The following is a 144,179-nucleotide window of genomic DNA, read 5'->3' as shown; positions in this document are numbered from 1 at the left end:
CTTTAAATTTTATTCATGTCTTTGGCTGTAAATGCTATATTATGAGAAATAAAACTGATCAAAATGGGAAGCTTGATGCTAAAGTGGATGAAGGAATTTTTGTTGGATATGCTGTTGGTAAAGCTTATAGAGTCTACAATCTAAGAACCAACATTGTTCTGGAATCAATACATGTTGTGTTTGATGATAAAAAGATTGAAGGACTGAAAGATGGAGATTACCATGAGAGCCTCAAATTCGACAATGTGGAGATGGTTAGTGATGACAGTGATGATGAAAGTGATCAAGAAACAGTGTCTAAGGATAATACAGATAAATCTACTACCAATGAAGCACAAACCTCAACATCTGTCGAGTTACATAATGCTTCATCCGTCGGGAGGCAATTTATGTCATCCGTCGGGAGACAACCAGCTTCATCCGTCGGTACTCAAAATTCACCATCCGTCGGTTTATCAAAAGGAGCAGGAAGTCAAGATAGATCACCTATAGAAAGTTCCCCTTTCTCAAATCAAAGATCCACAAACTCAGGGGGAGTTTCTAACAATCAAAACTCAATCACACATCAAGAAAACTATGAGGTTTCTTCATCTAGACCTAATCTACCTCAATAAAGGAAATGGACAAAAGATCACCCCTTTGAGCTTATCATTGGTGATGTTTCTTCTAGAGTTCAAACAAGAAGAGCAACTCAGGAAGAATGCCTATACAACAGCTTTCTTTCCAAGGAAGAACCAAAGAAGGAGCTTTGTTGGATCCTGATTGGATTTTAGCTATGCAGGAGGAGCTAAACCAATTTGAAAGGAATAATGTATGGAAGCTGGTGCCCAAGCCTAAAGGAAAGAATCCAATAGACACCAAATGGGTATTCAGAAACAAGATGGATGAAAATGGCATAGTAGTCAGGAACAAAGCTAGATTGGTTGCTAAGGGTTATTGTCAACAAGAAGGTATAGATTTTTATGAAATATTTGCTCCTGTTGTAAGACTTGAAGCCATCATAATCTTCTTAGCCTATGCAGCCCATGCCAATTTCAAGTTCTATCAAATGGATGTCAAAAGTGCCTTTCTGAATGGAGATTTGGAGGAAGAAGTCTATGTCAGTCAACCTCCTGGTTTTGAAGATCCAAATTTTCCAGAACATGTCTATTATCTTTTGAAAGCACTTTATGGACTGAAGCAAACACCTAGAGCCTGGTATGACACTTATCAAAGTTCCTTTTGGAAAATCACTTCACAAGAGGTACTGTAGATAAAACTTTATTTTTCAAAAATGTTAATGGCTCTAGTATACTTGTTCAAATTTATGTAGATGATATTATTTTTGGCTCTACAGATGAGAAACTTTGCAAAAAGTTTGCCAAATTGATGCAAAGTAAGTATGAAATGAGTATGATGGGAGAACTAACTTACTTTCTTGGCTTACAAGTTAAGTAAGTTAGTGATGAAATATTTATTAGTCAAACTAAATATATTTTTGATCTTTTAAAGAAGTTTGATCTAATGGATTGCACATCTGTAAAAACTTCCATGGCCACTGCAACTAAGATTGAATTAAACACTACTGAAAAGTCTGTGGATATTTCAAGTTATAGAGGCATGGTTGGCTCACTTCTGTACTTAACATCTAGTAGGCCAGATATAATGTTTGCTACATGTTTATGTGCTAGATTTTAGGCTGATCCTAGAGAATCTCACTTAATAGCTATTAAGAGAATTTTCAGATATCTCAAGGGAATACCAAATCTTGGCATTTGGTACCCTAGAGATTCTGGTTTTGATCTAACTGGTTATTCAGATGCAGATTATACAGGTTGTAGAATTGATAGAAAAAGTACAACAGGAACCTGTAAATTTCTAGGAAAAAGCTTGTGTCCTGGTTCAGTAAAAAGCAAAATTCAGTTTCTACTTCTACAACTGAAGCTAAATATATTGCTGCTGGTAGTTGCCGTGCACATATATTATGGATGAAAAATCAATTGCTAGACTATGGTTTGCAAGTTGAAAGGATTCCTATTTTCTGTGATAACACAAGTGCAATTGCCATCACTGAAAATCCAGTACAACATTCAAGGACAAAGCACATAGATATCAAGTACCATTTCATAAGGGAACATGTAATGAATGGTACTGTGGAACTAAATTTTATTCCAAGTGAGAAGCAGCTTGCAGATATCTTTACCAAGCCCCTGGATGAATCCACCTTTTCAAGGTTGGTAAGTGAGTTAGGTATGCTTAATTACTCTTAAATCTATCTGAGTTAATTTGCAAGTTGAAATGCAGCCAAAAACTTAATTGATTTTTCAGTTTTGGATGAAATTTTGGCTAAGTCAAAATTTACATCTCGACGGATGATCTTTATCCATCGAGTTTGATCATCAGTCGATATATTATTTGCTAACAATAATTAATTATGTTTGTGGAATATTTCATGTCTCGACGGATAACAGTTTATATTCATCCGTCGAATTGTCTTAATCTCAGCCGTTAATTCCATGGACATTATCCATCGAGTATACTTACAGTTTGTAAGCATAACACGACGGATAATGGGTGGAATTTTTACAGTTTATTTTTAAACGACTATTTTAGGCAATTTCTATTGGTTACTTTATTTTACTTTATTATTTTTATCAGTTATTTTTTAGTTAGTATAAAAGCTTATTTCATTGTAATTGTTTTTCTTTTATCATTCTCAATTCAACTGCTCTAATTTCATATTCTCTCAAAGCACTTACTCTCTTTCTCTTCAAGTTCTTATTCTCTAACAATGGCACTTGTTGTAAAGATTATGTCTCAAAATGGGTTCATTTATGAGATGAATAATTTTACCGCACTAGTGAACAAGGGTATTCAGCAGTCTGGAGACTATCACAAGATGATGGACTTTGTGAAGAGTTGCAAGCTCAATTATGCCATGCTGGAATCACCCATAATCTTCTGTGAAGTTGTTGAAGAAATATGGACAACTGCTACCTACAGCTCTACAGATAAGACCATCACTCTAACCATTAAAGGTAAAGAATTTTGTATCAATAGTGATGTGATAAAAGCATGTTTCAAAATTCCTGATAACAATGTGACTTCACCACACACTGACACTGATATAATCAATATGCTTAATTCCATGCACTTCCTACTTCTAAACTGAGTGATATTAGGAGAATGGTTCTTAGGAAAGAGTGGAGTTTCTTGTGTGATGTAGTTACAAAGGTTTTCTCAGGAAAGATCAGTAATTTTGATTCAGTGAATATTTCCATGCTTAACATGCTCTACATGCTAGTTACAGATAAATTCTACAATTTCAGCAACCTTGTCTTGTTTGAGTTAGGTTTTAAATTAGGAGAGTTAAATAAAAGAGGTAAGAATGTGTATTATGCTAGATTTCTTATGTTATTAGCTAACCACCTCTGTGAAGAGATTGTGCTTGAGAACCCTAACAACAAACTAGATTGTTGGGTTCAAGAGAGAAGGCTCATTGCAGATTTGAACAGGGCCAATCATCACAAGGATGTGCCAATGTTCTATTTTCCTGTAATGCAAGCACCTCAGGTAAGTGAGGTAAGTTCACCTATCCTTACAACTATTCCAACCTCAAAAATTTCTTTGAGTTCTAGTGTGGCTATGACAACTGTGTCAATGACCAAACAGTTGCCTACCAAAGCTGCCAAACCTACAATTATTTCAAAATCCAAATCAAAGAAAGCCCCCTCTGGTATCTCCCAAAAGTTGCCAGTTGAAAAATCCACTAAAGCCAAAGAGGGGAGTGTGAAGGAGGGTAAGTTAGGTGAGGGAAGGGGTGAACATAAAAGAAACCCCAAGAATAAGGTTGGAGAGTTGAGTGAATCCTTCAAATTCAAATCAGTAAAGTAATTGTACCTTCAATTACTATCTCAAAGCCATCAGTTACAGATAGTATAGATCTGATCAATGCAGCAGCAGCCAACTTAAGAGCAGTTGATAAGGAAAAGTTGAGTTTTGTCAACTGGGAGAAGATTGATGAGGAAATACAGAAGAAGTTTGAACTTGTCAAGGAGCCAGTTAAGTCAGCCATCCATCACTCTCAAGTCAAGCAAATTAGTGTGAATGAGATGAGCATGAACTATCTGGAAAGAGGATAGTCTTCCTGCATCAAATCTCCAAAGGCTGAAATAATTCTTAAACCAAGAGTAAACTACTCAAAATCATCATTGAAGAACCCTTTGGACACTGTGTATGAGACACCTAAGCCTGATATGAAGAAGCTTCTGTCAAGGTCAATTGCTTTATACAAAGATCCAGCTGATTCAGCTTCCAAAAGGAGAATTGCCAAGATTTTCAAAAATGGGAAAGAAATTTGTGTGGTGCTGGACATCCTCAATTTGCTCAAGAAAAGAGAGAAGAAAAGGCTAGATTGAAGCAGGAAAAGAAGCAAGCTGCTCTGGATGCTAAAAAGACTAAACAAAGGAAAGAGCAGATTGCTATCTTGGCCAAGCTACATGCTGTAAATTCATCACAACAAATTCCTTCTCAACCATCTGAAGCTATTGAATCAAAGAAGCAAGTTGAACAATAGAAGAAATCTCCAAGAAAGAAGGAATTGGCTAAAAGAACTAATAGGAAACTGGATATTGTTGACAAGGAATTGGAAGATCAATATCCTAAGGAATCCACACCATCTACAACTCAAGCATCAAAGCCCTCTGTGGTATTTGAAGACATCAGGGTGGTGGATCCCTAAAGGAATATTCATGGTGAACCTATTGTGCCCAAGGATGAGCCAATAGAATGGGAGAACATACCAATTCCTGACTTCAATCTACCAATCCTTAGCAAGCCAAAAAGAACAAAGTCAAGAGCAGTCAAGAAAGTGAAGCTGTCACCTGTCAAATCTAAATCTCAAGTCAAAGCTCAATCTAAAGTAAGTAAGGGAGACTATCTGTACTTGTGTGATATCAAAGAATTTTCTGATCTAAACCTCTATCTGGATGAACTAGATGAAGTGAGAGGAATTGATGCATACAGAAACCTACCTGAAAGGTTAGTGTTCAAGTACAAAGGAGGAAATGAGACTCAGTGGCCTCTTCACAGGATCCTTCAAGAAAGCCAAGCTGTACTGATTAAAGTTTATTCATCCTTCAAGAAGAACTTTGGGTTCAACATTACTGCAAGAAGATTAGTATTGAAGAAGATTGAAGAACTAAGGAGTGTTAGAGCTAAAGATACTCTCCCAAAGACTCTAATCATCCCTTATACAGGGAGAAGAGTGCATCTAAGGCCCTACTGGCTGATGGAGTTCATAGATGACAAAGGTGTGAGAAGATTCTACAGATTAGAAGACCAATTGAGCATCTCTAGCAATGAGACTCTTTTGGAAATACAAGGAAAGCTAAATCTCTCAGAATCTGATGAACTGGAATTCCACAGGCAGCTCCAAAATCAGATTGAGGAAAACAACAAGAAGCTTGGAAAGAGATCCAGACCTTCAAGAAACTAGATAAATCTGCTCAGGCTAGAGGAGCATCTTGAAAAATGACTGTGAGCAAAACTTTGTACATTTTTGTTAATTAAAGCACTTTTCAGTAATATCTACTTTCTCTTAAAGTTATATTTTTAGGGTGTTTTGTTATCATCAAGTATCTCTTAATTTATGTCTACAATTCCAGTAGACATAAATTGGGGGAGATTGTTGTGTATATATTGTGTACTTGATGATTACATGAACAAAACACCTTAGTAGATTTTACTTAGTGAAATAATGTAGCACTCGACGGATAAGATTTATAGTCCCGACGGATGACTCATTATAGTTCCGACGGATGATGACTTATTATCCATCGAGTGAGTAGCTTATGTAACAATAAGTCTGTAGCACATTTCTGCATTCACCATTGTATAGATTCTGTAAGTAGTATTCAAGTCATGTTGACTTTAACTAGATATGTAGAATAGGTTGATTAATTATACATAGATGATGTCTTGTAATTCTGCATAAATGAAATGAAGTCAAGTGCCAGTTTGCTACCCGACGGATAACCTACAATGAAGTCGACGGATGATCAAATAGACAACTCGACAGATGATCAATAACTCGACGGATGATCATGAACCCGACGGATAAAGAATTCAAATATATGTTGACAGTGACAACACAGTCACATGCGTTGAGTGGATGCAAATGGAATGTGGTAGCCTATTCAACTGGGTTTTTGAGAATAAAGAAGCATTGCCATTTCCATGCTATTATGAAGATATTCAAAGGTGCTGGAATAGAGTAATGAAGTAGCATTATAATAGACTAGATAGTTTTTGTTTTATTATCTTGTCTTATTACTTTGTAATCTTGGTGATATATAAACCAAGTAGTAGCAACTAAGAAACCATCGATCTAAGCAAGAAAGCAGAGAAACATTTGTAAGCAGGATTCTTAGCATTTCTCTGTAGTCTTAGAAGTTCAATTATTGTAAGCAGCTGTGAGCAATTTTGCACACAGGGTTCTCTCGATATATAATATATATCTCTGGTGTAATCATTCAAATCCACCCGAAAGTTTTTAAAGACTCTTGTTTTTAATTACTTGTGTTTTGATTCACTTAAGTTTTTATTCCGCATTGTGCTAATCAATACACTTATATTTATATTTGAGTTAGAACATTTTATTTCAAGAAAAAGTTTCAAGAATTCCATTCAACCCCCCTTCTGTAATTCTTGTCATATTGTTAAGGGACTAACACTACACTGACAAGCAAAATGACCTGCCAAGTCATATTTGAAACACTTGAATTTTGACTTATCAACCATGTTTCTATTTGGCTTGGCTGATCCAAAATTCTTCTTAAATTTGAGCTTGGAAAATCTCCTGGATAAAAATGCTAGATGTTCATCAATATCATCCATGTCATCTTGGCTCAACTGATCTTCATTCTCAGCTACCAACCCTTTACCCTTGCTTTTACAAACCTTTGATGTAAATTCAACAGCTTCCACCTTTATCTCTTTCTCCTTCTCTAACTCAGCAACCAGTGCTATGGATCCTCCTTTCTTCCTTCCTTTCTCCATCCTTTCATCTTGCTCTATTTCAAGCTCATAGATTTTCAGGATACCATATAGTTTCTCCAAGGTGAACTCCTTGTAATCTTGAGAATTTCTCAATGAGACTGTCATTGGCTTCCACTCATTTGGGAGAGATCTAAGGAACTTGAGGTTATAGTATTTTGTTTGATAAACTCTTCCATGTAGCTTCAGAGCATTTAGTAGCTTTTGAAATCTACTAAATATATCAGTGAGTGACTCAATTTCTTCACAGTGGAAATGCTCATATTGCTGAATCAGGAGCTGCATCTTGTTCTCCCTTACTTGCTCAATACCATCACATATAATCTGTAATGTGTCCCAAACCTCTTTGGTTATTTTACAGTCAATGACGTTATCAAACATATCACCATCAACACCATTGAACAATATGTTCATGGTCTTCTTATCCTTCCTGACTTGCTAAATATCAGGATCTGACCATTCATGCCTAGGTTTTGGAACAGACGGTTCATTGCCAGTTGCAGCTCTCATGGGTACATGAGGACCTCTCTCTATGCAATCCACATAAGCTTCATCTTGAAAAAGAAGATGTAGGTGCATCTTCACCTTCCAGTGGTGATAGTTGTCTTTATCCAGAAATGGAATTTTAACTCCAACATCTTTTTTGTTCATCTTGTTGATTGTTGTGATATTTACACTCTTTGTACTTCAGGAGTTTGCTCTGATACCAATTATTATTCCCTAACAATACAACAAAAATTACAGAAGGGGGGGGGTTGATAGTAATGCTGGCTCCCTTTTAAGATTTTAAAATTGTTCTAACTTAATATATATATAACAGTGTTTGATTTGCAGTAATGCGGAATGTAAAGATAATAGAAATCAAAGCACTAAGTTATAAAACACAAAGCCTTAAAACTTTATGGTGGATTTAAAAGTATCCACCATATATATATATCAGATTGAGAACTCTGTGAAGCTTTTAATAGCTCACAGCTGCTTTACAAGTTGAACAAACAAACTATAGAGAAATTCTTAACAAATACAGCTTTATCTATCTCTCTGAAAATTGTGCTTGCTTAGTTGATTGTTCTACTGGCTACTCTTGGTTTATATATCACCAAGTTACATGATAGTAAGAAAAGATAATAAAACAAAATGTATCTTGTCTAACTTTATGCCGCTTCACTACTCTAATACAACATCTTTGAAAATATTTACATTTGCATGGAAATGGTAATGCTTCTTTGTTCTCAAAATCCTGCCTAACAGGCTGCCACATTCCTTTTTCAAATACCTGACGCATGTGACTGTGTTGTCACTATCAAAAACTATTTTGAATTTGATCATTCGTCGGGACTATGTTGGTCATCCGTCAAGAGTCTTGTTGATTATCCGTTGGGAGTCTTGTAGATCATCCGTCGGGAGTCAATCTGTCACTTGACTCTATTTCACTTATACATAATTACAAGACATCTTATATTTACAATTAGTTAACCTATTCTGCATATCAATCTAGTAGTCAAAATGACTTAGAGAACCCTACAAAATCTACTAAACTAAAATATGTTGTTTGGAGAAATGTGCTACAATACTTATTTGTTACATAAGCTACACTCTCGATGGATGTCAAATTGTCATCCGTCGGGACTATAAAAATCATCCGTCAGGACTATATTAGATCATCCGTCGAGAGCTACAAAATTCACTAAGTCAAATATACTAAGGTGTTTTGTTTAACTTATCATAAAGTTCACAACATATTTGTAATAGTTACCAAGGTGTTTTTTAGTAAGATAATCAATTTTTATTTTATCAACACTACCATGCTCAACATGCTCTACATGCTACTTACTGATAATTACTATAACTTCAGTGATGCTATCATGTTTGAGTTAGGTTACAAGTTAGGGGAGATTAAAAAGAGATCTAGGAATGTTTATTATGCTAGATTCCTTATGATTATTGCTAACCATATTTATGAGGATCTTGTGATTGAGAACCCAACCAACAAACTGAATTGTTGGGTTCAAAAAAGAGGAGTAATTGCAGATTTAAACATGGCTGATCATCACAAGGAAGTTCCCCTTGTTTATTTGCCTATCATGGATGACCCTCAGGTAAGTGAGGTAAACACTTTTGTCTCTACTCCTCCTACCCCTCAAATTTATTTGCCATTGACTGTGGCTATGAAATCTGTGTCAATGACCCAACAGATGCCTACCCAAGCCATAAAATCTAAAGTTTCAAAAACCAAATCAAAGAAACCACACTCTGGTGTCTCTCAAAAGATGCCAGTTTCAAAATATACCAAAACCAAAGAGGGGAGTGTGAAGGGTGGTAAGGTTGGTGAGAGACATGGTGAATATTAAAGAAACCTTAAGAATAAGGATGGTGAGGTGAGTATACCCAAACCTAGCCACACCACAGTTTCCCAACAGACTGTGGTGCTTAATAAGGAAATTATCACATCTCTAGTTTCATCCTCCAAAAAGGATGCTACTATTGAAACAAGCTCCCAACCAGGAGCATAGACCAAAAGGGTTAGGGACACATATTCACCCCAAACTTATACAAGAAAAAAGAAAATTAGAAAACTTGGGGATGCACAGGGATCACACACAGTTCAAACTGCAGCTAAAGGCTCAGTCACTGCACCATCTCAAATTCAGCTTGATTTGGCTCCAATAAATGTGGTGTCAGCCAAAATCTTTAACTATAGAAGCACCAAACCACAAAACTCTCCCACCAATTTTCTGGATGTGGATATGATTCACACATCAATCCCTGATTCTCCTTTTTTAACTCTATTGGAGAAGCCAAAATTCAGTACAAGTGAGCATCATCTTCTAAATGATTTGTTGTCTCACTTGCCAATTCTTTCAGGAACTGTTGAGACTTCTATGCCTAAATTATCATCAATCTGCACAGAGTCCCTAAAGTTTCAACTCCAAACTCTATCATTTCCTCTATTCCGATGGATATTGTTCATCCGTCGGCCAGTGATTGTATCCCAACGGATGCGCCTAATAGCAGTCATCTGTCGGCTATCCTAACTACTACCCCGATGGATGTTCCTCATTCGTCGGTATTCACTACACAAGCTGATTTTTCAACAATTGTTACAAGTATAAATGAGTTAGTAGTTGTACAGTCACTCCTAGGATTGAGGGAAGGGAGTAAACAGAGTGAGAGGCTGAGTTGCTCTCAGGCAAAAGGAGAGGAAAATAGAGACATTATGCATGCTATTTCTTCCAGCCTGATAAAAGTGAGTGAGGGGAGTTCCACCTTAGTAGGTGAAAGTGAGGGTGTGAGGGTGGTGAGCCAAGGGGAACCCTTGATATAAGAACATAGAGAAATTGAGAGAAATGCAGTTACTGAACTTTGGGAAGAGCCCATTGTGAGTGAGTTAATGGTTGTTAATGAGGCTGATAAGAAACAACTATTTCAGCAAGAATATCAAGCTGTTTTAGACTCTGTTTCTTACAAAGCTGAGGCATTTACTCACCATGTGGCATCGTATCAAGTTCTAGCTGAATAGGATAATGTGGCTGCTGAAAGGATGCTAAACTTGGTGTATACTACTGCTTCAATAAAAAGGGCCAAGGATACTATAACTACTATGCATTCCACATCTGGTAATGACTTTGAATTGGCTGAAGAATCCTTTGGAGATGATGGTGAGGATGATGAGGATGATAGCATGAGCATAAGGGGAGATACAGATATTCCTTCCTAGATGTTAACCAAAGACTGCTCATATTCACATCTCCAATCCACCTTATTCAAGCTTATTCATGACACCCAAATAGCAATTCAAGCATCCATAAGTGCTAGCACAAAAAGTTTACTGAAGGCACACCTGGAATCTCTACATCTGCACAAGATTCAGGCTCTCCAACACAATCAAAATAAGAATGAAATCAAACAAGAAATTTCTGATGTCAAACAAGATTTTGTAGCAAGGTTGGATGCTAGACTTCCAGGAACCACTATGACTGAAATAACTCAAAAGCTAAGGAAGGAAGTTAATCTGAACAGAAAGGTTGAGGCCATGGACACTAGACTGACAAATGTGGAGAAGTTAGTGGCCAAAATACTTGCAAATCAGGAAGCCCAAACTGGTCCGCTCCAACAATTAGTGGCTGCACAACTCTCTACCTTTACTCAACTTGATGCTAACAAAAAGGGGGAGAAAGATTCACTTGTCCCAGTTAGTCAAGGAGAGCCAATCAGTGAGGGGGAGAATGTGTTAAACATACAAGTTAGTCAAGTAATTGTTCCAGAAATTACTTATCCTAAGCCACCAGTCTTGGAAAGCATTGATCTGATCCAGATAGCAGCTGCTAAGTTGGATTCAAAGAAAAATTTCAAGAAGCTTGATGTTGCAACAGTTGAGAAGAAATTGGATGACAAATGGATAAAGATTGATGAAGAAATCATAAAGAAATTTGGTCCAATTGAGAAACCAAACAAGACCTTTCATCACTTCTCTCAAGTCAAGCAAATTTCTGTGAATGATATGAGTCTAGGGTAATCTGGAAAAGGGCCAACCTTCATGCATAAAGTCTCCAAAAGCCAACTTGGTTTTGAAGTGCAAAAGGAATTATCCAAAGTCATCTAACAAAAATCCTTTGGATCTTATGTTTGAGACTCCAAGGCCAGATGAAAAGAAGATGTTGGCTAGGTCCATTGCATTTTTCAAAGATCTAACTGGCTCAGTGCTATAAAGAAGAATTGCTAAGATCTACAGGAATGGGAAAGAAATCTGCATGGTGGCTGGACACCCTTAGTTTGCAGAAGCTAAGAAGGAAGAAAAAGAAAGAATCAAGCAAGAAAAGAAGTAGGCTGCTTTAGATGCTAAAAAGTTCAAACAGAAGAAGAAGCAAACTGCTATAGTAGCCAAACTTCAAGCTGTGAAAACTGTAACTGAGATTTCTGAGAAACCACTTGTGGTAGCTGATGATCATGATCAGAAAATACACAAGGAACCTCAACATAAAAGAAAGTTCAGATACAAGATTCTTCCCAAAAGAATGTTGGATTTTGATGATGACAAGATGGAAGATTACATTCCCAAACAGTCTACAACTTCAACTCAAACATCCAAGCCCTCAGAAGTGCAGGATGAATTTAAGGTAGATCCTACAAAGAACTTTCATGGTGAGCCTATAGTTCCCAAAGATGAGCCAATAGACTGGGAAACTTTTCCTTTTCCTGAACTTAATTTACCAATCTTCAACAAGCTAAAGAAGATAAAGATAAGAGCAATCAAGAAGGTCAAACATGTGAAACTCAGAACCAAAACCTTAACCAAAGCTCAACCAACTATCAACAAGGGAGATCTTCTATACATCTGTGATATCAAGGAATTTTCAGATATCAATCTCTACATGGATGAATTAGAAGAAGTGAGGGAAATTGATGCTCACAGGAATCTCCCTGAAAGACTGATGTTCAAATACAAGGGTGGGAAAGAGATCATATGGCCCCTTCATAGAATTCTTCAAGAAAGTTGTTCTGTTTTGATAAAGATCTTCTCATCCTTCAAGAAATTTTTTGGATTCAATGTGACATCCAAGAAATTGGTTCTAAAGAAGATAGAAGAACTCAGGAGCAGAAAAGCCTCAAATGCACTTCCAATATCTCTATCAATTCCCTTCACAGGAAATACAGTGCACTTGAGGCCTTACTGGCTGATGGAATTCATAGATGACAAGGGTGTTAGAAGATTCTTCAGATTGGATGACCAATTGAGCATCTCAAGCAATGAAACTCTATTGGAAATGCAAGAAAAATTGTATCTATCAAATGCTGAAGAATTTGAATTTCACAGACAACTCCAAAATCAAATAGAAGAAAACAACTGGAAGCTTGGTAAGAAATCAAGACAATCAAGAAAATAGAAATCATCTGCTCAGACTAAAGGAGCACCTTGAAAATGATTATGAGAACTCTTTGTACATTTTACTTTGTTCAATTTTTAAATAAACTGTAGCACTTACTAGTTTTATATACCTTTATTAATCTGTTCATTTAGGGTGTTTTGTTATCATCAAATTTCTCTTAATTTATGGCTATAATTCTAGTAGACATAAATTGGGGGAGATTATTAGGAATATGTTGTGAACTTGATGATAAGTTGAACAAAATACCTTATTATATTTAACTTAATATTTTTGTATCTCTCGATGAATGTTTTGCTATAGTCCCGACGGATGAACCTTATAGTCCCGACGGATGACACCTGAACATCCATCGAGAGTGTAGTTTATGTAACAATAAGTATTGTAGCACATTTCTGCAAATAACAATGTTTTAGTTGAGTAGATTCTGTAGGATTCTTTGAGTCATGTTGACTACTAGATTGATATGCAGAATAGGTTGGCTAATTGTAAATATAAGATGTCTTATAATTCTGCATAAGTGAAATAGAATCAAGTGACAGAAAGACTCCGGACGGATGATCTACAAAGGCTCCCGACAGATAATCAACAAGGCTCTCGATGGATGATCAACACAGTCCCGACGGATGATAATATTCAAAATAGCAGTTGACAGTGACAACACAGTCACATGCGTCGGGTGTTTGTAAATGGAATGTGGCAGCCTAATTGCAGGATTTAGAGAACAAAGAAGCACTACCATTTCCATACAATTATGAAGATATTCAAAGATGCTGGATGGAGTAATGTAGCAGCATGAAGTTAAACTAGATTCAGTTTGTCTTATTATTTTGTCTTACTATCATGTAACTTGGTGCTATATAAACCAAGTGTAGCAAGTAGAACAACTAACTTAGCATAATTTTCAGAGGGATGGAAAAAGCTATATCTGTTAAGCATTTCTCTGTAATTCTGTAAGTTCTCTTGTAAGCAGCTATGTGCTATTCAAGCATCACAGAGTTCTCAACTTTATATATATCTCTGGTGGATAAGTTCAAATCCACCAAAAAGTTTTAAAGCTTTGTGTTTTGATTTCTACTTTATTCTCATTCCGCACTTCTAGCAAAATCAAACACAGTTATATATTAAGTAAGAACATTCTTAAAATCAGAAAAAGAAGCCAAAATTACATTCAACCCCCTTCTGTAATTCTTGTTGCATTGTTTGGGAATAACAATAGCTACCTTCGAGTACATAGAATACGCAATTCCCAATCAGATATTAGATAATATATAATTGGTCAGTTTCTAAAAAGTTACCGGTTTTGTTAAAAAAACTTTAAAAGAAAATTATTTTTGTTATTTTTTAAACAGTAATTATCGACAATTTGCAAATAATAAGAAAACTGTTTCAAAAAAATCTTAAGAACAATAGTCGTTGTTTATAATTGAGAAACTATCGTCGTTCATCTCATCGTTTCCATTTGTAAAACAATAATTGGGCCTCATTAGTTTATGTTATAAATCATCATCATTTCCAATCAGGATAATCTTGATAAATTTTGTTGTAAGTTGCCTTCGTTAGTTGAGATAGTCTTTCCACACCCCGTTGTCAATTCATATTGTAAATCATCATCGTTTTCAATGAAAAATGAATCTTATTATAAGTTGCCTTTGTTAGTTTGAAATAATCTTTTCACAAACTCATCATCGTCACTGTTGATGTCATTTTGTCTCATCATCGTTAACTGAGACTCTGATAACATGATAAAATATTTTCAACTTTCCTTTTATTCAATTGACATAAGCCTTGATTCGTTTACAAAATCAATTCTGTTTATCTAACCAACACATATTCAATAATAAATCTAATTAATATAATGATAAAATAATTCATATTTCTTATTTTGCTAATAATAACAATTACGATAACTTTCTTAATTGCATCAACCATATGCCCGCAAGGGTTGGCTAAGTTGGTCAAAGAGGAGATAATTATCCTCTTGGTCACATGTTCGAATCCCACGGGAGGAGAATTTATGATTATGCCTCCTGAACCAGAGCATGTTGCTTAAGTGCGGCTTATCTTGGTTCACGTGTTTGCAGGATATTGCGTGAGCCTGTGGGGTTTACCCAGTGCACACCCGAAGGATAGCGGCTGCGGCTTCCCTACGATCAAAAAATAAAAATAAATAATAATTCATTTTTTGCTAATAATAATAATTATGATAACTTTCTAATTGCATCGATCATATGTTAACATACATTCACGATGATTTAAAATTTATGAAATAAAATCCATGCATTTAAAAAAATCTTTCAAAATAAATTATGTTATAAAGTATAATTTAACAAATATTTCACCAACTTATAAGGTAATTTATCCAAATATCTAAATAACTTATAAAAAATAACCAGCTTTTCACTTATGTGAGACTAATCTACTATTTAACTCAAAATTTACTATTTGTGACATACCCAAAGTAGGGATGTTCAAAAAATAGGAGACACAAAATCCGATCTGATCCAAAAAATGTTATGAAAGGTCTAATACGGGTAGAAAAACACCCTCGGTTTGGCCCGGCCAACCGGGCTTTCACGAAAATCTAGCATGTCCCGAAGCATGTCCCGGATTTAAAAAAAGTCTAGTACATGCTAGAAAAAGCACGGGTTTAAAAAAAAGGAAATTAAACTAATTTTTTGCATGTAAAATTTTAAAATATAAATTATCTTTAATAAATTTTTAAATCTAAACAGTACTATTACAAGATGAACAAGGCATATTTGGTTGACTGTTAGTTTGGTAAAATAAATAACAATAGTTGAAGGGTATATTTGGTTAATTATTAGTTTTATACAATAAAAGCAATAGTTAGAATATAAGGGAGATAAATGAGAATGGTTGTATATAATAGAAATAATATTATTTATTTTGGGAACTAAACTACTCTAATAACTCAAGGTTTGAATTCAGCCACCAATATATTATGTAGTTAAATATTTATTGACAAACTATTATCTAAGGTTAAGTTTTATTTCTCCTAAACAACATATCATAATTATAATTTGTATTTTATATTTTAAGGATAAAGGACCTTTGCTTAAAACACCATTGAAAAACTATTATTATAATTTATAATTTCTACTTATAAAAATTTATATATTAAAAATAATAATAATTGTAATGCATTATATTAAAAAGTATGTATATTACATGCAATATAAGATAATATAAAAATTTCCAAGATTAAAAAATGATTCATATGCATTCCTAAGATGGGCAACATATTTTAGGGAAAATCTGGCCAACTGGTACCAGTCTAAGTTTTCAAAATGCCTAACCTTGCTTGGTTATAAATGTTAGAATATATATATTTATATTTATTATTATACTATATATATTAGGATATTTTCAGTATTTAGCTTATATTGATTATTTATATAAGTTAAGACATGCATTATAAATTCTAAGTTGATTATAATAAAATTTTACATTTGTATTATATCTCTAAAGTTATCATGGTATCAAGAGTTAGGTTTCGAGTGATTTGAGTATCAAATTTTGGGATGATCGTGGAAATTTAGTTGAATCTTTAAATAGATAGAGTTACGTTACAACAATAAAAGTTTTTTGAAAATTCACAGGAAATTTTCTACCCATATCAGCAACTTGTTTTTACAATTTTTAGAGTTTCAACTGTTGGATCATCCTGAAATTTTAACCACGTCTTCTTTGCATCAATATCTAAATTTTGAATGGTGGAGATCTTATTTGGAGCTCCAGAAATCAATTTTTTTATGGTTCCAACATGTTTCTGTTTACTTTTAGTTCATTCTTTTCATCGTTGTTGATCTTGTATTTTGGGTTATTTGATTGATTGAATTTTGTAGTACTCGATTATTGGAATATTACAATTATAGTAATTGGTTTATCTGCTTGAGATTTGATATCAGTTTTGGATTTGTAATCGAAATTGAAATTGGTTTTAGATCTACTTTCAGATTTAATTTTGCATTGGAATTAATTATTTTGAGTTTGGATTTGATTTCGGGTTTGTTTTCTTGATTGAATTTGGATATAGTTTAAATTTGGTGTTGAATTTGGATTCAACTTTGTTTCTGATTTGATTTGAGTTTAGTTTTAGCAAATATCTCGACATGTATGTCTCATCATCAACATGTCTTTTGTCAACTGGTGCTTAAATTTTATTCCCTTCTCTATGGATGCTGGATTCGGGTGCATCTCATCACATGTCTCCCCATTAGTCATCTTTAGTTTCATTTTTTGATGATTCATCTTTATCCATTATGATAACTGATGGCACTCCTATGCCGTTATGAGGTGTTGGTTCTGTAATTACCCCAACAGTGTCTCTCTTTGATGTTTATTATATTCTGGATCTGAAGTTAAATCTTATTTCGATTAGTCAATTATGTGAATCTGGTTACTTGGTTTCTTTTTCTTCTACTAGTTGTTATGTTATGGATCCGAGATCTCAAAAGATAATTGGGAAAGGTCATAAGAAGGGAGCACTTTATATTTTGGATGAACTCAATATATTTGTTGTGGGAACTTATAGTGTTGATTTATCCTCTTTTCATTTGAGTGATTTATCTTCTGACTTCTACATATGGCATGTTCGTTTAGGTCATGTTTCTCAATCTTGTTTACAATGTTTAGTTTCAATCGGAGCCTTGGTAATAACTAAAAGCTCATGATATTTCAGACTGTAGCGGTTGTAAATTAGCAAAATTTGCTGCTTTACATTTTCATAAGAGTGTTATGTGTTCTCTTGCTCCGTTTGATATTATGTATTCTGATGTGTGGGGACCTTTACCTATGCCCACAGAAGAAGGATCTAGATATTATGTTTCATTTATGGGTGATTTCACTGGTTATACGTGGATTTATTTTATGAAGCGTATGTCTGATTTTTTGGATATTTTAAAGATTTTAGAGCTCATATAAAAACTCAACATAAATCTATCATTAAATGTTTCCGTTGTAATTTGGGAGGTGAATACAACTCTAACATTTTTTTTCTCTTGTTTGCTTCTGATAGGACTATACGTCAAATCTCATGTACTGACACTCCTCAACAGAATGGTGTTGCTGAAAGAAAACATCGTCATCTTGTTGAAATAACTCGCTCATTTTTGTTGTAAGCTGATATTCCAAGTGTATTTTGGAGTGAAGCACTTCTTACTGCTGTTTATATGATTAACCGAATTCTAACTGCTCAAAATTCTTGTTTGTCACCTTTTGAGAAATTAAATGATGAAGTGCCTGATTATGCTTCATTGCGTGTCTTTGGTTTTACCTGCTTTGTTCTTAAACCCCAGGTTAAGCGTAGTAAATTGTCTACAAAATCTGCTTTATGTTTGTATTTGGGCTATGGTGTTACCCAAAAAGGATATGATTGTTTTAACCCAGTCAATGCAAAATTGTATATTTCTCGGCATGTTTACTTTTTGGAGCATATTCTTTTTTCTTTGTTCATGCTAGTTCGCATCATATGACACCAGAAGAGCTTATTTGTATCAATTCTTTTGACACGAATATTGAGGATGCTTCAACCACAAATTCTAGTACTTCAGTTCCGAAGACATCTATATCTCAAACCTCTAAATCTCCACCGACTTTTACATCTACATCTCAGACTCCAACGTCTCCACCTACTTATACAACCAGTCAATCGTCACCAGAGATTTCATATTCTCCTCCCACTCAATTGTCTACCGAAAGTTTGACTCCTCGCCAGTTTGGCAGTCTACTCGCATACATAAGTCAACCCAACTTCCTGATTTTGCCTATTCATCATATTTCCCATCTTTTGCTTCATTCGTTACTTCTGTTCACCATTTTTCTGAGACTAGATTGTATAGAAAGGCTGTTTATGATCCTTTATGGCAGAATGCTATGGCTGAGGAACTTACTAATTTACCTCAAACTCATACATGGGATTTAGTCCCATTGCCGCCAGAAAAACATGCAATTGGTTATCGTTGGGTATATAAAATTAAGATAAAATATGATGGATCGGTTGAGCGTTATAAGGCTCGACTTGTTGCTAAAGGTTACTCTCGAGAGTTTGGCTTGGATTATGAAGAGACTTTTACGACTATTGCAAATATGACAACTGTTCGTACTTTGATTGCACTGGGTTCTGTTCGCAAGTGGAAAATATTTCAGATGGATGTTAATAATGCATTCTTGTATGGTGATCTTCACGAGGAAGTTTATATGACACCTCCTCCCGGTCTTCCGTATCAACCAGGTTATGTCTGCAAACTTCGTAAATCTATTTAGCCAATCATCTCGTTGTTGGTTTGAGAAGTTTTTTACTATACTTTATTTAGTTGTTTTTCGTGTTACTAATCATGATTCCGCTCTTTTTTGCAAGATCTACGAGTTCTGGTCGTATCTTTTTATCTTTATATGTTGATGATATGATTATTACTGGTGATGATTGTGATGGTATTGGTTCATTAACATGTGAGTCTGCTCTTTGTTTTGCTATGAAAGATTTGGGTTTGCTCCGTTACTGTTGTGTATATGTTGTGTACTTGATGATTTCATAAACAAAACACCTTGGTAGAATTTACTTAGTGAAATTATGTAGCACTCGATGGATAAGGTCCATAGTCCCGACGGATGACCCAGTATAGTCCCGACGGATGATGACTTATTATCCATCGAGTGAGTAGCTTATGTAACAATAAGTTTGTAGCACATTTCTTCATACATATTGTTTAGATATGCAGAATAGGTTGATTAATTATACATAGATGATGTCTTGTAATTCTGCATAAGTGAAATGAAGTCAAGTGCCTGATTGCTACCCGACGGATAAACTACAATGAACTCGACGGATGGTCAACAACCCGACAGATGATCAATAACTCGACGGATGATCATGAACCTGACGGATAAAGAATTCAAATATCTGTTGACAGTGACAACACGGTCACATGCGTCGAGTGGATGCAAATGGAAGGTGGTAGCCTATTCAACTGGGTTTTCGAGAACAAAGAAGCATTGTCATTTCCATGCTATTATGGAGATATTCAAAGATGCTGGAATAGAGTAATGAAGTAGCATTGTAATAGACTAGATAGTTTTTATTTTATTATCCTGTCTCATTATTTTGTAATCTTGGTGATATATAAACCAAGAAGTAGCAACTAAGGAACAATCTGAGATACAAGCAGAGAAACATTTGTAAGCAGAATTCTTAGCATTTCTCTGCATTCTTAGTTGTTCTATATTTGTAAGCAACTATGAGCTTTTCGCACACAGAGTTCTCTCGATATATATTATTTATCTCTGGTGGAATCATTCAAATCCACCAGAAAGTTTTTAAAGACCCTTATTTTTAATTACTTGTGTTTTGATTCATTTAAGTAATTATTCCGCATTATGCTAATCAATTCACACTTATATATATATTAGAGTTAGAACATTTTTATTTCAAGAAAAAGTTTCAAGAATTCCATTCAACCCCCATTCTGTAATTCATGTCATATTGTTAAGGGACTAACAATTGGTATCAGAGCAAGCTCTTAACAAACAAAGAGTTTAAAGATCAAAACAATACAGTAAGATGAACAAGAAGGATGTTGGAGTCAAGATCCCTTTTCTGGATAAAGATAATTACCATCATTGGAAGGTAAAGATGCATCTTCATTTGCTTTCTCAAGATGAGGCCTATGTTGACTGCATATAAAGAGGCCATCATGTTCCAATGAGAGCTGCAACTGGAAATGAGCCATTTGTCCCCAAGCCAAGGCATGAATGGTCTGATCCTGACATTGAACAAGTCAGGAAGGATAAAAAGGCCATGAATATCTTGTTTAATGGAGTTGAAGGTGATATGTTTGACAACATTATCAACTGCAAAACTGTCAAGGATGTTTGGGATACAATACAGATCATCTGTGATGGCACTGAGCAAGTTAGAGAAAAAAAGATGCAGCTACTGATTCAGCAATATGAGCATTTTCATAATGAAGAAAGTGAGTCTCTCACTGACATTTTTAGTAGGTTTCAAAAATTGTTAAATGCTCTAAAGCTGCATGGAAGGGTCTATCAGACAAAAGACTCCAATATGAAATTCCTTAGATCTCTTCCAAAGGAATGGAAACCAATGACAGTCTCATTGAGAAACTCACAAGATTATAAGGGGTTTACTTTAGAGAGACTGTATGGTATCCTGAAAACATATGAGCTTGAAATAGAGCAAGATGAGAGGATGGAGAGAGGAAAGAAGAAAGGAGGATCCATTGCACTAGTTGCTGAGTTGGAAAAAGAGAAGGAAGTGAAGATGGAAGCTGTTGAGTCAATTTCAAGGGTCTGTGAAAGCAAGGGCAAGGGGCTTGCAGTAGAAAGTGAAGATTCTTTGAGCCAAGATGACATGGAAGACATTGATGAACATTTAGCATTTCTTTCCAGAAGATTTGCCATGCTCAAGTTCAAAAAGAACTTTGGAGTAGCCAAGCCAAATAGAAACATGGGGGATAAATCAAAATTCAAATGTTTCAAATATGGCTTGTGTTGTGTATATGTTGTGTACTTGATGATTACTTGAACAAAACACCTTAGTAGATTTTACATAGTGAAAAAAATATAGCACTCGACAGATAAGAATTATAATCCTGACGGATAACTTATATAGTCCCGACGGATGATGACCTATTATCCATCGAGTGAGTAGCTTATGTAATAATGAGTCTGTAGCACATTTCTGCATACACCTTTGTATAGAGTCTGTAGTAGCATATAAATCATGTCGACTTTAACTAGATATGCAGAATAGGTTGATTAATTGTACATAGATGATGTCTTGTAATTCTGCATAAATGAAATGAAGTCAAGTGCCAAAATAGCTACCGACGGATGATTAACAAAGCCATCGACGGATGATCAAATGGCTATCAACGAATGATCAATATAACAGTCGACAGATGATCAACAAAGGCATCAACGGATGATCATGTACTCAATGGATAAAGAATTCAAATATCCATTGACAGTGACAACATAGTCACATGCGTCGAAGTGTATGCAAATGGAATGATGAAGCCTATTAATTGGATAATATATATCTCTGGTGGAAACATTCAAATCCATTAGAAATTTTTTAAAGACTCTTGTTTTTTTAATTACTTATGTTTTGATTCACCTAAGTTTTTATTCCGCATTGTGCTAATCAATACACTTATATTTATATTTGAGTTAGAATATTTTATTTCAAGAAAAAGTTTCAAGAATTCCATTCAACCTCTCTTCTGTAATTCTTGTCATATTGTTAAGGGACTAACAATTGGTATTAGAGCAAGCTCTTAACTTACAAAAAGTTTAAAGATCAAAACAATACAACAAGATGAACAAGAAGGATGTTGGAGTCAAGATTCCTTTTCTGGATAAAGATAATTACCATCATTGGAAAGTAAAGATGCATCTTCATATGCTTTCTCAAGATGAGGCCTATGTGGACTGCATAGAAAGAGGCCCTCATGTTCCAATAAGAGCTGCAACAGGAAACGAGCCATCAGTCCCCAAGCAAGGGCATGAATGGTCTGATCCTGACATTGAACAAGTCAGGAAGGATAAAAAGGCCATGAATATCCTGTTTAATGGAGTTGATGGAGATATGTTTGACAACATTATCAACTGCAAAACTGCCAAGGAAGTTTGGGATACAAAACAGATCATCTGTGATGGCACTGAGCAAGTTAGAGAAAACAAGATGCAGCTCCTGATTCAGCAATATGAGCACTTCCATAATGAAGAAAGTGAGTCTCTCACTGACATCTTTAGTAGGTTTCAGAAACTACTAAATGCTCTAAAGTTGCATGGAAGGGTCTATCAGACTAAAGATTCCAATATGAAATTCCTTAGATCTCTTCCAAAGGAATGGAAACCAATGACAGTATCATTAAGAAACTCACAAGACTATAAGGAGTTTACTTTGGAGAGACTGTATGGCATCCTGAAAACCTATGAGCTTGAAATAGAGCAGGATGAAAGGATGGAGAGAGGAAAGAAGAAAGGAGGATCCATTGTACTAGTTGCTGAGTTGGAAAAGGAGAAGGAAGTGAAGATGGAAGCTGTTGAATAAACTTCAAGGGTCTGTGAGAACAAGGGCAAGGGGCTTGCAGTAGAAAGTGAAGATTCATTGAGCCAAGATGACATGGAGGACATTGATGAGCACCTAGCTTTTCTTTCCAGGAGATTTGCCAAGCTCAAGTTCAAGAAGAACTTTGGAGCAGCCAAGCCAAATAGAAACATGGTGGATAAATCAAAATTCAAATATTTCAAATGTGGTTTGGCAGGGCATTTTGCCAGTGAGTGTAGGAAGTCAGATTCCAGTAAGAAAAAAGTTTGAGTCTGTGGATTATAAGCAAAAATACTTTGATCTACTCAAGCAAAAGGAAAGGGTTTTTATTACACAAGAAAATGACTGGGCAGCAGATGGTCTGGATGAAGATGAAGATGTCAGCTTTGCCAATCTAGCCCTAATGGCCAAGTCTGATGAGACAGAAACAAGTTCCTCAAGCAATCAGGTAATTACAACAAACCTTGCACATTTATCTAAAGCTAAGTGTAATGATGCCATTAATGACATGTCTACAGAGTTATATCATTTGCGTGTTACACTTAAGTCTCTTACTAAAGAAAATGCTAAAATCAAAGAAAATAATTTATTTTTGAGTGAGAGGAATAATGTGCTTGAGTCTCAGTTTATTGATTTTGAGAAATTAAGAATTGAGTGTAAGATTGCCAAGGAGGAATTAACCGAGTCCTTGAAAAAGGAAGAAATTTTGAAGAAGCAGCTCGAGCATGAACAAGAGGTGATTAAGGCATGGAAAATATCCAGGGATGTCCATGCTGAAATCACCAAAGTTCAAGGAATCGAGTCCTTCTGTGATGAAGCCTGGAAAAAGAACAAAGAGAAACTAGAACCTAATTTGGTAGATGGACTGCTAACAGATATAGACTCGACGGATGAAGAGGATCATCCGTCGGATAACAAAAAGTGTTATCCGTCGAATGATGAAAATCATCATCCGTCGGCTGTGAGCAAGCCCATCATTAAGGCCAAACTAGTTAAGCTGAATGAGAAGTATGGGTCTGTTTCCAAGAACTTTTTTCAGGAGAGTCGAGTCAAGTTAAGAAAGGGAAAAGGCTAATGTTGGTCACATGACTGTCAAACAGTTAAGTGACGGACTTGAAAAGATTGAGGTAAGAACAGAGACTAAAAAGAAAAACAATAGGAATGGTAAAGTAGGGATTAACAAACACAATAACTACATACATGATAAATATGCTCCTAGAAAAATCTGTGTCAAGTGTGGTAGTGTAAATCATCTGTCTGTTAATTGCAAATCTGTCATGCCTACTTCCATGTCTGTGCAACCTCAATTTCCTAACATGAATACCATGCCTCACATGCCTGTTAATGCTATATCTATACAGAACATGAATGCACAGTTTGCTAATATGCTATTTGCACCTAATCCTTATTATGCTGCATATAGTACGCCACAAATGCCATTAGCATGCCTTACTGGAATAACATGTTTACACATAGCATGCCATTTCATGTTAGTCATAATATGCATGATAATTCTGTTGCATTGAATGGTTTCAAAGGCCTAACTCAAATGACTAAGGATGAATCTGAAATTCCCAAGTCAAATGAAATAAAGCCTAAGAAACAGAAAAAGAAAGCTAACAAGGCAGGACCCAAAGAAACTTGATTTAATTTTGATGTGTGCAGGGAAACAGAAAGAATCTTTGGTACTTGGATAGTGGTTGTTCAAGACACATAACTGGTGATTCTACCCTGCTCACAGAGTTTAAGGAGAAAGCTGGCCCAAATATTACTTTTGGAGATGATAGGAAGAGTTATACTGTGGGATATGGCTTGATTTCAAAGGACAATGTCATCATTGAGGAGGTTGCTTTAGTGGATGGTCTCAAACATAATCTGTTGAGTATCAGCCAGCTTTGTGATAAAGGCAATTCAGTAACCTTCAACTCAGAAGCCTGTGTTGTGACTAATAAAAGAAGCAACAAAGTGGTTCTCACTGGTGTGAGAAAAGGAAATGTGTACCTAGCTGATTTCAACTCATCTAATGCAGAATCTGTAACTTGTCTTCTCAGTTAAGCAAGTCAGGATGAAAGTTGGCTATGGCACAAGAAGCTATCCCACTTAAACTTTAAGACCATGAATGAGCTAGTAAAGAAAGAACTGGTCAGAGGCATTCCTCTAGTGGAGTTTTCTAAGGATGGACTGTGTGATGCCTGCCAAAAGGGGAAGCAGATTAAAGCATCATTCAGGAAGAAACTTGATTCAACAATTGAAGAGCCTTTGTAACTGCTTCACATGGATTTGTTTGGACAGTCAATGTATTGTCCATCTCAAGGAAAATATTTTGCCTAGTAATTGTAGATGATTTCTCAAAGTTCTCTTGAACATATTTCCTAAAGTCTAAAGATGAGGCTAGTGAAATCATCATCAATCACATAAGGCAAGTCAATAATCATCCTGATTTCAAGGTTAGAAGAATTAAGAGTGACAATGGAACTGAGTTCAAGAATTCTGTCAAGTTGCATAATGCTTCATCCGTCGGAAGGCAATGTGTGTTATCTGTCGGGAGACAACCAGCTTCATCCGTCGGTACTCAAAATTCACCATCCATCGGGTTATCAAAAGGAGCAGGAAGTCAAGATAGATCACCTATAGAAAGTTCCCCTTTCTCAAATCAAAGATCCACAAACTCAGGGGGAGTTTCTAACAATCAAAACTCAATCATACATCAAGACAACAATGAGGTTTCTTCATCTAGAGCTAATCTACCTCAATAAAGGAAATGGACAAAAGATCATCCCTTTGAGCTTATTATTGGTGATGTTTCTTCTAGAGTTCAAACAAGAAGAGCAACTCAGGAAGAATGTCTATACAACAGCTTTCTTTCCAAGGAAGAACCAAAGAAGGTAGAAGAAGCTTTGTTGGATCCTGATTGGATTTTAGCTATGCAGGAGGAGCTAAATCAATTTGAAAGGAATAATGTGTGGAAGCTGGTGCCCAAGCCTAAAGGAAAGAATCCAATAGACACCAAGTGGGTATTCAGAAATAAGATGGATGAAAATGTCATAGTTGTCGGGAACAAAGCTAGATTGATTATTAAGGGCTATTGTCAGCAAGAAGGAATAAATTTTGATGAAACATTTGCTCCTGTTGCAAGACTTGAAACCATCAGAATCTTCTTAGCCTATGCAGCCCATGTCAATTTCAAAGTCTATCAAATGGATGTCAAAAGTGCCTTTCTGAATGGAGATTTGGAGGAAGAAGTTTATGTCAGTCAACCTCATGGTTTTGAAGATCCAAATTTTCCAGAACATGTCTATTATCTTTTGAAAGCACTTTATGGACTGAAGCAAGCACCTAGAGCCTGGTATGACACTTTATCAAAGTTCCTTTTGGAAAATCACTTCACAAGAGGTACTGTAGATAAAACTTTATTTTTCAAAAATGTTAATGGCTCTAGTATACTTGTTCAAATTTATGTAGATGATATTATTTTTGGCTCTACAGATGAGAAATTTTGCAAAAAGTTTGCCAAATTGATGCAAAGTAAGTATGAAATGAGTATGATGGGAGAACTAACTTACTTTCTTGGTTTACAAGTTAAGCAAGTTAGTGATGGAATATTCATTAGTCAAATTAAATATATTTTTGATCTTTTAAAGAAGTTTGATCGAATGGATTGCACATCTGCAAAAACTCATATGGCCACTGCAACTAAGATTGAATTAAACACTACTGAAAAGTCTGTGGATATTTCAAGTTATAGAGGCATGGTTGGCTCACTTCTGCACTTAACAGCTAGTAGGCCAGATATAATATTTTCTACATGTTTATGTGCTAGATTTCAGGCTGATCCTAGAGAATCTCACTTAATAGCTATTAAGAGAATTTTCAGATATCTCAAGGGAACACCAAACCTTGGCATTTGGTACCCTAGAGATTCTGGTTTTGATCTAACTGGTTATTCAGATACAGATTATGCAGGTTGTAGAATTGATAGAAAGAGTACAACAGGAACCTGTCAATTTCCAGGAAACAAGCTTGTGTCCTGGTTCAGTAAAAAGCAAAATTCAGTTTCTACTTCTACAGCCGAAGCTGAATATATTGCTGCTGGCAGTTGCTGTGCACATATTTTATGGATGAGAAATCAATTGCTAGACTATGGTTTGCAAGTTGAGAGGATTCCTATTTTCTGTGATAACACAAGTGCAATTGCCATCACTGAAAATCCAGTACAACATTCAAGGACAAAGCACATAGATATCAAGTACCATTTCATAAGGGAACATGTAATGAATGGTACTGTGGAACTACATTTTGTTCCCAGTGAGAAGCAACTTGCAGATATCTTTACCAAGCCACTGAATGAATCCACCTTTTCAAGGTTGGTAAGTGAGTTAGGTATGCTTAATTACTCTTAAATCTATCTGAGTTAATTTGCAAATTGGAATGCAGCCAGAAATTTAATTGATTTTTCAGTCTTGGATGAAATTTTGGCTAAGTCAAAATTTACATATCGACGGATGACCCTTATCCATCGAGTTTGGTCATCCGTCGAAATATAATTTGCTAATAAAAATCAATTACTTATCTGGAATATTTTATGTCTTGACGGATAATAGTTTATCCTCATCCGTCGAATTGTCTTAATCTCAGCCGTTAATTCCCTGTACATTATCCATCGAGTATACTTACAGTTTGTAAGCATAACACGACGGATAATGGGGGGAATTTTTACAGTTTATTTTTAAACGGCTATTTTAGGCAATTTCTATTGGTTACTTTATTTTACTTTATTATTTTTATCAGTTATTTTTGAGATAGTATAAAAGCTTATTTCATTGCAATTGCTTTTCTTTTATCATTTTCAATTCAACTACTTTAATTTCATTCTCTCTCAAAGCACTTACTCTCTTTCTCTTCAAGCTCTTATTCTCTAACAATGGCACATGTTGTAAAGATTATGTCTCAAACTGGTTTTAATTATGAGAAGAACAATTTCACTGCATTAGTGAACAAGGGTATTCAGCAATCGGATGACTATCACAAGATGATGGACTTTGTGAAGAATTGCAAGCTCAATTATGCCATGCTGGAATCACCCACAATCTTCTGTTAAGTTGTTGAAGAGATGTGGACCACTGCTACCTATAACTCTACAGATAATACCATCACTCTAACCATCAAAGGTAAAGAATTCTGTATAAATAGTGATGTGATAAAAGCATGTTTCAAAATTCCTGATAACAACGTGACTTCACCACACACTGATACTGATATAGTCAATATGCTCAATTCCATGCACTATGCACTTCCTACTTCTAAACTGAGTGATATTAGGAGAATGGGTCTTAGGAAACAGTGGAGTTTCTTGTGTGATGTAGTTACAAAGGTTTTCTCAAGAAAGATCAGCAATTTTGATTCGGTGAATATTTCCATGCTTAACATGCTATACATGCTAGTTACAGATAAATTTTATAATTTCAGTGATCTTGTCTTGTTTGAGTTAGGTTTTAAATTAGGGGAGTTAAATAAAAGAGGTAAGAATGTATACTATGCTAGATTTCTTATGCTATTAGCTAACCACCTCTGTGAAGAGATTGTGCTTGAGAACCCCAACAACAAACTGGATTGTTGGGTTCAAGAGAGAAGGCTCATTACAGATTTGAACAGGGCCAATCATCACAAGGATGTGCCAATGTTCTACTTTCCTGTAATGCAAGCACCTCAGGTAAGTGAGGTAAGTTCATTTATCCCTACAACTATTCCAACCTCCACAATTTCTTTGAGTTCAAGAGTAGCTATGGCAACTGTGCCAATGACCAAATAGTTGCCTACCAAAGCTGCCAAACCTTCTATTATTTCAAAATCCAAATCAAAGAAAGCCCCCTCCGGTATCTCTCAAAAGATGCCAGTTGCAAAATCCACAAAAGCCAAATAGGGGAGTGTGAAGGAGGGTAAGTTAGGTGAGGGAAGGGGTGAACATAAAAGAAACCCCAGGAATAAGGTTGGAGAGTTAAGTGAATCCCAGCCTAGCCACACTGCAGTTTCCCAACAAGCTGCAGTGCTTAAAAAGGACAAAAGCTCATTTCTAGCTGCATCCTCCCAAAAGGATGTAGCTATTGAACAAAGCTCTCAACCAAGAGCACAGGCCAAGAGGGTTAGGGACACAAGCTCACCCCAAACTTATGCTAGAAAGAAGAAATCAAAAACCTCTGGGGATGCACAGGGTACACACACTGTGCAAACTGGTGCTAAAGACACAATCACTGCACCTACACAAATTCAGCTTGATGTGGCTCCAATAAATGTGGAGTCACAGCCAAAATCTCTAGTTATAGAAGCACCTCAAACACCATACTCACCAACAAATTCTCTGGATGTGGATATGATAAACACATCAATTCCTGATTCCCCTTCTTTAACTCTATTGGGGAAGCCAAAATCTAGTGCAAGTGAGCATCATCTTTTTGATGATTTGTTGGCTCACTTGCCAATTCTTTCAGGAACTATTGTGTCATCTGTGCCTAAAATATCTTCAATCAGCACAGAGTCAACAATAGTTTCTATTCCCAGCTCATTCATTTCTACTCTCTCGACGGATATTGTTCATCTGTCGAGTAGTGATTGTATCCCGACGGATAAACCTAACAGCAGTTATCCGTCGGATAGCAAAACCACTCACTCGATGGATATCACTCATCCATCGAATATCTCTGCACAGCTTCAAACTTCAATTATTTCAAGTGCAGAAGATTTAGTGGTTGTACAGTCACTCTTAGGATTGAGAGAGAAGAGTGTTTTGAGTGAGAGTCTGGGTTGCTCCCAGAAAAAAGGAGAGGAAATGAGTGAAAATCTGCAATCCATTTCTTCAGGATTGGCAAAAGGGAGTGAGAGGAGTCCCACCTTAGTAGGTGAAGGTGAGGGTGTTGAAAGGCATATGTCATAGCCTATTTGTTTATTCGAGGATTTAACTCAACTCAAATAAGAATGTAATAAGTAAATAGTAGATCCACAGTCAAAGAGATCTCTCCAAGTAACATCTGTCAAAGGATTCAGTATCAATGTTCATCTACAGCTTTAGAAATTACTTCACTGGAAGAAGTTCAAGAAATTGATCAAGCCTCAGTGATATAAATCAATATTATGGATTTAATCAAGTGACAGAGATCTCGTCAGGGTATTAATTAATTACAGGGATTTAATCTGAAGAAAATCAAGACATGAAGAAACATCACAAAAGTTAGTCATTCATGAACCAGACAGTACATCGAGTGTCAACATTGAAGTGGTGAAATGGATTCATGATTTTCAGAAGATTGTCAGAAGAGTGGTTGCTGTTAAAGAATATTATTAATTCTCTATTAATTAATTAAGTCATATAATTTAATTAAGAAAATAAATTATATCTGCAAAGATTAATTTATTGATTAATTGGATTAATTGATTAATTAATTCTTAATTAATATTATGTTTTTCAGAATTGATTTTGAATTTAAATTCAAAATTAATTCAGCAAGACAACCTTTTGTATTAGTATGACAATCGGTATGACAATCAATAGTCATACCGAAAGTCATGCCAGTTCATTTAAATGGTCTTACTGGAAGTCTTACCAGCTGTGGTGATTGTCTTGCTAGTACAATCAATAGTCCTACCGAAAGTTCTACCAGCTGTTGGGATTGTCTTGCTGAGCTCAACGGATTGTCTTGCCAATTAAATCAAGTGGGTTGATTGAATATAAAAAACAACAGAAGCTGATTGTTAACAGCAGCATTGAATATCAAACCAACTGAAGAACACAGAACAAAAGCAGAGAACTTATTGCAATTTCTCAGGACATTAATTTTTAGTATTTACTGTTAAATCTAAACCACTAGAAATCCTTCTCTTGTTCTTGTGTAACTATCTAGCGGATCAAAATCCCTAGAACTTAATCTCAAATTGCTTTTAGCATTTGATCTTTTTTATTTCAAAAATAGAAAAAGTTCATGTCGAATTTATTCTAGATTTGGAATAATTTATTTGAGATTAATCCCTTGTAAACGATACCGTTGTTGTAACACCTTTCAAGTTTAATAATAGTTTTATTTAACTTGAATTTTGTTTCACTTTTTTATTCCGCATTTTATTCGATTAAACGGTATAGTTTGTATTCAACCCCCCTTATATAAACATATTGGGACCTAACAATTGGTATCAGAGCCTTCTGATTAACGAACAAATCAAGATCCTAGACTTTTGTGATTCTTCCACTCCTTGAATTTTTATTTACTCAAAAATTCATAATGACTACACAAAAAGTTGGAACTGTTAAAATTCCACTGTTCGATAAAGAAAATTATATTATTTGGAAGAAGAAGATGCTCTTGTTTTTACAAGTTGCAAATCCCAAAATCTGGACGTGTTAAAGAAGGGTCCAAAAATTCCAATGGTTATTGGACCAGAGGTTATAGAAGATGATGTTGTAATTACCAAAGCTAGAATCTATGTAAAAGACCCTGAGGCTTTTTCTCCTGCTGAAAAAGAAGAAGCCTCCTTGGATTCCAGCCTTCAATTAATTTTAGTTGATTCCCTTGATCCCTTGATGAACAGACATGTGATGAACTGTAAAAATTCCAAACACATCTGGGAAACTATTGAAGTGATTAATGAAGGCACAGAGGAAGTTCGAGAGAACAAGTTAGAGATCCCAACCTCTGAGTATGAACACTTTAAATCCAATCCAGGAGAAGGAATCACTGAAGTGTTTGAGAGGTACAATGCATTGATCAACAACTTCAACATAAATGGAAAGTATTATTCAATCAGGGAGGTCAACAAAAAGTTCCTTTTAACACTGCCAACTCATCTTGAACATAGAATCACTGCCATAAGAGAAGCGAGAGATCTGAATGAGATTTCTTTGGAAAGGCTCTATGGTGTGCTAAAAATCTATGAGTTGGAGCAGATTCAGCAGAAGGAAGTCTACGGGAAAGGAAGAGTGGTTAGCACGTCTACTGCTCTAGTAGCTGAAGAACAACAACAACAACCACAACAACAACAACAATCTCAACAGTCAGAGAGAATGGTACAGTCTTCCAAGGCTGAAGAAAATGTGATAGTAGCAGAATTTGATCCTCCTAATACAAATCAATCAGGAGATGATTTTTACTCCTTGGAAGAACTGGAGCAATTGGAAGATAAGTCAATGGCCCTGATTGTCAAGAGATTCTCCAATGTCAGATTCAAGAGGATTCCCAAGTTCAAGTACAAGTCCAACTATAACAGATTCCAGAAAGGTGGATCTTCATCCTCTAACACCAGCAGTGGTGGATACAAAACAGGGATGGTTGATCGAAGCACCATTCGATGCTTTAACTGCAATGAGTTGGGACACTTTGCCACAGAATGCAGGAAGCCAAAATAAGTTAGGAAGAACTCTTATGATTCTAATCAGAAGAGTAAATCTGAAAGGGCTTACCTGGCAAAGGGAAGAAGCTGGGATGATACTGACAGTGAAGATGAAGAAGTTGGGAATCTTGCTCTTATGGCTAGTGATGCAAACACCTCATCGTCAAGAAAAGAGGTAAAATTTACTGATGCTGAATTAGTCTATCATCTAGGAGGCTCCTTAGATTGTGCTCGTCGTGATAATAAAATGTTAACTCAACAAATCAAAGACCTTGAGAAAGAGGTCAATGAATTAAGACTTGTGCACATTACTCAAGATAAATTAAAAGAACAGTTATCTTTTCTAGAGAATAGAGTTGACTATTATAGACAACTCGAAACTTTTCTCAAAGACAAGATCACCGGTCTTGAGACTAAGGTCAAAGCTTACTTTAATTCCCGCTCTAAGGCTAAAGAGTTCTACAATAAGCAAGCTATTAATCAAACATCTGGAGTAGGTTATGATTATAATGTTGCTATTGGAGAATTAGGCATAAACCCCCTCCTCATGTTTGTGCTAAAGGTAGGGAAGTACCACATATGCTTAAGGGTGTTGATAAACCCCTCTATAAAAAATCAATTGCTGAACCATTTAATGAGACCTCTTTTATTATTTAAGAAGAAATACGTGCTGAAGATCTTGCTAATGAGAAGGTTGTTTCCAAGTCAAGTGTGTCGAAAGTTCCAGTCAAAGTTGTGAAAGCAACTAAGACTAACTCAGACACACCTGAGTTAGATAACAAAAATGCCATGCCTACCATGCATAATTTGCCTGTTGCTAATTCCTCTCATAAAGTATGTGGTGTTTCTAATTGCATGTTTTATGCTTTTAATTTGATGGTTGCTTATTTTAATGATAAGCACGTTTCTAGTGATAAGACTACTCCTCGTCATCATGTGAATAATAAGAAGCATAATAGGTCTAAGACTACTAGTCCTCCTAAAGCTAGAAAGGAGACATTTGTGCCTAAGCCTAAACAAAAATTTGTCAAGGCTGTTTATAAGGTCAAATGTCCAGTCGTTGAGAAAGTTGAGAACATAAAAATTAAGAATGTTGTTTTGCCTGATAAAGGCCAATTCTACAAGTATGCCGGACCCAACCAAGTTTGGGTTCCGAAGAAGGTCTAATCCATTTGTATTGCAGGGCATTAAACAGGTGGAACCGGTAGTGTGGATTCTTGACAGCGGATCGTCAAGACATATGATCGGAGATAGAGCCCTGCTATCAAATGTGGTTGTGAAAGCTGGCCCGGTGGTTACCTTTGGAGATAACAGCAAAGGTCTAACTGAGGGATATGGCTGTTTGCAAGCTGGTAATGTTATCATTGAAAATGTGTATGTTGTGCAAGGACTTGAACACAATCTGCTTAGTATTAGTCAGTTCTGTGACAACGGCTACAATATTTTATTCGACAAGCTGAAGTGTTAGATTCTGCACAAGAAAAGTGAAAAACCCTCCTTGATGGGAATCCGGAAAGGAAATCTGTTCGTAGCTGACATGAACTCTGGAAGCAATCCTGAAGTAAATTGTTTCTATGCAAAGGCATCGTCAGATGAGAGTTGGCTATGGCACAAGAGACTTTCCCATCTCAATTTCAAAACAATGAATTCTCTTGTCAAAAGAGAATTGGTCAGAGGTCTGCCTCAGCTGGAATTCTCCCCAGAAGGACTGTGTGAGGCTTGCCAGAAAGGAAAGTCAAAGAAAGCAAGTCACAATTGCACTTACACATCCTCCATAAATGGTGTTCTGCAATTATTGCACATGGATTTATTTGGACCAATTAATGTTCTTTCGATGTCAAAGAAGTGTTACTGTCTTGTGATAGTTGATGACTATTCCAAGTATACGTGGGTTTTATTCCTTCACTCTAAGGATGAAACACCACAAGTTGTGATTGATCATATCAAGTTGATCGAGTTAGATTCTAATGTCCCTGTTAGAGCAATAAGGTCAGTTAATGGAACATAATTCAAGAATTCACTTCTCAATGGATTTTGTACAGACAAAGGGATTACCAGACAATTTTCAGCTCCTAGAACCCCTCAACAAAATGGAGTGGTAGAAATGAAGAATCGTACATTGATTGAAGCTGCAAGAACTTTGTTAAGTGAATCAGGTCTTCCAATGTACTTTTGGGCTGAAGCTGTCAATAATGCATGTTATACTCAGAATCAAACTCTAATCAACAAAGACTTCATGAAGACTCCCTATGAGATTATGAATGAACAGAAACCTTCTATCAAATACTTTCATGTATTTGGTGCCAGATGCTTCGTGCTCAAGGATGGAGATGATCGTCGTGGTAAATTCGAGGCAAAGGCATATGAGGGTATTTTTGTTGGATATGGAAGAAGATCATACAGGGTGTATATCATTGATCAACACAAAGTAACTGAAAGTGTCAATGTTACATTTGATGACACTAAACTCCCTAGTATCCAAACTGAAGATCCTTCTGAGAAACTGAAGTTTGATGATATGTCAGATTCAGAATCAGAACATGATCAAGGACCTGAGGTTGGTGCTGGTGAAGAACCTGTTAATCATGATGATACTCAAGGTAATGGTGATGGAAACATTGGCAACAATGGAGATACCACTGCTACTGACGGAGAATCTTCAAGTCAACATGGCAACAACTCAGGGGGAGATGCTGAAGGATCAACTAGTAGGACACAACATCCCAATGAATTTCAAGGTGAATCATCAAGATCAAATATTCCAAGACAGACTGTCTGGAATAAAGCGCATCCTTTTGAGTTGATTATTGGTGATCCAGATGTTGGAGTCAGAACTAGACGTGCTACTCAAAATGAATGTCTGTTCTCAGGATTTCTTTCTGAGATGGAACCTAAGAAGATTGAGGAAGCACTGACTGATCTAGACTGGGTGATTGCTATGCAAGATGAACTCAATCAGTTTGAACATCAACAAGTCTGGAAACTGGTGCCTAGACCTACACACAAGAAAACTGTTGGTACTCGGTGGGTATTCAGGAATAAACTAGATGAAGATGGTGTGGTTACAAGAAACAAAGCAAGACTGGTAGCTAAAGGGTATTCGCAAGCTGAAGGCATTGATTATGATGAAACCTATGCTCCAGTGGCTAGACTTGAGGCCATCAGGATATTTCATGCATTCGCAGCATTCTCTAACTTTAAAGTTTATCAAATGGATGTCAAGAGTGCCTTTCTGAATGGAAAGCTGGATGAAGAGGTGTATGTAGAGCAACCTCCTGGTTTTGAAGATCCAGATCATTTGGATTTTGTCTACTTTCTTTTCAAGGCTATCTATGGTCTCAAATAGTCTCCGAGAAAATGGTATGACACTCTCTCTGAATTTCTTATTGAAAATAGCTTTATTAGAGGTGTCACAGACAAAACTCTCTTTTCTAAAAAGCATAACAATGATACTATACTAGTCCAAGTCTATGTGGATGATATAATATTTGGGTCTACTAATGATAATCTCTGTAAGAGATTTGCTAAGTTAATGCACAGCAAATTTGAAATGAGCATGATGGGAGAGCTGAAGTTCTTTCTTGGATTACAAGTAAATCAAAGGTTAGATGGAACTTTTATTTGTCAATCCAAGTATCTCAAGGAACTCCTCAAAAAGTACAATCTAGAGGATTCTGCATCAGCAAGGACTCCATCAACTACAGCTGTCAAGCTTGGACCATGTGAAAACTCCATTAAGGTAGATGTCACAAGCTACAGAGGTATGACTGGCTCGTTACTCTATCTTACTGCAAGTAGACCAGATATTATGTATGCTACATGCTTATGTGCAAGGTTCCAAGCGGATCCTATAGATATTCATCTCGCTGCTGTTAAACCAATCTTGAGATATCTTAAGGGAACACCAAATCTAGGTATTTGGTACCCTAAAGAATCTGGTTTTAACCTTGTTGGATATACAGATTCAGATTACGCAGGAAGTGTTGTTGATAGGAAAAGCACCTCAGGGAGTTGTCAATTTCTAGGTAGCAGATTAGTCTCATGGTACAACAAGAAACAGCAAACAGTTTCCAATTTAAAGGCCGAGGCTGAATATATTGCTGCTGGAAGCTGCTGTGCTCAGATCTTGTGGATTAGGAATCAACTACGGGAATATGGCTCTGTATTGAACAAAATCCCTATTCTATGTGACAATACAAGTGCAATAGCCATCACCAACAACCCTGTACAGCACACAAGGACCAAGCACATTGACATCATGTATCATTTTATTAGAGAGCACGTCATGAATGGTACTGTTGAACTATTTTTTGTTCCGACAGAAGAACAAATAGCAGATATTTTCACTAAACCACTTGATGAATCCACATTTACCAGATTAGTTGGTAAATTGGGTATGTTGAATAGCTTTAGTGATTAAACTAGTTAATATCTGAGATCTGTTCTTGAATGAATTTACAAATGAATTTTTCATGAATGAAAAATTCATTTGCAAATTTATTTTATCATATTTACCATATTTCTTGCTTAATTCTATGTAATTGTTATTATCTTATCTTCTTTATTTATTCTAATTATTAATTTTAATATCTCAAAATAATTTATTTTCTCTAAAAATAGTTTTATATGAATTTTGTTTGCTAAAATTCAACAGAAATCTGTTTTTGGAATAAAATATAATTATTTCTAAGTATTTTAATTTTATAAATATTTTGTGTAAGTCTGAATTCTGTTTATATTTGGTTTATTACTGCAATGACAATCGGCAAGACAATTGAAATTGTCTTGCAGAAAGTCATTCCAGTGTATATGTGTATATGTGTTTTATTTTATTTTATTTTCAGTTTAATTTTATACTGGCAAGACAATCGGTATGACTATCAATAGTCTTGCCAGTTATAAAACTTATATTATATATTTTTTATTATTATTTTATTTTTATTTTTGTACTAGAATGACAATAGGTATGACTATCGATTGTCTTTCTAGTTTATTCGGTTAATTTCATGTATTTTATACTGGTATGACAATCGGTATGACTATCAGATTGTCATACCATTTATTTTTATTTTCTTTTTCAAATCCAACCGTTTTCCTGGTATGACAATCGGTATGACAATCTTGGATTGTCATACCAATTATAGTACTTATACTTACCAGTTGTGTGTATTCTTTTCTATCAGTTTTCTCTTCACTTCAACAGACTCCTCGTTTTTTTATTATCAAAACCGCCATTGTTCCTCTTGCTCGAGTTTTTACTCAGAACACTTAACTGTTATATATATACATATTCGTGTGTACACATACAGTGAGGAAGTGCTGTCAATTTTTTTTATTTTTACTATTTCACTTCGTTTTTTTCTCAAATCAGTTTTACTTTGGTATTTCAATTTGTGAGATTGCAAATCTGATTTTGTGAGTTAAGAACATTAACGAGATACATTTCTTTCTAAATTTTCGGATACAATTGATTTAATTCGAATTATTAATTTTTTTAATTCGAATTTTCTTAGTTTAATTCTTAAAATTCTGAAAGTGTGTGTTTTATTATATTTTTAATGGCTCTCAATTTCCAAATTGTCTCGCATAATCATGTTGGTTATTTTAATCCAGAAAAGTGTGATGTGGAAAAATTTAAGCCATGGATTAGATTTTTAAATGACCATTCGATTGTTAGCTCTGCTATTAAATTAAATGTGCTATTAAATGTCGATCTGCTTAGACTGATTTGCATAACCTCTACTGTGGCCGATGATTCAAAATTTTTTCATTCACCGTGGCAAACACACAGTATGTAGTTGATGAAACAGTCATCAATCGAGCGTTAAATTTTCCAATGGACAATTTCTGTAATTTACCCTCAGAAAATGAGATTTCAAACTTTTTTCATGCCATTCACTATCAGGGGGTGATTAATTTAACCAAGCTTTCTAAATCCAATTTGGTTTCTGAATGGGACATTTTCTTTGATACTCTTTTCAAAGTGTTTGCCAACTGCACTAAATCAAATTTTCACAACATCACTTCCACTCTGCAGTATATTGGTCTTGCGGTTGTTTTCAATCAAAGGATCAATGTTGGCAAATTACTTTTACCCATTCTTCTGAGATGTCTCATTTTAGCTAAGCGTGATCATTCCACAAATCGTAGGGTTTCTTGCTATTACGCTCGCTTTCTCATGCTTATAGCAGAACATCTTCTCACACCTGAGCATAAGGCTCTTTTTGCTAACTCATCAGTAGCTGAACCCCCTCCCGTAAGCAAAAAGATCTACACATGCCAAGACACTTCCTTCAAATTCATGCAAGTTCCAGTACTTGTATCTGCTTTCATGGCCACCTTCATTCCTTTACCAATTTTCAATCTTCCCGGTCATGAACAACAACCTCAACCGCCAGTGGTTCAAGCCACCCAGGCTCAAACATCAGATGCTCTTCCACTGCAGGTAATAATTCCTCACTCTCACACCATTCCTACTTCTGTTGAAAGACCCCCAGTGGTTGATAGGGCTGACCATGAAGTTGTAGAACCGCAGCTTCAATCCCAGGTCATAGAGCCAAACACAGAGTCTCAACCTGTCTCAACCTCTCCCCCACTGTCTTAAATGTTATCGAGAAGGTTAGTAGGAAGTAGTATGTTATTGGATATGAATGAATCCTCAGCTTTGCCTCCTCCCAAGAAAAGAAAAACACTTACTGAGGCATCTGAAAGCCCATCCGTGTCCTCCCAACAGGACATGGACTTTGATATGGCCAATGAACAGTTACTAGAGACATTCTCTCAACAGGATGAATCTATTGAAATTCGCCATAGGGCCATGAAATCTTGTACTGATTCAAGCACACTTCCATTACTCACAATGGAAGCATACAGACCAATAGATGATACTCAGGACATAGAGAGAGGAGTGCACATTGAGTCGGTTACAGTGCCTACCATAGTTACGGCAGAAGAGCAGTCACATGCTTCTAAGGGAAAATCTGACTCTCAGCCACCTTTAATAGAGTCATTTTCTCCCCTCCCAGATCCAACACCTCTGGCTCCCTCACGGGATTCTCCACTCGCAGATTTATCTGGAGAAAGTGGAGGGCAACTCGGTCAATCTTTTCCTGAAGCAATTCAGACATCTATTTCACATGAAAAGATAGATTTGACTGAGGATCGGGACTCGCGAATTCCCATTGCACCACCACTGACCTCTCTTGAAGAGGCTAGGGTGATTTCAATTGCAGGTACAGAAGACCAGCTACAGGATGGCTCCTCACGAGCACTTATATTGAGAGAAACACAAGCACATGAGTTGAGTGAACCAAACAGGAGAGATATTCAGGTGAGCGCACACACAGACACAAACACTGAAAATCTGTTAGCTCAAATTGCTGCTCTGAAAGAACAACTTGCAAAAAGTCAGGCTGAGGCTTAAACATTCAAAGCACAAGTGGTTGAACGGTCTTCTTCTTCCACCTCTGTCAACAATCAGTTGGCATTTATTAGGAATGATATCTCAGATTTCAAGACCTCTGTGATACCAAAGCTTAATTCCATTCAGGAATCTCCAACTTTATCAGCAGACGATATTGCAAACTTCTGCTCTCTTCATACTAGAATGAATTTTCTTGAAGACCTGGTTGAAATGAACTATTCACTGGACTCCTCCAGATTCCTAAAGATAGAGACGGGTATGGAACATCTCAATGAAGGGATGAAGCACTTGTATTTTATGATTAAAAATTCTCACTGCCCTAATGAAGAGCAAAGAAATTTCTTTGAAGGGCCGTCTGGTGGAGGCTCAGGCTCTGGAGGTAATGGAGGTCAGGGAGGGTCTAAAGGAAAATCTGTAGAGGATTCCTCAACTAAGGGGGAGAAGCAAGGAGGGAGCTTTGGAAAGGGTAAAGAAAAAGATTCTTCTGCTGGAGACACAAGGAAGGCTGATGATGTCTACTATAGTGGAGAACAGGATGACTTTGATATTTTTGACATTCCCACTGAACCAGTATTGAAAGATAAAGATGGTTTCTTTGAAGCTGAGGAGGAAAGTAATTTTGAAGACTGGGAAGAGGAAGCTCAAGTGGATCCTGTTTTTGAGAAAGAGTTTCAGCAGCAGCAGTCAGAGTTGAAGAGAAAAGAAGCTGAACTTAAAAAGATATCCCAGATCATTGATATGAGGAAAGACATTCAACAAACAGAAACTCTTGAAAAGCAACGTCTTCATGACATTAAAGCTAAAGAAAGGAGAAGAGATGTCAAACTGAAGATTGGTGAAAAATGGGATGAAGCTAGGAGAGTACTTGATATGCCTCAGCTGAGCACAAACAATGATAGGCAGTTTCTACACCTTCTTGACAAGCTGGAAATCTCTAATCCAAATAATGACGTGTACATGAATGCTATCAAGACTGAAGTCTCAAGGATCACAGCTGCCTTTGACAGATCTTTAAATGAAATGAGCATCTTTGTATATTGTCATAATGAAGGATCTTTCAAAGTATCACTTCACTTGTTTGAGAATCGTTCTTTATCTGAGATTTGGGTTCTACTCAACAAATTAAAAAGAAGCTCAGAATTGAATGAAGTTCTTCGAGAAAGGCTCAAAGAGTTTTCCAGCAGGGCTAGTCCTCAAGTGGTCAATAACCCTCATCAGGTAAGATTCTTTAAGTCTCTCTATCTTCAAATTTGCCATCTCGATGCACAATCTCTTAAAGATTACTCTGCTAAGCATCTTGTCTGGATGGAACATCACTTAAGAACTGCCGGATACTCATCCATGTTGAAAACTCAAGCTGCTGATCTGATTAAAGCTTATTGTGAAAAGAATATTAAAAGGTACAATCAGTTCAAGAATAAGCTAAAGTCGGTTGGAGTTCAACCAGTCAGACCAGCCAGCTTTACTTCAGAAAAGGATCGTGTCTTTGACAAGGAGTTGCTTCAAGATTTGGAAGAAGGTGAATTCGGAAGGGAAGATAACTGAATTCAATTAGCTCAAAACTTAATGTAATATGCTTAGAGCTTTATGAATCAAGATAGACAAATGTAGTCATATGTTCAGTCTAGAGGAACATCTATCTTGTATTCACTTGTAAATTTCTTTTGGAATCTGGAAAATGTTAAATATAATCCAGAACTTTTCTGCTATTTACTTTGCATTTCTATTTATATATTTTTCTTATTTGTTAGTTGAGTTATCCTCTAGGTATTTGTTGTTATTGTCTAACAAACAAATAGGGGGAAATTGAATGGCATATGTCATAGCCTATTTGTTTATTCGAGGATTTAACTCAACTCAAATAAGAATGTAATAAGTAAATAGTAGATCCACAGTCAAAGAGATCTCTCCAAGTAACATCTGTCAAAGGATTCAGTATCAATGTTCATCTACAGCTTTAGAAATTACTTTACTGGAAGAAGTTCAAGAAATTGATCAAGCCTCAGTGATATAAATCAGTATTGTGGATTTAATCAAGTGACAGAGATCTCGTCAGGGTATCAATTAATTACAAGGATTTAATTTGAAGAAAATCAAGACATGAAGAAACATCACAGAAGTTAGTCATTCATGAACCAGACAGTACATCGAGTGTCAACATTGAAGTGGTGAAATGGATTTATGATTTTCAGAAGATTGTCAGAAGAGTGGTTGCTGTTCAAGAATAGTATTAATTTTCTATTAATTAATTAAGTCATATAATTTAATTAAGAAAATAAATTATATATGCAAAGATTAATTTATTAATTAATTGGATTAATTGATTAATTAATTCTGAATTATTATTATGGTTTTTCAGAATTGATTTTGAATTTAAATTCAAAATTAATTCAGCAAGACAATCTTTTGTATTAGTATGATAGTCGGTATGACAATCAATAGTCATACCGAAAGTCATGCCAGTTCATTTAAATGGTCTTACTAGAAGTCTTACCAGCTATGGTGATTGTCTTGCTAGTACAATCAATAGTCCTACCGAAAGTTCTACCAGCTGTTGGGATTGTCTTGCTGAGCTCAACGGATTGTCTTGCCAATTAAATCAAGTGGGTTGATTGAATATAAAAAACAACATAAGCTGATTGTTAACAGTAGCATTGAATATCAAACCAACTGAAGAACACAGAACAAAAGCAGAGAACTTATTGTAATTTCTCAGGTCATTAATTTCTAGTATTTACTGTTAAATCTAAACCACTAGAAATCCTTCTCTTGTTCTTGTGTAACTATCCAGCGGATCAAAATCCCTATAACTTAATCTCAAATTGCTTTTAGCATTTGATCTTTTTTATTTCAAAAATAGAAAAAGTTCATGTCGAATTTATTCTAGATTTGGAATAATTTATTTGAGATTAATCCCTTGTAAATGATACCGTTGTTGTAACACCTTTCAAGTTTAATAATAGTTTTATTTAACTTGAATTTTGTTTCACTTTTTTATTCTGCATTTTATTCGATTAAACGGTATAGTTTGTATTCACCCCCCCCTCCTACAAACATATTGGGACCTAACAGGTGTGAGGGTGGGAAACCAGGGTGAGACCCTGATGCAACAAAAGAGAGAAAATGAGAGAAATGCAGGTACTGGAGCAATAAGGATGGATGTCATTGCTAGTGAGTCAATGAATGTCCAGGATGCGGACAGGGAAGGACTATCTCAGCATCCTAAAGCTGTTATAGATTCTACTTCCCTTGATGCTGAAGCATTTACTCACCATGTTCCAGCTTATCAAATTCTAGCTGAACAGGGCAATGACAATACAGAAAGGATGCTCAATCTGGTGCATACCACCCAGTCTATGCAAAGGGCTAAGGATGCCATCACAGCTTTACCTTCTACAGCTGGTGATGTGGACTATGAGACTGGGGGTTCAGCTGATTTCTTTGGAGATGGGAGTGGGGATAGTGAAGATGAAGCAATGGACATAGGAGGAGAAGTAGGCTCAAGCTCAAGGTCAGGTATGCCATCATGGGCATTATCAAAGAATTGTGATGAGCATTACTTCAAGACAACCCTGATCCAGTTAATCAATCAGACAAATACTGCTCTTCAAACCACTACCAATGCAAGCACCAAGAAGCTCCTTCAGACACATCTTGCCTCGCTGCAACTTCAACAAATACAAGGCCTCCATTATGCTAGAGATGTGGATTCTATGAATGGTGATATTGAGGAGATGAAGAAGGATATTTCAGACATGACAGATTCTAAACTTCCAGAAGCTACAATACTTGACATCAAGAGGTAATTAAGGAAAAATTCTGATCTGTCAACCAAGATAGATGCCTTGGATACAAGAATGTCAGCCATGGAAGCATCTTTGACTGCCATTCATCTCCATCAAGCCCAACAGACTAATCTACTTCAAAAACTGGTGGCAGCTCAAACCCCCTCCACAGCTCAACTTGATGATAACAAAAAGGGGGAGAAAGGACCAAGTGAGGGGGAGAAGCTTCAGATACAAATCAGTAAAGTAATTGTGCCTTCAATTACTATCTCAAAGCCACCAGTCACAGATGGTATAGATCTGATTCAAGCAGCAGCAGCCAACTTGAAAGTTGCTGAGAAAGAAAAGTTGAGTTTGGTCAACTGGGAGAAGATTGATGAGGATATACAGAAGAAGTTTGAACTTGTCAAGGAGCCAGTTAAGTCAGCCATCCATCACTCTCAAGTCAAGCAAATTAGTGTGAATGAGATGAGCATGAACTATCTGGAAAGAGGACAATCTTCCTGCATCAAGTCTCCAAAGGCTGAAATGATTCTTAAACCAAGGGCAAACTACTCAAAATCATCTTTGAAGAACCCCTTGGACACTGTGTATGAGACACCCAAGCCTGATAAGAAGAAGCTTCTATCAAGATCAATTGCCTTCTATAAAGATCCAGCTGATTCAGCTTCTAAAAGGAGGATTGCTAAGATTTTCAGGAATGGAAAAGAAATTTGTGTGGTGGCTGGACATCCTCAATTTGCTCAAGCAAAGAGAGAAGAAAAAGCTAGATTGAAGCAAGAAAAGAAGCAGGCAGCTCTAGATGCTAAAAAGGCTAAACAAAAGAGTGAGCAGATTGCTATCTTGGCCAAGCTACATGCTGTAAATTCATCACAACAAATTCCCTCTCAACCATCTGAAGCTACTGAATCAAGGAAGCAAGTTGAAGAACAGAAGAAATCTTCAAGAAAGAAAGAATTGGCTAAAAGAACTAAAAGGAGACTGGATATTGTTGACAAGGAATTGGAAGATCAATTTCCTAAGGAATCCACACCAGCTACAACTCAAGCAACAAAGCCATCTGTGGTATTTAAAGACATAAGGGTGTGGATCCCTACAGGAATATTCATGGTGAACCTATTGTGCCCAAGGATGAGCCAATAGAATGGGAGAACATGCCAATTCCAGACTTCAATCTACCAATCCTTAGCAAGCCAAAAAGGACAAAGTCAAGAGCAGTCAAGAAAGTGAAGCTGTCTCCTCTCAAATCCAAATCTATAGTCAAAGCTCAGCCCAAAGTCAATAGGGGAGACTATCTGTACTTGTGTGACATCAAAGAATTTTCTGATCCAAATCTCTATCTGGATGAACTAGATGAAGTAAGAGGTATTGATGCATACAGAAACCTACCTGAAAGGTTAGTGTTCAAGTACAAAGGAGGAAAGGAGTTTCAGTGGCCACTTCACAGGATTCTTCAAGAGAGCCAAGCTGTACTGATTAAAGTTTACTCATCCTTCAAGAAGAACTTTGGGTTCAATGTCACTGCAAGAAGACTAGTATTGAAGAAGATTGAAGAACTAAAGAGTGTTAGAGCTAAAGATGCACTCCCAAAGACTCTAATCATCCCTTACACAGGGAGAAGAGTGCATATAAGGCCCTACTGGCTGATGGAGTTTATAGATGACAAAGGTGTGAGAAGATTCATCAGATTAGAAGACCAATTGAGCATCTCTAGCAATGAGACTCTTTTGAAAATGCAAGGAAAGCTAAATCTCTCAGAATCTGATAAACTAGAATTCCACAGGCAGCTCCAAAATCAGATTGAAGAAAATAACAAAAAGCTTGGAAGAAGATCCAGACCTTCAAGGAACTAGATAAATCTGCTCAGGCTAGAGGAGCATCTTGAAAATGACTGTGAGCCAAACTTTGTACATTTTGTTAATTGAAGCACTTTTCAGTAATATCTACTTTCTCTTAAAGTTATATGTTTAGGGTGTTTTGTTATCATCAAGTATCTCTTAATTTATGGCTACAATTCCAGTAGACATAAATTGGGGGAGATTGTTGTGTATATGTTGTGTACTTGATGATTACTTGAACAAAACACCTTAGTAGATTTTACTTAGTGAAAAAAATGTAGCACTCGACAGATAAGAATTATAGTCCCGACGGATAACTCATATAGTCCCGACAAATGATGACCTGTTATCCATCGAGTGAGTAGCTTATGTAATAATGAGTCTGTAGCACATTTCTGCATACACCTTTGTATAGAGTCTGTAGTAGCATATAAGTCATGTTGACTTTAACTAGATATGCAGAATATGTTGATTAATTGTACATAGATGATGTCTTGTAATTCTGCATAAATAAAATGAAGTCAAGTGCCAAAATAGCTACCGACGGATGATTAACAAAGCCATCGATGGATGATTAAATGGCTATCAACGGATGATCAATATAGCAGTCGACAGATGATCAACAAAGGCATCAACGGATGATCATAAACTCGACGGATGATCATATACTCAATGGATAAAGAATTCAAATATCCGTTGATAGTGACAACATAGTCACATGCGTCGAAGTGTATGCAAATAGAATGAGGAAGCCTATTAACTGGGTAATAGAGAACAAAGTAGCAAAGTATTAGACTCGATGGTTTTTATGATGATCCTGTCTTTTGACTTTGTAATCTTGGTAATATATAAACCAAGAAGTAGCAAATAGAAATATACATCTGGGAACACAACAAGAGAAACATTTGTAAGCAGAATTATTAGCATTTCTCTTTATTCTCAGCAGTTTAATATTTGTAAGCAGTTGTGAGCATTCTTGCATACAGGGTTCTCTCGATATATAATATATATCTCTGGTGGAAACATTCATATCCACCAGAAAGTTTTTAAAGACTCTTGTTTTTTTAATTACTTGTGTTTTGATTCACTTAAGTTTTTATTCCGCATTGTGCTAATCAATACACTTATATTTATATTTGAGTTAGAACATTTTATTTCAAGAAAAAGTTTCAAGAATTCCATTCAACCCCCCTTCTGTAATTCTTGTCATATTGTTAAGGGACTAACAGCTTGGCAGGGCATTTTGCCAATGAGTGTAGAAAGTCAGATTCCAGCAAGAAAAAGTTTGATCCTATAGATTATAAGCAAAAATACTTTGAACTGCTCAAATAAAAGGAAAGGGCTTTCATAACACAAGAAAATGAATGGGCAGCAGATGGTCTGGATGAAGATGAAGATGTCAGCTATGTTAATCTAGCCCTAATGGCCAAGTCTGATGAAACAGAAACAAGTTCTTCAAGTAATCAGGTAATTACCACAAACCTTGCATATTTATCTAAAGCTGAGTGTAATGATGCTATAAATGAATGTCTACAGAGTTATATCATTTGCATGTTACACTTAAGTTTCTTACTAAAGAAAATGCTAAAATCAAAGAAAACAATTTGTTTTTGAGTGAGAGAAATAATGTGCTTGAGTCTCAGTTCATTGATTTTGAGAAGCTAAGAATTGAGTGTAAGATTGCCAAGGAGGAATTAACTGAGTCCTTGAAGAAAGAAGAAATTTTGAAGAAGCAGGTCGAGCGTGAACAGGAGGTGATTAAGGCATGGAAAGCATCTAGGGATGTCCATGCTCAAATCACCAAAGTTCAAGGAATTGAGTCTTTCTGTGATGAAGCCTGGAAAAAGAACAAAGTAAAACTAGAACCAAGTTTGGTGGATGGAATGCTAACAAATATAGACTCGACGGATGATGAGGATCATCCGTCGGATAACAAAAAGTGTTATCTGTCGACTGATGAAAATCCTCATCCGTCGGCTGTAAGCAAGCCTATCAGTAAAGCCAAACTTGTTAAGTTAAATGAAAAGTATGGATCTGTTTCCAAGAACTTTTTTTCAGGAGAATCGAGTCAAGTTAAAAAAGGAAAAAAGGCTAATATTGGTCACATGACTGTCAAACAGTTAAGTGACAGACTTGAAAAGATTGAGGTAAAAACAGAGGCTAAAAAGAAAAATAATAGAAATGGTAAAGTAGGGATTAACAAACACAATAACTACACACCTGATAAATATGCTCCTAGAAAAATCTGTGTTAAGTGTGGTAGTGTAAATCATTTGTCTGTTAATTGCAAATCTGCCATGCCTACTTCCATATTTGTACCACCTCACTTTCCTAACATGAATGCCATGCCTCTCATGCCTGTTAATGCTATGTCTACACAGAACATGAATGCACAGTTTGCTAATATGCCATTTGCACCTAATCCTTATTATGCTGCATATAGTATGCCACAAATGTCATTTAGCATGCCTTACTGGAATAACATGTTTACACATAACATGACATTTCCTGTTAGTCATAATATGCATGATAATTTTGTTGCATTGAATGGTTTCAAAGGCCCAACTCAAATGCCTAAGGATGAATCTGAAATTCCCAAGTCAAATGAAATAAAGCCTAAGAAACAGAAAAAGAAAGCTAACAAGGCAGGACCCAAATAAACTTGGGTACCAAAATCAACTTGATTTGATTTTGATGTGTGCAGGGAAATAGAAAGAATCTTTGGTACTTGGATAGTGGTTGTTCAAGACACATGACTGGTGATTCTACCCTGCTCACAGAGTTTAAGGAGAAAGCTGGCCCAGGTATTACTTTTGGAGATGACAGCAAGGGTTATACTGTGGGATATGGCTAGATTTCAAAGGAAAATGTCATCATTGAGGAGGTTGCTTTAGTGGATGGTCTCAAACATAATCTGTTGAGTATCAGCCAGCTTTATGATAAAGGCAATTCAGTAACCTTCAACTCAGAAGCCTGTGTTGTGACTAATAAAAGAAGCAACAAAGTGGTTCTCACTGGTGTGAGAAAAGGAAATGTGTACCTAGCTGATTTCAACTCATCTAATGCAGAATCTGTTACTTGTCTTCTCAGTAAACAAGTCAGGATGAAAGTTGGCTATGGCACAAGAAGCTATCCCATTTAAACTTCAAGACCATGAATGAACTAGTAAAGAAAGAACTGGTTAGAGGCATTCCTCTAGTGGAGTTTTCTAAGGATGGACTGTGTGATGCCTGCCAAAAAGGGAAGCAGATTAAAGCATCATTTAGGAAGAAACTTGATTCAATAATTGAAGAACCTTTGCAACTGCTACACATGGATTTGTTTGGACCAGTCAATGTGTTGTCTATCTCAAGGAAAAGATTTTGCCTAGTAATTGTAGATGATTTCTCAAAGTTATCTTGGACATATTTCCTAAAGTCTAAAATGAGGCTAGTGAAATCATCATCAATCACATAAGGCAAGTCAATAATCATCCTGATTTCAAGGTTAGAAGAATCAGGAGTGACAATGGAACTGAGTTCAAGAATTCTGTCATGAGAGTATTTTGTGAGGAAAATGGGATTCTGCATGAATTTTCAGCAGCAAGAACTCCACAACAGAATTGAGTAGTGGAAAGAAAGAACAGATCACTTATTAAAGCTGCAAGGACAGTGCTTGATGAATCTAAACTGCCAACATATTTATGGGCTGAAGCTGTTAATACTGCATGCTACACTCAGAATATTTCTCTGGTTAATCAAGCAAGATGCATGACTCCCTATCAATTATTCAAGAACAAGAAACCAACTCTAAATTTTCTTCATGTCTAAAGCATATGAAGAAATTTTTGTTGGATATGCTGTTGGTAAAGCATATAGAGTCTACAATCTAAGAACCAACATTGTTGTGGAATCAATACATGTTGTGTTTGATGATAAAAAGATTGAAGGACTGAAAGATGGAGATTACCATGAGAGCCTCAAATTCGACAATGTGGAGATGGTTAGTGATGATAGTGATGATGAAAGTGATCAAGAAACTGTATCTAAGGATAATGCAGAAAAATCTACTACCAATGAAGCACAAAACTCAACATCTGTCGAGTTGCATAATGCTTCATCCGTCGGGAGGCAATCTGCGTTATCCGTCGGGAGACAACCAGCTTCATCCGTCGGTACTCAAAATTCACCATCCGTCGGGTTATCAAAAGGAGCAGGAAGTCAAGATAAATCACCTACAGAAAGCTCCCCTTTCTCAAATCAAAGATCCAAAAACTCAGGGGGAGTTTCTAACAATCAAAACTCAATCACACATCAAGACAACAATGAGGCCTCTTCATCTAGAGCTAATCTAGCTCAACAAAGGAAATGGACAAAAGATCACCCCTTTGAGCTTATTATTGGTGATGTTTCTTCTAGAGTTTAATCCAGTAGAGCAACTCAAGAAGAATGTTTATACAACAGCTTTCTTTCCAAAGAAGAACCAAAGAAGGTAGAAGAAGCTTTGTTGGATCCTGATTGGATTTTAGCTATGCAGGAGGAGCTAAACCAATTTGAAAGGAATAATGTATGGAAGCTGGTGCCCAAGCCTAAATGAAAGAATCTAATAGACACCAAATGGGTATTCAGAAACAAGATGGATGAAAATGGCATAGTAGTCAGGAACAAAGCTAGATTGGTTGCTAAGGGCTACTGTCAACAAGAAGGAATAGATTTTGATGAAACATTTGCTCCTGTTGCAAGACTTGAAGCCATCAGAATCTTCTTAGCCTATGCAGCCCATGCCAATTTCAAAGTCTATCAAATGGATGTCAAAAGTGCCTTTCTGAATGGAGATTTGGAGGAGGAAGTCTATGTCAGTCAACCTCCTGGTTTTGAAGATCCAAATTTCCCAGAACATGTCTATTATCTTTTGAAAGCACTTTATGGACTGAAGCAAGCACCTAGAGCCTGGTATGACACTTTATCAAAGTTTCTTTTGGAAAATCATTTCACAAGAGGTACTGTAGATAAAACTTTATTCTTTAGAAATGTTAATGGCTCTAGTATACTTGTTCAAATTTATGTAGATGATATTATTTTTGGCTCTACAGATGAGAAACTTTGCAAAAAGTTTGCCAAATTGATGCATAGTAAGTATGAAATGAGTATGATGGGAGAACTAACTTATTTTCATGGTTTGCAAGTTAAGCAAGTTAGTGATGGAATATTCATTAGTCAAACTAAATATATTTTTGATCTTTTAAAGAAGTTTGATCTAGTGGATTGCACATCTGAAAAAAATCCCATGGCTACTGCATCTAAGTTTGAATTAAACAATACTGAAAAGTCTGTGGATATTTCAAGTTATAGGGGCATGGTTGGCTCACTTTTGTACTTAACAGCTAGTAGGCCAGATATAATGTTTGCTACATATTTATGTGCTAGATTTCAGGCTGATCCTAGAGAATCTCACTTGATAGCTATTAAGAGAATTTTCAGATATCTCAAGGGAACACCAAAACTTGGCATTTGGTACCCTAGAGATTCTGGTTTTGATCTAACTGGTTATTCAGATGCAGATTATGCAGGTTGTAGAATTGATAGAAAAAGTACAATAGGAACCTGTCAATTTCTAGGAAACAAGCTTGTGTCCTGGTTCAGTAAAAAGCAAAATTCAGTTTCTACCTCAATAACTGAAGCTGAATATATTGCTGCTGGGAGTTGTTGTGCACAAATTTTATGGATAAAAATCAATTGCTAGACTATGGTTTGCAAGTTGAAAGGATTTCCATTTTCTGTGATAACACAAGTACAATTGCCATCACTGAAAATCCAGTACAACATTCAAGGACAAAGCATATAGACATCAAGTACCACTTCATAAGGGAACATGTAATGAATGGTACTGTGGAACTACATTTTGTTCCAAGTAAGAAGCAGCTTGCAGATATCTTTACTAAGCCACTAGATGAATCCACCTTTTCAAGGTTGGTAAGTAAGTTAGGTATGCTTAATTACTCTTAAATCTATATGAGTTAATTTGCAAGTTGAAATGCAGCCAGAAATTTAATTGATTTTTCTGTCTGGGATGAAATTTTGGCTAAGTCAAAATTACATCTCGACGGATGATATTTATCCATCGAGTTTGATCATCCGTCGGAATACTATTTGCTAATAAAAATCAATTATTTTTCTGGAATATTTTATGACTCGACGGATAACAGTTTATCCTCATCCGTCGAATTGTCTTAATCTTAGCCGTTAATTTGCTGAACATTATCCATCGAGTATACTTACAGTTTGTAAGCATAACACGACGGATAATGGGTGTAATTTTTACAGTTTATTTTTAAACGGCTATTTTAGGCAATTTGTATTGGTTACTTTATTTTACATTATTATTTTTAACAGTTATTTTTGAGATAGTATAAAAGCTCATTTCATTTCAATTGCTTTTCTTTTATCATTCTCAAATCAACTGCTCAAATTTCATTCTCTTTCAAAGCACTTACTCTCTTTCTCTTCAAGCTTTTATTCTTTAACAATGGCACCTGTTGTAAAGATTATGTCTCAAACTGGGTTCATTTATGAGAAGAACAATTTCACTGCATTAGTAAACAAGGGTATTCAGCAATCTGGTGACTATCACAAGATGATGGACTTTGTGAGGAATTGCAAGCTTAGCTATGCCATGCTGGAATCACCCATAATCTTTTGTGAAATTGTTGAAGAGATGTGGACCACTGCTACCTACAACTCAACAGATAAGACAATCACACTCACTATTAAAGGTAAAGAGTTCTGTATCAATAGTGATGTTATAAAAGCATGTTTCAAGATTCCTGATAACACTGTGACCTCACCACACACTGACACTGATATAATCAATATGCTTAATTCCATGAACTATGCTATTTCTACTTCTAAGTTAAGTGACATTAGGAGAATGGGTCTTAAGAAAGAATGGATTTTTATGTGTGATGTTGTGACAAAGGTCTTTTCAGGAAAAATCAGTAATTTTGATTCAGTTAATATATCCATGCTTAACATGCTCTACATGCTAGTTACAGATAAAATCTATAATTTCAGTGACCTTGTCTTGTTTGAGTTAGGCTTTAAATTAGGAGAGTTAAATAAAAGAGGTAAAAGTATGTATTATGCTAGATTCTTTATGATGTTAGCTAACCACCTCTGTGAAGAGATTGTGCTTGAGAACCCAAACAATAAATTAGATTATTGGGTTCAAGAGAGAAGGCTCATTATAGATTTGAACAGGGCCAATCATCACAAGGATGTGCCATTGTTCTATTTTCCTGTAATGGAAGCACCTCAGGTAAGTGAGGTAAGTTCATCTATTCCTACCACTATTCCAACCTCACTAATTTCTTTGAGTTCTAGTGTGGCAATGGCAACTGTGTTAATGACCCAACAGTTGTCTACCCAAGCCACCAAACCTGTAATTATTTCAAAATCTAAATCTAAGAAAGCCCCCTCTGGTATCTCTCAAAAGGTGCCAGTTGCAAAATCCACTAAAACCAAAGAGGGGAGTGTGAAGGAGGGTAAGACAGGTGAGGGAAGGGGTGAACATAAAAGAAACCTTAAATATAAGGATGGAAATTTGAGTGGTTCCCAGCCTAGCCACACTGCAGTTTCCCAACAAACTGCAATGCTTAAAAAGGATAAAAGCTCATTTCTAACTGCATCCTCCCAAAAGGATGTAGTTATTGAACAAAGCTCTCAACCAAGAGCACATGCCAAGAGGGTTAGGGAAACAAGCTCGCCCAAACTTATGCCAGAAAGAAGAAATCTAAAACCCTTGGGGTTGCACATGGTACACACACTGTGCAAACTGGTGCAAAAGACACAGTCACTGCACCTTCTCAAATTCAGTTTGATGTGGCTCCAATAAATGTGGAGTCACAACCAAAATCTCTAGTCATAGAAGCACCTCAAACACCAAACTCACCCACAAACTCACTGGATGTGGATATGATAAACACATCAATTCCTGATTCCCCTTCTTTAAATTTGTTGGGGAAGCTAAAATCTAGTGGAAGTGAGCATCATCTTTTAGATGATTTGTTGGCTCATTTGCCAATTCTTTCAGGAACTGTTGAATCATCTGTGCATAAAATATCATCAATCAGCACAGAGTCCACAATATTTTCTTTTCAAAGTTCATTCACTTCTACTCTATCGATGGATATTGCTCATCCGTCGAGTAGTGATTGTATCCCGACGGATAAGCTTAACAGCAGTCATCCGTCGGATAGAAAAACCACTCAACCGATGGATATCACTCATCCGTCGAGCATCTCTGCACAGCCTCAAACTTCATTTATTTCAAGTGCAGAAGATTTAGTGGTTGTACAGTCACTATTAGGATTGAGAGAGAAAAGTGTTTTGAGTGAGAGTCTGGGTTGCTCCCAGGAAAAAGGAGAGGAAATGAGTGAAACTATGCAATCCATTTCTTCAGGATTGGCAAAAAAAAGTGAGAGGAGTCCCACTTTAGTAGGTGAAGGTGAGGGTGTGAGGGTGGGGAGCCAGGGTGAGACCCTGATGCAACAAAAGAGAGAAAACGAGAGAAATGCAGATACTGGAGCTATAAGGATGGATGTCATTGCTAGTGAGTTAATGAATGTCCAGGATGCAGACAGGGAGGGACTATCTCAGCATCCTAAAGCTGTTATAATTCCACCTCTCTTGATGCTGGGGCATTTACTCACCATGTTCCAGCTTATCAACTTCTAGCTGAACAGGGCAATGATAATGCAGAAATGATGCTCAATCTGGTGCATACCACTCAGTCTATGCTAAGAGCCAGGGATGCCATCACAGCTTTGCCTTCTACAGCTGGTGATGTGGACTATGAGACTAGTGGTTCAGCTAATTTCTTTGGTGATGTGAGTGGGGATAGTGAAGATGAGGCAATGGATATAGGGGGAAAAGTAGGTTCAAGTTCAAGATCAGGTATGCCATCATGGGCATTCTCAAAGCACTGTGATGAGCACTACTTCAAGACAACCCTGCTCCAGCTAATCAATCAGACAAATACTACTCTTCAAACCACTACTAATGCCAGCACCAAGAAGCTCCTTCAGGCACATCTAGCCTCCCTGCAACTTCAACAAATCCAGGGCTTCCAACATGCTAGGGATGTAAACACCATCAAGGGTGATATAGAGGAGATGAAGAAGGCCATTTCAGACAAATGGATTCTAAACTTCCAGAAGCTACAATGCTTGACATCAAGAGGCAATTAAGGAAAAATTTTGATCTTGCAACAAAGATAGATGCCTTGGACACAAGAATGTCAGCCATGGAAGCATCTTTGACAGCCATTCATCTTCATCAAGCTCAACAGACAGATTTACTTCAAAAATTGGTGGCTGCTCAAACCCCCTCCTCTAATCAACTTAATGATAACAAAAAGGGGGAGAAAGGACCAAGTGAGGGGGAGAGGCTTTAGATTTAAATCGGTAAAGTAATTTTTCCTTCAATTACTATCTCAAAGCCACCAGTTACAGACAGTATAGATCTGATCAATGCAGCAGCAGCCAACATAAGAGCAGCTGATAAGGAGAAGTTGAGTTTAGTCAACTGGGAGAAGATTGGTGAGGAAATATAAAAGAAGTTTGAACTTGTCAAGGAGCCAGTTAAGTCAGCCATCCATCACTCTCAAGTCAAGCAAATTAGTGTGAATGAGATGAGCATGAACTATCTGGAAATAGGACAGCCATCCTGCATCAAATCTCCAAAGGCTAAAATAATTCTGAAACCAAGGGTGAACTACTCAAAATCATCATTGAAGAACCCTTTGGATACTGTGTATGAGATACCTAAGCCTGATGAAAAGAAGCTTTTGTCAAGGTCAATTGCTTTCTACCAAGATCCAGCTGATTCGGCTTCTAAGAGAAGAATTGCTAAAATTTTCAGGAATGCGAAAGAAATTTGTGTGGTGGCTGGACATCCTCAATTTTCCCAAGCAAAAAGAGAAGAAAAGGCTAGATTGAAGCAGGAAAAGAAGCAAGCTGCTCTGGATGCTAAAAAGACTAAACAAAAGAAAGAGCAAATTGCTATCTTGGCCAAGCTACATGCTGTAAATTCATCACAACAAATTCCTTCTCAGCCTTCTGAAGTTATTGAATCAAAGAAGCAAGTTGAACAACAGAAGAAATCTCCAAGAATCAAGGAATTGGCTAAAAGAACTAAAAGAAAACTGGACATTGTTGATAAGGAATTGGAGAATCAGTTTCCCAAGGAATCCACTCCAACTATAACTCAGATATCAAAACCCTCTGTTGTATTTGAAGATATCAAGGTGGTGGATCCTTACAGGAACATCCACGATGAACCTATTGTGCCTAAGGATGAACCAGTAGAATGGGAGAACATACTAATTCCTGACTTCTATTTTCCAATCCTTAACAAGCCAAAGAGAACAAAGTCAAGAGCAGTCAAGAAAGTGAAGCCGTCACCTCTCAAATCCAAATCAGTAGTCAAAGCTCAATCTAAAGTCAATAGGGGAGATTACATGTACTTGTATGACATCAAAGAATTTTCTGATCTAAACCTCTATCTAGATGAACTAGATGAAGTGAGAGGAATTGATGCATACAGAATCCTACCTGAAAGGTTAGTGTTCAAGTATAAAGGAGGAAAGGAGATTCAGTGGCCACTTTACAGGATCCTTCAAGAAAGCCAAGCTGTACTGATTAAAGTTTATTCATCCTTCAAGAAGAATTTTGGGTTCAATATTACTGCAAGAAGATTGGTACTGAAGAAGATTGAAGAGCTAAGGAGTGTTAGAGCTAAAGATGCACTCCCGAAGACTATAATCATCCCTTACACAGGGAGAAGAGTGCATATAAGGCCCTACTGGCTGATGGAGTTCATGGATGACAAAGAAGTGAGAAGATTTTTCAGATTAGAAGACCAATTTAGCATCTCTAGCAATGAGACTCTTTTGGAAATGCAAGGAAAGCTAAATCTCTCAGAATCTGATGAACTGGAATTCCACAGGCAGCTCCAAAATCAGATTGAGGAAAATAACAGAAAGCTTGGAAAGAGATCCAGATCTTCAAGGAACTAGATAAATCTGCTCAGGCTAGAGGAGCATCTTGAAAATGACTGTGAGCAAAACTTTGTACATTTTGTTAATTGAAGCACTTTTCAGTATTATCTACTGTCTTTTAAAAGTTGTATTTTTAAGGTGCTTTGTTATCATCAAGTGTCTCTTAATTTTTGGATACAATTCCAGTAGACATAAATTGGGGGAGATTGTTGTGTATATATTATGTACTTGATGATTTCATGAACAAAATACCTTGGTATATTTTACTTAGTGAAATTATGTAGCACTCGACGGATAAGGTTCATAGTCCCGACGGATGACTCAATATAGTCCCGATGGATGATGACTTATTATCCATCGAGTGAGTAGCTTATGTAACAATAAGTCTGTAGCACATTTCTGCATACACATTGTTTAGAATCTGTAGTAGTATTTGAGTCATGTTGACTCGAATTAGATATGCAGAATAGGTTGATTAATTGTACATAGATCATGTCTTTTAATTCTGCATAAGTAAAATGAAGTTAAGTGCCTGATTGCTACCCGACGGATAAACTACAATGAACTCGACGGATGATCAACAACCCGACGGATGATCAATAACTCGACGGATGATCATGAACCCGACGGATAAAGAATTCAAATATATGTTGACAGTGACAACACAGTCACATGCGTCGAGTGGATGCAAATGGAAGGTGGTAGCCTATTCAACTGGGTTTTCGAGAACAAAGAAGCATTGCCATTTCCATGCTATTATGAAGATATTCAAAGATGCTGGAATAGAGTAATGAAGTAGCATTATAATAGACTAGATAGTTTTTGTTTTATTATCCTATCTCATTACTTTGTAATCTTGGTGATATATAAACCAAGAAGTAGCAACTAAGGAATAATCTGAGATACAAGTAGAGAAACATTTGTAAGCAGAATTCTTAGCATTTCTCTGCATTCATAGTTGTTCTATATTTGTAAGCAGCTGTGAGCTTTTTGCAACAGAGTTCTCTCGATATATATTATATATCTCTGGTGGAATCATTCAAATCCACCAGAAAGTTTTTAAAGACTCTTATTTTTAATTACTTGTATTTTGATTCATTTAAGTAACTGTTCCGCATTGTGCTAATCAATTCACACTTATATATATATTAGAGTTAGAACATTTTTATTCCAAGAAAAAGTTTCAAGAATTCCATTCAACCCCCCTTCTGTAATTCTTGTCATATTGTTAAAGGACTAACAGTTACTTTTTGGGAATTGAAGTTGCTAGCTCACCAAAGGGGTATCATTTGTGTCAATCGAAGTACATTGCTGATTTGCTTGACCGTGCACGTCTTACTGATAACAAGATTGTGGAAACTCCTTTCGAGATGAATGCTAAATATTCTCCATCTGATGGTCTTCCCTTAGCAGATCCTACTTTATATTTCACGATTGTTGGTATTCTTGTTTATCTCATTGTTACTCGTCCGGATACTGCACATGTTGTTCATGTAGTTAGTCAATTTGTCACTTTTCCTATTACCGTATATTGGGTTGCAGTTCTTCATATTTTCAGGTATTTTCGCGGGACTCAGTTTCAGAGTCTTTTGTTTCTTCTAACTCATCTTTAGAGTTGCGTGATTGTAGTTATGATGATTAGGATGTGGCTTCCACTATTTGTGATATTGTTTGGTTACGTCGCTTACTTGCAGATTTGGGTGTTAACCTTCCTAGTTCCACCCCATTATATTGTTATAATATGAGTGCTATTCATATTGCACTTAATTCGGTATTTCATGTGCGCACTAAACATATTGAGATTGACTGTCATCGTACTCACCATCATCTGCTGCAAGGCACTATCTTATTGCATTTTGTTCCTTCTTCACTTCAGATTGCTGATATTTTATAAAGGCTCACTCTATTTCGCGATTTCGTTTCTTGTCTGACAAATTCTCAATGCTCATTGCTGCAATATCGTGAGTTTGAGGGGGGATGTTAGAATATATATTTATATTTATTATTATATTATATATATTAGGATATTTTTGATATTTAACTTATATTAATTTTCTATATAAGTTAAGACATGCATTATACATTCTAAGTTGATTGTAATAAAATTTTATGTTTATAATGTATCTCTAAAGCTATCAATAAAAAAAATCTAGGTTTTTATAAAATCCAGATAAAATCAAGTCCATTGAGCATTTTTAAGATCCATGGCCCAAACGGACCCAAAATATCAGCCTAATACAACGCAGATCAATGTCTTCACTTCTGCTTTTCAGTAATTTCTATTTACTTTTGAAGTCATCTCTCACGTGATCTTCAGTTTTGATATGGAATAAATAAATCCTGATTACGTAGTTAATATTGTATTAATTACACATGATTTGGGCTGCAAGGCCCAATAAGAATATGTATGATATTCAGACAAAAAAGGTTAACACATTGAACAGGCCTGATGGACCAGATCAGGCCTGATGGACCAGATCAGGCCTGATGGACAAGATCAGGCCTGATGGACCAGATCAGGCCTGATGGAACAAAGAAAGCCCAAAACCTTGATTATTAATTAATTTCGTAATTAATTAATAAGGGAAAAATCAGCTATTGAGAAGAGTCCCAATAAGGACATAAATCCTTGTGGATTGGCCTTCAAGGAACCTCATAGGATAAGGAATCAGCTTCCTACTTCCTAGGACTCCAAAGTCCATTCTAATTCAGAGACTTGACCACCAAGTCTCCTATACCAAGTCCAATTCAAGACTCCCAACATCTATATAAGGGGCCTCACCCCACAAATCAGAACTACGTTTTTTGACTAGATCTTTGACAATCAGCAAGGTACGTAGGCATCTTGTTAAGGCAGATCGAATCACGAAATACAAGAGCAGTCAAATCGAGCCTCGAAGCTCACGTTCCTTAAAAGAAAATATAACAATCATATACTTTAGTTTTTAATCCATAACATTTGGCACCGTTTGTGGGAAAAACAGCAACAATCATGGCAAGAACACGGAGAACAATTAGAGCTCTTGAGGAAGGAACACCATCGGGGACAATCCAAGTGATTTCGTCAACCGTGGAGATACCTCCTCATTCAACTTATGCAGCTACCCAAGGAGAAGCCCAGATAGGGGCAACTCAACCTAAGCCACAAGGGACGATTCCCTCGGCTATTCAAGGTACGAATTCCCAAGTTCAACAACTACATGCACCTGTGAATTCTCGACCCATCGGGTACGAATATTCAACTGTTGTGACTACTAATCCCCCTTATGGGATGCCCCTTTACCCCGAGGTTGGAGGAAGTGGACATGCTGGACGGAGTGAAGCGCGAGGGCGATCGCCCCCATACCTACGAGGTTTGGCTCCTATCCCTGAGGATCAGGAATTTTCTGGTCCTTACATTGAGAGAGACTCCGAATCTTCGGATGATGAAATAGCCCCAAGAAGGAGATGTGCTGGCACAGAGCCGATGCCTGATGGTAGCCAACATCCTCAAAGCACCCAAGGGACGAATCTCCAAGAAGTGCAAGAAAGGATCAGGGCTCACGAAGCTGAGATTCAAAGGCTGAGGCGCGACTTGGAGGTGTACCAGACCATCAGACCCCCAGTACCTCCTAGGGGGATAAATCCTCCTCCTATCATAGACCTGGATGGTCCAGTACAGAGAAGGGATGTTGTCCCAAGGGCTGATCCAAGCAATCTTCTTCCCCTTGGAGATCCTGATGATCCTACTCCGCCCTTCACTGAAGAAATAATGAATGCCCATATCTCAAGGAAGTTCAAAATGCCAACTATAAAAGCTTATGATGGCATGGGAGATCCCGCTAATTGTAATAACCCCAATTTTTGGAATTTTTGAAACACGGATAAATAGTAACTTTTGCTGATGATGCTGATTAAGGAAAATTATCAGACCACGCTATATAGGAGTACTGTTATGGAAATTCTAAGATCGTAATAGTATTCCATAAAGTAAATAAGTGTATGTAAAGATCGTCAGAATCCAAATTCGAACATTTTGATTTTTCCCAAAAATCCACCAGATACCGAAAGAATTGAGTATAAGCTAACATGATTAAAAGGATTTAATTCAAGGATTATAAGAGAGGATCATAAAAGGAATATAAAATATTGAGAAAGGTTTAGGGGAACCCAAGTAATAAGATCCCGGATATGATCCCTCAAACGATAAACGAGAATGAAAGTTAAGCGAACCGTATAACAGATCAGCGGTCATTAGCCAAGTAATTAGGGGTTAATCAAAGAGGTTAATGGACGATGATGTCATCACACCAATAAGAGGAAAACAAGTGTAACAAGATGACATAAGCAGATGACATGAGCATGACAAAATGGGAAGGATTGGTTGGTTGATTGTGAGCCACACAATTTTTACCATGGTAACAATTTAATTAACAAACAAAAGGGTAGCAACCAAGCCAAGGCAAAACAAATCACAAAACACAAATTAGAAGTTGACTTTGGCTTTCCAAGAACAAAAGCTCTCGGCCAAAACCAGAGCAGCAACTTCAAACTACCATATCTCCTTCAATACTCACTCAAATAGTATGTTCTATGGCTCTTTGGAAAGGTATTGAGATGGCCTACAACTCTTGTTCACAAGTATCGTCCAAATAAGCATGGTAAGACCCTCGTTTTGACAGTTCTTTCAATCTGACTTTTAGAAACTTCAAAACCTAACTTTGTGTTCTTGATTTCTTTGGAAAGATCAAGCTTGTAGGAGGCTCCCTAAGACTTCCTAGCTACTCTAATCACTCCAAGGAAGGTATAACACCTCCAAACCCTAACTTTACTTTGAGTATTATGATGGTTTTGATGGTTATAGTAAATGAGAAGCATGATGCTTGTGTGTTTAGAGTTTGGATTGGATTTGTAGTGATTTGGATGTTGAAATCTTGTTATAGTTAATGAAACTTAAGTATAGCTAGTAGTTCATGTGTGGGGTTGTATAAATTGGAAAATCTTGAGGTTTGGGGACTGATGTAGTAAGGTTTGGATGAGGGTTGGTTGTATTGTTGGTTGTGAGTTGAATGGTGGTTGTTTGGAGTGGTTTAAAACTTGGTAATCGCGTAAACATAGTCATCGTAATGCCCAATTTCATACAACTGCTTGTTCTTAGTGTTCGGGACAGAGAGCTAACTATTGAATCTGTGACTTTGCCATGGTTAGTTAGATTATGTCGTAAGCTTCGTTTTGATATGTAGTTCGCTTGAATCCGATGTACGGTTTAGGAGAAATAACCGTTTTAAGTAACGGCATTTCGCGAACGAACCATTACCCCTCGCCTTACTTTGAAACCTTGGTTAAGGCCCTTAAATGACTAATTGGAGTATGAAACAATTATGTAAAGTGTATTAGGCAGTTGGTAGAGTACTTGCGAAAGAATCGCCTTAAAATTATTAATGGTTAATTTATTAAAAATGGTGGAGCCAAGGGTACTCGAACGACTTATGTGATTCGTTAAGCGTAGAAGTGACCATAAGCGAACATTAGGGTTCAATTGGTTAAAGTCTAGTTTCTTAAGAGACCGTGTGTTAATTCCAACTTATGTTGTTGTTCATAGGTTATCGGACCCACTCTAAGCTTAAGTCTATCCAGGAACACTCAGGCAAGTTTTCTACCCGTTATACTGTTGTTGTGATGTAAATATATGTATATGCATTATCTTGTGATAAGTGCATGATTGTTATTAGAAAATCTTGCTATATATTGGAGCATGTGATATGGTATATATGCATGTCTGTTTCGTAATCTTGATATCTAATTGTTGATTCAATTGCTTATAAACTGCATAATACCTATGCTAGAGATAAGCAGTAGTTGCGTTTACCCTTAGTATAGGGGACCCAAAGGTGAACATTTTCTAAACCTGGAGTCGATGTTCCCGAGTATAATATATATATATATATATATTGATATAGTTTTCAAAACTATTAATCGGATAAGGTTTATTCAATAACTTTATTTTATTTAATGAATATTATTTTGAATATTCATTCGAGGACTTATGACTCCGCTTACTTTATTTAATGAATATTATTTTGAATATTCATTCGAGGGCTTATGACTCCGCTCCTTTTATTAAATATTATTCTTTATTATTAAAGAATAATGTTTCGCTAATCAAACTTATTTTTGATTATTCAAATAAAGATCGTACTTTCATATAAGTATATCTTTGGTTATTTATTATTCATTTCAAGTATGAGTCTTAAAACTTCTACTTCAATTATTTTTATAAAGATTATCCTTTATGGGAATATTATTTAAATAATAATATTCAGATATTCTCCAACATATTGGGACTGATTTATTTTATTAAATCAGCATTACTCCAAACATTCTTAAAAATGTTTTCGAGTCTTCAAAATGATTTTCTAAAAGTTAGAGCGGATCCCAAAACTCATTTTTATATTTAAGATCTTCCTTTCGAAGGGGATTTAAATATTCGCTCAAAACCTGAGGGATCCGGCTCTGTGGTGTATTTATATTCGCAACGAGGTTGCTGTTTTGATAAATGAATTGATTGTTTACCCAACGTTCGGGAAGTAAGTCCATCTATTGAGTCGGCATAAGCAACATGGGCTCAGTGGGCGTCCATGAAAGTGTAAGTGGCTCAGTGGGAGTCCATCAATGCGTAAGTGGCTGAGTGGCAGTCCAGCATAGGTCCTAATGCGGCCAGGGTGATGACCAGTGGGGAATTCGTCCATCTACTAGTAGAAAAGGTTACTTATTGGTATCTTTGCCTGATCAGCAAGATATCAGGTTTATGCCAAGGTTTTCTTCTTTCCAAATTCATTGGATATTATAACTCTGTTTATATTTTTCATAACAGAGGTTTCCAAGGAAAGTATGAGATATATATATAGGTGTATATATATCGGGACTTAATGAAGTATCTCGTAACTTCATTATTTATAATGATATTTCAAAGATTGAATCTATTCAAGCCTTTTCTTGTAGTCTCATCTATGTGATGAACTTTTGAAACTGATGATACCTTGAACGGTGGTAGTTCAAGTAGTATCCGGAAAAGATATAAGTATATTGGAGTATCTTGTAACTTCATCTTTTCAACTTATATCTGGTTCATGATTATCTTATGCATGACAAAGATTTTTACAAAAATGTTGAGACAAGGTTAGATATATGAGATCACCTTGCAACGATATTTTTATACAGTTATAAACTGGAACTCTGTGTATATTATGCATGGAAGAGGACTTCCAAGATTTTGAAAAGTATATATACATATATACTGAATATTTTGCGACTTGTTCATGATAAGATATCAAACTTGGTTCATTTTTTTACTTGACCAAGACTTTCATGATTACTATGAGAATGCTCATATACTGTTAATCATTATACATATTATTTAGGTGAGCTTGTTGCTCACCCTTGCTTTCTTCTTTCATCACACAACAACAGATAGACAAGATGAATAGGATCAAGCTCCCAATTCGCGAGCGGATAGGAAACGTTCTGTAATTTTCTGTAGGCGTTGATGCCGTTGTAGCTGAGGTAGGGTCTACCAATAGGCTAGGCTTTCAACTTTTGATGTACCAAACTTATGTATATTTATGAATTGTAATAATGACAAAGAATATGTAAATTTATTCAGAAACCCTTTTGAGGTGTAATGACTTATAATTGTGGAATAAAATAACTTGTGTTATTGTTTGGTATTCATCTCTGAGACTATAACTTGTGGTGTGTGTGTATATTGTGGGGTCACAGTACGCAGTAGTTGGTTGATTATTAAGATTAAGTATTATTAAGGGAAATGGAACTCGTGACAATCCGGATCCCCGACCCCGAATTTGGGGGTGTTACACTAATCATGTTAGGACATTCTCTAATGCACTGCTGTTGCAGCCCGTGAATGATGCTATTAAGTGTCGGGCCTTTCCCCAAACCCTGTCGGGTATGGCTTAAAGGTGGTATAGTCGTTTGCCCCCAAGCTCTATTGGATCATTCAGAGAATTAAGTCAGGCTTTTATTAAGCAGTTTATTAGCGGGAGAGTGCATGAGAAAAGCTCAGCATCCCTCATGAGCATTGTACAGGGAGCAAAGGAATCTTTGAGAGAATACCTGAATCGTTTCACAAAGGAGGCTTTGAAAGTCCCGGACCTTGATGACAAGGTAGTCATAATAGCACTGCAACAGGGAACTAGGGATGTATTCTTCAAGATGTCTTTGGCAAAACGCCCCCTGAAAGCATGTTGCAGCTCCTAGATAGAGCCGGGAAGTACATCAAGGTGGAAGATAGCATGAGAAAGACCGTAGTGAGTAATGAGCCCAGTGGAGGCAAGAAGCGGAAAACTGACCTGGAATATATCGCTAAGGACAAGTATCCTAGAACTGAGCAAAACTCTGATTCAACCCCCAAGAAGGGAGGACCTGGGCAAAAGTTCACTGAATACGCTAAGCCGAATGCCCCTAGGAGCCAGATCTTGATGGAAATCGAAAAAGATCGAGATATACGTTGGCCTAAGACTTTGAAGGCTGATCTTGCCAAGCTAGATAAGAGCAAGTATTGCAGATTTCACAAAGATGTTGGTCATGACACCGATGAGTGTAGACAACTAAAAGATGAAATTGAGTTCCTCATTCGAAAAGGAAGATTAAACAAATACACTGGAGAAGGAGGGGATAGAAGCGACAATGTGAGAAAAAACTTTGATAATCGAAGGAGAGATCAAGAAGATCAGGGGCAAAATCCCCAACCTAGGGGACCGATGATAAATACAATCTTCAGAGGACCGCGCCCCCGAGGGCCTATGATCAACATAATTTTTGGAGGACCAACTGCTATTGGGTTATCCAAGAACTCCAGGAAAACGTATGCTCGAGAAGTTATGCATATCTTTGGGGAAGCCCCGAAGAGGGCTATGACAGGAGTAACAATGTCTTTTGATGATTCTGATCTGGAGGGTATGAAATTTCCCCATGACGACCCGTTGGTCATAACCCCGATAATAGGGAACGGCCCGGTAAGAAGGGTCCTTGTGGATAATGGTGCTTCAGTGGATATTTTGCTCCATGACACCTTTTTAAGGATGGGATATAACGACTCCCAACTGACCCCAACAGACATGCCGATATATGGATTCGCGGGAGTGGAATGCCCTGTAGAAGGAATAATCAAGTTGCCAACAACCATAGGACAAGAACCAAGGCAAGCAACTCAGATGTTGGATTTTGTGGTGGTGAAGGCTAGTTCGACTTACAACGATATCATGGGAAGAACAGGGACACACGCCTTCAAGGCAGTCCCTTCTTCCTATCATTCAGTTATGGAGTTTCCAACCCGAGATGGGATTGGAGAAGAGAGAGGAGATCAAAAAATGGCTAGAAGTTGTTATGTGGCCTCTTTGAGGGCAGACGGAGTTGGGGGCAGGTTCTTCCTATTGAAGACCTAGATATCCGAGAGAATGATGAGAAAAGAGGAAAGCCAGCAGAAGACTTGGTTTCAATTCCTTTAGCCCCCGAAGATCCTGAGAAGGTGACTTTTATTGGAGCCAAGCTCGAGGAACCCCTTTGAGGGAAGTTGGTGAAATTTTTGCAAGAAAATAGTGATGTGTTCGCTTGGTCGGCAGCTGATATGCCAGGAATAGATCCGAAACTGATCACTCACAAGCTGAATGTGGATCCAAGTCGGAAAACAGTGAAGCAAAAGAAAAGAAGCTTTGCTCCGGAAAGGCAAGAAGCTATTAAACAAGAAGTTGAGAAGCTCTTGGAGGCTGGTTTCATTGAGGAGATACAATTTCCGGAATGGTTAGCAAACCCTGTAATGGTGAAAAAGGCCAATGGAAAATGGAGGATGTGTGTAGACTTCACTGATCTGAATGAGGCATGCCCCATGGACTGTTTTCCATTACCAAGGATTGATACTTTGATAGATGCCACTGCTGGGCATGAGATGTTGAGCTTCATGGATGGATTTAGTGGATACAATCAGATCAAGATGCACAAGGATGAAATTCCAAAGGTATCATTCATCACTGACTTTGGTGTTTATTGTTACCTTGTTATGGCATTTGGTCTTAAGAATGCAGAAGCCACCTATCAAAGATTGGTAAATAAAATTTTTAAGGATCTTATTGGCAGGACTATGGAAGTCTATGTTGATGACATGTTAGTCAAGAGTCTAGTAAAGACTGATCATATAACCCATTTGAGGGAAGCTTTTGAGGTCCAGAGGTACCATAAGATGATGTTAAATCCTACGAAATATGCTTTTGGAGTAGGATCTGGAAATTTTTTAGGATTGATGGTCTCCAAGAGAGGGATCGAGGCCAACCCCGATAAAATAAAGGCAATCCTAGACATGGAACCACCAAAAACTGTCAAGGATGTTTAGAAGCTCACAGGACGAGTTGCTACGCTGGGACGATTCATCTCCAAGTCAGGAGACAAGTGCTTGTCGTTCTTCAAGTCACTAAAGAACATTAAGGACTTTGTATGAAGTGAGGAAAACCCAGAGGCATTCGAGGAATTAAAGGAATATATGGCTCAGGCCCCGTTGTTGGCCAAGCCAGCTTTGAATGAAGTTTTATACTTGTACTTAGCCATTTCAGAGAGTGCCTTGAGCGCTGTATTGGTTAAGGAGGAACTGAAAATCCAGAAACCCGTATACTATGTCAGCAAAATTCTGCATGGTGCTGAGTTGAATTATTCAACTATCGAGAAATTTGCTCTAGCCTTGGTAATGGCTTTAAGAAAGTTACGTCCTTACTTTCAGGCACATCAAATTGAGGTGCTAACAAATCAGCCCCTGAGAAATATCGTTCATAGTCCCAAGGCTAGTGGGAGGTTGATCAAGTGGGCAATAGAGCTGGGAGAATTCGACATCAAGTATAAGCCACGAACGGTAATAAAAGCCCAGGCATTAGCTGACTTCGTGGTGGAATGTACCATACCCACCCAAGAAGTCAGGGGGCAGGAAGATACCATACCTCAAGACAAGGAAGTTGATAAGGGGGACAAAGGAAAGGATGATAAGGAGAAAGGATACTGGGTTCTCTATTTTGATGGAGCATCAAAAACAAACTCAAGTGAAGCAGGTTTAGTTTTTACAAAGCCCAGATGGGTTCTTGATTGAGTATGCCATGAAGTTAGACTTCCCGACCACGAACAATGAGGCAGAATATGAAGCTCTTATAGCTGGCCTCGGCCTAGCAGGGACACTTAGAGTCAAGAACTTAAAAGTCCGTGGAGATTCGAAGCTGGTCGTATTCCAGGTAAAGGGAGAGTTTGAGGCAAGGGAAGATACGATGGATAAGTATGTCCGCCTAGTAAGGGCTGTTATGACCCAGTTCGATGAATGTCATGTTGAGCACATTCCAAGGGAGGAAAATGCTAAGGCAGATGCATTATCAAAGTTTGCTTCATCTGAGATAGAAGAAAGTTCAATAAGTGTATACTTCCGCGTTTTGAAGACACGAAGCATCGATGTTAAGCTTGTAGCTCCTATAGGCCTGGGGACATCATGGATAGATCCCATTAAGGCTCACATTCAAACCGGTTGGTTGCCAAATGATGCTACTGAAGCACGAAAATTGGCTATTCGAGCACTAAGATACTCTTTGATAGATGGAATTCTGTATAAAAGATCTTTTATGGTTCCTTACTTAAGGTGTCTCAGGCCCGATGAGGCACGCTTAGCTCTTGAAGAAGTACATGAAGGCATATGTGGGCAACACTTGGGGGGCAGAGCATTAGCTCATAAGATAACCCGTTTAGGCTTCTATTGGCCAGAAATGATGGCTGATGCCAAAGAATATGTGAAGAAGTGTGACCGCTGTCAGAAGCATGCACCTGTTGTTAGATAACCCCCCGAGATGCTGACCTCCATCAACTCACTCATCCCCTTTGTTATGTGGGGAATGGATATACTTGGGCCTTTCCCCATGGCCACGGCACAAAGGAAGTTTTTGATTGTAGCCATTGATTATTTTACTAAGTGGATTGAAGCCAAGCCCCTGGCCAAAATCACAACTAAGCAGGTTGTACAATTCCTGTGGGAAAATATCATGTGCCGATATGGAATTCCCCGCATCCTAGTCACTGACAATGGAACACAGTTCAACAACGAGGAATTTAAGAAATATTGTGAAGAAAATGAAATTGAGTTACGGTTCACCTCTATGGCTCACCCGCAAGCTAATGGGTAAGCGGAAGTGGCAAATCGAATAATCCTGGATGGACTAAAGAAGAGGATCGAGAAATCGAAGAATAATTGGGTGGATGAGATACTCCCAATACTACGGGCCTATAGGACAACCTGTAGAGTCATGACCGGAGCAACTCCCTTCATGTTAGCATATGGGGTAGAAACAGTTGTTCCCGTGGAGATATCACATTCCTCTCCCAGAATTCAAGCTTTCAATGATGAGGAGAATGAAGAAGGGCAAAGATTAGCCCTGGATCTAATCGACGAAGTGCGAGATGAGGCACATGTGAAGATAGTGGAATATCAGAAAAAAGCTTCGTTCTACTACAACCTAAGGGTTAAGGAAAGATTTTTCAAGCAAGGAGACTTAGTCTTGAGAAAGGTGGAAGCCTCTGGCGTTGGACAGAAAGGAAAGCTTGCCCCGAATTGGGAAGGGCCGTATAAGGTAAAAAGCGTTCAAGAAAGGGGAACCTACAAGTTAGAGACTATGGACGGTTTTGAAGTCCCAAGAACTTGGTATGCACAGAACCTAAAGGTTTACTATGTGTAAATCAGTTGAGTACGATTCTCACTTGTCAGAACGACAAGTAGGTCGAAAAGCACCTTGAAGCTTTGCTTGTGTAGGATTTCATATTTTAATTACAGTAGGATTTGCATTATCAAAGTCATTATTTGTTAAGGGTCGAACCCATGCTATGTAAGGATTTGGAAAACCAGACTTCATATTTTCAATAAAATTGAAATGATTTCAACCTTTGGATGTTTAAGTTGTGATAATACCTTGTGTGATTTTAACAAAAATCATGCTTTGATCGTTGAAAGAAGAAGACTTCAAGGATTCTTTTATTATAAAGAATGCATGTTGCACAACTCAAAGGGCCAAGTAGTTCAAGTTTAAAAGCATATTAAGTGCTGGAAAGATAAAGGAGAAAGATGTGAATAAGAAAAGCAACATAAATTAACCCCGAAGGGTAATAAGTTCTGATACAAATAAAGTTCAAGCATAAGTTATGAATAAAATTACAAACTAGAAAAACTACTCCTCCATGCGGGAGCCTTCATTCCCTTGCTCTTTATCGGCACCTTCTTTCTCAACATCCTTCGCAGGAGAAGGAGGAGAAGTATTGCTAGCATCCAAGATACGATCATCCGGCTGAGGGGAGTTGAAGAGGGCATCTATGTTGTCCTCTGTCTCAGCCTGCTCAGGACTTATAAAGTCCTTAGGGTCGACTAAGTCTGGATGCCTCTCAGAAACCGCCTTCACGGCCGCATCTCATCCCTGGATAAACTGTAGGGAATAAAGACCATCATCATGAATCTCCATGAGATTCTTGAATTTATCAGAATCCATGTAATCATCAATGATGGTTTCCTTATCACTCCTAAGTTTCACCAGCTCGGAATGAGCCTTAGCCAGCTTCTCCTTCTTTGTGTCCAGCTTCTTTTCCAGGGCTTTAGCTCTCTCATCCCATTTCTTCATCTCCTTCTCAAACTCATCGGAGTTACCCTTCCAAGACCTAGCCTGATGGAGGGCCGCCTGGAAGTAGGTGTTACTCTGTACAAAGAAACATGAGTTAACACAGGTTCATTGAAAAACAAGAAAGTTGGGATTTGAAAAGAAAAAGTAGAATGTTACCGCAGCTTGGGCCTGAGAACCCAGAAGCTCGATAGTCTCAATGTCACTCCCCGTAACGATGTCAGTGAAGTCATGGGGAGTGATGGAATGGTACGACCAGTCCTTAGCATGCTTGGTGGATCCAACCACCGTGTCACTTCTCCTAAAGCCCCAGTTAGGCCTGAAGGAGTGTGCCTTAAGTGGAGGATCCATGTCATCCCCCAACTCCACAACAGGGACGTGGGGCCTAAGGAAGGTGGGAGCATCAGGCTTGCCCCTGGGGTCCCTGTTTAGCTTGGCCCTCTTCTGGCGGCCAGATTCCCCCTCCTTGGGCCTGTTGACATTATTAATGGCCTCACAAGCTGAAAGAAAACGTAGAAAGAATATTAAACTTCAGAAGATAATAAAGTTGCAATTAAAAGGAAGGAAAAAATATCTACGCAGGTATAAATTTACCCTTATCACTGGCCTGGGAGAGACCAACTTTCTTCAAAGAAAACTCCTCTAAAAGGGTCCAAGTATATGTTTTTCATCATCTGAAATTAAGGCTTGATAGGCCACCTCCTCCTCATCAGTTAACCTGATGCTACCAGGACTACCATCAGAAACTTTGCAAAAGGGCCTACAGAAGAGTGTGGCCCAATCACCCCCGGACCAAGTCAGCCTAACAAACTCATCCCTCCATTTAGGATTGTTCTCGACTATGGAGTTGCTATCGAAAATATGGGGAATTTGGGCCATTGATGAATTAAAAGCTCGGAATACGAGGTGTTTTTAGGCCCATATAGCTAGGCCCAGCTTAAAAAAAGGCCCATTATGGAGAAGTGTCAGGAATAATCTAGAAGCACAGATTGAAACTGAAAGGTCAAAAATTGACCAGAATTTTAAAGAAATGATTCGATCAGAGTCCTGATCGACAAAAGGCAGGAATCTTGATCGATATTTTGTTCGATCAAAACGGTAAAAAGCCACTTAGTTCGATTAGAATCCTGATTGATAAAGAAAAGAATCCTGATCGATATTTCATTCGATCAAAAGGGTAAAAATTCACTTAGTTCGATCAGAGCCCTGATCGAAAAGAAGAAGAATCCTGATCGAAGATACCATCGATTAGAGTGGTGTATTGTGAGCTAGTTTGATCAAAATCCTGATTGAAATCGATCAGGAATCCTGATCGATTTTGCACGAATCCTGATCGAAGATACCATCGATTAGAGTGGTGTATTGTGAGCTAGTTCGATCAGAATCTTGATCGAAATCGATCAGGAATCCTGATCGATTTTGCACGAATCCTGATCGAAGATACCATCGATTAGAGTGGTTTATTGTGAGCTAGTCTGATCAGAATCTTGATTGAAATTGATCAGGAATCCTGATCGATTTTGCATGAATCCTGATCGAAGATGCCATCGACCAGAGTGACAATATCACAGTAAGATCGATCAGGATCCTGGTCGATTTCGACCAGGATTCCTGATTGATTTTGTATGACCCCTAATCCATTTTAAGCCAGAAAATTAAGGAAAAATCCCAGAATAAAGGGAAAAATTCCAGAAAATTAAGGAAAAATCCCAGAATAAAGGGAAAAAATTCCTGAAAATTAAGGAAAAATCCCTGGAAATTAAGATAATTCTAAATAAAAAGGGATGAAAGTAAATCGTTGTAAATATGTAGGTCGCTCCACACTTTACGCAAAAACGATACCCTGTAAGGGAACGAATGAACTAAACTTCTGCGAAACAGATAATTTTATGTTTGTAATGTATCTCTAAAGCTATCAATAAAAAAATCTAGGTTTTATAAAATCCAGATAAAATCAAGTCCATTGAGCATTTTTAAGATCCATGGCCCAAACGAACCCAAAATATCAGCCTAATACAATGCAGATCAATGTCTTCAATTCTGCTTTTCAGTAATTTCTATTTACTTTTGAAGTCATCTCTCACATGATCTTCAGTTTTGATAGGAAATAAATAAATCCTGATTATGTAGTTAATGTTGTATTAATTATACATGATTTGGGATGCAAGGCTCAATAAGAAGATGTATGATATTCAGACCAAAAAGATTAACACGTTGATCAGGCCTGATGGACCAGATCAGGCCTGATGGAACAAAGAAAGCCCAAAACCCTGATTATTAATTAATTTCAAAATTAATTAATAAGGGAAAAATTAGCTATTGAGAAGAGTCCCAATAAGGACATAAATCCTTGTGGATTGGCCTCCAAGGAACCTCATAGGATAAGGAATCAGCTTCCTACTTCCTAGGACTCCAAAGTCCATTCTAATTCAGAGACTTGAACACCAAGTCTCCTATACCAAGTCCAATTCAAAGACTCCCAACATCTATATAAGGGGCCTCACCCCACAAATCAGAACTACGTTTTTTGACTTGATCCTTGGCAATCAGCAAGGTACGTAGGCATCTTGTTAAGGCAGATCGAGTCACGAAACACAAGAGCAGTCAAATCGAGCCTCGAAGCTCACGTTCCTTAAAAGCAAATACAGCAATCATATACTTTAGTTTTTAATCCATAACAAGTTTCTATATTGTAAAATTATTTTCATGGATTCGACATCAAAATAATAAATATTCCTTGAGGATACGAGTTCCACCCCTTAATCATCATGATATTTCATCTTGTGTATAAATATCGAATTCACTTTAGAAAAATACAAAGCTAAGATATATTTAGGAGGTAAATGGGACCTTAAATTAATTCATGAATAAATTAAAATCTAAGATAAACATGTATATATATAATACATGTGAATACAATCTTATGTGCAACATAACCTTCATCCATTTACAAAATCTTGCATATCTTAACATTTAATCATCATCATATCTTTTACTTTAGGCATTGAATCAACCTCCATGAATTGTAAATTATTTAAATATTATTAAATTTAAATCTTAAAGGTAATTTATGTCATGACCCCATCTTTATTCCTACCATTTTCACCGAAATATGTCAAATTTTAATTTATTCGGTGTTTGAAAACATACATATAATTTAAAATGATGAATTTGAAATAACAGAATTTGAGTTATCATTTCAAATTCCGATATTTATACTTTATACTAATATTTGAATGTATTGGATTTTCACATGAAATCCAAATTTTCTAACATGTTATTTGATCAAATTCAGAATTTCAAATAAAATTTAGGTTCCTGAATGGGATATAAGAGAATTTGTATAGTATATCTCAAATTATTGAGCCACTTCAGCAATATATCCTGTTTTATTCAATAATTTAATACATGTCATATACAACTCATATAATATAAACATTTGTATACCAAATAAGACTAAATATCCATAATAAAGTACATATAGGAAATTAGTTTTAATAAATCATGTAATTTCTTGTAAAATTAACTCTAGATTGCAAAGATTTCACTGATAATACTGATATGATTAGAATTTTACTTATAAACTTTATTCACGTTAATTCAATGTCATTAATTTTTGTCAAGATGATTAAATGAGAGGAGACACGGTAAGGATTTTGATTGCGGGTACTCAGGCGGGTGATTTTATAGGAGTGTATAGGCAAAATAGTGAATTAACGAAAATGTTATGGTACCAATCACAATTCTTAGAGAAAATCATATACCTTTTTGTGCATCACTTCATGAATAGTAGTTCTAATTAACATGTTCGTAAATTGTTGATGTGAGGTGGTTATAGTTGCATTCGTTAAAAACTAACTATAATGAAATATGATTCCATAAAAACATAATCATAAATTTGTTTTACAAAAAAACATTAAATTATAGTGAAATATGAAAAATTATACACATAGCAAAACATAAATTCTTGAATGAAAAAAAATAAAATTCTTGTACACTTATAAAATAATCTACATGGCCGCATTAAATTAACTAATTAATTATTTTAATTTGAATCACTTATTCAAATCAAATTGTTATGAATATTATAAAATATATTTTACACATATTTTAATATACTTGGAAGATATAACTGTAAATTACATTTTTTCAATTTTTAGAACTTTTTTTTATATTTTATAAATAACAAAAATATCTAAAAAGCACTATTTCCAAATATCTATTCCACTTTTTTTTTTACAAATGTCCCAAAAGTCCCTAAATTCCTCACCACAATGAAATATGTGAAAAAACCAAATATTCGTATAAAATAATAGAACATGGATTGTATATGGACTTAAATAACCAATATATAAAATACCGATACCAATAACCATAATACTGATAGACGAAATTAGGTCTGAGCAATCACTCAGTTCGATCCAAAACCGGACCAAACCGAATAGACCGAAAAACTGAATAATCATTTTTTCTTGGACCGAACCGGACCCAAATTATATTATGGACAGGACCGAACCAAATTATACTATGGATCAGACCGAACCGAAATAATCTGGTTCAGTCCGGTTTTGGACCGAACAAGCCGATTTTTTTAAAAAAATTGTATTAAAAATTAAACCATAAATAATAAAATCTAAAATATAATTAAAGTAATTTGATATGTAGAGTTCTAATAGTATGTCAATACAATTATAAACTAAATATTATGATCAAAATTTTTAAGATATATGTAAAATGTATATAATATGAAAGTATAGTAATTATGATTTGGTATATTCAGTCTAGACCGAAATGCTTTTTATAATAATCGAACCGAATTTTATCTTGATATATTTGGGCCCGAACCAAATAGACCGAATTTCTGAAGAAATTTGGACCAAACCGAACTGAATTATCACGGTTCAGTTCGGTTTTGCTCAGCCCTAGGCGAAATGTGCCGCCTTAAATGTCTATCGACTGTGCAGGAAAATCATGCGTATAGTAAATACGTAGAATAAACATGCATGTACTGTTATGTGTGCCTCTTGTCACTCCACTCACTTGTTCTGCACTATCACAATTTGGCTTACATGTGACACCCACCCTATTGAAATTTCAAGAATGTGTTACAATGACCACTTGACCATGCATTATTTATTCGTGTATTCAAAGAAACATGAGTAAATAAAGACTTAATTACAGTAAAGTGGCCTAAACTATATTTTTTTTGCACAAAAGTATCCCAACTATTGAAAGTATCACATAAGTGGCTCACAAATATTATTTTTAACACACGACTGCATTCTGTTAACTATGTTAGACGGACGTTAAGTTTGTAAGGGTACAACTGTCCGGGCATTAATTCAACGACTATCTATTTATAGAATCTTCTATATATACATATATCCAATATATTTGACCTTATTTATGAACACAAACATCACTTTCCATTCCCTTTCATATAAATTAGCTTATTTTTACGAAATATGACATACATGTGTTTTTGTGGGAAGTGGGTGGTGGAGAGAACAGCTCAAACGGATGCAAACCAGGAAGAAGGTTCGTGGGATGTGTTGAAGGCAGCCTTGGGTGTGGTTTTTTCGATGGGTTGATGGTTATAGTCGGTGTAGGTGTTTATAAATGGAAATTGAGGTTATGAAGTTGTAGAGCAAAAGATCGAAACAAGCTTTTATTTTCTTACCTTTATTTTGTATGTTGTTTATGTTCTTGTCACAACCTCATGTAGAAGATGTGTGACTAATATGGTTGTATGTTGTTTAAAATGAATACTAATTTAATGTCTCCAGTTTATATTCTTTTGGTAATGTAATGGTCATATTATTTTGGTAATTGAAATGGAAAAGAAAGTAAACAATAAGATAAATAAGCACAAACTATCCATAACAGGAAATGTATTACATAGTTGCAATAATTGTCATGCCCAAATAAACAAAGTTACCAGCCATTACACATTCCATCAACCTAAGTAGTTAAAACCAACCATGAATCAATTCAACAATGAATACCATCCCCAACCGACAAATGTACTGCTTCATTAATAGCCCAAGGGCACAATAGTTTAACCAAAATTAACCTTTTCACAAAAAAATAATTCCAACTACACAAAAATATCCATCTTTCTCAGCCTACTCATTTCTTCTCTTTCTTTTCAGAATTATCTTCTTACTGTGATATTTGAAGGCTGATGTTAAGCTGCCTTGAACCAAGCCCTGTTGTTGATGATGATGCTCCGTCATATGAGGAATGGTTTGTTGGTCCTGTTCAGTGGCTAAAACAATCACATTTGTTGTGGATGAGGTGCCCTGTTTCTTCAAAATAGCACACAATTGCTCATTATTATGTTCATTTTTTACTTTTCACAACATAATAAGTGAGAGAAAAAATTTACCTTGACTGGACAGGTCCTAGAGTTATGGCCTGATTATTTACAAGTCTTGCACACAACTTTGGATATAGCAATAACAGGCACAATTCCACTCTCTTTCATCTTATTCTTCAAGTCATTTTTCTGTACAACAGGGGAACAAAATTCCAGTAGAAAAACTTAATAGGAAAACTGGAAGAAAAGAAAAAATTTGAACATTTAAAATTTTACCTTTGTAACACAAGTTCTTGCATTGTGGCCTTGAGTTTTACAGAATGTGCAGTTGATGATAGTGCCAACTTTGCTTAGTTTTGTTGAATATTTGGGAATATGATTTTTGGTTGACCTTTTCTTCTTCGGCCTTCCTCGGCCTTCCTGTAGGATTCTTAACATTATGAAGCCTAGGCCTTGGCTTATTAGTCCTTTTCCAAAATTCAGGCCCACCAATAGGCTCCAGAGTGTAATTATATAGCTGACAAAAAAACAAGTTAAAAGCATTGAAGTAAGTTAAATGCATTCAAAGAAAAAGGTACTAATTTACCTTCATGTACAAATCCTTAGAGTAGCAAGGGTGTATATGGAGATCCTATAGCTCATTTTTAAGAGCAATGCATGCCACTGCATGATAGCATGGGATGCCTGTGAGATCCCACTTTCTGCAGCTACATGATTTCTTGGACAAATCCACAACCAATTCATGTCCACCCTATGTACATGTCACCAAGTATGATGTGCCTCTAGACCAAGCAATAACACAATTTCCATCAAAGTAATTAGCCCTATATAAATTGATGTTCTTAGCAATCATAATGCAAAAATACTAGAATGTAGTGAATGATTAAAGTAATACACTTACTTCTCAAGCTTTTATTATGCAGATGGACACATGATAGTATCCTTAGCAGCTATAAACATAAACTGAAGTGAATTCATCAAAAAAACATGAATACAAACTCAAAACCACCTATATACGATATATACATATACTTGGGCAAATATCTTTAATACACATACAAACATATATACCATATATATAACTATCATCCACAATTAAAACCCCCAATTATTAACATCACAATAAATACCATACACATGCATTATAAGTTCAATAATTACCGATATACTGGGGACATTCATATGGCTTGTACCGATTCTGATCTTCCTTCGATCTCAACACCCACACCATTTTGCTTTAATTTGCTTTGATCGCCTGATTGTACTAGTTTAGGGTTTTTACTCGAGAGATGAAGGGACCGCGGTTTCTTTTTGGAGGGAGTTTAATAAGACTGAGATAATTAATAATTGAAGTGATATCTTACTTCATGTGAACTAAATTTACCCTTTTAACCTTGACCTATATTTTACTTCAAAAATAGACTAACGTTCCGTTAACACAGTTAACAGAATGCAATCGTGTGTTAAAAATAATATTTTTGAGCCACTTCCGTGATACTTTCAGTAGTTGGATACTTTTGTGCAAAAAAATTATAATTCAGGCCACTTTACTGCAATTAAGTCATAAATAAATTATTAGAAAACCAACCCGGCCCTACACAAATAATATATACCAACCTAATATTATGCTAATGCGAATACAAGACAAGACCACACAAATAAGCTATGCGCATACTTTGTAACTCAAATTTTTAAACTATATTTATTAAAATATTAATTAAAGATTGGATAGGCTATACACATTAAAAAATGCGTATACATTAAAAAAGGAGCCCATCTCTATCTTTTTTATCTCGCGTGAGAGTCGGTCGTCGTACCTTCTTCTAACCCTAGCCGCCCTACCTTCTTTTTAACTCTTTCTACCCATCTCTATTTTCATATTCATCTTCATCTTCTCATTTAGTTTACTTTTTCTTTAATAAAATCGAGATTTATTCTATAAAACTCGAAAAATTCATTACAGTTCTTCACTTTAATTTCCAGATCTACTAATGTAAGAGCTTGGATTTTATAAATAAAATTCAGTTTTAGATTCAAAATCTTCGGTCTAACAACATAATACAATTTGGCGTTATTACGAGATTTTTGTATTTTGGGTTTTTTCGTATTATTTTGTTTAAGTTATTATTTGTGTGTTTGATTGTCTCGCTTTGTGCGATGTGTCTCGCTTTGTGCAATGTGCTGGTGGTGTTGAAAATGAATTTGACAGTGTATTGGGAGATCTGGATATCTCGCCTCAACAATACTTTCGGCAGGTTTATAGCTGGTGTCCGAGAGGTAGATAGCCGCGGTGCACTTGGAGCGGTGGTGAAAATCACAAGTGCTCACCTCTCACAAAAAATATTTGTTCATAACACAAGGCCTCTAAGCTCATTTATTGCAACTGGGTCCTATGAACATTGCACACTATCAATGGAATTAATTTGAGGGTCAATTCTGAAGGTACCGTGTTTTCGGGGGAGATGCATGTTGAATTGTCCCAGAAATCATTACATTCCTTTTTAATTTTCAGAATATTTGCATTCAATTTGTTAAGTAATCCGGAAATAAAACAACTAATTATTTAACTCTATTTATTTTTCAATCTGATTGCATGATCAGTTGGGAGTTTGTCCCGATTGAGTCTCTTCCAAGTTATTAATAAAATATGTTTTAAATTTGGCAAAAAAAAGAACACGCTCGTAAATAATACGTATTTGGCGGGTAAAAAAGGAGAATACTTCCGTCCTCGGTATTTTGGACACTGCACATTTGTTTTTGAGGTAATTTGGTAATTCTTTCTTATACATATGGTATTAAAGATTTGTAATCTCAGATCAACCTTTTTATTCTTTTTCAAATCAACCAACAATTTTGGAAAAAAATAAATACAATCAAAAAGAGAATAACAACCACTTACTCAATTAAAATTATTTTAATTTATAAAAAAATGGTTTGTCTATCGTGTGCCCATGGGCACATGCTAAGAAAGTGTGATAGATGAGTTGTAAAAATTTGATTGGCGGGGATTTTTGTGCATGCAGGGTCAATCATTATTAATTAGTTCTCCACCAATCAAATTTTTACACCTCATCTATCACACTTTTTTAGCATGTGCCCATGGGCACACACTAAAAAAATACTCAAAATAATAGAAAAGTGTACCATCACAATTTCATACTAATGTGATTGTTACTTTTTTTTAAAAAAAATAATTCCAAAATAAACAAAAAAAAAAAATTTATATATATATATATAATCAAAAAGATAATTAAAATTTAAAAACACCTATTCGAGTCAATTTATTTTAATTTTCACAAAATATGAACAAAATAATATAAAAGTATCCCATCACAGTTTCATATACGGTAAAAATCGATAAATAAATATTTGATAAATGAATAATCCCATTAAATGCATATTTTTTCCGGGCCACAATATAATAGCGATAATATATTTCAAATTTGATAAATGAATAATCTCATTTAATAAAATTTTCTATCCCAATCATATTTATTTATCGAGGTTTAAATGTACCAACCTTATCAATACATCTTCTTTTAAAACAATAGCAAAGAAAATCAAAAAAGAATACAAATATATAGGGATGGCAAAATAATCTGATCCGACGGATACCCGACCCGAAACACGAAATTTTGGATTTACCGAACCCGGTTTTTTGGATTTGGATTTGGATATGGATTTAATTTTTAAACCCGAAAATTTTTGGATTTGGATTTGGATATTAGGTATATCGATCCGAAACCCGATCCGAAATCCGAAACTCTATCTGAACCCGATCCGAACCCGAAATCGAAAAAAACCTGAATTATTATATATATTATTTATTTATATAATATTAGAATTTTATATATTACACATTATAATATAATATATATTATAATATACATTATACATATTATTATATAATTTTTAGAACATATATTTTTATATTTATGTTAAAAATTAATTAATTGTAAAGTTTAATGAAATATTATTATTCAATCATTTAAACGGGTGATAAGGTTTATAAGGTTAACAAAACATCTTTTAGTAATAATCTAAAAAACTGGGTATTAATTGAGTTGATTTTTTGAATATTAGTAATACATATAAAAACACAATTAACGATGTGGTGGAGTGGTTGAAAATGACACGTTAAAACTCTTTCTCTATATGTCGCGTGCTCCATCCCAAGCACTTGCAATATCAACAATACAAATTTTCAGATTTCGGGTTCGGGTATGAATATCCAATTCAAAAAAAATTCGGGTTTCGGGTATACACGAATCCGATCCGAAATCCGATGGATCGGGTTCGGGTATTCATTTTTGGGTATTTTTCGGGTTCGAGTCGGATTCGGGTATGGATAAAAATTTCGGATTTGAATATGGAATCTACAATACTCGACCCGATCCGACCCGATTTTCATCCCTAAAAAAAGGCACCCACGACAAAAATCAAGCTGGCACCAAAAAATTACAAAGACGCTACATTAAACCAAACAGTCCACGTGTGTCAATATCTAGTCCTTCATGTCCTCTTTTTCATTGACCCCACTAATGAATAATCCCATTAAATGCCTATTTTTTCCATTAAATGCATATTTTTTCCGGGGCCCAATATAATGGCGATATATTTCAAATTTGATAAATGAATAATCTCGTTAAATGAATAAAATCTTCTATCCCAAACATATCTATTTATCGAGATTTAGATGTACCAACCTTATCACTCTATCTTCTTTAAAAACAATAGCAAAGAAAATCAAAAAACAATACAAATATACTAAAAAAAGAGGTGAGGGAGGGAGAGAGGTAGATAGAGAGGGGGGCGAGAGACAGAGAGAGATATAGAGAGAGACTTACATGAAACCAAAACATATACAATTAAAGCACCAAAAACATTACATACAAGTAAGAAATACAATTCAAAAAATCATATTCACAAGAGAGAGAGAGCGAGAGAGGGAGAGAGTTACCTCAAACCAAAACATATGCAATTAAAGCACGAAAAACATTACATACAATTAAGACATAGTACAATTCAAAATATCATGTTCACAAAATTCAAAATCAAGCATAAAAATGAACAAGTACTCAACAGTGTGTGTGAGAGAGAAGAAGATATGAAAATGAAGCACAAATAATGAAAAACCTTACATGAAATGAACACAAATACATTAAAACTTGCTACTACATAACAATAAATTCAAAAATCATGTTAACAAAAACAAAAAAGAAGCCAAAAGAAATGCAAAATTCTTACATATCTGTTATCGATAACAGTCTTTGGTTTCTGAGACGCTAACAGGCGAGGCATCTTCCCTGAAATCGTAAATAAATTGTCGCCGGTGATCGAAAAGTTTGAAACTCCGTTGAGTTATAGAAAAGAAGGAGCACGAGTGTAATTAGTGGGGTCGAATGAAAAAGAGGACATGAAGGACTAGATATTGACAAACGTGGACTGTTTGGTTTAATGTAACGTCTTTGTACTTTTTTGGTGTCTTTGTCTTTGTACTGTTTATGTCCTCTTTTTCATTCGACCCCACTAATTACACTCGTGCTCCTTCTTTTCTATAACTCAACGGAGTTTCAAACTTTCCGATCACCGGCGACAATTTATTTACGATTTCAGGGAAGATGCCTCGCCTGTTAGCGTCTCAGAAACCAAAGACTATTATCGATAACAGATATGTAAGAATTTTGCAATTCTTTTGGCTTCTTTTTTGTTTTTGTTAACATGATTTTTGAATTTATTGTTATGTAGTAGCAAGTTTTAATGTATTTGTTGGGCAGTATATGAGAAATTATGTCTCTAATAGCTTCTACATCATCATTTTTAAGCTTTATTATGCTATATACCTTTTGTGGTTCAGCTTCAGAATTAATAATTTTAATGTTTTATTAACTGATGTAGTTTATCTTGAACTTTTAAGAAAATGGTTGATGTTAGTGCAATGTTATTGATTTTTTGTGCTCCTTATGTAGTAGCAAGTTTTAATGTATTTGTGTTCATTTCATGTAAGGTTTTTCTTTGTGCTTCATTTTTGTATCTTCCTCTCTCGCACACACATACACTGTTGAGTACTTGTTCATTTTTATGCTTGATTTTGAATTTTGTGAACATGATATTTTGAATTGTACTATGTCTTAATTGTATGTAATGTTTTTCGTGCTTTAATTGTATATGTTTTGGTTTCGTGTAAGTCTCTCTCGCTCTCTCTCTCTCTGTCTCTCGCCCCCCTCTCTGTCTACCTCTATCTCTCCCTCCCCTCTCTCCATTAAATGTGCATTTCTATTTTAGATGCTTGGTGATGAGATTGGAAGAGGAGCTCATGGTATAGTTTACAAAGGTTTGAATTTGGAGAATGGAGAATTTGTTGCAATCAAGCAAGTTTCTTTGGAGAATATCAAGGATGAAGATCTTAAAAATATAATGGTACGATTTTTCTTCTACATCTATAAATTTACTTTCCCCCTTACCTACCTTTACATATTGTATGTTGCAATCAATATTAACTTTGAGTATTGGTGTTCCTTGCGTTTTACATAATTTTCCGGCTTTATACTTAACTGTGCAACAAATGACTGAAAATTCTATTGCAATTGGGTCAGTCTTAGGCAGTATATGAGAAATTATGTCTCTAATAGCTTCTACATCATCATTTTTAAGCTTTATTATGCTATATACCTTTTGTGGTTCAGCTTCAGAATTATTAATTTTAATGTTTTATTAACTGATGTAGTTTATCTTGAACTTTTAAGAAAATGGTTCATGTAAGTGCAATGTTATTGATTTTTTGTGCTCCTTATTTGTTGTTTCAACACACTTCTATAGTTTTATATTCTTCCCATAAAGTTAAGCTGACTTTATGTATCTTTATGGGTTATTATGCCACTGGTTGAATACGTGAATGCTACAGCAAGAAATTGATTTGCTCAAGGTAATTTTATTCCCTTCTAATATATCCACTCGTATAATTATGATTTACACTTGCAAATACTTATTTTATATACATATTGGAATCTGGCTAGTTCTCATGTTCCATCTATCGACCAGAGCTTCTGCCTATACATTTCTGATGAATCATATCACTTTAAGATTATTCATTTTTGAAGTACCTGTTTGATTGGCTTAGGCAAACTCCTTTCCACTCACATTAGTTCTAAAAATTGAAAATTTTGATCAAGAGATCCAAGCTCGGACTACACAATTGGCGCTGGTCTATAGTACTCCCATCCTCCCTCCTCCCACCCCAAAGGAAAAAGTTTCAAAATTCTCACTTTTTTTTTGTCAAGTAAATTCTCACAATTTATTCTGAACACAAAGGCAAATTATTACCCAAACGATGGGTACTCGTGATTCACTCTTCCTCTAACACCTTAAGGTCTTAGACGGACTGGTTAATTAACTGTTTTATATTCGAGGTTTGAATTATTACCTATCATTTATATGTGCACTGATCTTTCTCCTTTCTTTTCATTTTTTACAGAACCTTAACCACAAAAATATTGTGAAATATCTTGGATCTTCCAAGACAACGAGTCATCTCCACATATTTCTCGAGTAAGGATGCTAAAACGATCTATTTATTGAATCTATGTAATGGTTTAGTACTTTAAACCCGACAACTAGGAATTCTAGCACATTGTTTCATTTTAAAGTGCACTTATTCCTTGAATTTATCAATATCTATGGTTTTGCAAAGGTACGTGGAAAATGGTTCTTTGGCAAACATCATTAAGCCGGCGAATTTTGACCCATTTCCAGAATCTCTTGTTGCCGTGTACATTACTCAGGTTTGTCATGCCTCTTCGTCCCCATTTTCATTCCAAGTCTTGTTTTGACATCCGGCGGTTGTGACCAGGTTTTGGAGGGTCTAGTTTACCTGCATGAACAAGGCGTGATTCATCGGGATATTAAGGGTGCAAATATATTGACAACCAAAGAGGTAATTGTATTTTAGTTTTGAAAAATTAGCTGTCATTTTAAACTTCTACATTTCAGTGCAAGTGTTCCTTCTAATATGATTGCTCTTGTGCAAGCGAGTCCTTTGATTCTTCGTCTCATTTGTTCTATGTTATCTGCTTTCTAAGTACTCTTACAAATGTATATGCTTTTCTGTACACGTTTCTTGTTTGTTGTTCTGCACTACCATCATATAGTGTAATTTTCCAATTTTTCTTAATAGGCGAAAACTCTCGTTATTATGTTTTGGCCTTTGTTGATAAGTTCGTATGTTTGTATAGAAGGGAAAAAATATATTACATTATACATTTTCCCGAGGTAAAGAGAACTAGTGTATAAATTATTGGCCAATTAATATTTCATATACGCTCTTCCCTAGAAGGCTAGATTCTTTGTTCATTTTCCTTTTCTAGACAATAAGTTATAATGATATTAATCACATTTAAACAAATTTAACACCTCACTCTTCTTTAGTAAATTCTATGCAATGTTCTTCCACACTATCACATCCCTACTCCTACTCTCGGGGGGATAATTTAAGGAGTAATTTTTATCATAAAATCTATCACTCAAGCGCATGCTCATCTCCTAGCCAACTCAAATAAAACCCTCATACTCATACATCAAAATCACAGGCCCCCAAACATATCCTTTACATGTTTTCAGATTATTATTTCTCTAAACTACTTTTCATGGCTCAAATATTTTTTTATTGGTAAGAGTTTTATATCTCCCATCTATAGTTTCCTAATATATCTTTAGCTTCTTGTCAGTTGGATTTAAAACAGATGGTGATATCTTGTATAAGATGCATAGAGTTGTTTAATTATATTTTCCGTTGAGACATATTCAGACATTTCCATCTCAATATATGTTAGTAAGCAATATTTCATCCAATCCATTGCCATTTGATTGCACAATGAACTCTTTACAATCTTTGACCAAAAAGTTTCTTTGAGAGATTCGGTGTGAGATAAAATAAGTATAGTTAGGTAGATATTTAAACTACTATACTATCATATACATGTAATTATGTAAATGATCTATACTTGCTAAATTAGTTTTGTTTTTATTTGGGGGTACATTCCCTCGGAGGCCATACTGTATCCTTACTCAGTGATAACTGTTATACACACCTATGAGTACATGCCATACATAATCTCTTTAACTCTCCTTTTGATATCATATCTATATGCTAGCTTCTTTATTGTTTCGCTAAGTCCCTAGCAGGTTTCACATAATGTTTCATTTTGTAACGCAAGTACCTCTCTTTTGATCCTTGTTTTTGGGTTACTTACAATATATATGCTTTTCAGGGCCTTGTGAAACTTGCAGATTTTGGTGTTGCTACAAAGTTAACTGATACAAATAGTAACGAATCTGCCGGGACAGCATATTTGATGGTCCCTGAGATACTTTTCTTATGATAGGGATGAAGGTGCCAGAGTTGGTAGTTTCATCACTAGTCATTACTATAAACAATAGTAGAATCTTTGACATTGTAATTTTTTTATTGCTCTGCATTTTTTTTATCACAAACACGTGTTCAATAGATTTGGAATAATACCTCTAATTTATTTAATAGATGATACAATTATTGTGCTTCCACAAATTGATGTCAATGTCTTTTAATAGATGTATCATAATGGATCGTGTATTTCACAAACATCTGATTATTCATCAATATATGAGTAATTTAGTGGTGTTTACTGTTTACATTTTAGTAATGCATTTTGATCTATTTTTAAATCAAAGGTTTAGAATGCAAATGTCACATGTCAGTGTATATTTATTTGTAAAAATATATGAAGGTGTTTAGTCAAGAAGGAAATAATTCTGAACGACTTACAATAATATATTGCATTATAAATTCATAAGTACTAAAAGTCATGAGCATGGTTATCACGAAGACGACTACTCTGAAGGGACTTCAGCATTCAGGACTTTTAAGCTCGACGTAGTGCTGTGATAACCGCGATTATTGTGAAACATCGTCCACTCAAACCATTGATAATACACAAGAAGCAGATGGAAATGAACATGATATTGCGATTAGTTACTTTGCTTGATTTTCATCATCACTTATTTTTTTTTCATTTTCTGGGATGTGTTTGATATTGCTAAATTTGATATTTGGATGTTATTATGTTATAGTCGTGCTTTATTTGACATTACTATTCTTTTACTTCTGATTAAAAATATGAAATTGATGTGTTTTGTTAAGTTACCTGTATAACTATTTAATATATGTGTAAAGAATGACTTGTCGACTTTTTACTACTAGTCGGTTAAGCATCCCTGGCTCAAAAGACGGCTGATACAATTATACGAATGCATATGATTTGACAGCAATCAATACTATTGTATGGAATAGAAGTAAGATGGTTTGCTTGACAAAGTTGGCGGGAGATATTGGATTATGGGACAAAAATTCTTGTTGGCGAAATTGTTATTGACATATGTCAAGTGACGATTTCGGTATAATATTTGGAGAAAAAATCAACTTATTACTTAAATTCATCTTATTGTATATGGATTGAAATAATGTTGTTCTAGCAAGTTACAGCTTCGTATGTGTTTGGTATTTGTTTTTCTTATTTACCTACTTACATATATATGATTTATTAAAACAACATATATGACCCAATATTTCTTCTGATTCCGTGATTTGAACCTGGGTGCCAGCCTTGCATAATTGTGTTTGTTTCTCAGACTTGACCAAGAGACCAGGCATGCATAATGAGGCAAACCTGTCCAAGGGCTTGCTATTTGCCCATGTATAGTTTTTAATAAAAACAAAAAATTGGCATTCCTGCTCTCGAGATGAACCATACATCATACTCATATGTGTCAACACAAATTCTCTTGGTTGTTTGTTATGATTGTTCAACCCGAATTTTCTGAAATGCTGCTTAGAAGTATTGCCGAATTCTGAATTTCTTGAGTTACCTTGATTGTCTATTAGAGCAATATTCCCTGCTTCACAGATTAATACATCAAGTGGGTATAGTATCATTGACAGCATGTCTTGTGATAAATTGAGGCCATATCCCTGCATTCCATATTTGCATACTTTTAATGCGGAAGTGTTCAATATATTTATATGAATTACAGCATTGAATGTGCATTTAAGTCCTTTTTGTGGTAAGTGTATTGCAGTCCTTTTATTCAGTTATGCTTGTGTAGGTGATCAACATGTCTGGAGTTTGTGCGGCATCTGATATATGGAGTGTTGGATGCACTGTGATTGAGCTGCTCACAGGTTTACCTCCATATTATGATCTCGGGCCTTGGACAGCTCTTTGGCAGATTGTGCAGGTTATTTTTAAAAATTGTCATGCTGTTTTCTTGTAATGAGCTATCGTGAATTTAGTTTTTGCTAAGATTTTGGGGTGTTAACAAAAAGCATAAAATCATTTTATTCTCCAAGTGGCAGTATAAGTTGGCCTTTATAGCACATGAGGGAACATCATAGATATGCACTTCGATTTGTATTTTTTTATTAATTTTTTGACGTGTGAAGCATACATAATATGTGCAACATGAAGTATCGGTGTATTATTTACCTTTTTCTTTTATTTGAACATCATAGATTTATGCTACGATTATTATTTTTTTAAAATTTTTGACATGTGACGCATACCTAATCTGCGCAACATGATGTAACAGTGTACTATTTTTCTTTCTCTTTTTTTTTGAAAGAAAAAACTGTAACGCATTCCAGTAGAGCGTTACAACAGGAATGACTATTTTAAGTCGAGATCTTGCCTATCATGCAGGTTTCACATTTGCATCATGATTGTTTTGCTTTGCTATTACCTGTCACGCACATCTCACGTGTGTAAACATATTTACATTCTTGAATTATCTGCTGCTGTGATGAGCCATATCTAAATTTTTTATTCTAAAACAATACCAGTTTGCATTTAACACTTAATCGCCGTGGCTTAGATTGAATTTTCAATTCAAGCCTTTCTGTTAGCCCCATATTCAATATTGATGTTGATTAAGTTGAGTGCGAAACTCAGGAATTTGGGGATATGATTACTTTTAGAGTTAAGAGAGACCAGTCAGAAAAAAATAATTTGGCTTTGTAACGTAGATGAATAGATAGATTGTTTGAAATGGAGTTGGATGCATCCTCTTAAGATGAGAGAACTGTGTTAAGTCATCGGGATGATGGTGGTTAAACCTATCAAGATTACAGAGAATTAAATAGTTGTAGCTGATTATTCGATTATTGATCATGTGATAGCTGATTTAGGATCTAAATTCTCGTATTATTAGTCAAGAGCTATTCATCTTGTTAGTTCAGAAATGGTTTCTGAATGTACAATTGAATCTGCATAATGTTGACTGTGCGAACTTAGGCTTGAATCATGTTCTGCCTAATATATTTTACAATTGCAAAAAGAATACAGCTTAGTTAACCATGTTGTCCTGTCTTAGATCCAGTTGTGAATATAATGTAACCTATCTAATATCTACAAATCCTTATTACTTGTATTCACTTCAGTACTTACTTTTCAGGATTACAGGCAGAGGCTGGATGCCAAGACTCTGCTTTCCCACCCTTGGATTCAAAGATCCAGGCGTATTGTACACTCTCCCCTTCATGACAGTGAAACATCAAGGTAGGCAACTTGATTTCCACTTTTCTGCTTCATCCATTTTCCCCATAAAAGCTACAAACACTCTGGAGGTTTACATTTTGCATTTTCACTTCTGTTGCGCTCTCTATTCATATTTTAGGAGTTAGCTTGTAATTATTGAACAATTTTTGTGTTTTTCGTGTTTTTTTTTTATTTAAAGATTTGGTTTGATTGTCTAAAGGTTACACTGTACACTTTCTTGCTTAAATAAATAATCATTATGACGGCATATGTGAAAACTGATGAATACACTGTCGGAGACTGGACTTCTATAAAGCTTTGCAGATTGTAGCTAGTTTGCATTATTATAATTGAGTTAATGTCTGATTACTTATTATTTTAGTGAGCAAGCTTTACTTTCTAAAAGAAGCTTATGTTCTGAGGATGCTGAGACATCGAGTGGAGACGATCAGAACTCTGTTGACAATCTCCATGCCAAGAAAGCCGAGGTGAGTGCTAGTGTTTTTTCCAGTATTATCATACATGTCATTAGTTTTGCCAGTTTACACAGTTAAGATTCTGATTTTTCATTAAGAATCCCATGAGCTCACCCAAAATATCGATATCATGTATGAAATTGTAATGACAAGCTGAGGATATGCATGCTTAGTGTATTGAATTATGAAGTACTGACACCACCGATGGCTATGCAACTTAATAACCCCTTGCCAACAAGATAAACTAGATACACGAAACCTTTGATGCCTGTTGTGTTCGGAACATCTAGAAAGTGAGAGTGTATTTCAATTCTTTAATAACTTGATTCTTGCCGTAGCTTAGCAATCACACACTCTCAGATTGATGATAGAAGGCATTATGATGAAGCAGCTGCGATGTGTGTTATATTTTTAAGAACTGTTTTGTGCCTTTTGTAGTAGATCTAATATATCTCTATTGATGTCTTTCATGTAAAATTCCAGGACTCTGAAACAGAATTTCTTAAAGTTGATACTGCTGATGCGGACAAGGATGCTGAACATAATCCTCTCAGGGGTATATTTGGTGATCCTGAGACATCATCAGAGCTTCACCAGGTCTCTCACTTGACCGACCAGGATAAAGTGTTGGTTAATGATGAAACTGGTTCTCCTACTTTTAGTAGCAAAAGCATCATTTCAAAAAAAGTTTGTGTAGAAGAAAGCTCTAATCATGCTGAAAACGGTTCATCTAGTGCGACATCGAAAAGCCAAGAGTTTAGCCCTCCAAAGGTGAATTTATTTATTGTGTTATTTTCTTTTTAGAACATCTCTGAAGTCAACAAGCATATCACGAAGACACGAACTACATACATAGTGTAAGCCTCTAATATGGAAGAGTTTGGTTTACCAGATCATCTATTCATGTTTTGTCAACATCTGATGTTGGTACAATTCAACTTTGTAAAGATAGAAAATATACTAATCATAAAGAAGAGTCATGTCAAAACTTCTTTAATTACACTGATTCATAGGATTTCAGAAATTGATTTAAATATCGAAGATTCATTTATGTTCTGGTTATCCAGATTCCAGGGAAATTAATATAAATTGCCTCATCTATAGGTAGTCTTCATTTTCTGCATAACCCTATGTCTATTTCATAAAAATGTCATTTGAGCTTGGTGGACTTGATAATTGAGCAGAAATCAAGCACACCAAAATCTCAGCATAATTTGGAATCTACTCTAGTTTAGGCGGATCTGCACATAATCAGATTCTCCTCATAAAAAAGCAATGAACTCTACATTAGTGATGAAATTGATCATATGCCCATAGAGGAATATGCATTTGTATTATAACAGCGCATGTTTTTTATATGGGCCTACATGCACCTTTTCTGCAACATTCTTTATGTAAGACTGCACTGTGTCATAACAATAATTCGTCTGTTGAATGTATACAAGATTGAATGCTATAAGTTTTCTGCTAGAGCAAAGAACTAGTACACATTCACTAATAACAATACCCAACCTTTGGAATTGATTTCTTATATTGACAACTTGGATGGCCTATCAAAATTTGAAAAAAGCTTTATCCGGACAATATTAGCTTAAGCATTTGACAACTACTACCAATAGAAAGAGAAAAAAAAATTATTTTTTTGAGCTAAATGGTAATTTCTCTGTATATCTAGGGGGTTGAATATAGCAGATTAATTTTGTCTCTGAGGCCAGATGAACCAGAAGACGTGCTTGTTTCTGCTTGCCAAAAATTAACAGCTTTCTTTCACCAAAGTCCTGAGCAAAGGCTTGGTTTCCTTACCCAGCATGGTTTTGTTCCTCTAGTGGAGCTACTGGAGGTTCCAAACATTCGTGTATGTCATTCTATAAGGCTTTGCAACTATAATTTTTGAACCTAGCTATCCTCGTACAGTGGCAGCTATTATAATAACCTTTTTTCTACCAGGTCATATGCTCGGTGCTTCAAGTTTTAAATGAGATTACCAGGGATAGCACTGAAATTCAGGAAAGCACTTGTCTAGCAGGCCTGTTAAGTCGTGTGCAAAATTTCAGCTCTCAGGCTCGACATTCTGAAAAGTGACATGAGATTCAGTGTTCTGAGTTGGATTCTTCTGTACGTGGTTCATGATGAGTTAACTGTCTGGAATTGCACCATGTACTTAACTCTACAAAATTGGTGCACACACACAAGAATCTGTAGTCCACCAGTGTGACACCTTTTCTGGAATAAAAAAATTTGAACATGAATGAGTAGCGAAAGTCTGTCTCATTAGTTTATAGCTCTTTATTTTGACACTCCTTATAGTTTGTATAATTGTTTATCGGATAACAGTATTACTATTTCATTGCAGATTCCAACAGTCATGGGCTTTGCTGTACCTGACCGCCCTCATGAAATTCGTATGGAAGCAGCAAAATCCCTGCATCAGTTTTGTCACTCAAGGTATATGGTTTTTTGCTCTTAATCCCTGTGGCATAATTATATCTATCTAAGTAATAAGAATTGACTCCTGCTTTATACAGCTGCATGACTTTGCATATGTTTATTGCTTGCCCTGGTATTACCATTCTTGTGAGCTTTCTTGAGGCTGACTATAAAAACCACAGGTTCGTGCTTGATGTGAATCATTTACACTCTGATATGCCATATGTTTCTTTCGACTCATTGTTTTATTTTGTTTTAGAAATTACAGAGGATGTAAACATTGTTACTTTCTTTCATTGTTTTTATTGTTGAAACTTGAATATATAGATATAAACTATTAATGACATTGTAGATTCTCCTGAATTAAACGTGGAGCACTCTCCACACACAAAAATATTGAAGAATTCAAAGAAAGTAACAAGAATGTTACTTCTAATCAGTGGCAAAGGACCCAGTAACTCAGCATAAGCAAATTGTGATAGTTGAATAAATTTAGTTGTAATAGCAGTCAGCTGTTTCTAAAAAGTCTGATATTACAAGTGTTACTTAAACTTGGAATTCCATTATGAGAAAGGGAAATATCCAAGTCGAATACAGTTTTATAATCTTTCATAACTCATGTGGCTGGATTAGCAAAAGTTTTTGTGTTGTATATATTAGTTGGTATGATGTATTGCGCCTTTTTCCCAGTTTCTTTGTCAAGTCATCTTTTACAAATTTTTACATGACTTCCACTTATCAGATGCATCTTGAAAGTTCTTTAGCAGATCAAACTCCTCGTACATGCTTTTACCTGTAATTGTTTGTGTGTATAATTCAAGAATTAATGACATGCAGGGAAATGGTTCATCTTGCAATTGACGGATTGTGGCAAATATTTAAGCTTCAGTGGTCAAGCTCTAGGAATGATCTTTTCCATATAGCTGCAAAAACTGGAATATTACTTAGGCTTATCAGCACTCTGTATAGTTTGAATGAGGCAACTCAACTAGCTGCCATTTCTACTGGAGGTGGGTTACTCTATGATGCTGTAGTTTTCCAACAAATGTCTAGTGATCCTGAAATTTTTTGGTCCTGGACTAAATTCTCTTAATTATCGCAACGGTAAACACTGTTTAACGACCGAAAATATATTGCTCTGTGACTCCCTTTTTCAATTATATTATGTGCCGACAATTTCGAGAACACTTTTTTATAATTAAAAAAAAGAAAAAAATGACAATATTAACACAATACCAGTCTACTATTACCAAAATAATGCTTTTTTGTTTGTTTGGCCATTAATACCCGGATGATACCTCGTTTCAAAATGCGTATTAGGTATTTGAAAGAACCCTACAAAATCCCGGCCTTTTCAACAACACAAATCAATCATGTTCTTTTAAACGATGAACAGATCGCGGCGGTAAATAAAATTTTATCTATGTATGTATATGGGATCTGATGTATATAACATAAAGAGAGAAATTGAGTTGGATCGGAGAAAAGGTAGGATTCAGGTATGATTCAGGAGAGAGAGAGATTTGTGGTTGGATCGACGTCGATTTATATATTACTTAATTATTTGTATGTATAATCCGCATATATGAAATGCGTAATCGCTTTTACTCTAATCAAGACCGCGCATTACTTTTCTATTACGCATATATTAAATGCATATCATGTGCGCTTCTACAAAATGCATTATGTAATACTCCTCCTCTCAATGAGTAACAAGCGGGTAAATATATCCTCCTTTCTGAAATAAGATATTTTTGTTCTGTATGGCCCAAAACATGACTTAATATGACTTCTCAATTTTCTAGACAATAGAAAACATGAATTATATTTACTTTCCTGATGCCTCTCAAATGTTTACCATTAAGTTTTGAGACCCATAGGTCAACCCGAATATAGAAGAATGGATCTTTTAAGCAAGGAAAAAAAAGAGCCTGAATAGCTGCAGAAGCGATTTGTTTTATATATTATATTGTTCTCCTCTCCCAAGATTAAGCATTTGATAACTTGTCCCACTAGAAAGAGAAAAAATTATTTTTTTGAGCTAAATGGTAATTTCTCTGTATATCCAGGGGTTGAATATAACAGATTAATTTTGTCTCTGAGGCCAGATGAACGAGAAGACGTGCTTGTTTCTGCTTGACGAAAATTAACAGCTTTCTTTCACCAAAGTCCTGAGCAAAGACCTGGTTTCCTTACCCAAGATGGTTCCCGAAGAAACTTGGATGACTCCAATATGAGAGTACTTGAAGAACGAGACACTTCCAAAAGATAAGATGGCAGTCAGGCGACTCCGATATAAAGTTGTACGATGTGTGGAATATGAACCAAGTTATACAAAAATGTTTTATTCAACCTTTATTGAAGTGCATCGCAGGAGAAGGCTGTCGTAATATTCTGAAAAAAGTACATAAAGGAATCTGCGACAATCATTCGGACGGAGGATACTTGCGGCAAAGGTGTTACGTCAGGGTTACTTCTGGCCAATTTTGCGGGAAGATTCATTTAAATTAGTTAAAGCATGTGATAAATGTCAAAGATTCACAAACTTCTCCAACATACCGGCAACTAAACTAACCACTATGGCAAGCCCTTGGCCATTTACCATGTGGGGGATTGACTTGATCGGGAAGCTCCTCAAAGCCAAAGAGGGTGTCAAGTACGCGATTGTGGCTGTGGATTACTTTATCAAGTGAGCAAATGCTATGCCCTTGCCGACTATTACGACAAAGAAGATAGTAGATTTCGTCTTCAATTTTATAATAAGTCGATTTGGGATTCCATATAAGTAAGTCTCTGGCAATGCAAAGCAGTTCGACAGCAAAGAATTGAAAATAATGTTTCAAAATTTGAAGATACAAAAAGATTTTGCCGCAGTATATCATCTCCAAAGCAACGGACAGAAGGAAGCTATTAATAAAATCATCAAACACACACTAAAGATTAAGTTAGAAGATTGTAAGGGAGATTGGCCAGAGGAGCTCCCAAAGGTGTTGTGGTCATACAACACTACTCCTAGATCTACTACAGGAGAAACACCTTTCATGCTGACATATGATTATGAAGCCATGATATCGGTAGAAGTTGAATTTAGGTCTCTCCATATAAGCAAATTCCGCTATGAAGATAGTGAAGTTACGCAACAGATTCAATGAGACCTACTGGAAGAAGTTAGAATAGCTTCTCAAGTGAAATTGGCGGCGTATCAGCAACGAGTGTCCAGGTTTTATAATTGAAAGGTCAAAGTACGTCCATTGAAAATTGGCGACTTGGTATTGAAAAGGGTCTTGCCTAACACGAAGATAACTAGCCATGAAGTCTTCAGAGCTAATTTGGAAGGACCTTATAAAGTCCGAGCAGTACTTGAGGAAGGAACATGTTATCTCGAGGGCTTGAACGGAAAGCCTATTCCTCGAGTTTGGAATGCGGAACATCTGCCGAAATATTTCCAGTAAGGCACGGCCTCAACCCCTTACTTACTTATATGCACTATAGTTGATTCAAGTAGGGCTTAGCCCGAATAGTAGATTAGTATCAATAAAATTCCTCCTAGCCCGGGGGGGTAGTGCACGTACCATCTCACTCAGTGTTATTCGTAGGATGTTTACTTTCGTTCCTTCTATTGATCAACAGACAATGGCGTCGCTTGAGACTATTGTGAATTTTTACACCAGAATGCATCATTAATAAAATTTTGAAATTTTTTATTTCAAAGTTTCTAACTTGAAGATATGGAGAACAACTCTTATTATTACGATAAGTTTGAGTTATGTTAATCATCGAAGAAAAGGATTGTTTTCAAGCTAGCTAAAAGACGGGAATTTTGGAGTTGCTCCACTTCAATTACTTATTCCTTGGTTTTTGTTTTTGCAAGATGAAAATATTTCAAGGCAGAAACAAAGAGATAATATGAAACAAGATATGCAATATGAAGTCTAAATACGAAAATGTGATAAGTAAATAGGTTCGTACAAGCTGTAAGGATTTTACAGAGGCTCGCACCTCAAATAAAAGTCATAGTATCATTGAAGTCACAAGGAAACACATATGAAAAACACAAGATTTAGAGAGCCTAAGAAGCATACCCCTACTCTCAGGCGGTAGACGGAAAACAGTGTGTACGAGGATAAGCCATAATAACATCATCCAGAGAAGCAACACCATCGTGAGGAATAACAACATCGATCATCTCAGTTACGACTCTACCCCGCTTTCTGTTGTGAAAGAAGAACGTCGATCGAGTCTTAAGGCAACCCTCTTAGCGGCTATGACATAGGCATTATCCCTCTTGAAGTCAGCATCATAGTACAATATCTCTGCATCAAAGGAGCTAAAGTCATAGGCAGGATCGCAGGCCAGGATGGTAGTGAGAAGTATATAAAAGCCTTTCTCGACACCCGTATCATAGATTTCTTCCTTCTCCTTCTTCCATCCACTCTACTGATCATCTCGGAGTTTCTTGACCTAAGCTCAAGCTTAACTCTCTCAATAAGGGCTGCGTCCGAAAAATCATGAAAATTATAAATAATCTGGCCCTGTCGTTTCAATTCGTGCGCATATTTTGCTATGATAACATCCTTATCCTTACTCTTCTTCCTCAACTCTTCTTCAACATTTGTGGCACGAGAAATTAGTTTCTTCCGCTCCATGTCAAGACTATTAAGTCGAGCCCTATCCTTAGGAGTTATGGAAGTATCCTCCAAATAAAGGAATAGTAATTGCGCAACAGCTGTGATTCTTGCAAGATCTCTTTTAGTCGATGACAAATTCTTCCAAGATTTTAACTCCTTAGCTCCGAGAAAATACACAACCAAAGTACCCAAGTGAGATTTCACTTGGAAAAGAGAAGAAGCCTTCACCTTCTTCGAAGTACCAATTTTCACGCTAGCTCTAGTACACTTCGACGAAAGGACTAGAAGCGCCTGAACAACTTCCATAGGAGAAGAACTAGGGCACGCATCGTGCTGTGAAGAAAGTTTTGCAACATCCCTCTCGGGCATCGTCTTCTCAGGAGCAAGACAAAACATGAAACACTTAGGAATCCGAGGAGCCATGCCTGAAAGAACCACGTTAAATAAATTAACATGATTCATACAAGAAATACACTGCATACGAGAGGAAACAAGGTTGCGACTCATGCTTCAGATAGACTCCGGGTGCGCCCAGTACAACAGAGGCCACACGGCTTCAGGCGCGCCCCGTGAAGATAAAAACAGGGAGACGTAACCCGAAGACCATATGACGAATCTAGGGCGCGCCCCATAAACAAAAATGAATGAAGGACTTATCATAATGTAAAGTACTTACAAACACAATTGATGGTTAAATTGAAAATATAACAAGATCAAAGGATGACGTATACGTCCTATACATAAATATACACACAAAAACATATGGCAAGAACATGAAGTTCAAGAAGCTTGCATTTCATGGACCTAACAATATACATGTCAGAAATTAGGAAAAAGAACATGTGGAAATATCTTAGAGCAAGAGGAACGAATGAATTAAAGCGAAAATGAAGAGAAAGCCTATGAGAAGCCAAATCCGAGTTTCTTGAAGATCTCGAGAAAGGAAAAGTTGTATTCTTGAGAGGTAGAAGATAAAATAAAATGAAGAGGAAGGGGAGCTCATAAGAGCAAAAATTCATATTTTTGGAAATTTGAAGACCAGGATGGATTCTCAGGGGGTAGGGCGCGCCCCGTGTGCCTCCAAAAGGGGGAATGAAAAAAAAATTACTGAAAATTTTGCGGAAAATATCTGCGGATAAATTTGCGGAAAATATTTGCAAAAAATATTAGTGAGATATTTTGTAAAAGTTGAAGCACTTGTCATGAAGACTCGGAAGAAGATTTTACGATGAAGATTGTCAACTAAAGCATTTCTTTAGGGGAGAAAGAATTTACGCATATGGAAGGAAGTTTATTAGCAAAAGAGGAAGTGAAGACATTGCAGATGATAAAGGTCAAATTATTCACGGAAGGACGGAGGAAGTAGAAGAAGATTTTCCACTTTATTTTTAATAAACTAGAAAATCGGGGTGTAGTTGTTAATCATAAAATCGTCATGGGTATTTTATCGGATCTTTAAGGAAATGGCTCGGATCACCACCGAGGAAAAAGATGGACGAACTCGGGAGAACGTGTCTCCGGAGTCTAGGGCGCCCTCCTATAGGGCTCTTCTTATATGGGAGTCGCTTACGATGACTACTGACGATGAGAAGTTATGACGATGATTGATGAAGTTGTCTATGAAGATTTACGATGACCATTATGACGGAAGATTACAATGACCATAGTGGGGGAAATGCGCGATGACCACTACGATGGCAATACCACGACGGTCGCTATAGTAGAAGAGGACAATGAAGAACAAGTATTGATGATGAGTTTATGAAGGATGATCTTTGTTAGGAATATGTTATAGTCTTGATGATAATTTACCAAAATATCTAAGTAGATTTATTTAGTGTCTTTTGTAGCCATCAACAGATAACCACAGTTATCTATCCGTTGATTGAGTAGCTTATTTCAATAAGTTTGTAGCATATTCTGTACACTAGAATAGCTGGGGGATTTGGTAGTATTAGTTGGTTTCTAAGTCATGTTGACTACTAGCAAGATATACAAAATAGGTGAATTAATTGTAAATATAAAATGCCTTATAATTTTGTATAAGTGAAAGAGTATCAACTGCTATGGAAATAACTTCAACTGCTATTCTACAAGCTTCAACGAATGACTCTACAAGTTTCAACGGATAACTCATATGCCCTCAACGGATAAGCCAGTCAAGCCCTCAACGGATATTATCTACAAAGCTGTCAACGGATGACACCAATACAGTGTCAACGGATAACATTAAGAAAGCTTCGATGAATAATCAACCAGATAGCAGTTGATAGGGACTTGAAAAAAGCTGACAGAGTCATATGGGTTGATAGTGTACAAAAGGAATGTGGCAGCCTGATTATAGGTGATAGAAGAAAATAAAGCATTTCCATTTCCATGCCAGACAAGCTCGTTCAAAGATGTTGTATCTACCTTGGATTGCATTGGACATAGAAATGAAGAAACATGTGAATTGGAATTAGCCGATAGGAATATTATTTATCTTATTGCACATGTAACTTGGTGATATATAAATCAAGTGTAGCAAGTATTTTACAACTAAGATTAATAATAAAGAAAATAGAAAGTCTTTGTAATTTGTATCTTTTAGCACTCTCAGGTTCTAAGTTATAATACTTGTAAGCAGTTTCGGGCAACTTTGCATCATAGAGTATTCCTCAATTAATATACATCTCTGGTGGAAATACAAATACACCAGAAAGTTTTTAAACTTGTTTTATTTACTTTATGTGATTGAATACTTTATACTTATAATCCGCACTCTTGCATATTCAAAGACAACTGCATATCAAATGAAGATTTTTTCCAGAAAAGTAAAAAGTAACCAGAATTCCATTCAACCCCCTTCTGTAATTCTGTTATTATATTGTTAGGGAATAACAATTGGTATCAGAGCTAACTTCTTAACACACAAAGAGTTTAAAGATCATAATAATCAAACAACATGAGCAGGAAGATGTTGGAGTGAAGATTCCAATTCTAGATAAAGACGACTATCATCACTGGAAAGTGAAGATGCACCTTCATCTACTCTCTCAAGATGAAAGCTATGTCAATTGCATAAAGAATGGACCTCATGTACCGCACAGGGCTACAACAGAAGATGGTGAAGCCACTAGAAATGAGCAAACAGTTCCAAACCCAAATCAGAATGGACAGATGAAGATATTGAAACAGTTCACAAAGATAAAAGGTCCATGAATATTTTGTTCAATGGTCTTCATTCAGACATTTTTGACAATGTCATAAACAGTAAAACTGCTAAACAAATTTGAGATCAAATTCAAATGATATGTGAGGGTACTGAGCAAGTTAGAGAAAACAAGATGCAGCTTCTAATACAATAATATGAGCACTTCTACTTTGAAGAGGGTGAGTCACTAAATGATACTTTTTGTAGATTTCAGAAATTTTTAAATGGACTGAAGTTGTATGGAAGGGTCTACCAAACCAAGGATTCCAACCTGAAATTTCTAAGGTCTTTATCAAAGGAATGGAAGCCAATGACAGTCTCTCTAAGAAATTTACAAGAGTATAAAGACTTCACTCTTGAGAGACTGTATGGTATCTTAAAGACCTATGAGCTTGAGCTGGAACAGGATGAGATGATAGAGAAGGAAAGGAAGAAAGGTGGATCCATGGCACTGATAGCTGGGCAAGAGAGAGCAGTGGAGTTGAAGGCTGAAGTTGTTAAATCTGCACCAAATCTCAATGTTTATGAAGGCATGCTTGAGATGAGCAAAGGAAAAAGGTTGATGACTGAAGATGAAGACTGTCCAAGTCAAGATGATATGGATGAGGTTGTTGAAAATCTAGCTTTTTTATCTAGAAAATTTTCAAAAGCTCAAGTTTAAGAAAAACTTTGGAGCTGCAAGGCCTAACAGAAACATGGTTGACAAAACCAAATTCAAATGTTTCAAGTGTGGCTTAAGTGGCCATTTTGCAAATGGGTGCAGAAAGCCAAATTCTGAAAAGAAAATTCTGAAAAGAAGAGATTTGAGCCTATTGACTACAAAAAGAAGTATTTTGAGTTGCTCAAACAAAATGGAAAGAATTTCATTACTCAAGAAAATGACCGGGCAGCTGATGAAGATGATACAGATGAAGACATGAACTATGTCAACCTAGCTCTCATGTCCAAGTCAGATGAAATAGAGATTAGCTCATCCAGAAATCAGGTAATCACCATTAATCTTGCGCATCTTTCTAAAGATTAATGCAATGATGCTATTAATGATATGTCTACTAAATTGTATCACTTTCGTGTCACACTTAAATTACACAAAAAAGAGAACAATAGAATTAAAGAGAATAATGTGTTTTTAAGTGATAAAAGTGCTGCATTAAAAACTCAATTCACTGAGTTTGAGAAATTGAAAATCCAGTATAAGATTGCTAAAGATGAGTTAATTAATTCTTTGAATAAAGAGAAAATTCTGAGAAAGCAGCTTAAACGCGAGCAAGAAGTCATTAAAGCCTAGAATCTTCTAGGGATGTTAGTGCACAGATTGCCAAAGTTCAAGGTATTGAGTCATTTTGTGAAACAGCCTGGAAGAAAGACAAGAAGAAACTGGACCAAGAGTTAATTGATGGTCTATCAACAGATGATGAAGCTTATCCGTTGAAAAATAAAGCTCATCCGTTGATGGATGAACCTCATCCGCTGAAAGAGACAAAGACCATCAGCAAAGGAAAGCTAGCAAAGTTTAGTGAGAAATATGTTTCAGTTACCAAGAATTTTATTTCAGAAGAATCAAGTAAAACCAAGGATGCGGGGAGAGTGAATGTAGGGCATTTGTCAATGAAGCAGTTGAATGATATGTTGGAAAAGATTGAAGTCAAAGCAGAATCAAAAAGGAAAATAAACAGGAATGGAAAAGTAGGGATAAACAAATATAACAACTACATACCTGATAAGTATGCACCTAGGAAAAAATGTGTGAAATGTGATAGTGTTAATTATTTATCTACTAACTGCAAGTTTATCATGAATGCACCCATGTCCGCATCTCACTCTTTGCCTAACATGCATATGTCACATATGCATGCCATGCCTGTTCTTTGGTGCAGGAACCAACTTTCAAACTTTGTTTCTTTCAAATTGATTTAGCTCTTCTTGCATAGCAGATATCCAGTCAGGATCAAGTAGAGCTTCCTCAATTTTCTTAGGCTCAATTTGTGAAAGAAAGCATGCATGTAGACATTCATTAGAAGTTGCACTTCTATTCCTCACACCAGCATTTGGATCACCAATAATTGCATCACTTGTGTGACTCCTATCCCATTTTCTGGTGTGATTATGTTGACTTGAATTTTCTGCATTTTCTTCATTATTGGCATGACTTGCAGAAATATCTTCTCTTTCTCCCCCTGAGTTGGTGCTATCAAATTCAGGTGTTTGAGATGAGTTTTCATTCTCATGATTCACTTGCTCAGTTGACTCTTCATTCATTATGTTTCTTGTATTGTTCTCAGCTTCATCTTCAACATCACTATCAATGTTGAGATTTTTAAACTTAAGGGCGTCAGCTTCATTCTCATCAGGGCATTCCAAGCCTGGACACTTGTCATCATCAAAAGTCACATCTGTGCTTTCTATAATTTTCTTTTGTTCAAGCACATAAACTCTATAGGAAGTTCTTTCCAATGAATATCCCAGAAAAATTGATTCAAAAAATTTAGAGTCAAATTTTCCCACATATTCAGAGTTGTCTTTTAGAACAAAATACTTGCTTCCAAACTCATGCAGATGCTTCACAGTAGGCTTCCTTTTTGATAAGATTGAGTAGGGTGACTTGTCAAGATTTTTGTTGATAAAATATTTGTTTTGAGTGTAGCATGTAATGTTGACAGTTTCTTCCTAAAAACATGTTGGCAGATTGGCATCTTGCAGCATTGTTCTAGCAGCCTCAACTAAAGTTCTATTCTTTCTTCCAACTACCCCATTTTGATGAGGTTTTCTTGCAGCTGAGAACTTTTGAACAATACCCTTAACTTTGCATAATTTATTTAAAATTGCATTTCTGAATTTTATGCCATTGTCACTCCCTAATCTTTTCACACAATTCTGATCTTCAGCATGCTTCTAAATTTGCTTGATGTGTTCAATAATGATGTGTGGAGTTTCATCCTTTGAATGCATAAACTCTACCCATGTGTATCTTGAGTAGTCATCCACCATCACAAATGCATATTTCTTTCTAGAAATAGATACGACATTAACTGGTCCAAACAAATCCATGTGAATAAGTTATAGAGGTGCATTTATGGAATTCATAGTTTTGTTTTTGTGACTTGACCTTTTCATTTTGCCTTTTTGACAAGCCTCGCAAACTTTATCTTGAGCAAATTCCAGATTTGGCATGTCTCTCACTAATTCCTTTTTAACCAAGGTATTATTTGCTTTGTAGTTCAGGTGAGAGTTTCTTGTGCCACAACTTGCTTTGTAATAACCCCAAAATTTTAACTTTTTTTTGTAACTCTTATGAATAGTGTTTTTGCTGATTATGCTGAATAAGAAAACTTTTCATGCCACACTTTGTAGAGGTTCTTTTATTGTTATTCTGAGATCTTATTAGTACTCTATATGGTATATAAGTGTATGTAAAGATCGTCGGAATCCAAATTCGAAACACTTTGATTTTTCCCGAAAATCCACCAGATACCGAAAGAATTGAGTATAAGGTAACAAGATAAAAAGGATTTAAATTCAAGGAGTATAAGAGAGGATCATAAAAGGAATATAATGTATTGAGAAAGGTTAAGGAAACCCAAGTAATAAGATCTCGGGTATGATCCCTCAAACGATAAACGAGAACGAAAGTTAAGCGAACCGTATAACAGATCAGCGGTCATTAGCCAAGTAATTAGGAGCTAATCAAAGAGGTTAGTGGTGATGATGTCACCACACCAACAAGAAGAGGAAAAGTGTGGGAAGATGACATAGGAGAATGACATAAGCATGACAAAAATGAGAAGGTATTGTTGGTTGATTTCAAGCCACACAAATTTTACCATGGTTAAAAGGTAATTAAGCAAAACAAAAAAAAACAACCAACAAAACAAATCACAAATAACAAAAACACATTTTGACTTCACCTTTTCAAGAAGAAGCTCTCGGCTTCATCTCCATTTCAAAGAAAGAAAAACTCAAATTAAAGTTCCAAGCTTTGTTAATTAGTGAGGTAATTATCTAAGGTTCCTAGTACATCGATATAGATATCCTATAAGTCTAAGCTTCAAATTCCTTCACAATCTCTTCCTATAATTCATGGAAGAAGAGAGTGAATAGTGTTTTTCAAGAACTTGAAATTTTGATCTTGTGTTTTTGTTTAGATAAAGCTTTAGTAAGGATTTTCCAAGGTTGTTTCAAGCTCATTAGTTACTCCTACTCACAAGGAAGGTATAATCTCTTAACCTAGCATAACTATTGAATGTTAAGAAGCTTGTTATGAGTAGTATAGTTCATGAGAAGCATGGTTATTGAATATTTAGAGATTGGTTGGTTTTGTAATGTTTTTGGAGTAGTAAATCTTGATTATTAGTTAATGAACTTAAGTAAGCCCTTAGTTCATGATTGAGAAGTAGTATAAATTGGAAATATTGAGTTGTTAGAGCTGTTGTAATAAAGAATGGATGAAGTTTGGTTGTAGTGGTGATTGTGGGTTGAATTGTGAATTGATTGGAATGGTTTAAATTTGGTAATCGCGTAAACATAGCCGTCGTAATGCCCGATTTACTTTAGACTGCTTTTGTTCTTAACATCAGGACCCGTGAACTCACTGTTAGGTTTTGACCATTACTATGATTAGATAGTTCATGTTACGAGCTTCATTTTGATATTTGGTTCGCTTGAATCCGATGTACGGTTTAGGAGAAACGACCGTTTTAAGTAACGGCGTTTCGCGACCCAACCATTACCCCTCGCCTTACTTTGAAACCTTGGTTAAGGCCCTTAAATGACTAATTGGATGGTGAAACAATTATGAAAAGTGGATTAGGCAGTTGGTAGGGTACTCGCGAAAGAATCGTCTTAAAACTCTTAATGGTTAAATTATTAAAAAGGGTGGAGCCGAGGGTACTCGAGCGACTTAGGTGACTCGTTAAGCGCAAAAGCGAACGTTTGGGGTCTAATTGGTTAAAGTATAGATTCTTAAGCGACTTTGGTTTAATTCCAACTTATATACTGTTTATAGGTTACCAGACTCGTCCCAAGCCTTTTATCACCCCCAGTCGCTCAGACAAGTTTTCTACCCGTTATACTGTTGTTGTGATGTATATATGTATATGCATTATCTTGTGATAGATGCATGATTGTTATTAGCAAAATCTTGCGATATATTGGAGCATGCTGATATGGTTTATATGCATGCCTGTTTCATAATATTGATATCTAATTGTTGATTCATGCTTATAAGTTGCATAATACCTATGCTAGAGATAAGCAGTAGTTGCGTATACCCTTAGTATAGGGGACCCAAAGACGAATATTTTCTAAAACCGGGAGTCGATGTTCCCGAGTATATATTATATATATATATGTATATATAGTTTTCAAAACTATTAATCGAATAAGGTTTATTCAATAACTTTATTTCTATTAAGGAATATTACTTTGAATATTCCTTTGAGGACTTATGACTCTGTTTATTCTATTTAATGAATATTATTTGAATATTCATTCGAGGACTTATGACTCCGATTATTTACTAAATAATATTCTTTATTTTATTAAAGAATAATGTTTTGATAATCAAACTTATTTTCGATTATTCAAATAAAGATAGTACTTTCGTATAAGTATATCTTTGGTTATTTAATATTCATTCCAAGTATGAGTTTTAAAACTTCTACTTCAATTATTTTTATAAGGATTATCCTTATGGGAATATTATTTAAATAATAATATTCAGATATTTTCTAATATAGTGGGACTGATTTATTTTATTAAATCAGCATTACTCCAAACAGTCTTAAAAATATTTTCGAGCCTTCAAAATGATTTTAAAGGTTAGGGCGGATCCCAAAACTCATTTTTATATTTAAGATCCTCCTTTAGAAGGGGATTTAAATACTCGCTCAAAACCTGAGGGATCCGGCTCTGTGGTGTATTTTATATTCGCAATAAGGTTGCTGTTTTGATAAATGAATTGATTACTTACCCAACATTCGGGAAGTAAGTCCATCTAATTGAGTCGGCATAAGTGACAGGCCGGGGTACGGTCTATCAAAGTGTAAGTGGATGGGTGGCAGCCAATCAACGCGTAAGAGGCCGGGTGGCGGTCCAGCACAAGGTCCTAATGAGGCCAGGGTGATGACCGGTTGGGGATTCATCCATCTACTAGTAGAAAAGATTACTTATTGGTATATTTGCCTGATCAGCAAGATATCGGGTTTATGCCAAAATTCTTTTCTTTCCAAAATTCATTGGATATTACAAACTCTGTTCATACTTTACATGACAGAGGTTTCCAGGAAATGTATAAGAGATATATATGTGGATATATATCGGGACTAAATAAACTATCTCGTAACTTCATTTCATTCAATAATATTTGAAAGATTGAATCTATTCAAGTCTTAACTTGTGGTCTCATCTATGGGATGAACCTTCGAAATTTATTATACTTTGAACAGTGGTAGTTCAAGTAGTTTTCTAAAATGGTATAAGTATAGTGAAGTAATTGGTAACTTCATCTTCCTTTAAGCTTATATCCAGTAAGTAATTACCTTACACTTGACAAAGGTTTCTAGTAAGTTATCCATTTAGATGTTTGCATTATTGTTTACACTATATATTATCTTACGAGATGTAATGCTCACTCTTGCTTCATTTCTGCATCACACAACAATAGTTAGGAAAGATGACCAGACTCAAGCAGACCCAGCGTAAGCGCGTGGGAAGCGTCCCGCGTCTTCCCGTTGATATCGTAGCTGCTATAGCTGCAAAGGTAGATCTATTTGAAGATCAGGCATTCTACTTTTGGGAATCAATTATGTATAATTATAACTTGTGGCAGATAATGGCAATTAACTGTAAACTTATCAAGTAATCATTTTGGGTTGTAATAACTTTTAAATTTTGGATTCAAGGACTTGTACTTATTTCAATTTCATCTCTGAGACTATAACGTGTTGTGGTGTGTGTTAGTGTGGGGTCACAGCATGAGGTTATTTATTATTAATTAAGTTAAGTGATATTGTGGAAAGAAAGATCGTGACGACCCGGATCCCCGACCCCGGATCTGGGGGTGTTACATGCTTTGCTCAACAGACGTCTTGCTGTATAAGCAACATATTCTATCCTTATTTGCTGAGCATAAATCTAAAACAAACAAGCTTCCCTTTCTTGCTCCTTTCAAAGCAACTTCACCAGTCTTTTTGCTGATAATTGAGCAATCTCCTTTTTCAAATGAAACCTTGAATCCTTTGTCTGTGAATTGACTGACACTTAGGAGATTCACTTCAAGACCAACTATCAGTGCTACATCATCTATGACAACATTTCCAGTAATCAACTTGTCATATCCCATTGTGAATTCTTTGATGTTGTCTCCAAAAGTCACCAATGGGCTAGCCATCTTCTCAAATTATGATAGCAGGGCTTTATCACCTGTCATATGCCTGGAGCATCCACTGTCTATGATCCATATAATATTTTTCAATTTGCCCTTCACACAATGAGGATTAAGTTTGTTTAGCTACCAAACAGTGTTGGGTACTTTCTTCAATTTAACAGAAGTTGCAGAAGTAGAGTTTGATGATTCAGAAAGAATAGTGTTTAAAGTTTGATTTGCATTTTCCTTCTTAGCTGTAGACTCACGTTTAGCATCTTTGAGATTTATTCTCAGTCTATGACAGCTTGTCATTACTTTCATATTACAAAAAATGCAATTAAATTAGTCACAAAAGGAATAGGGATCTTCAGCCTTTGCTTCATTGTATTTGCATGCTCCCTCTTTTGGCTCACTAACATCCTTTTTATAAAGTTGAGTTAGATGATTGGTTGAGCCACACTTCTGACATTACTTCCTGGGAGCATCTGCAACAAATGCAAAGCTGTTGCTCTTGTTCACTCCAATTTTTCTGTTCCCGTTCTTTTTCTTCTTTCCTGTATTCTCAATTTTGATTTCTTTGATTGGCTTCTTAGAGACTTGATTAACCATGGGCTTCTTGTCAACTTTAACAGTAGGATTGGTTTCTTCAATTTTCTTTTCATTGTCTTCATATGCAAGTTTTTGCTTGATGGTCAACTCCACTTCACTGAAATTGACTTCACATACCTTGAACAAAGGTGCATCAACTTTTCTCAGCATAACATGGATATCTTGATTTGCAATTGCTTTTCCTTTGTCACCTTCATTTTTCATATTGATGTTCAAGGCATCATAGTCCAAACCAATAGCTATGTTAGCAGATGGTTTATTCTTCTCATGATATTATCCAACCAACTGAGATGCATTTCTAAATGACTTCTGTTTCACCTCATTCTTCTCTAACTTTTCCCTTAACACAGCTTCCATTTCACTTGCACACTTAAGCTTATTTTTCGAGTATTCATTTTCTTGCTTGACAGTTTCAAGCTCAACAAGCTGCCGTTTCAATTCTTATTACTCAATATCAAGCTTCTCATTTGTCTTTGACAGTCTATTAACTTCCTGAGTAGCTTCCGCCATGCTTTTGTGGATATGAAACATCTTTACACTCATCTTTTCAACAGTTTCTTTATATTGGATTACATTTAAATCAATGATAGTTAGAGTTGGTACCTCTGATTTTGATGAGGATGATTCTCCCTGCTCAAGAGCCATAAGTGCATAGTTTCCAAACTCTTCATTTTCATTTTCTTCATCAGTGTCATCCCAACTCTTGCCTTCAGCTATGTAAGCATTTCCCTGTTATTTCTTTAATAGAGCTTCATACTTTGCTTCCAATTCCAGATATGCTTTATCCTTCTTCACTTTCTTTGGCTTCCTGCACTCAGTAGCAAAGTGACCCAACTCATCACAGTTGAAGCACCTTATCTTTGATTTGTCAACATATCCAGTCTTGTAGCCACCTTTTCTAGTTGAGTTATACTGAGTCTTTGGTTTCCAATTGTTGCTATTTGAGGACTATCCATTTCTCTTGAAAAACCTTGACTTTTTGACCCTTATGTTAGAAAATTTTATAGCCAGGTAAGCCATAGATTGATCCATCTCATCTAGATCATCAAGGTTGTAGTATTCTTCTTCCTCTAGCTCCAAAACAACTTGTTTCTGAGGTCCCTTGTTCTTTTGCTCCACAGCATGAATGACCGGGGTTTGAGCATCTTGTTCATCTTCATTTTCTTCACTATCATTGACAAGTAGGGCACGGGAACCATCAACAACATGTCATTGGTTTTCCTTGAATGACTTTTTTGTAGCATTTCAAGCTCATAAGTTTTCAAGATCCCATATAAAATTTCTAGTATTATTATGCTCAAGTATCTTCCTTATCTAATTGCTGATATTTTTTGTTCAAGGTGGTCAGGAAGAGCTAGCAAGAACTTTAGGTTAACCTCCTCGGCTTCATAATATTTATCATGAAGTTGCAAGTCATTTATCAATTTGTTGAACCTTTCAAAAACTTCAGTAATTCTTTTTCTTTAGGCTTACTGAGACACCAGTATTCTCCTTTGATTTGATCTTACTTCCTTTGTACCCTCACACAAAATCTCAATCTTCTCCCAGATCTGGTTGGTTGTGTCACAGTTGTCAAGTGACTCTATCAGAATTAGTTGCAGGCCGCTATCCAGAGAGACTTTTTCTTTTTCGGGTTTAGTGTATTTTGAGGGTTCTTTAGGGGCATGATGAGCTTTAATGACCATATCTCCATCAGTAGATTAATCAACCCTTCCATGGGAATAAAAGGGCCTTTCTTGAGAATCTGGATATACATTGGGTTGGCCATCCTTATGAACATCATCATCTTCTTTTTCCGAAATGTATACTTGATTTTATCAAAGGCTGGTATCTTGATACTTCTTATCTTTTGTGCACTCATACTTCCAAGATCTTGATCTGTTTACTTTCAGATTTTTCTCTGATGTCACTTGTTAGATATTGAGTACAACACGGAGGGGGGGGGGGTAAATGTGTTTTTTGGATTTTTAGCATTTTTAAACAGTTTGGATATTAGGTGAACAAAGCAGTTTATAATTTACAGAGATACTGTGTTTAACAGAAATAAAACACCAAGCATAATGTTTCAAAACTCATTTAATTTAATTAAGTTTCTCTTGCAGCAAATTCCGTGTTCTTAAAATATAAGAACTTGACTTCTTCCTTGAGAGAATATAAGAAAATATGAATCTATTTTTTACTACTAAACTAAGGACCAGTGCATGCTTTATACACTAGTAGCACGTGTTAAAAGACTTGCACTTAAATGTACTAAACTACCTTCTAAAGCAACCTTTTTCTATTTCCATTTCTAGCTTAACAAATCTGTGCAAATTCTTGCAGGTCTGTGACCATCCTTTGTCCAGTTAATCTTAGCCCTTGATCTTGTATTCTTCCAGCTACTTTATAGACTTTTCAATCTAGTTGATATATCATTTGTTGACTGATAATCTTGAATATTTAACTTGTCTACATTCTGTATTTGAGAGGCATATCGAGATCTCCAGTTTGTTCTATAGAGAAGTGACTTCTCGATAGTATAATGACTTATCGAGATCTCTGAGTTTTCTATAGGTATCTTGACTTGTCGAGGTCTCTAGATTCTTGCTTATGAAATGACTTTTCGATATGTCTGAGATCTCTACATGTAGAAATAACCTGTAGATATCTCTGAGATCTCTATATCCATTTTGACTTATTGATATCTTTGAGATCTCTATATGAGAAATTAACTTGTCGATATCTTCAATTCTTTGCATCTTCATTTAACTTATCGATATCTCTGAGTTCTCTACATGCAGAAATGACTTGTCGATATTTCCAATTCTCTGCATCTTTATTTGACTTGTTGATATCTCTGAGACTTCTCTAGAAGCCATTTTGGACTTCTCGATAAGCTATTCTGGACTTCTCGAATAACTTCTCGATATAACTTGATCTGTGACTTGTCGATATCTTGACTTAGAATATTTTTCACAACACAGTTTTATTCAACTCCAAGCTTCTAAATTTTTCTCTGAGGCATGATCATGACTTGATCTTATTTCAGAGTTTATTCCTTAGCTTGAATCTGTTCACAGAAAAATACTCCAATCTAATCTTCTAACCTTTTTACATATTCAAGAAATACAATAAAAAATACAAAATTGATTATCAAACAACTAAATCTTAGGTTTGTCAATATGACTTAGTCTTGTTATTATACAGGCATATCTTGCACAGCACCCCATCTTCAAATCAAAGATCCGCAAGCTCACCGGAAGTGTCATCTAGTCAACACTTAGTCACACATCAAGACACTAGTGAGGCCACTTCATCTAGAGCAAATCTACCACCTCAAAGAAAATGGACTAAGGATCGTCCATTTGAACTAATCATTGGTGATGCAATATCTAGAGTGCAAATAAGGAGAGCAACTCAAGAAATGTCTATACAGTAGCTTTCTATCACAGGAAGAGCCAAATAAGGTGGAAGAGGCTCTAATGGATCCAGATTGGGTTTTGGCCATGCAAGAAGAGCTAAACCAATTTGAGAAGAACAAAGTTTGGAAGTTGGTACCCAAACCTAAAAACAAGCATCCTATTGACACTAAATGGGTATTCAGAAATAAGATGGATGAAAATGGTATAGTCATAAGGAACAAAGCTAGATTGGTTGCTAAAGATAACTCATAGCAAGAGGGAATAGATTTTGATGAGACATTTGCTCCAGTTGCAAGACTTGAATCTATCAGAATCTTCCTAGCCTATGCATCCCATGCTAATATCAAAGTCTATCAAATGGATGTAAAAAGTATCATTCTGAATGGAGAATTGGAGGAGGAAGTCTATGTCAGTCAACCTCCAGGTTTTGAAGATCCCAACTTTCCAGATTATGTTAAACACTTTATGGATTGAAGCAAGCACCTAGAGCCTGGTACGAAACATTGTCAAAGTTCCTTTTAGATAATCACTTCACTAGAGGTATTGTTGACAAAACTCTTTTCTTTTAGTAATGTTAATGGCTATGGTATACTTGTTCAAATTTATGTAAATGATATAATATTTGGCTCTACAGATGATAAACTTTGCAAAAAGTTTTCCAAATTGATGCAAAGTAAATATGAAATGAGCATGATGTGAAAATAAAAAAAGTCCCAAGAATTAGGAAGGTAAGGTGAATGTGTCTTAAGCTAGCCACACTGCAGTCTCCCAATAGACTACAGCTGTTGAAAAAGAAATTAGTACATCCCTAGTTGTTTCCTCCCAAAAGGATGTGACTATTGAAAAGAGCTCTCATCCAAGAGCACATAACAAGAGGGGTAGGGACACTAAAGACCTAGCCTAAACTTATATTAGAAAGAATAAATCTAGACCAATGGGGGAGTCACAGAGTGCACACACTATGCAATCTCAAGTCAAAGACTTGGTATCAGCATCATCTCAAATTCAGTTTGATGTGGCTCCAGTGAATGTGGAGTCACAACCCCACTCATTAATAATCAATACACATCAAACACAAAGCTCTTCAACCATCTCTCTAAATGTAGATATGATTTGTACATGAATTCCTGATTTTCCATCTCTCAAACTCATGAAGGAGCCAACTACTCAAACAAGTAATCATTATCTAATTGATGATTTGTTGGATCACTTGCCATTTCTTTATTCAACTATTGAAGAGTCTGTGCAATAAAATCTAAAATCAATCTCCATAGACTTAACAATAGTTTCAACTTCTATTCCTCTTGTTTCTTCTTCATTAACGGATATCCATCATCCATTGATAAGTGATTGTCCTTCAACGGATATGCTTCACAGCACTTATCCGTGTATAGTCACAACTACACCTTCAACGAATATTTCACATCCGTTGACAGTCACCACACAACTTGATATTTCAAAATTTATTACAAGTGTAGATGACTTAGTAGTTGTTTAGTCACTTTTAGGATTGAGGGAAGGGAGCGACATGAGTGAGAGGTTGGGTTGCTCTCAGGAAAAAGGAGAGGTTAAGAGTTCATCTATGCACACTGTTTCTTCAAGTGTGGCAAAAATGAGTGAGTGGAGTCCCACCTTAATAGGTGTGAGTGGTGTGAGCCAGGGGGAGCCCTTGATGCAACAAAAGAGAGAAATTGAGAGAAAAGCAGGTACATGAGATATAAGGGTGGCAGCCATTTCTAGTGAGGCAATGAATGTCAGTGATGCAGAAATGAAAAGACTATATCAGCAATGAGGAGGCATAGAGGACTATGAATCTAGTTCATACAACTGCATCTATGCAAAGAGCCAAAGATGCACTTTCAACCTTGCCTCATACAGCTGATGTTGACTCAGATTTTGGAGCTGATCATGATGATGAGTTTGGTGAAGATTTTGATGAGGAAGCTGGCATGCACATGGGGGGAAGCAAAGCCTAGTTCTTCAAATGAGACTCCTGACTGGATGTTTAGCAAAGAATGTAACTCTCATCACTTCAACTCAACACTCTTCAAATTAATCCATCAAACTCAAGCAACTCTAGTAGCCTCCACCAATACTGGTACAAGGGCACTTCTTCAAACCCATCTAGAGTCCCTCCAACTTCACAGAATTCAAAATCTAAAACATGATCTAGAATTGGATGGTCTTAAATTGTCAATAGATGAGGTAGAGAAGGATGTATATACAAGGCTTGATGAGAAACTTCCTGAAAGTATAATGAGAACAATTCAGCTAAAGTTAAGGAAGGAAACATACATAGCAAGAAAAGTTGAGGTTTTGAGTACAAGGATGTCAAATATTGAGAACTCAGTCGCCAAGATACTTCAAAATCAAGACACTCAGGCTCAATTGCTCCAACAGCTGGTGGTTGCACAAACTTCAACTCATGTTCTTCAACTTGATGATAACAAAAAGGGGGAGAAGGATGTGCATGTTCAAGTCTCTAAAGTAATAGTTCCATGTATTACCATGCCAAACCCATCAGCCAAGGAGGAATTGGACAACATAGATCTTATCAATCTAGCTGCAGCTGAATTGAAGATCAAGGAATAAAGGAAGAAAATTGATGAAAGAATAACTCAAGTTTTTAGCTCACTAAAAATCAGTCAAAATCTGTGAAGCACTTCACACAGTTAGGGCCACTAACTCTAGGAGAAATGAAGTTGGGGAGAGGTGCAAAGGGAGAAACCTCAATAATCAATGAATTCAAGCACATTGTGGTGCTCAAGCCCAAACCATCAAATTTCAAGTTCTCAAACAAACACCCAATGTTGCTTGATTATCTACCATCCAGGCCTGATGAGCAAAAACTTCTTGGTAAGATAATTGAAAGCTACGAGACAACTAAGGATGTAGCCTTGAGAAGCAGAATTACAAGAATCTATAGACATGGAAAAATGATCCGTTTGATGAGTGGGCATCCTCGGTTTGTTGAAGCTAAGAAAGAAGAAGACATGAGGATAAAGCCATTGCCAAAGAAAAGGAAAATTCAAAAGAAGAATGAGAAGCCTGCCTCTACTACAACTAAATAGAATATGGCTGATAAAACTAAGAAGAAAGAAGAAAAGCCTGAGTGGGCTAAATGTAATAGGGTAAAGGTCAAAGAAAAAAGGCCAAGAAGTGCTACAGAAAAGGAAAGTGAACCATCTCAATATATGCCAACAAGTCAACCAATTGTAACCACTATGGAAGCAACTGAAATCAAGGTCAGCCCTGAGGTCAACTTTCATGGTGAACCCATTGTGCCAAAGGATGAGCCTATAGGTTATGATAGTCTACCAATTCCTGATCTAAACATCACATTGCCCACAAAATAGAGTAACCCAAGGAAGAAAAGCAGAGGAAGCAAGCCAACCCTGCCTCAAACCAAAGCCATCTCAAAACCCAACCCTATTATCAACAAAGATGATCAAGTCTAAAAATGTGACATTAAATAATTCTCAAACATTAAACTATTCTTGGAAGAACTGGATGAAGTAAGAGGGATTGATGCTAACTACAGGCTTCCAGAAAGATAAGTGTTTAGATACAAATGGGGTAATGAGATCACATGGCCCTTCTACAGGATTCTCAATAAAAGCTACAATGTCTTGGTCAAAGTATTTTCTGCAATGAAGAGGGACTATGGATTCATAAAAATTGCCAAGTCATAAATACTCAAAAAGATCAGTTCAATCAGACAAAGCTGGAGAGATCCTAATGCACTACCAAAAGTTTTAACTATTCCAAATACTGGGAATAGAGTGCAAATGAAGCCCTACCGGATTATGGAGTTCAGGGATGAAAAATATGTCATAAGATTCTTTAGACTTGAATACCAGCTCAAAATATCAAGTAATGAAACATTTAAATAAATGCAAGAGATGCTGGATATCAATGAAGAAGATGAAGCTGAATTCTACAGACAACTCCAACTTCCGATATAGGACAATAATGAGAAACTCGGGAACAAGACAAGGGAATCAAGGAAAAAGAAATGATATACTCAGTCTAGAGGATCACTTTGAAAATGACATGTAAACTCTTTCAGCTTTCTTTGTAAATTTCAATTTTTAATGCAGCACTTCACATTTTTATCTACTTTTTAATGTATCAGTTTATAGGGTGTTTTGTTATCATCAAGTCAACCTGAATTTATTCCTATAAATCTATTAGACATAAATTGGAGGAGATTGTTAGGAATATGTTATAGTCTTGATGATAATTCACCAAAACACCTAAGTAGATTTATTAGTGTCTTTTGTAGCCATCACCGAATAACCACAGTTATCTATCCGTTGATGGATTAGCTTATTTCAATAAGTTTGTAGCATATTCAGTACACTAAAATAGCTGGGGGATTTGGTAGTATTAGTTGGTTTTTAAGTCATGTTGACTACTAGTAAGATATACTAAATAGGTGGGTTAATTGTAAATATAAAATGCCTTGTAATTTTGTATAAGTGAAAGAATATCAACTGCTGTGAAAACAACTTCAACTGATATTCTACATGCTTCAACGAATGACTCTACAAGCTTCAACAGATAACTCATATGCCCTCAACGGATAAGTCAGTCAAGCCATCAATGGATAACAGATAAAGCTATCAACATATATCATCTACAAAGCTGTCAACGGATGACACTAATACAGTTTTAACGGATAATATTCAGAAAAGCTTCAATGGATAATCAAGCAGATAGCAGTTGATAAGGACTTGACAGAAGCTGACAGAGTCACATGGGTTGATAGTGTACAAAAGGAATGTGGCAGTCTGATTGCAGGTCATAGAAGAAAATGTAGCATTTCCATTTCCATGGAAGACAAGCTCGTTCAAAGATGCTATATCTAACTTGGATTGCATTGGACAGAGAAATGAAGAAATATATGAATTGGACGTGGCTGATAGGAATATTATTTGTTTTATTGCACATGTAACTTGATAATATATAAACCAAGTGTAACAAGTATTTTAGAACTAAGATTAATAAGAAAAAAATAGAGAGTCTTTGTAAGCTGTAACTTTTAGCACTCCCAGGTTCTAAGTTATAATACTTGTAAGCAGCCGTGTGCAACTTTGCATCACAGAGTATTCTTCAATTAACATACATCTCTGGTGGAAATAAAAATCCACTAGAAAGTTTTTAAAGTTATGTTTATTTACTTTGTGTGATTGAATACTTTATACTTATAATCCGCACTCTTGCATATTCAAACACAGTTGAATATCAAAGGAAGAAATTTTCTGAAAAGTAACCAGAATTCCATTCATCCCCCTTCTGTAATTCCGTTGTTATATTGTTAGGGAATAACAATCTTAAGTTAAGGGAGAAAGAGTGAATCAATAAAGAAATGATGAACGACTGGGGCTCCGGGGAAATGTCCCCGGACCCTCATAGGGGGCGCTCGTGCTATATGGCCACACAGGGTGGCCGCTCCGCAATACAAGTAAGATGACAAGAAAGAATTAGCAACGAGGCTGCTCCCGCAACTAAATTGGGAAGTAAATAAAGCATGAGAATTATAAAAGAAAGGAAGAGGAGCCCCGTAGGACCTCTCCATGCTTAGGGCATGCCCTAGGCATGAGGGAGGACTCCGGAGGACTCCGGCCCTTCACAGGGCACGCCCCGTGAAGGAAAAGGGCCCTCAGGGAGCCATTCATCCCGAAAAACATGTCGAAAGCGTCGTTATGTAGTGTTACGGGTCATCCTCGTAAGGGAACGGTCGTAAACATCTAATGTGTGCTTTAGGAGCCATATCTCCGTACTCGGGGGGTTGTCCTCGACGGAAGACTCTGGGGTTATCTCGCACTTTGCTCTTCTACGCTTGTGATCACTTATCATGTAGGGGAAATGATGCACTTTGGAATTTGCCGTAAGTCATGGTTATATCTGCGATTACGATCGACCGAACTCGCGGTAGCGGATGGGGATATCCTCCGGCCGGGGAATTTCCTTGCCCGTGAAGTCCTGAAGTCAAAACTGAGCTCTGGGCCTTTGTGACTAGACCGCATCGTCGGGCACTCCTAAAGCAAATCAATGTTTGAGTTATAATAGGAAGTTGGTTCAACAACTCCTATTGGGACACAGAATGAGAAGCCAAGTCCATCTAGGTTTCTTGTTCCCCAAAAACTATGTCTGGCTTGATCCTCTATAAAAGGAGGTATGTATGCACATTATGGGGGAACGTGTTTGAGAGCTCTGATAAGGAAAATATTAATCCTAGCAATCTCCGCCATTTTTTAAGCACAAATCAACGCACTCCGTTGATTTTCCTGATCACCGACCACCGCTACAGATATTGATTCCGGCCGCGAATCTCAAATCTTTATTAACCAAATTCCTCCGTTAACAAAAAGGTTTCACTGATAATACCGGTATGACTAGAATGTTACTTATAGACTTTATTCACGTTGATTCAAGATCATTTATTTTTTTCGATGATCGTATTAAAGGAGACAGAGTAAGGCTTTTGATTACTAGTACTCAGGCAGGTGATTTTACAAGACTATATAGGCAAAATAGTGAATTAACGAAACCTTTATGGTACCAATCACAGTTCTTAGAGGAAGTCTTAAAACCTTTGTGTGCACCCATTCAAGAATAATAGTGCCAATTAGCATGTTCTTAAATTGTTGTTGTGAGTTGGTTATAGTTGCATTCGTTACAAACTAATTATAGTGAAATATGATTACATGAAAACATAAACAAAAAATTGTTTTAAAAAAAATATTAAATTATAATAAAAAGTTATACACATAGCAAACCATAAATTCTTGAATGGACAAAATAAAATTCTTATACACTTATAAAATAATCTACATGGACGCATTAAATTGACCAATTAATTATTTTAATTCAATCACTTATTTAAATCAAATTCTTATGATAATTATAAAATATATTTTATACATATTTTAATATACTTGGAAGATATAACTGTAAATTACATCTTTTAAATTTTTTATAAGCTTTTTTAATATTTTATAAATAACAAAAATATCTAAAAAGTACTATTTTCAAATATCTATTCCACTTTTTTTTTTACAAAAGTCCCTAAACACCTCAACATAATAAAATGTATAAGAAAATCAAATATTCATATAAAGCGATAGAACGTGGAATGTACAAAGACTTAAATAACCAAAATATAAAATACTGATACTGATAACCAAAATACTGATAGGCAAAATGTGCCGCCTCAAATATCTGCCGATCGCACAGGCTCCACTCACTTGTATTGCACTATCTCAATTTGGCTTATATGCGAGACCCACCCTATTGACATTTCAAGAATGTCTTAGATAGAGATGCACAAGGGGCCTGATAGGCCGGACTTTTATTTGGGCCTAAAAAGCCCGGGATTTTTTCAAAATAATCTGGGCCAGGCTTTTCTGAAAATCGGGCCGGGCCGGATCTTTCACTAAAATATGCGGCATGTTTTAGGCCCGTGGGTCGGGCCAGGCCGGGTTTTATCCTGGGCTGTTTTAAAAAAAAAATTGTTGTCCATTACAATTTTAAAATTGAAACTTTATTTTTTTTATCGTAGGAACTTTAAAAATAATCTTATAAAATAATGTGTTGAGCTACAATTTAAAACCAGAATTACGAAAACTACAAAGGAAATTACAAGATTTGAATTACTATTTACAACTAAAAAATTAAGATACAAACTACAAGTGAAGATCAATGGTGAAAAAAGGTTCTCATAATAATTCTTGTATATTTTTCTCAGCCATGGACCAGACCAGAACCTTCAGCTGCAGAAGAACAAAAACATAATCATTAGCTTTAAATCAAAAATATTGTGACAACAAACTCCTTCCAGGGACACTAAATGAACCATAGCCTGTAAACTTATTAACCACAAAAGCATCATATTTGTTTCACTAAAATATCATATGCTTGAGGCAAAGTCAGTTTGAAACTAGACTTTAAATTTTTTAATAAAAGAAATAATATTCTTGCATTGAATTTCATGGAATAAACCATTACATAATTCCTACAAGCCAGCAATAGATATCAGCATCTAGAGTACTCAAAATTTCCACATTCATTTTGAATGCACCAAACAAAAACTAAAATGACATACAATCAAATATAAAGAAAATACTAGTAATTAGTAAAAACCAAAAATGCAATCAACCATGCCTTGCTTGAAAATCCTTCTTTATGTATATGTAAAATTTAGAGTCAGAGTATAGTTTTCTGAAAATAAAACTTTAAAAAAATGGCAGAGTCTGAGCATATTCTGTAACATCGTTTATTCTTCGCAATCAAGATTTGGTAGAGGAGGAACTGATTAAGGATATCAAGATGATCAGACGAGGCTCTTTCAAGAGCACTTCATCTTAGACATATCAGAAGTTTACCAAAAAAAGAGAGGAGACAACCCTAAGTTTAACAATAATATAAGTGGTGCAAATTAGTTGGGGAGTTGGCAACAAAACTGATGAAGTGGTGTCTGAGCTTTTACGACAGTGCATAAATGAAGGACAATCAATTGGGATATAAGTGAGAAACCAAAATTATTTCAAAAATGTATACCTGCCCTGTTAGATATAAGTGAGAAACCAAAATAATTTCTCAACCGTAAAGTGTACTGATTGGCCTCATAGTATATTGATAGACTCATAGTTGTCAACAATAATGCTTAGATGGGTTATATCATTATATAATACAAAAAAACAATTTTCGTAATAAAATTCTAGCACAACTGAACTACTATAACTAAATAAAAGGTATAATTTAATAAAAAAAAATTAGTACTATTAACGAGTTTAACAGATGGTGTTAGGAAATGAATAACACACAGGGGGTGAATGTGTTTTATTGTTTTTAGGCTTTTCTTGAATGTTTTTGGCTTGGTTGAACAAAGTAAATTTAATCTTGTAGAAATGTGTTACTGCAGGAATTTAAACATGCAAGAATAATGAACACAAATCTTTTTAAAACTCACTTAATTTTGTATTAAAATTAAAAATATTTTGCTACAAAATTTCTAGGCTCTTTGAAGTTAAAGAGCTTAGCTTCTCCTTGAGAGTGTTACAAGAAATTTTTATCTAAATTGTTACAACTGACTAAGGACCAGTGTTAAGTTTATAACTCAGTTAACTGCTGGTTTACATAATGTGTAATAAGACATGCTATTAGTTTTTCCAAACTGTCACTTGTCATTTCTATTTATAGAAAAACAGATCTTCCATTTCTGGCTTAGCATTTCTTTAGCATCCCGTGTTCACTTTAATCTTCCTTTGTCAGTTAATCTTTACCATTGATCTTTCACATTCTTCAAGCTGCTTTTGTAGACTTGTCAATCCAGCTGTTGGATTGTTTGTTGATTGTTTATCTTGGATATTGAACTGATCTGCAACCTTGTACTTTGAGATTATACATCGAGATCTCCAGTTTAGGTCTATAGAACACTTGACATCTCGATAAGTATATTGGCTTATCGAGATCTATAGTACTCTATATTTAGTTTGGCTTGTAGAGGTCTTCAGTTCTCTATAATAGAATTTTGGCTTGTCGAGATCTCTAGTCTTCACATCTTCACCTTGACGTATTAATAACTCTTAGTTCTCTAGTTTCTTCTTGACTTGTCGATTTTTCAGAGTTCTCTAGTCAAATTAACTTGTAGAAATCTCAGAGTCCTCTAATAAATTTTAACTTGTCGATATCTCTGAGTTCTCTAGTAAATTTTGACTTATCGATATCTTTGAGTTCTCTAGTGAAGAAATGACTTGTCGATATCTCCAATCTTCATGTCTTCATTTTGGCTTGTCGATATCTTTTTGAGTTCTCTAGTAGCTTTCCTGACTTCTTGATAAGCCATTCTGGAGTTCTCGAATGACTTCTCTATAACATTAAATCTGTGACTTATAGAGATCTTGACTTGGAGTATTTTTCTCCAAACAGATTTATTCAACTCCAAGCTTCTTCAAAATTCTTCCGAGGCATGATCTTCTTGATCTTCTTCCACATAGAATCCTTAGGCTTGATACTGTTTCAGGAAAAAGACTCCAGTCTGTTCCTTTGCATTTTTACAGACTTTAAGTGTTACAAGTACAAAATACAGACTAAGATAACAACACAACTTACTTAGGGTTGGCCCCAAGCTTAGCTGATTACCACAAATAACAGTTAATTAATCTCCTCCTTAGATCAGATGTCCATTTGGCTTGCTTCATACTTTAATCAGGGACATTAATGATATTATTATCTCCAGTGATCTTTGACATCATCACTTATATTTTACAGATGGGTCGTATGCTTTTCTTCTTTCTCCCAATTAATTTATTACCCTTGATTATAAACATATGTTGGACAAATTATTTGTCAGAGGTGAATGCTTCAGTATGACAGATTTATTAATACTAGTAAGTAGTAATGAGTGTATGAAGCAGACCTTGGACTGGTTGTTTATTTCTCACATGAACTGGAAATAAATTATGTACCAACACAACAGCCTAGGACGAATCTTCTTCATTTGTAGAATAAATTTCTTCCGAAGAGCTGTCTTCACTAGAAACAACGTATGTGTTCTATTTTCAGCAGCCAGGTAATCCTTATAGAAAATACAGATTTTAAAAGATTGCAGACTTAGATGGCTCCTTCTTTCATTTAAAATTATGCCACCCAAAGGAAAGGCATATTCCGAAGCTACTGTACTAGCTTGGGCAGTTAATATATCATGAACCATAATGGCCATAACAGGATAATGACAAGCTCTGGTTTTCCAAAATTCAAGTATATCTGACTGTTCACTCACAAAATCTGTCATTTTATATTTTGCCGATTCACTAGTTGAACTTATGGTTTTTGATTTCTTATGTGAAATAGCCAATTGCAGCGCAACATCCCTACTACTACTACTACCAGTTTTAACAGGAATATCACGTGGTTTTGCTCCATATAACGTTTCATAATGATCATAAAATGCATTTAGTATTTCCTTAAATTTTTGAATACTAGTAGTGTTTACATCATTGTTGATTCCTAAGTTGTTATTAATACACTCTATTAGACTTTCAACTCCATCAACTCCAATTTTGGGATTTAAAGTCGCGGCACGACAAAACATTTGTGGCATTTCTTGATAATATTTTGAAAACTTTTCACGCAGATTTAATAATAACATGCCCCTAGAACGAATCAGTATGCCATTTTACAAGAGTCAAAATAATCAAGTATTTTTTTTTAAAATTAAAGGAGTTGTAGGATAATAAACCTCGGAAAATCATTTTGTTGACTTGTAAAAACACTTAAGAATACTTATTAACTCTTCAATTCTTATCCAATCCGTGCTACTTACTTTAACCAGACCATACTTGGAATTATGAAATTCCATTAAAATAACTCTTTGTTTAAATGCACGTTTTAACATTTTATGAGTCGAGTTCCATCGAATAGGCATGTCAACATCTGGTTTTAAGTATTTAATCCCTTGAGCACGCATAAATTTACTAAAATCTTGTCTTCCCCTATTATTTCCATAACAATATAATACTAATAGCCTAATTTTAGAAGCAACATATAAAACCATTTTAAGCCCATCTTGAACAACCCAATTTAGAACATGGCATGCACATCTACTATGAAAAATTCACCTTTATAAAGGGATCTAAATCTATTTTCAACTTGTCAATAGCCGAATCATTATTACTATCATTATCAAATAAATACTCATAATCTTATCTTTTATTTTAAATTCTCTGAGATACGACATTATCAATTGATAAATATATTGACTAGTATAGGGAAGTTCAAACAATTCAAAACAAACTATCCGTTTAAACATTTCCCATGTTAAGAGATCAATCCAATGTCATGTGATACTTATAAAAGACAACCCTAAATTCTGACCAACAGTCCAAGCATCAGATGTAAGACTGACCTTTTCTTCGAAATTGCTCAAGTACTTGAATAAAGCTCTTTTTGCCTTGGAATAGTTTTTTATTGCATCGCGACGAATGGTACTTCTGCTGACCTTTTCATAACATGTTTGAAAAGCCCGATGAATGTACCTCGTTGTATCATCATTGTCGAACGAATTGAAGGGCCATTCTCGAGAAATAACACATTTCATTTGCATCTCTCTTTGTAACGTCTGATCAAAACTCCAGGTTCGACCTGTTTTATCAATTCTTACTTGAGTAAACTCAGGATTTTGTTTCGACTCGCATTTTGGATGATGTCGAGAGTGTTGAATTTCCATTGGGACCAAATAGCTTTCCACAAAGTCGATGTCTTGCCTTTTGAGTTCCATCAGGCAGTTGCATCAGATCATAGTAATCCCAACATTTTGCTTTGGAAAGCACTGTACAAGTTGAAGCTGTTGTCGAAACTGAAGTTGCACCTATCTGGTTAGTCATTTGGTGACTTGAAGAGGCCATATCAGAGAACAAATGAAGAACAAACAACAAATTTTAAGTAATTATAAGTAAATTAAACAAGCAGCAGGCATGTTGTTTGCAAATTGTAATTATAAGTAACTAGTTGTATGTAAATTTATAACCCATGTTAAAAGTAAGCAACAACTATAAACGAATCAAACGACTATAAACAAATCAAACAGTTATATCTAACAAAGTAACGACAAACAGCTGACAGAAAAATGACAAAGCAACGACTATAACCAACAGATGAGAAAAGAGAATTAATAATAATTAGGGATTAGGGATTTATACCTTGGCAGTTGGTACCTAAATTAGGGGCAGGTAGTCATGTCGTGGATAGAACATTGGGGATTGTGTTTTTGGGGGAATACATAAGGGGATATTTTTTATGTATTAAAAATAAAGCAAGCAACCCTGTATTCTTGACTTACGCAGATCGGGCTATCAAATAGATTTAGTCCGGGCCCAAATCGGGTTTTAACCGATTTTCTAATTTATCCAGGCTTTTATCCGGCCTAATTAGGGCTTTATCCAGATTTTTAATTATCCGGACTTTCGAAAAATCGGATTTTTATCCGTGCTTTTCGGACTGGGCCAGATTTTAGTAAGAAAAGGAGGCCTGTTTATGGCCCGTTGGCCAGGTCAGGCTTTTTCTTGGGCCAACCTTTTTGGATTTTTTTCCGAATCTAATCGGATTTCAGGATTCAGATTTTTTGAACATCTCTACTTAGAATAACCACACTATTGTTTTTTCGTGTATTCAGTGAAAGATAGTAAATAAATTATTAGAAAACCAACTTGGCCCTACACAAACAACGTATACCAACCTAATATTATGCTAATGCGAATACAAGACCACGCAAATTAATTATGCGTATACTTTGCACTTCAAATTTCTAAACTATATTTATTTAAATATTAATTAAAGATTGGGTAGGCTATACACATTAAACAAATGTGTATACATTCAATAAATGAATAATCCCATTAAATGCCTATTTTTTCCATTAAATGCATATTTTTTCCGGGGCCCAATATAATGGCGATAATATATTTCAAATTTGATAAATGAATAATCTCGTTAAATGAATAAAATCTTCTATACCAAACATATCTATTTATCGAGATTTAGATGTACCAACCTTATCACTCTATCTTCTTTAAAAACAATAGCAAAGAAAATCAAAAAAGAATACAAATATACTAAAAAAAGAGGGGAGGGTGGGAGAGAGGTAGATAGAGAGGGGGGCGAGAGAGATATAGAGAGAGACTTACATGAAACCAAAACATATACAATTAAAGCACCAAAAATATTACATACAAGTAAGAAATACAATTCAAAAAATCATATTCACATGAGAGAGAGAGAGCGAGAGAGGGAGAGAGTTACCTGAAACCAAAACATATGCAATTAAAGCACGAAAAACATTACATACAATTAAGACATAGTACAATTCAAAATATCATGTTCACAAAATTCAAAATCAAGCATAAAAATGAACAAGTACTCAACAGTGTGTGTGAGAGAGAGAAGAAGATGTGAAAATGAAGCACAAATAATGAAAAACCTTACATGAAATGAACACAAATACATTAAAACTTGCTACTACATAACAATAAATTCAAAAATCATGTTAACAAAAACAAAAAAGAAGCCAAAAGAAATGCAAAATTCTTACATATTTGTTATCGATAATAGTCTTTGGTTTCTGAGACGCCAACAGGCGAGGCATCTTCCCTGAAATCGTAAATAAATTGTCGCCGATGATCGGAAAGTTTGAAACTCCGTTGACTTATAGAAAAGAAGGAGCACGAGTGTAATTAGTGGGGTCGAATGAAAAAGAGGACATAAACAGTACAAAGACAAAGACACCAAAAAAGTACAAAGACGTTACATTAAACCAAACAGTCCACGTTTGTCAATATCTAGTCCTTCATGTCCTCTTTTTCATTCGACCCCACTAATTACACTTGTGCTCCTTCTTTTCTATAACTCAACGAAGTTTCAAACTTTCCGATCACCGGCGACAATTTATTTACGATTTCAGGAAAGATGCCTCGCCTGTTAGCGTCTCAGAAACCAAAGACTGTTATCGATAACAGATATGTAAGAATTTTGCATTTCTTTTGGCTTCTTTTTTGTTTTTGTTAACATGATTTTTGAATTTATTGTTATGTAGTATTAAGTTTTAATATATTTGTTGGGCAGTATATGAGAAATTATGTCTCTAATAGCTTCTACATCATCATTTTTAAGCTTTATTATGCTATATACCTTTTGTAGGTGGTTCAGCTTCAGAATTAATAATTTTAATGTTTTATTAACTGATGTAGTTTATCTTGAACTTTTAAGAAAATGGTTGATGTAAGTGCAATGTTATTGATTTTTTGTGCTCCTTATGTAGTAGCAAGTTTTAATGTATTTGTGTTCATTTCATGTAAGGTTTTTCTTTGTGCTTCATTTTCGTATCTTCCTCTCTCGCCCACACACACACACTGTTGAGTACTTGTTCATTTTTATGCTTGATTTTGAATTTTGTGAACATGATATTTTGAATTGTACTATGTCTTAATTGTATGAATTTTTTCGTGCTTTAATTGTATATGTTTTGGTTTCATATAACTCTCTCCCTTTCTCTCTCTCTCCCTCCCCCCTCTCTCCCTCCCTCTCTCTCTCCCTCGCTCTCTCTCTACCTCTCTCCCTCCCTCCTCTCTCCCCCTCCCCCTCCCCGAGTTCTCTATTAATAAAAAACAGAGGTCTAGCTTTAATTGTATACGAATTATGTTAATTAAATCTCATTGAATTCAGTTCTGATCATTAAATGTGCATTTCTATTTTAGATGCTTGGTGATGAGATTGGAAGAGGAGCTCATGGTATAGTTTACAAAGGTTTGAATTTGGAGAATGGAGAATTTGTTGCAATCAAGCAAGTTTCTTTGGAGAATATCAAGGATGAAGATCTTAAAAATATAATGGTACGATTTTTCTTCTACATCTATAAATTTACTTTCCCCCTTACCTACCTTTACATATTGTATGTTGCAATCAATATTAACTTTGAGTATTGGTGTTCCTTGCGTTTTACATAATTTTCCGGCTTTATACTTAACTGTGCAACAAATGACTGAAAATTCTATTGCAATTGGGTCAGTCTTAGGCAGTATATGAGAAATTATGTCTCTAATAGCTTCTACATCATCATTTTTAAGCTTTATTATGCTATATACCTTTTGTGGTTCAGCTTCAGAATTATTAATTTTAATGTTTTATTAACTGATGTAGTTTATCTTGAACTTTTAAGAAAATGGTTCATGTAAGTGCAATGTTATTGATTTTTTGTGCTCCTTATTTGTTGTTTCAACACACTTCTATAGTTTTATATTCTTCCCATAAAGTTAAGCTGACTTTATGTATCTTTATGGGTTATTATGCCACTGGTTGAATACGTGAATGCTAAGCAAGAAATTGATTTGCTCAAGGTAATTTTATTCCCTTCTAATATATCCACTCGTATAATTATGATTTACACTTGCAAATACTTATTTTATATACATATTGGAATCTGGCTAGTTCTCATGTTCCATCTATCGACCAGAGCTTCTGCCTATACATTTCTGATGAATCATATCACTTTAAGATTTATTCATTTTTGAAGTACCTGTTTGATTGGCTTAGGCAAACTCCTTTCCACTCCACATTAGTTCTAAAAATTGAAAATTTTGATCAAGAGATCCAAGCTCGGACTACACAATTGGCGCTGGTCTATAGTACTCCCATCCTCCCTCCCCCCACCCCAAAGGAAAAAGTTTCAAAATTCTCACTTTTTTTTTGTCAAGTAAATTCTCACAATTTATTCAGAACACAAATGCAAATTATTGCCCAAACGATGGGTACTCGTGATTCACTCTTCCTCTAACACCTTAAGGTCTTAGACCGACTGGTTAATTAATTGTTTTATATTCGAGGTTTGAATTATTACCTATCATTTATATGTGCACTGATCTTTCTCCTTTTCTTTTTCATTTTTTACAGAACCTTAATCACAAAAATATCGTGAAATATCTTGGATCTTCCAAGACAACGAGTCATCTCCACATATTTCTCGAGTAAGGATGCTAAAACGATCTATTTATTGAATCTTTGTAATGGTTTAGTACTTTAAACTCGACAACTAGGAATTCTAACACATTGTTTCGTTTTAAAGTGCACTTCTTCCTTGACTTTATCAATATCTATGGTTTTGCAAAGGTACGTGGAAAATGGTTCTTTGGCAAACATCATTAAGCCGGCGAATTTTGGCCCATTTCCAGAATCTCTTGTTGCCGTGTACATTACTCAGGTTTGTCATGCCTCTTCGTCCCCATTTTCATTCCAAGTCTTGTTTTGACATCCGGCGGTTGTGACCAGGTTTTGGAGGGTCTAGTTTACCTGCATGAACAAGGCGTGATTCATCGGGATATTAAGGGTGCAAATATATTGACAACCAAAGAGGTAATTGTATTTTAGTTTTGAAAAATTAGCTGTCATTTTAAACTTCTACATTTCAGTGCAAGTGTTCCTTCTAATATGATTGCTCTTGTGCAAGCGAGTCCTTTGATTCTTCGTCTCATTTGTTCTATGTTATCTGCTTTCTAAGTACTCTTACAAATGTATATGCTTTTCTGTACACGTTTCTTGTTTGTTGTTCTGCACTACCATCATATAGTGTAATTTTCCAATTTTTCTTAATAGGCGAAAACTCTCGTTATTATGTTTTGGCCTTTGTTGATAAGTTCGTATGTTTGTATAGAAGGGAAAAAATATATTACATTATACATTTTCCCGAGGTAAAGAGAACTAGTGTATAAATTATTGGCCAATTAATATTTCATATACGCTCTTCCCTAGAAGGCTAGATTCTTTGTTCATTTTCCTTTTCTAGACAATAAGTTATAATGATATTAATCACATTTAAACAAATTTAACACCTCACTCTTCTTTAGTAAATTCTATGCAATGTTCTTCCACACTATCACATCCCTACTCCTACTCTCGGGGGGATAATTTAAGGAGTAATTTTTATCATTAAATCTATCACTCAAGCGCATGCTCATCTCCTAGCCAACTCAAATAAAACCCTCATACTCATACATCAAAATCACAGGCCCCCAAAACATATCCTTTACATGTTTTCAGATTATTATTTCTCTAAACTACTTTTCATGGCTCAAATATTTTTTGATTGGTAAGAGTTTTATATCTCCCATCTATAGTTTCCTAATATATCTTTAGCTTCTTGTCAATTGGATTTAAAACAGATGGTGATATCTTGTATAAGATGCATAGAGTTGTTTAATTATATTTTCCGTTGAGACATATTCAGACATTTCCTTCTCAATATATGTTAGTAAGCAGTATTACATCCAATCCATTGCCATTTGATTGCACAATGAACTCTTTACAATCTTTGACTAAAAAGTTTCTTTGAGAGATTCGGTGTGAGATAAAATAAGTATAGTTAGGTAGATATTTAAACTACTATACTATCATATACATGTAATTATGTAAATGATCTATACTTGCTAAATTAGTTTTGTTTTTATTTGGGGGTACATTCCCTCGGAGGCCATACTGTATCCGTACTCAGTGATAACTGTTATACACACCTATGAGTACATGCCATACATAATCTCTTTAACTCTCCTTTTGATATCATATCTATATGCTAGCTTCTTTATTGTTTCGCTAAGTCCCGTAGCAGGTTTCACATAATGTTTCATTTTGTAACGCAAGTACCTCTCTTTTGATCCTTGTTTTTGGGTTACTTACAATATATATGCTTTTCAGGGCCTTGTGAAACTTGCAGATTTTGGTGTTGCTACAAAGTTAACTGATACAAATAGTAACGAATCTGCCGGGACAGCATATTTGATGGTCCCTGAGGTACTTTTTTTATGATAGGGATGAAGGTGCCAGAGTTGGTAGTTTCATCACTAGTCATTACTATAAACAATAGTAGAATCTTTGACATTGTAATTTTTTTATTGCTCTGCATTTTTTTATCACAAACACGTGTTCAATAGATTTGGAATAATACCTCTAATTTATTTAATAGATGATACAATTATTGTGCTTCCACAAATTGATGTCAATGTCTTTTAATAGATGTATCATAATGGATCGTGTATTTCACAAACATCTGATTATTCATCAATATATGAGTAATTTAGTGGTGTTTACTGTTTACATTTTAGTAATGCATATTGATCTATTTTTAAATCAAAGGTTTAGAATGCAAATGTCACATGTCAGTGTATATTTATTTGTAAAAATATATGAAGGTGTTTAGTCAAGAAGGAAATAATTCTGAACGACTTACAATAATATATTGCATTATACATTCATAAGTACTAAAAGTCATGAGCATAGTTATCACGAAGACGACTACTCTGAAGGTACTTCAGCATTGAGGACTTTTAAGCTCGACGTAGTGCTGTGATAACCGCGATTATTGTGAAACATCGTCCACTCAAACCATTGATAATACACAAGAAGCAGATGGAAATGAACATGATATTGCGATTAGTTACTTTGCTTGATTTTCATCATCACTTATTTTTTTTTCATTTTCTGGGATGTGTTTGATATTGCTAAATTTGATATTTGGATGTTATTATGTAATAGTCGTGCTTTATTTGACCTTACTATTCTTTTACTTCTGATTAAAAATATGAAATTGATGTGTTTTGTTAAGTTACCTGTATAACTATTTAATATATGTGTAAAGAATGACTTGTCGACTTTTTACTACTAGTCGGTTAAGCATCCCTGGCTCAAAAGACGGCTGATACAATTATACGAATGCATATGATTTGACAGCAATCAATACTATTGTATGGAATAGAAGTAAGATGGTTTGCTTGACAAAGTGGCGGGGAGATATTGGATTATGGGACAAAAATTCTTGTTGGCGAAATTGTTATTGACATATGTCAAGTGACGATTTCGGTATAATATTTGGAGAAAAAATCAACTTATTACTTAAATTCATCTTATTGTATATGGATTGAAATAATGTTGTTCTAGCAAGTTACAGCTTCGTATGTGTTTGGTATTTGTTTTTCTTATTTACCTACTTACATATATATGATTTATTAAAACAACATATAATCTTTTTTGCGGATATCTTATACTCGACAGCAGATCAATAATTATGACCCAATATTTCTTCTGATTCCGCGATTTGAACCTGGGTGCCAGCCTTGCATAATTGTGTTTGTTTCTCAGACTTGACCAAGAGACCAGGCATGCATAATGAGGCAAACCTGTCCAAGGGCTTGTTATTTGCCCATGTATAGTTTTTAATAAAAACAAAAAATTGGCATTCCTGCTCTCGAAATGAACCATACATCATACTCATATGTGTCAACACAAATTCTCTTGGTTGTTTGTTATGATTGTTCAACCCGAATTTTCTGAAATGCTGCTTAGAAGTATTGCCGAATTCTGAATTTCTTGAGTTACCTTGATTGTCTATTAGAGCAATATTCCCTGCTTCACAGATTAATACATCAAGTGGGTATAGTATCATTGACAGCATGTCTTGTGATCAATCAAGGCCATATCCCTGCATTCCATATTTGCATACTTTTAATGCGGAAGTGTTCAATATATTTATATGAATTACAGCATTGAATGTGCATTTAAGTCCTTTTTGTGGTAAGTGTATTGCAGTCCTTTTATTTAGTTATGCTTGTGTAGGTGATCAACATGTCTGGAGTTTGTGCGGCATCTGATATATGGAGTGTTGGATGCACTGTGATTGAGCTGCTCACAGGTTTACCTCCATATTATGATCTCGGGCCCTGGACAGCTCTTTGGCAGATTGTGCAGGTTAGTTTTAAAAATTGTCATGGTGTTTTTTTGTAATGAGCTACCGTGAATTTAGTTTTATTTGAACATCATAGATTTATGCTACGATTTTTATTTTTTTAAATTTTTTGACATGTGACGCATACCTAATCTGCGCAACATGATGTAGCAGTGTGTATTATTTTTCTTTCTCTTTTTTTTTTGAAAAAACTGTAACGCATTCCAGTAGAGCGTTACAACAGGAATGACTATTTTAAGTAGTGATCTTGCCTATCATGCAGGTTTAACATTTGCATCATGATTGTTTTGTTTTGCTATTACCTGTCACGCACATCTCTGTGTAAACATATTTACATTCTTGAATTATCTGCTGCTGTGATGAGCCATATCTAAATTTTTTATTCTAAAACAATACTTTTTGGCTGTTCTAAAACAATACCAGTTTGCATTTAACACTTGGTCGCCGTGGCTTAGATTGAATTTTCAATTCAAGCCTTTCTGTTAGCCCCATATTCAATATTGATGTTGATTAAGTTGAGTGCGAAACTCAGGAATTTGGGGATATGATTACTTTTAGAGGTAAGAGAGACCAGTCAGAAAAAATATTTGGATTTGTAACGTAGATGAATAGATAGATTGTTTGAAATGGAGTCGGATGCATCCTCTTAAGACGAGAGAACTGTGTTAAGTCATCGGGATGATGGTGGTTAAACCTATCAAGATTACAGAGAATTAAATATTTGTAGCTGATTTTTCGATTATTGATCATGTGATAGCTGATTTAGGATCTAAATTATCGCATTATTAGTCAAGATCTATTCATCTTGTTAGTTCAGAAATGGTTTCTGAATGTACAATTGAATCTGCATAATGTTGACTGTGCGAACTTAGGCTTGAATTATGTTCTGCCTAATATATTTTACTATTGCGAAATGAATACAGCTTAGTTAACCATGTTATCCTGTCTTAGATCCAGTTGTGAATATAATGTAACCCATCTAATATCTACAAATCCTTATTACTTGTATTCACTTCAGTACTTACTTTTCAGGATTACAGGCAGAGGCTGGATGCCAAGACTCTGCTTTCCCACCCTTGGATTCAAAGATCCAGGCGTATTGTACACTCTCCCCTTCGTGACAGTGAAACATCAAGGTAGGCAACTTGATTTCCACTTTTCCGCTTCATCCATTTTCCCCATAAAAGCTACAAACACTCTGGAGGTTTACATTTTGCATTTTCACTTGCGCTTTCTATTCATATTTTAGGAGTTAGCTTGTAATTATGGAACAATTTTGTGTTTTTCCTGTTTTTTTTTTATTTAAGGATTTGGTTTGATTGTCTAAAGGTTACACTGTACACTTTCTTGCTTATATATATAATCATTATGACGGCATATGTGAAAACTGATGAATACACTTTCGGAGACTGAACTTCTATAAAGCTTTGCAGATTGTAGCTAGTTTGCATTATTATAATTGAGTTAATGTCTGATTACTTATTATTTTAGTGAGCAAGCTTTACTTTCTAAAAGAAGCTTATGTTCTGAGGATGCTGAGACATCGAGTGGAGACGATCAGAACTCTGTTGACAATCTCCATGCCAAGAAAGCCGAGGTGAGTGCTAGTGTTTTTTTCCAGTATTATCATACATGTCATTAGTTTTGCCAGTTTACACAGTTAAGATTCTGATTTTTCATTAAGAATCCCATGAGCTCACCCAAAATATCGATATCATGTATGAAATTGTAATGACAAGCTGAGGATATGCATGCTTAGTGTATTGAATTATGAAGTACTGACACCACCGACGGCTATGCAACTTAATAACCCCTTGCCAACAAGATACTTAAACTAGATACACGAAACCTTTGCTGCCTGTTGTGTTCGGAACATCTAGAAAGTGAGAGTGTATTTCAATTCTTTAATAACTTGATTCTTGCCGTAGCTTAGCAATCACACACTCTCAGTTTGATGATAGAAGCATTATGATGAAGCAGCTGCGATGTGTGTTATATTTTTCAGAACTGTTTTGTGCCTTTTGTAGTAGATCTAATATATCTCTATTGATGTCTTTCATGTAAAATTCCAGGACTCTGAAACAGAATTTCTTAAAGTTGATACTGCTGATGCGGACAAGGATGCTGAACATAATCCTCTTAGGTGTATATTCGGTGATCCTGAGACATCTTCAGAGCTTCACCAGGTCTCTCACTTGACCGACCAGGATAAAGTGTTGGTTAATGATGAAACTGGTTCTCCTACTTTTAGCAGCAAAAGCATCATTTCAAGAAAAGTTTGTGTAGAAGAAAGCTCTAATCATGCTGAAAACGGTTCATCTAGTGCGACATCGAAAAGCCAAGAGTATAGCCCTCCAAAGGTGAATTTATTTATTGTGTTATTTTCTTTTTAGAACATCTCTGAAGTCAACAAGCATATCACAGAGACACGAACTACATACATAGTGTAAGCCTTCTAATATACGGAAGAGTTTGGTTTACCAGATCATCTATTCATGTTTTGTCAACATCTGTTGTTGGTACAATTCAACTGTGTAAAGATAGAAAATATACTAATCATAAAGAAGAGTCATGTCAAAACTTCTTTAATTACAGTGATTCGTAGGATTTCAGAAATTGATTTAAATATCGAAGATCCATTTATGTTCTGGTTATCCAGATTCCAGGGTAATTAATATAAATTGCCTCATCTATAGGTAGTCTTCATTTTCTGCATAACCCTATGTCTATTTCATAAAAATGTCATTTGAGCTTGGTGGACTTGATTTTTGAGCAGAAATCAAGCACACCAATAGCTCAGCATAATTTGGAATTTACTCTAGTTTAGGCGGATCTGCACATAATCAGATTCTCCTCATAAAAAAGCAATGAACTCTACATTAGTGATGAAATTGATCATATGCCCATAGAGGAATATGCATTTGTATTATAACAACACATGTTTTTTATATGGGCCTACATACCTTTTCTGCAACATTCTTTATGTAAGACTGCACTGTATCATAAAAATAATTCGTCTGTTGAATGTATACAAGATTAAATGCTATAAGTTGTCTGTCCGGACAATATTAGCATTTGACAACTACTACCAATAGAAAGAGAAAAAAAAAATTATTTTTTTGAGCTAAATTGTAATTTCTCTGTATATCTAGGGGGTTGAATATAGCAGATTAATTTCGTCTCTGAGGCCAGATGAACCAGTGCTTGTTTCTGCTTGCCAAAAATAACAGCTTTCTTTCACCAAAGTCCTGAGCAAAGGCTTGGTTTCCTTACCCAGCATGGTTTTGTTCCTCTAGTGGAGCTACTGGAGGTTCCAAACATTCGTGTATGTCATTCTATAAGGCTTTGCAACTATAATTTTTGAACCTAGCTATCCTCGTACATTGGCAGCTATCATAATAATCTTTTTTCTAACAGGTCATATGCTCGGTGCTTCAAGTTTTAAATGAGATTACCAGGGATAGCACTGAAATTCAGGAAAGCGCTTGTCTAGCAGGCCTGGTAAGTCGTGTGCAATATTTCTGCTCTCAGGCTCAACATTCTGAAAAGTGACATGAGATTCAGTGTTCTGAGTTGGGTTCTTCTGTACGTGGTTCATGATGAGTTAACAGTCTGGAATTGCACCATGTAGTTAACTCTACAAAATTGGTGCACACACACAAGAATCTGTAGTCCACCAGTGTGACACCTTTTCTGGAATACAAAAATTTGAACATGAATGAGTAGCGAAAGTCTGTCTCATTAGTTTATAGCTCTTTATTTTGACACTCCTTATAGTTTGTATAATTGTTTATCGGATAACAGTATTACTATTTCATTGCAGATTCCAACAGTCATGGGCTTTGCTGTACCTGACCGCCCTCATGAAATTCGTATGGAAGCAGCAAAATTCCTGCATCAGTTTTGTCACTCAAGGTATATGGTTTTTTGCTCTTAATCCCTGTGGCATAATTATATTTATCTAAGTAATAAGAATAAGAATTGACTCCTGCTTTATACAGCCGCATGACTTTGCATATGTTTATTGCTTGCCGTGGTATTACCATTCTTGTGAGCTTTCTTGAGGCTGACTATAAAAACCACAGGTTCGTGCTTGATGTGAATCATTTACACTCTGATATGCCATATGTTTCTTTCGATTCATTGTTTTATTTTGTTCTAGAAATTACAGAGGATGTAAACATTGTTACGTTCTTTCATTGTTTTTATTCTTGAAACTTGAATATATAGATATAAACTATTAATGACATTGTAGATTCTCCTGAATTAAACGTGGAGCAATCTCCGCACACAAAAATATTGAAGAATCCAAAGAAAGTAACAAGAATGTTACTTCTAATCAGTGGCAAAGGACCCAGTAACTCAGCATAAGCAAATTGTGATAGTTGAATAAATTTAGTGTCAGCTGTTTCTGAAAAGTTTGAGATTACAAGAGTTAATTAAACTTGCAATTTCATATGAGAAAGGGAAATATTCAAGTCGAATACAGTTATATAATCTTTCATAACTCATGTGCCTGGATTAGCAAAAGTTTTTGTGTTGTATATATTAGCTGGTATGATGTATTGGGCCTTTTTCCCAGTTTCTATGTCAAGTCATCTTTTACAAATTTTTACATGACTTCCACTTATCAGATGCATCTTGAAAGTTCTTTAGCAGATCAAACTCCTCGTACATGCTTTTACCTGTAATTGTTTGTGTTTATAATTCAAGAATTAATGACATGCAGGGAAATGGTTCATCTTGCAATTGACGGATTGTGGCAAATATTTAAGCTTCAGTGGTCGAGCTCTAGGAATGATCTTTTCCGTATAGCTGCAAAAACTGGAATATTACTTAGGCTTATCAGCACTCTGTATAGTTTGAATGAGACAACTCAACTAGCTGCCATTTCTACTGGAGGTGGGTTACTCTATGATGCTGTAGTTTTCCAACAAATGTCTAGTGATCCTGAAATTTTTTGGTCCGAGTCAATGGTTTCTAGACTAAATTCTCTTAATTATCGCAATGTTAAACACTGTTTAACGACCAAAAATATATTGCTCTCTGTAACTACCTTTTTCAATTATATTATGTGCAGACAATTTCGAGAACACTTGTTTATAATAAAAAAAGAAAAAAGGATAATATTAGCACAATATCAGTCTCCTATTACCAAAATAACGCTTTTTTGTTTGTTTGGCCATTAATACCCGACTGATACCTCGTTTCAAAATGCGTATTAGGTATTTGAAAGAACCCCACAAATCCCTGGCCTTTTCAACAATACAAATCCTGGTCTTTTCAACGATGAAGAGATCACGGCGGTGAATAAAATTGTATATATGTATGTATATGCGATCTGATGTATATAACGTAAAGAGAGAAACTGAGTTGGATCGGAGAAAAGGTAGGATTCAGGAGAGAGAGAGTTGTGGTGATGGTGTAATGATTTACGCTTCCGGCTAACGATCTACGGAGGTGAGTTGATGTTGCGGCATCGATGTATATATTACTTAATTATTTGTATGTATAATACTCATATATGAAATGCGTAATCGCTATTACTCTAATCAAGACCACGTATTACTTTCCTATTAATATATTAAATGCATATCATGTTTCCTTCTACGAAATGCGTATATGTAATACTCCTCCCAATACGTAACAAGCGGGTAAATATGGCCTCCTTTCTAAAATAAGGTATTTTTGTCAGTTTGACTTGATTAATCGGTATTATTGGCCTTTTCCCAAAACATGACTTAATATTCAATTTCCTAGACAATAGAAGAATGTCAAGTCTCCACAAATTATATTTACGTTCCTGATACCTCTCAAACATTTATCATTAAGTTTTGAGACCCATAGGTCAACCCGAATATAGAAGAATGAACCTTTCAAGTAAGGAAAAAAAAAGAGCCAGAATAGTCGCAGAAGCGATTTGTTTTATATATTATATTGTTCTCCTCTCCCAAGATTAAGCATTTGACAACTACTCCCAGTAGAAAGAGAAAAAATTATTTTTTTGAGCGAAATGGTAATTTCTCTGTATATCCAAGGGTTGAATATAACAGATTAATTTCGTCTCTGAGGTCAAATGAATGAGAAGACGTGTTTGTTTCTGCTTGACGACAGCTTTCTTTCACCAAAATCCTGAGCAAAGACTTGGTTTCCTTACCCAACATGGTTTTGTTCCTTTGGTGCTCACTCGAAGAAACTTGGATGACTCCTATATGAGAGTACTTGAAGAACGGGACATTTCCAAAGGATAAGATGGCAACCAGACGACTCCGATATAAAGCAGTACGATGTGTGGAATATGAACCGAGTTATACAAAAACGTTTTATTCAACCTTTATTGAAGTGCATCGCAGGAGAAGGTTGTCGTAATATTCTGAAAAAAGTACATGAAGGAATCTGCGACAATCATTCGGGCGGAGGATCACTTGCGGCAAAGGTGTTACGTCAGGGTTACTTTTGACCAATTTTGCGGAAAGATTCATTTAAATTAGTTAAAGCATGTGATAAATGTCAAAGATTCGCAAACTTCTCCAACATACCGGTAACTAAACTAACCACTATGGCAAGCCCTTGGCCATTTACCATGTGGGGGATTGACTTGATGGGGAAGCTCCTCAAAGTTAAAAAGGGTGTCAAGTACGCGATTGTGGCTGTGGATTACTTTATCAAGTGAGCAGATACGGTGCCCTTGACGACTATTACGACAAAGAAGATAATAGATTTCGTCTTCAATTTTATAATATGTCGATTTGGGATTCAATATAAGTAAGTCTCCGGCAATGCAAAGCAGTTCGACAACAAAGAATTGAAAATTTAAAGATATAAAAAAAAAATCCGCAATATATCATCCCCAAAGCAACGGACAGACGGAAGCTATCAATAAAATCATCAAACACACACTGAAGACTAAGTTAGAAGATTGTAAGGGAGATTGGCCAGAGGAGCTTCCAAAGGTGTTGTGGTCATACAACACTACTCCTAGATCTACTATAGGAGAAACACCTTTCATGCTGACATATGGTTGTGAAGCCATGGTACCGGTAGAAGTTGAAGTTGGGTCTCTTCACATAAGCAAATTCCGCTATGAAGATAGTGAAGTTACGCAACAGATTCAATTAGACCTACTGGAAAAAGTCAGAATAGCTTCTCAAGTGAAATTGGCGGCATATCAGCAACGAGTGTCCAGGTTTTATAATCGAAAGGTCAAAGTACGTCCATTGAAAATTGGCGACTTGATATTGAGAAGGGTCTTGCCTAACACGAAGATAACTAGCCATGGAGTTTTCAGAGCTAATTGGGAAGGATCTTATAAAGTCCGAGCAATACTTGAGGAAGGAACATGTTATCTCGAGGACTTGAACGGGAAGCCTATTCCTCGAGTTTGGAATGCGGAACATCTGTGAAAATATTTTCAATAAGGCGCGACCTCAGCCCCTTACTTACTTATATGCACTATAGTTGATTCAAGTAGGGCTTATCCCGAATAGTAGATTACCATCAATAAAAGCCCAGGGGTTAGTGCATGTATCATCTCACTCAGTGTTACTCGTATGATATTTACTTTCGTTCCTTCTATTGACCAACAGACAATGGCGCCACTTGAGACTATTGTGAATTTTTACGACAGAGTGCATCAATTAATAAAATTTTGAAATTTTTTATTTCAAAGTTTCCATCTTGAAGATATGGAGAACAACTCTTATTATTACGATAAGTTTGAGTTATGTTAATCATCGAAGAAAAGGATTGTTTTCAAGCTAGCTAGAAGATGGGAATTTTGGAGTTGCTCCACTTCAATTACTTATTCCTTGGTTTTTGTTTTTGCAAGATGAAAATATTTCAAGGCAGAAACAAAGAGATAACATGAAACAAGATACACATTATGAAGTCTAAATACGAAAATGCGATAAGTAAATAGGTTCGTACAAGCTGTAAGGATTTTATAGAGCCCCGCACCTCAAATAAAAGTCGTAGTATCATTGAAGTCACAAGGAAACACATATGAAAAGCGCAAGATATACATAGCATCAGTTCGTGATACTCTTCTTCATGACAGTACACATGAACCTCTGAAATTTAAAATTTGTGAATTTGAAGCATGTTTGCTTTATAATGTTGTATGTTCGGGAGTTATGAATGTACCTATATCTATTTTTCTTCTAGGAAAATAAATTTAAAATTTGTGCATTTGAAGAATGTATGCTTTATAGTTGAACCTTCACCTTTTTATGTTGTTATTCTTGTAGATTATAGTATATTTCATTTGTAGGAAATGGGTTTACTTTTTCATGTTGATTGTAGTTGTTTGAGAAAGTATTATGCTTGAGTAAGCATGAACATATTAATTAAAATCATTCTGCATTATATTAAACACTTGTTCACTACAACTAACATGAATCCTGTATATATATTTGCATTTATATACTAAATATCCATCGTAGATAGATTCCTGTCAACTAACATTAATCATCAAATATTAATAAACTTCAATAAAAATCAAATTTATAATATCTAATGATCATGTATACACTTATACGGAAAATAAAATATATAATATGTATTTGTTCAATATTGATACGATTTTTTTGTTTAGTACTTTTCGATTAAAATCACCAATACAAGACAACAAATATTGGTATGTAATTATTCAAATAAAAATATACTATATATTACCCACACATCATATATTCTTACATATAGATAATGATGAAGGAGAGGTATATACTCTCTCAGTCTCTCTCAATTCTTTACATTTCGAAGAGAGTGTCCAACACGCATTTTAAGATACTATAAAGTATATTTTCGTAATTTATTTTTATAATTTTCTTTTTTCTGAATAAAATTTAACCATTCAATTTTTATTTAGAAAACAAATTGTAAATATAAATTACGGAATAATACTTTGTATGTACCTTAAAATGCGTGTCGGGCACCCCTTTTCGAAATGTAAGGAAAGGGAGGGACCGAAGGAGTATAAAAAACTTTTTAAGAAAAATAACTTTAAAGTTAAATGCCTAACTGTTGAGATGATAGCATTCCGAAACAAACAATTAAGAAGTCAGTGAAATAAAGGTGTTGGCACTCTCTGGCACAATTTTATTAAATAACATATCAAATAGCATATATTAAAAAAATAAACGAAACTTAAATAGGTGTTTTGAGAAATGTAATGGCGTGCAACGTTTCTTCTCTCCGTAAATTTTTTATTTTAAAAAACCTATAAACACATGTTTAATTAGCGTTTACACAAATTCTTTGTCCGCAATATACAAGAAATATGTACCAAACAACCATTTTCATACACACATAAATTCATATTGTGTTAATTAATGACCATACAAACAATATATACATATATAATGGATGAGGTTCACTCACGTGCTATTATACATAACTCATTGCACTCATAACACCATTCTATCAATTAATTATTATTTTAGTATTTAAAAGCTTATGGCACAACACTCTAATTGCATGTCAACTATATGGCACGATATTTTAATTACATGTTAACCCGTGTACAATTGTTATCTTTCTGTCTTGACAAAAAACACAATACGATCTATCATTTTAGAGTATCGTAAAGGGCCATTATTTTGGCCTTTTACATTTTTTGTGCTATCAAGGTCATTTTCTCATAAAATTGAGAAATCTTATATGAAGTACAAAAAGAAAGGTTCTAAAAGTCTAACTACTACAAACTCTCAAAGTAGTCATATCGTGAAATTTTGTAATATATACCCATAAGCTACATTAACACAGCAACACACGATGACATATACACAGTGAATTTGCTAACTACACATCATCACAATGAATTTAACAACATTATATTGATATTTTAACAGGAGAACGCTGAAGTTAGACCAAGACACTGTCGATTCCATATACAACAAAGTTTAATCACCTTACAAACATAGATATCAGTTCTACATAAATTACAATGAACATTATATCTTTAACTCAGAGATCGTGTACAACATAAATATTTTCAATCACCTCAATCATTAAAGTCTGCAAAAAAGTAAATATGACACGACATGCCATCACTCAACAGTCTTAATGATCATTAAGTATAAACCATTTCCATTGGTATTTTTCGCACGTTTTAACTAAATTATTAGGGGTCGTGCACTTTATTTTCAACAAAACATGTGCAAGCTGAAATTTAAAAAATTACATACATTGTATTCTGAAATATTACTAGAAAATGACCGGTGCCTCGCACGGTTATTATGCTAGTTTTTATATAAGAAGGAAAAAAATAAACTGAAATATTATAAAAATGCAATACATAAGCTGTTTGAGAGCATTGTTACAGATTTCAGGTGTTCAGCCGATAAATCGGCCGATTTATTGGCAATATTATTGCTGCCAATCTAGTTTCGGCAAATCGCTGTATTATACGATTTGGGTCAAATCGGGTTAAAACTCGGGTGAAACAGACAAAACAGGGTCACTATGAACATAGTTGATCGATCGAAGTTGTAATCAAGATGGATTAAAATTTGGGTGGTTGTGTTGGTGTTGTAACATTGGAGTTTTGGTTGTCTCCAATACCTATGTATCTATACTATACTATAACAACCGGAATGGGGTATAATTTGTAGTTTGGTTGACCCCTCATTTTGGTTATCCATTTACCTCACGACCGTCGGATCTTCTTCATCAAATAATCGGAGCCGTTAGATCCACATACTAAAAAAATACACCCCACAAGTTCTCAGGTTCGAATCCCGTCAACAACAGACATTTATATTATTATTTATAAAATACATATAAGTTCTCAGGTTCGAATCCCGTTAACAACAAACATATATATTATTTATAAAGATACATATAAGTTTTCGGCTTCGAATCTCACTCACCAACAACAAATATTTACATTATTATTTATGAATAAGATCTCATCAATCATATACTATTTATACTATTTGAACCTAACTTGAAATTATAATTATATAATCATTATTTAGTATTTAATAATTTATATAAAATTTTAATAAAATTCTATGAAATAAAATTAAAAATATATAAATATTAACCAAGACCCGTGCATCGCACGGGCCGTAAGCTAGTAGCATGTAATATAACTTTTGTAGCAATCAATTGAGAAAAGGGCACCCCTCTTTTAATAAAAGCAAACTGCATATATGTGTTTATGGTTTGTATCAAAAAGGAAGTCTTAAAGTTTTGCTATCAGAGAGATATAGTTTTGACTGAGTCACGAATGATAAGAAAGAAATCTTGATGAATGATGAGAATAAAAAAGTAAAGGATTAGAAGGTTTTACAAATTAGGAGAAGAAGATGTAAAAGGGTAAGTCATGGACCTCGTGGCCCATTGTTAGGAATATGTTGTGAATTTGATGATAAATTAAACAAAACATCTTAGTAGATTTAACTTAGTGAATTTTGTAGCACTCGACGGATGATCAAATATAGTCCCGACGGATAATTCAATATAGTCCCGACGGATGATGATTTGACATCCACCAGGTGAGTAGCTTATGTAAGAATAAGTTTAGCAGCACATTTCTACAAACAACTCTGTGTAGATTCTGTAGTAGCATATGAGTCATGTTGACTACTAGTAGATATGCAGAATAGGTTGATTAAGTGTAAATATAAGATGTCTTGTAATTCTGCATAAGTGAAATGGAGTCAAGTGTCAAATAGCTACCCGACGGATGATCAACAAAGCTTCCCGACAGATGATCAATTCAAATACATGTTGACAGTGACAACACAGTCACATGCGTTGGGTGTTTGCAAAAGGAATGTGGTAGCATGTTTAGCAGGAAATTGAGAACAAAGAAGCATTACAATTTCCATGCTATTATGAAGATATTCAAAGATGTTGGATTAGAGTAATGAAGCAGCATGGTATAAGACTTGATAGGTTTTGTTTTATTATCCTGTCTTATTACCATGTAAACTTGGTGATATATAAACCAAGTGTAGCTAGTAGAACAAACAACTAAGCAAACACATTTTAGAAGAGAAATAGAAAAAGTTGTAACTGTTAAGAATTTCTCTGTAGTTTTGTTTGTTCACTTGTAAAAAGCAACTGTGAGCTATTCAAGCTTCACAGGGTTCTCTCGATATATATATATATATATATATATATATATATATATATATATATATATATATATATATCTGGTGGATACATTCAAATCCACCAGAAAGTTTTGAAGACCTGTATTTTTATTACTTGTGTTTTGATTTATATAATTCTTTCATTCAGCACCTTGCAAATCAAACACTTATATATCATTGAGCTAGAACATTTTTAAAAATCTCAAAAAGGAGCCAGAATTACATTCAACCCCCCTTCTGTAATTCTTGTTGTATTGTTAGGGAATAACAATTGGTATCAGAGCAAGCTCTTGAAGTATAAAGAGTGTAAAGATCACAACAAACAACAAGATGAACAAGAAGGATGTTGGAGTTAAAATCCCTTTTTTGGACAAAGATAATTATCACCACTGGAAGGTGAAGATGCACCTACATCTTCTTTCTCAAGATGATGCCTATGTGGATTGCATAGAGAGAGGTCCTCATGTACCAATGATAGTTGCAACTGGCAATGAGCCATCTGTTCCAAAGCCTAGGCATGAATGGTCAGAACCTGATATTGAGCAAGTCAGGAAAGACAAGAAGGCCATGAATATATTGTTCAATGGAGTTGATGGTGATATGTTTGATAACAACATTAACTGCAAAACATCCAAGGAGGTTTGGGACACTATCTAAATTATTTGTGATGG

At 35.6% G+C, this 144,179-nt stretch overlaps 1 protein-coding gene across 9 annotated transcripts; it reads left to right on the top strand.

Moving 5' to 3' along the window:
• Positions 1–82,005: 82,005 nt before the first annotated feature.
• On the top strand, positions 82,006–136,376 carry LOC141677371 (MAP3K epsilon protein kinase 1-like). 9 transcript variants are annotated; one of them, XM_074483269.1, is made up of 15 exons: positions 82,711–82,880; positions 126,378–126,512; positions 126,996–127,016; positions 127,570–127,643; positions 127,786–127,876; positions 127,945–128,028; positions 129,364–129,459; positions 131,278–131,409; positions 132,440–132,543; positions 132,899–133,004; positions 133,480–133,767; positions 134,560–134,732; positions 134,825–134,908; positions 135,231–135,322; positions 136,137–136,376. In XM_074483269.1, exons 1-12 carry the CDS (start codon positions 82,746–82,748, stop codon positions 134,632–134,634), a joined length of 1,341 nt encoding a protein of 446 aa, XP_074339370.1. In that variant the 5' UTR covers positions 82,711–82,745; the 3' UTR covers positions 134,635–134,732; positions 134,825–134,908; positions 135,231–135,322; positions 136,137–136,376. The 9 variants fall into 9 exon arrangements, with proteins under 9 accessions (XP_074339378.1, XP_074339375.1, XP_074339372.1 ...); XM_074483275.1 differs by lacking the exon at positions 82,711–82,880 and adding an exon at positions 125,919–125,974; XM_074483276.1 differs by lacking the exon at positions 82,711–82,880 and adding an exon at positions 126,147–126,293.
• The last annotated feature ends 7,803 nt before the right edge of the window (positions 136,377–144,179 follow it).

The sequence above is a fragment of the Apium graveolens genome, chromosome 8 (assembly GCF_009905375.1).
Source record: "Apium graveolens cultivar Ventura chromosome 8, ASM990537v1, whole genome shotgun sequence".
NCBI lineage: Eukaryota > Viridiplantae > Streptophyta > Magnoliopsida > Apiales > Apiaceae > Apium > Apium graveolens.
The sequence above is the reverse complement of the archived record's forward strand: the minus strand, read 5'-3'. Positions and strand labels throughout refer to the sequence as shown.

What these genes read in the sequence shown, in the direction of transcription:
- LOC141677371 (XM_074483269.1), top strand. Translation starts at nt 82,746, where the DNA reads ATGCTTGGTGATGAGATTGGAAGAGGAGCTCATGGTATAGTTTACAAA. An exon ending in CATATTTGATGGTCCCTGAG is followed by an intron (nt 129,460 to 131,277) that starts GTACTTTTTTTA and finishes ATGCTTGTGTAG; the next exon opens with GTGATCAACATGTCTGGAGT. An exon ending in TCCATGCCAAGAAAGCCGAG is followed by an intron (nt 133,005 to 133,479) that starts GTGAGTGCTAGT and finishes GTAAAATTCCAG; the next exon opens with GACTCTGAAACAGAATTTCT.